At 43.2% G+C, this 143,485-nt stretch overlaps 7 protein-coding genes and 2 non-coding genes across 25 annotated transcripts in view; 5 read left to right on the top strand and 4 right to left on the bottom strand.

Annotated features, from left to right (window-relative positions):
* Positions 1 to 17,548: 17,548 nt before the first annotated feature.
* LOC139552191 (uncharacterized) lies at positions 17,549 to 46,290 on the top strand. 4 transcript variants are annotated; one of them, XM_071363659.1, is made up of 9 exons: positions 17,549 to 17,906; positions 33,624 to 34,009; positions 34,094 to 34,154; positions 34,430 to 34,759; positions 36,722 to 38,705; positions 41,652 to 41,862; positions 42,351 to 42,484; positions 42,697 to 42,768; positions 43,794 to 46,290. In XM_071363659.1, exons 2-9 carry the CDS (start codon positions 33,632 to 33,634, stop codon positions 44,062 to 44,064), a joined length of 3,441 nt encoding a protein of 1,146 aa, XP_071219760.1. In that variant the 5' UTR covers positions 17,549 to 17,906; positions 33,624 to 33,631; the 3' UTR covers positions 44,065 to 46,290. The 4 variants fall into 4 exon arrangements, with proteins under 4 accessions (XP_071219760.1, XP_071219759.1, XP_071219757.1 ...); XM_071363658.1 differs by having other exon boundaries at positions 33,624 to 34,018; positions 41,655 to 41,862; XM_071363656.1 differs by having other exon boundaries at positions 33,624 to 34,018.
* A 17,747-nt stretch (positions 46,291 to 64,037) lies between these two features.
* On the top strand, positions 64,038 to 102,798 carry pisd (phosphatidylserine decarboxylase). Of its 8 annotated transcripts, none has more exons than XM_071363641.1 (8): positions 64,038 to 64,242; positions 65,928 to 65,998; positions 68,403 to 68,578; positions 91,078 to 91,314; positions 94,650 to 94,797; positions 95,086 to 95,235; positions 98,874 to 99,034; positions 100,387 to 102,798. In XM_071363641.1, the coding sequence occupies exons 1-8, from the start codon at positions 64,055 to 64,057 to the stop codon at positions 100,609 to 100,611; spliced, it is 1,356 nt and encodes a 451-aa protein (XP_071219742.1). In that variant the 5' UTR covers positions 64,038 to 64,054; the 3' UTR covers positions 100,612 to 102,798. The 8 variants fall into 8 exon arrangements, with proteins under 8 accessions (XP_071219742.1, XP_071219744.1, XP_071219745.1 ...); XM_071363643.1 differs by lacking the exon at positions 64,038 to 64,242 and adding an exon at positions 65,066 to 65,153; XM_071363644.1 differs by lacking the exon at positions 64,038 to 64,242 and adding an exon at positions 65,088 to 65,160.
* A 4,623-nt stretch (positions 102,799 to 107,421) lies between these two features.
* On the top strand, positions 107,422 to 110,155 carry LOC139552186 (uncharacterized). 2 transcript variants are annotated; one of them, XM_071363650.1, is made up of 2 exons: positions 107,422 to 107,759; positions 108,304 to 110,155. In XM_071363650.1, the coding sequence occupies exon 2, from the start codon at positions 108,323 to 108,325 to the stop codon at positions 108,641 to 108,643; it is 321 nt and encodes a 106-aa protein (XP_071219751.1). In that variant the 5' UTR covers positions 107,422 to 107,759; positions 108,304 to 108,322; the 3' UTR covers positions 108,644 to 110,155. The 2 variants fall into 2 exon arrangements, with proteins under 2 accessions (XP_071219751.1, XP_071219750.1); XM_071363649.1 differs by having other exon boundaries at positions 107,426 to 107,759; positions 108,144 to 110,155.
* A 10,787-nt stretch (positions 110,156 to 120,942) lies between these two features.
* On the top strand, positions 120,943 to 124,402 carry LOC139552184 (RING finger protein 224-like). 2 transcript variants are annotated; one of them, XM_071363639.1, is made up of 3 exons: positions 120,943 to 121,058; positions 121,733 to 122,009; positions 123,981 to 124,402. In XM_071363639.1, exons 2-3 carry the CDS (start codon positions 121,734 to 121,736, stop codon positions 124,278 to 124,280), a joined length of 576 nt encoding a protein of 191 aa, XP_071219740.1. In that variant the 5' UTR covers positions 120,943 to 121,058; position 121,733; the 3' UTR covers positions 124,281 to 124,402. The 2 variants fall into 2 exon arrangements, with proteins under 2 accessions (XP_071219740.1, XP_071219739.1); XM_071363638.1 differs by having other exon boundaries at positions 123,978 to 124,402.
* A 397-nt stretch (positions 124,403 to 124,799) lies between these two features.
* prpf4 (pre-mRNA splicing tri-snRNP complex factor PRPF4) lies at positions 124,800 to 130,636 on the bottom strand. 3 transcript variants are annotated; one of them, XM_071363637.1, is made up of 14 exons: positions 130,535 to 130,636; positions 129,926 to 130,132; positions 129,652 to 129,838; positions 129,293 to 129,380; positions 129,105 to 129,184; positions 128,900 to 128,993; positions 128,712 to 128,806; positions 128,246 to 128,304; positions 127,989 to 128,112; positions 127,636 to 127,725; positions 127,296 to 127,418; positions 126,310 to 126,417; positions 126,003 to 126,121; positions 124,800 to 125,350 (listed from the first exon to the last, which is right to left on the bottom strand). In XM_071363637.1, exons 2-14 carry the CDS (start codon positions 130,083 to 130,085, stop codon positions 125,157 to 125,159), a joined length of 1,521 nt encoding a protein of 506 aa, XP_071219738.1. In that variant the 5' UTR covers positions 130,086 to 130,132; positions 130,535 to 130,636; the 3' UTR covers positions 124,800 to 125,156. The 3 variants fall into 3 exon arrangements, with proteins under 3 accessions (XP_071219738.1, XP_071219736.1, XP_071219737.1); XM_071363635.1 differs by having other exon boundaries at positions 130,232 to 130,609; XM_071363636.1 differs by having other exon boundaries at positions 130,459 to 130,595.
* On the bottom strand, positions 125,485 to 125,618 carry LOC139552925 (small nucleolar RNA SNORA47). Its single transcript, XR_011670582.1, has one exon. It is a non-coding gene; the product is annotated as a small nucleolar RNA SNORA47 (small nucleolar RNA).
* Positions 126,574 to 126,709, bottom strand: LOC139552926 (small nucleolar RNA SNORA47). The gene has a single exon (XR_011670583.1). It is a non-coding gene; the product is annotated as a small nucleolar RNA SNORA47 (small nucleolar RNA).
* A 7,242-nt stretch (positions 130,637 to 137,878) lies between the features above and the next one.
* Positions 137,879 to 139,690, top strand: cdc26 (cell division cycle 26 homolog). The gene is made up of 3 exons (XM_071363634.1): positions 137,879 to 138,299; positions 138,774 to 138,874; positions 139,042 to 139,690. Exons 2-3 carry the CDS (start codon positions 138,794 to 138,796, stop codon positions 139,225 to 139,227), a joined length of 267 nt encoding a protein of 88 aa, XP_071219735.1. The 5' UTR covers positions 137,879 to 138,299; positions 138,774 to 138,793; the 3' UTR covers positions 139,228 to 139,690.
* slc31a1 (solute carrier family 31 member 1) overlaps positions 139,673 to 143,485 on the bottom strand; it is a 13,358-nt gene continuing 9,545 nt past the window's right edge. For all 3 annotated transcript variants that reach the window (XM_071363632.1, XM_071363631.1, XM_071363633.1), the window contains 4 exons: positions 143,097 to 143,220; positions 142,764 to 142,836; positions 142,441 to 142,609; positions 139,673 to 141,826 (listed from right to left, as the gene is read on the bottom strand). In XM_071363632.1, the coding sequence (XP_071219733.1) occupies positions 141,625 to 141,826; positions 142,441 to 142,609; positions 142,764 to 142,836; positions 143,097 to 143,207 (555 nt within the window). In that variant the 5' untranslated portion in view covers positions 143,208 to 143,220 and the 3' untranslated portion in view covers positions 139,673 to 141,624. The remainder of the gene's footprint in view (positions 141,827 to 142,440; positions 142,610 to 142,763; positions 142,837 to 143,096; positions 143,221 to 143,485) is intronic.

Raw genomic sequence — 143,485 nt, 5'->3', positions numbered from 1 at the left:
CGGCGAATGAAAGGGACGTTTCTATATTATAATGTACTAAGTCATTATTTAGAGTAGGTAAGCTTGATACCTGGCCAGAGCCAGGTATCAAACGGGGGAGGGGTACATTGTGGTCTAGGATAGGATGGGGCCTATTGGATAATAAACTTATTTAAAAATAAAAAAATTCTAGCTAAAAAATAGGCATAGAAGTTAAATATATAATCAGATAGAACAAATGAGATACTGTTTGTTAACCAAACCTGTATGTCCAAGATTTTATGCATTGCAGGTGAATTAAAGGAGAAGGTGATTCACTCGACCTGGGGGCATATCGCACTTGGAGGGGGAGACACACTGACACTGCCGAATGATCACAGAGTTAAGGAGAAGAACCGTTGCTAATAGAGTTCGGGGATCAACTCCTTAATGAAGAATTCCCTGACCCCGACCTTTCCTCACTGTGTACGTTCATAGAAGTGAAAGTGTTGTTTGACCTCTGGCTGATGATGTGTTCTTTGGGAGAGGGTGGGGTTTTACAGGACTGCTGGTAGTCCTGAGCTGTCTGATTAGGATACGATGGGGATGTTACCATCACAGTGCTGCCAGAACCGCCACCAGTTCCAACGGAACAGGGTTCAGCCGGCCTCCTCCACCACTTCAAGACCAAGTCCCACACCACCACCTAAGCTCTCCAATCTGTTACAGAAGTCCCTCCCCAGAAGGTACTGTGGGGAGTTAAGGCATATGGAGGATATTACAGCTGTATCACTGGTACAGGTAGGGGTATAGACTATGGGAGGCTCCCTACTACTACCTGCATCACTAATGCCACTATTAACTAGAGGTGTTGCTGATGTATGGTGGATGTGTGGACCTGCCAGGCGGTTGACCCCATTTTTGAAAGGAAATTGTCGTTGCACATGTGTTTTGGCCAGTCTGATACCACCATTGCCTATTATTGAGGTTATAGCTAACCAACTTCTGGGAGCTGCACATGACACAGAGACTCGGTACCAACCCAGGAGACGGCAGAACCGTGACGCTCCTTGGTCCGAGGGTACAGATAACATGCACACCAACCTGTTGGGGTCCCAATAGGGGTCCCCCACGAATACCAGACATCAAACAGGAATGATGGCCTGTGGCATCTATTGCCCAGTTTGGCCCAGCTATTGTTGATGCTAAGCAGAATGCTTGGATCAATTATATCTACTATAATCAACAATGATTTGTTAAACTACACCCACACAGTACTTACGGGGATGGCTGAACGATTGGATGCTACCTCTCAAACCAGTAGACAAAATAGACTAGAACTGGACATGATTCTGGCCAACCAGGGAGGTGTATGTAAAATGATTGGAGAACAGTGTTGCACATTTGATCCTAACAATACTAGTCCGGATGGGAGCATTTCAAAAGCTCTGAGTGGGATGGCAAGGTTATCAGTGGAGATGAAGGGTCTTGCAGGTGTGGAGGAGAGTGGACTGTTCTCTGGCTGGGAGGTTGGTTTGGTAAGTATACTACAATGATGGTTACTGGATTTCTGACTCTAGTTGTTGTTTTTCTTATGCTCATGTGCTGTGCTGCCTGTATCATACCTTGTTTGAAGAAGTCTGTTACAGATGTGGCAAGGAGGCTGATACGGAATCAAGCTTTCGCAGGAGAGTGGGCCTGACAGAGGAGGACCCTTGGTTTGCTGTAGTGGAGGTTGTCGAATGAATAAAAAGTGATGTTTGTCCTCCCTGTTGTGAAGGTTTGAAGTTCCCGGCTGGCGACGAGCCCACCTGGTACAGGTTGTATAGAGGGATGGACCTGAGGGTTTAACATTTTCTCGTTTTTTGGTTAATAATGTGGGATTTTTGGACTCAACAAGGCTTTGAGGCGGTCCATGGACAATTGGCAGCTACATCCCTGATGGCATTTCAAAATAGAATCGCGGTGGATATGTTATTGGCAGAACGGGGGGGGGTCTGTGCCATGTTTGGTGAGCAGTGTTGTACTTTCATTCCCAACAACACAGCTACGGATGGGAGTCTGACTGTAGCATTGGAGGGACTTCGTACCCTTAATGGTAAGATGAAACAGCATTCTGGAGTGGACACTTCTATGTGGGACTCATGGATGGATGCTTTTGGTAAATATAAGACGCTGGTTTCCTCTATCCTAGTATCTATTTCCGTTTTTGCGGGCGGTCTTGTACTTTGTGGATGCTGTTGCATTCCATGTACGCGCACGCTTGCTAGCCGTGTTATCACTGCCGCAATAGACCCTAATCAGGAAAGGGCCCAAATGTTCCCATTGCTTGATGATGGGGAAGCTGGACCTGTCTATCTATTTGAGGACTAAGAAACTTTTATGTCACGTCTCTTGTGAGACGTGAAGAGGGGGAATTAAAATTTGTCTTCTGACAAATTTTATCCCATAGCTTTGTCTTTTTTACTTTTATGTCACGTCTCTTGTGAGACGTGAAGAGGGGGATTTGTAAGAAATTGTATAAGATACTGGTAACTTGTTTTAACCACTTCTCAACATAAGCTATTCTTGGCACAACATGCACCCATCCCCACTACTTTGTCAGACCCACACACACATCCCCTCCCCCATGAATAGGGCCTGTGAAAACAAACGCACATGCAGGATGCCTTTGGATGTGACTAGGACAAAGAACTGTGTGAAAAGCCAATGGAATGTCGACATCAGGCCGAACAGGACTACCCACGACCCAGATCGACCAATCGGAAGGCCAGACGACAAGATCAACCTACTTTGCTTGTTGCCTATATAATCTGTATGTACTGCTTAGAGGGTCTCTCTTCCGACGATTTCATACAAGTCAGACAGAAGGAGCCGTACTGTACGATTTACTAAGATATTTTTACATATTAATAAAAGGCCTTATTATATAATAATCCACCTCGTCCTATGTCTCCACTTGATCTCCTGTCTCCAATAAACGTTTTACTAACACTACCTAATAACAGGGCTACTGTTTTGCAATTACCTCGCTAACGTTAGTTGCTGGGGAGTGTTGCATAAAACACTTCCGACGCAATTAGCTAGTTACCTTCAACTAGAGTTGCAACAAAGTTGTCCATTGTCTAACGCTAGTCTAGTCAACAACAGTCATGACTCATGATTGGTTAACGTTACCTCACACGGAACCCAAACCGGCTGCGCGCGTGCGCCATCGTGCATAAATGTATTTTGTCCCCCCACACCAAACGCGATGACGACACGCAGGTTAAAATATCAAAACAAACTCTGAACCAATTTTGATGGGTTCATCACACTATTTAGATTCTAGAGTAGTACAGATATTTGTAGTAACACACTCACTATCAATACATTTGGATATAAGCCAAAAATCTATTCTGGATTGTCTGGAACCTGTTTTGTTACTCCAAGTGAATGATCTGTCGGCCGGAAACCTCTCTCTCCATATATCAGTAAGATCAAACTTTTCCATAAAAAGTATTAAACCCAAATTCTGATTGGTTGGTCTACCTGGGGGCCATCTATCAGTTGAATTATCTATAGTAATATTAAAGTCCCCTCCTATCAATAATAACAAATTGTGAAATTTAGATAACCAATGAAGTATATGTTTCTCTATAGATTCAAGCAACTCATCATTCTCATGTTTGGTGTTGTACCCGTAGAAGTTTACAGTAATGAGCGTAATGTCATTGAAACTGATCACAAGACAAATAAAGTGACCAAAGGGGTCACATTCCGAGTGTAGAATATTACCACCAAAGGTATTTTTCATTGTAGTGACACCATATATATATATATATATAGAATCTAAACAGTGTGATGAACCCATCAAAGTTGAAGAGATTATAGAGTCTATCAAACATCTAAAGGACAATAAATCACCAGGTGTTGATGGAATTACATCAGAATTTGACAAATTATTTTCTGAACAAGTAGCTCCCTTCCTATTTGAAGTCTTTTTAGAGAGTATTAAAAACAATGTTCTCCCTCCTACAATGAGTCAGGGGTTAATAACACTGATACCTAAGCCTAAAAAAGAAGTGCTGCTCATTGATAACTGGCGTCCAATTTGTCTTCTTAATAATGACTATAAGATATTAGCCTTACTACTTTCAAAAATAATTAAAGAAGTCCTGGATGCAATCATTGATGAAACACAGTCTGGCTTCATGAGGAACAGACATATTTCTAACAATGTCAGACTAGTATTAGACATACTTGACTACTCAGACCTAATAACTGAGGATAGCTTCATATTATTTTTAGATTTTTATAAAGCATTTGACACAGTAGAGCATCAGTTTCTCTTCCACTCCCTTGAGAGACTTGGCTTTGGGGATTTTTTCTGTAAGGCTATTAAGACACTCTATGCAAATGGTAACAGCTCTATCAAATTGAAATATGGCACCTCACCTAGATTTGAGTTAAAGAGAGGAATTAGGCAAGGTTGTCCTATCTCCCCGTACTTGTTTTTATTAATCACCCAACTTCTTGCAAATTCTTTAAATAATAGTCCTGTACAAGGTATTTCCATAGCTGGTAAAGAAATTATTATAAGCCAGCTGGCTGATGATACTACACTTTTTCTGAAAGACGCTAACCAAATTCCCATATCGATCAATGTGATACAATCCTTTTCCAAAGCGTCTGGTCTATATCTTAACATTAATAAATGTGAACTCTTAGCTGTCAAAGATTGTGTGACACCTTCATATTATGGTATTCCAGTAAAAGAAGAACTTACATATTTAGGCATAACCATTACAAAGGATCAGAAGTCTAGAGGCTTACTAAATTTTAACCCTCTTATTAAAAATACCCAGAAGAAGCTAAATCAATGGCTACAGAGGGACTTATCTTTAAAAGGTAGAGTCCTAATAACCAAGGCCGAACGTATCTCTAGACTAACATATGGCGCTCTATCTTTATATCTTGACAGTAAAATAAGCAAGGAGATAGACCAGATGCTTTTCAACTTTCTTTGGAGAAACCGTACCCATTACATTAGGAAAACTGTTGTAATGAACACTTATGAGAATGGTGGACTGAATTTTCTGGACTTTACTACTTTAAATAATACTTTTAAGATCAATTGGATAAAACAATTCCCCAGAAGACCCACTTATATCTGGAATTTTATTCCTCATCATGTCTTCTCTACTTTTGGTGGCCTTAACTTCATGTTGGTTTGCAATTATAATATTGACAAAATTCCAGTGAAACTTTCTGCTTTTCATCAGCAGGTTTTCTTCTCATGGTCCTTAATTTATAAAAATAATACTTTTAAGATCAATTGGATAAAACAATTCCCCAGAAGACCCACTTATATCTGGAATTTTATTCCTCATCATGTCTTCTCTACTTTTGGTGGCCTTAACTTCATGTTGGTTTGCAATTATAATATTGACAAAATTCCAGTGAAACTTTCTGCTTTTCATCAGCAGGTTTTCTTCTCATGGTCCTTAATTTATAAACACCATTTTTCTCCACACAGATATTATACATGGAATATCCGGGATATATTGTATAAAAATACTTCTTTGTTTTTAGAATATTGGTTCCGAATTAATATCCTATTGGTGAGCCAACTGGTAAATGCAGAGGGTCTTTTACTCAGTTATAAGGAATTCTTATCACTTTCAAAGGTCCCTGTAACACCTAAAGATTTTGCAATTGTTTTAGATGCCATTCCCTCAGGTGTTGCTCTGTTATTCAGGAACGTGTCAAGACCTGACCCTCAGAGCCTACCTTCTATTGACCCTGTTGACTCATCAGTAGGAAAGATTTGTTTCTCTTTTGGTCCATTCAAAAACAGAGCGATACGAACCTTGTTTCAGCAGGATGTTGTATCTATACCTTATGTCATGCCTTATTGGAATGGATTTATTGATAATATCTGTTGGAAAAAAGTTTGTATGTTGCCACACACATACCTACTTGTTAACAAAATTAAGGAAGTTTCCTTTAAAATTATTCATAAATACTATCCTGCCAACCACTATATGAAGAAGTTTAAGGAAAACATCAACTCAAATTGCTCCTTTTGTAATGACCACCCAGAAACAGTGTTGCATCTTTTTTGGCATTGTATTCATGTAAGAAAACTGTGGCAAGACATCAGTATATTTATAATTGAACACATTTATGAAGATTTTACACTATTGTGGAGAGATGTACTGCTTGGATTCTTTACATACGATAGAAATAAGCTGAAACATTTTTATGTATTTAATTTCATTATTCTTTTGGCCAAATTTCATATACACAAATGTAAATTTACAAACAAAAAAACACATTTTCTTACCCTACAAAAATAAATTGAACTGTATTTTAAGACAGTTAAATACTCAACTAACAAAAAATCTGTTAGAATTATAAGTGTATGTATGTCCCTTAAGGTCCTTGTGTAATTGTAATGTGATATTGTACCCCCTAGCTCGATTGTCCATTGTATATAATCTATATATACTTGTGTTCCCTCATGTACTTTCTGTATTGATTGTTGTTAATAATAAATAAAATTAAAATTAAAATAAATTTAAATTAAAATATTTAAATATTTAAAAAACTCTGAACCAATTATATTAATTTGGGGGCAGGTCGAAAAGCATTAAACCTTTATGGCAATTTAGCTAGCTAGCTTGCACTTGCTAGCTAATTTGTCCTATTTAGCTAGCTTGCTGTTGCTAGCTAATTTGTCCTGGGATATAAACATTGAGTTGTTATTTTACCTGAAATGCACAAGGTCCTCTACTCCGCCAATTAATCCACACATAAAACGGTCAACCGAATCGTTTCTATTCATCTCTCCTCCTAGGCCTTTTCTTCTCTTGACTTTATATTGTGATTGGCAACTTTCATAAATTAGGTGCATTACCGCCACCGACCTCATTCGTCTTTCAGTCACCCACGTGGGTATAACCAATGAGGAGATGGCACGTGAGTACCTGCTTCTATAAACCAATGAGGAGATGGGAGAGGCAGGACTTGCAGCGTGATCTGCATCAGAAATTGAACTGACTTCTATTTTAGCCCTTGGCGCGCGCGAGCAGTGTGGGTGCAATAATTGAATAATATAGATTTCTAAATTTATTTTGCAACGCTCGCATTTAGTCAGCCTGTCAGGCTCCATTACCCGGGTCGCCTCCTCCGTTCAATTCGGCTTTGGCTTGACTCCGAAGTCAGCGATGTTGATGATGGTCGGTCAGTAACCCTTATACCCTAACCCTTGACATTGAAAATTGAGGGGCAAGCAGAGGGCGTCAAGGTAGTGTTGCCGCATCGAAAGTGCCCTTCATCGCAAAGTCTTCCTCCGCAAAGTGCTGGCTGCAGATCCTGCTAGCTCCAGCTGGCACATCCTTCCTCTTCAGGACATGGAACCACTTCTTCAAAAGTTGTGGGTCATTGGGCTGCCGATGGTAGCTTTTACCAAGGGATTTTTTTTTTGACAATTCGTACAGTCTGGCACTATACAGTTCATTTGAATTACTACTTGTTGTTATCCGCACCTAACCCCACTCTCTTCGATTCCCTCTCCGCGCGAAAACTCAATACCACAGAATTTGCTGATTCCTGCCAGGCGTCAGTGGTTACTATGGCAATTTAAAATGGCGCTGACCATAGCTCAAATACACCTTGTCGACGATCAAAATACAAAATATAGAGATGTTGTGTTAAATGCACATGTTTGGTATTAGTGAATTGAATATATCTCTTTTCTAAGATTTACTTCCTAAAGTGTTTCTATTCTCCTTTAAAGCATAAACTTTTGTTAGTATCTTTCTCACACTGGCTTTAGCCATGGAGGGATCAGGCCTGCCAAGACAGTTGCCTAGCAACAACTGCCACTATTCACTGGCTTCATATTTCACCTATTCACTTCTCATTGCACTTCTTTCAGTTTTCACAAGCAGCAACTGTAGTTTAGACAATAACCACAACCCCACAACTACAGACCACAACCACACAACTACTGACCACAAAAACTGACCAAAACACCACAACTACATACCACAACTACTAACCACAACTACCGAACACAACTCCTGACCACAAGTATTATTTGCTGTTGTCACTATGACAATGAACACACCCTGAAGCACTGAATGGTCTGTGTTACCACCTTATTAATAGGCTTACAGCGTGCAGTAGGATGCTTTGATCAGTTGACTGACAGGTGAAGGCTACTGTAGAACTTTCCTTTAGTGTGGATGCTTTCCAACGTGTTACAGTTATGTATAATGTATTGTTATAGTTATCGTCCTTGGTGTGGACAGCCCTCAACGCTTAAATTGGTAAATGTCACCCTCTAACATGAATGTGGTATGAATAAAGCAGTGGTTCTCAACCACTGTTTGATTTGACAGAAATAATGACTGCAACATTGACACCCTACTAAAAAGGGATTTAATATTACCTACTATTTAGTTAAAATTATAATTTTGTAGGGGGGTGGTTGCATGTTTTTTTTGTTGTCACTCGGCTTGGCGCAGTGAACGTCTGTGCCTCGAATACTCCCTATACAGTACCACTATTTTGGGAGTTTTTCTCACGAGTTCCCGAATGCCCAGGGATGCTGTGTTGCCCTTTTTGACAGCAGTTACAGGCCTTATGAAACATTTAGTAGTTTTGTGTGTTATAGCCATCAGGCCTTACGACATTGAGTAATGTAACGGTTATCATAGGCGTTCAGGCCGTTTAGTGTGTACTATTCGTCTTACCAAAATAACTGTGTTTTGCTGTGAATTTATGGTTGCAGTAGTAGGATGGTTATTCAGTCCTTCCTCTCTGGCGACAACTTAATTTTGGCATAGTCGGCAGGATCCCCGATACACACAACCAACATGGATGATCCACAGCCTCAGGCTGAGGTCAATGAAGATGGGCATAATGATAATGTAGTGGCACAGCATCCTCATGCTAGGGCAAATTCTGTGAATTCAGCAATGATGCCTTGGTTCATGGGGGCCCATGGGTCCCTATGTTTGATAGTAAGGAAGGAGAAGTACATTTTTTACATTTGTTTATTTAACCTTTATTTTACTAGGCATAATGATGATGAATGCTTTAGATGGAGAAGCCAATAGAGAGTAAATGCTGCTCCCAACGTGAACGAGACGTGTCTGAATACCCATACTAGCGTACTACATACTATACTTATACGACTACTAATCGTCGCATACTATTTAGCATGTAATGTTTAGTAAAAAGTATGCTGTATACTACGGCTGCAATGCAGTCACAGCTCCTGATTGTCTGTGTAGGTGGGGCGGGGCCGAGTGTGGGTGAATTTGTCCAAATTCAACAGACATGCATCTCATTAACCAGCCTGATAATAGCTAATTTCTAATTGTATTAATTTCTCTAAACTCTGAATAGAATAGGAGTGGAGCTATAGGCCTACCTATACCATAGTAGACCAATACCGTAGTAGACCATATAGACAATCTACCCTATTTAAAAACAGACTGAAGACAGAAACAGATCATTTGGTTCCATTTCAACATATGTATTAGTTAAACCAAAAGTGCTGTAACATATCAATTCAATCAAATAGCTTAGTACACACACTAAAAGTTTTCAAATGTTCAAATCAAAAGGCTATTGCACAGAAAAACTTGGGCAGTTGGGTGCATCGCAAATTCAGAACAGCTGGACAGCAACATAAAAAACGAAAGCACTGATCATTGGGAACGAGATCAGAATGACTGCTAAGGCTTGATCCATAAATTAAATAATTCAATAGGTAACCTAGCCTACAAAACTAAAACAAAAAGGCCTGATTCACATGACATCAATACCACAGCAACATCCCCAGTCCCAGGTGTCGACACATTCAGAAATCAAAAGATCATTTAGTTTAAAAGCTCTGACGAAGACCAAGAGAACAAGTAACACTTTGAGAGAAAACAAAAATCCACTTTGGGTAAAAATAAAATTAAAAATACTTCTGTCTTCAAAGATGCAGCCTACAATGCAATACTCATGATAATTTTAAGCAGAACAAAAACTACTTAGCCTACCTTTGAACACCAACGCAGAAGCTTTGGGCATCTTCCCAATTAAGTAGCCTAGTTTTGTTGATGGCTAGTTGAAGACTCGCAGTCCATCTCTTCCAATGCATTGTGGAAAAGTGTGCATCGAAATCTACTAGACGAAGAGACAAAATTAGTATAACGTCCTGGTATATAAACGATACTTGATTTTCGAAATGTTGCATATTATTAAACATACTATTTTCGCATACTGAGAATGTGTCATGCGTGATTGCATTTTTTCCCGCTATTCATTGATTTCAGTTGTGCTTCTTCCCCAGGCAATTAGGAGTCACAGCCGCCTCTCCCCCTCCATGGATGAGACAGCCAGCTGACAAGGCTGCTGTGGTTCCCGCCAATGGCGGAGGTTGGACTATGGCTGGCAAAAAAGCGTCCAGATTCAGTCTTACGGGGTTCCGTGGGCAAAGGTGGAAGGCTGATCTTGTCGGGGCACCATGCCGGAGCAGCTGCAGACTTTACTGGCACTAACCAGGATGTCATCGGACCCAGAGACGTTTTTTTCTTTTAAAGAACGGTCAATTCCGAGTCCCTCTGCTCCCGTTGTTCCCATCCTAGCCCGACCGGGTGGCAAGACCCTCTGGAGCCAACGCTGATGGTTGGACTACTAGATCTTCCATACCATGATCCAGCCACCACCATGCTTGAAAATAAGGAGGCAGTTACTCAGTGTTGTGTTGTATTGAATTTGCCCCAAACATAAGGCTTTGCATTTAAGCCAAAAAGTGTATTCCTTTGCTGTGTTTTTTGCAGTATTACTTTAGTGCCTTGTTACATACACTATGTTTGTACAGCAATCTTTTTTTTCTGAATATTTGAGTTCTTTTCACTCTGTCATTTAGCTCATTATTGTTGCGTTACTACAATGTTGTTGATCCATCCTCAGTTTTCTCCTATCACAGCCATTGAACTCTGTAGCCATTTTAAAATCACCAATGGCTTCATGGTAACATCCCTGAGCAATTTCATTCCTGTCCTGCAGCTCAGTTCAGAAGGACGACTGCATCTTTGTGTCTGGGTGGTTTAATACATATTCCACAGCATAATTATAAACTTGACCATGCTTAAAGAGAGATGCAATGTTGGATTTGTTGTTACCAATCTACCCATCTGTTTTACTCACGAGTTCACCATTTTTAATTGCATGTAGAGTGCCCAGTGGGTGGATGCTGTGTTGCCCTTTTTGACAGCCGTTACAGGCCTTAACATTGAGTAACTTTGTGTGTTATAGCCATCAGGCCTTACTATACATTGAATAATCTAATGGTGTGTTATCATAGTTGTTCTAGCCGTTTTGTGTGTACTATTTATCTTACCAATTTCTTTTTTTTCTTATTGTACCTCCTTTTTCTCAACAATTTTGTGATATCCAATTGCAATCCAACTATGATCTTGTGTCATCGCTGCAACTCCCCAACGGGCACAGGAGAGGCAAATGTCAAGTCATGCGTCCTCCGAAACATGACCCACCAAACCGCGCTTCTTAACACCCGCCTGCTTAACCCGGAAGCAAGCTGCACCAACGTGTCAGAGGAAACATCGTTCAACTGACGACCGAAGTTAGCCTGCAGGCGCCTGGCCCACCACAAGGAGTCGCCAGAGCGCAATGAGCCAAGTAAACCCCCCCGGCCAAACCCTCCCCTAACCTGGACGATGCTGGGCCAATTGTGCGCCGTCCTATGGGACTCCCGGTCATGGCCGGTTGTGACACAGCCTGGGATAGAACCCGGGTCTGTAGTGACGCCTCAAGCACTGTGATGCAGTGCATTAGACCGTTGCACCACTCGGAAGGCCCCCAAAATAACTGTGTTTTGCTGTGAATTATGGTTGCATGCTAGCCAGTAATGAGGAGGGATGTGATAGCAGGCTCTGTGTACCACAGTCTTTCATATGTGAAGTAGTTTGTTGCATCATATTGCTTAGTTTATCATTCGTGTCAACTTTTAATTCAATCTAAGCCACAGATTGTTAACTCCTTAATTTTGTACTTGGCCTTTATAGACACAGACCCGAAGACATTCAAGCAGCACTTTGAGAGTAAGCATCCCAGTACTGGGATGTACTGGGATCCCAGTACCGGTTGATGTGCTGGCCTAAGTGGACCAACTGGACCTACTGCTGGGGTAAGAGTCTTTCATCATTCACACACAGTAGACAGTGTAAACCACCATGCTGTCAACAAAATGCTGTCCTCAATGCTTAAGTTGTATTGTGTTTGGCTCAATCGGTGGAAATGCTGTGATAAATCATCGTCTTAAATGTTGTGATTTTAAGACAGACGATGACGACAATTTGAATGCTGCAACTGAGATGGAATAACAGTGAGGGACACACACTGACACCGAGTATGACTGGACATGGGCCGGATATTTGTGACAACGACCATGTGATCTACTTGTTGTGTGTATGTTTATTTTATTTATTTATTTAGCCTTTATTTAACTAGGCAAGTCAGTTAAAGGCTGCAATCCCCTTAACGGGATCGATATGACAGCCAGTGAAAGTGCAGGGCACCAAATTCAAACAACAGAAATCTCATAATTTAAATTCCTCAAGCATACAGGTATTTCACACCATTTTAAAGATACACTTCTTGTTAATTCCACCACAGTGTCCGATTTCAAAAAGGCTTTACAGCGAAAGCACCACAAACGATTATGTTAGGTCACCATAAAATCACAGAAAAACAGTCATTTTTCCAGCCAAAGACAGGAGTCACAAAAAGCAGAAAGAGATAAAATGAATCACTAACCTTTGATGATCTTCATCAGATGACACTCATAGGACTTCATGTTACACAATACATATATGTTTTGTTCGATAAAGTTCATATTTATATCCAAAAACCTCAGTTAACATTGGTGCCATGTTCAGAAATGCCTCCAGAATATCCAGAGAAATTGCAGAGAGCCACATCAAATAACAGAAATACTCATCATAAACTTTGATGAAAGATACATGTTTTACATAGAATTAAAGATAAACTTGTTCTTAATGCAACCGCTGTGTCAGATTTCAAAAAAGCTTTACGGCAAAAGCACAACATTCAATGTTCTGAGAACAGCGTTCAGCCACAAAAGCAAGCCATACAGTTACCCGCTAAATTGTGGAGTCAACAAAAAGTCATAAATAGCATTATAAATCTTCACTTACCTTTGCTGATCTTTGTCGGAATGCACTCCCAGGACTCCCACAAGAAATGTTTGTTTTGTTCGGTAATGTCCATCATTTATGTCCAAATAGCTACTTTTGTTAGCGCGTTTGGTAAACAAATCCAGTCACGAAGTGCGTTCACTAAAAGCAGACGAAATGTCAAAAAGTTCCGTAACAGTCAGTAGAAACATGTCAAACGATGTATTGAATCAATCTTTAGGATGTTTTTAACATAAATCTTCAATAATGTTCCAACCGGAGAATTCCTTTGTCTTCAGAAATGCGATAGAACAGAGCTCGCTCTCACATGAACGCGCATGGTCAGCACATGGCAGACCTTACTCATTCCCCTCCCCTTCGGCCCCACCTACAGTAGAAGCATCAGACAAGGTTCTAAAGACTGTTGACATCTAGTGGAAGCCGTAGGAAGTGCAAACTGACCCATATCCCACTGTGTATTCAATAGGCGATGAGTTGAAAACCTACAAACCTCAGATTTCCCACTTCCTGGTTGGATTTTTTTCTCAGGTTTTTGCCTGCCATATGAGTTCTGTTATACTCACAGACATCATTCAAACAGTTTTAGAAACTTCAGAGTGTTTTCTATCCAATACTAATAATAATATGTATATATTAGCAACTGGGACTGAGGAGCAGGCAGTTTACTCTGGGTACCTCTGGGATCCTTTTCATCAAAGCTACTCAATACTGCCCCTGCAGCCATAAGAAGTTAATAACAAATTCTTATTTACAATAAGAAGACAGTGGCCTCCATCATTCTTAAATGGAAGAAGTTTGGAACCACCAAGACTCCTAGAGCTGGCCGCCTGGCCAAACTGAGCAATCAGGGGAGAAGGGCCTTGGTCAGGGAGGTGACCAAGAACCTGATGGTCTCTCTGACAGAGAGACCATTGTCCTTCTGGAAGGTTCTCCCATCTCTGCTGTACTCCACCAATCAGGCCTTTGTGGTAGTGGCCAGACAGAAGCCACTCCTCAGTAAAACAGCATGACAGCCCGCTTGGAGTTTGCCAAAAGGCGCCTAAGGGAGACTCAGACCATAAGAAACCAGATTCTGTGGTCTGATGAAACCAACATTGAACTCTTTGGCCGGAATCCCAAGCGTCACTCACGTCTGGAGTAAACCTGGCACCATCCCCACGGTGAAGCATGGTGGTGGCAGCATCATGCTGTGGGGATGTTTTTCAGCGGCATGGACTGGGAGACTAGTCAGGATCGAGGGAAAGAAGAACGGAGCAAAGTATAGAGAGATACTTGATAATAACCTGCTCCAGATTGCCAAGGACCTCAGACTGGGGCGACGGGTCACCTTCCAACAGGACAACAATCCTAAGCACACAGCCAAGACAACGCAGAGGTGGCTTTGTATCTGAATGTCCTTGAGTGGCCTAGCCAGAGCTCGGACTTGAACCCGATCGAACATCTCTAGAGAGACCTGAAAATAGCTGTGCAGCGACGCTCCCCATCCAACCTGGCAGAGCTTGAGGATCTGCAGAAAAGAAGGTGTGTCAAGCTTGTATTGTTATACCCAAGAAGCCTCAAGGCTGTAATCGCTACCAAAAGTGCTTCAACAAAGTACTGAGGAAAGGGTCTGAATACTTATGTAAATGTGATACTTCATTTATGATTTTTTTTGCTTTGTCATTATGGGGTATTGTGTGTAGATTGATGAGGGGAAAAAACAAACAATTGAATCCATTTTAAAATGAGGCTGTAACAAAATGTGGAAAAGTAAAGGGGGCTGAATACTTTCCGAATTTACTGTATGTGTAACTGATGCACGCACACATGCACATGTTAATGTATGTAAATTGTAGTCTTTTTTGTCTGGCTTTTTCGTTATGTGTCAGACCCCAATAAGACTAGCTGTCGCCATTGGCGTTGTGTAACGGGGATCCTAATAAATAAAAATTGAATCCAAAACATATCAAAAACACAAACTGAAATCATGTGTACATTATACAATCAACTAGTGAGAGCCTCAAATATCACATGTATTTGTATATACAGTATTTACTGTACACATGGTTGACAGTTGAGCCTCCCACAATGCAGGTGATGGCTGCAGGATTAAGTTGGTGAAGAGCAACTGCAAAACCTTGCAGTCGACTACAGTCAAAACTTCATGACCTTTGAACACATGATTTTTGTACAGGTAATGCAGTCGACATGTAAATCTGACCATTTTTGCCCCAGAATGCAACCCACTTTGAAAGGTGGTGACCAATGACGGTCAACAACTTGACAAAAGAGAACGCGGCCTTTGGCTACCGAAATGTTGACTTATTTCTAATAAAAGTTTCCCAATGGTTAGGTTGTTATGAATGCACTGATATAAGTGTGTAACCTGTACAAGTGTGTTGTGAAAATGGAAATGTGTTTTTTGCAAATCCCTCTCCGCCTGAGACACCCTCAGAGAGTGGGGTCACGGCCAGGGATCAGCCATTATTGATGGTGATCCTGGCGCAATTAGGTTTAAGAGCCATGCTCAAGGGCAGTTTGACACATTTTCCATCTAGTATGCTCGTGAATTGAAACTAGTGTAACTAGTTTAACTTTACGTCCGTCCCCTCGCCCGAACCAGGGACCCTTTAAACACATCAACAACAGTCACCCACGAAGCATTGTTACCCATCGCTCCACAAAGGCTGCGGCCCTTGCAGAGCAAGGGGAACCACTACTTCAGGTCTCAAAGCGAGTGACGTAACCGATTGAAATGCTATTAGCGCGCACCACCGCTAACTAGCTAGCCATTTCACATCCGTTACACTCACCCCCCTTTCGACCTCCTCCTTTTCCGCAGCAACCAGTGATCCGAGTCAACAGCATCAATTTAACAGTTTAACTTTATTCCGTCCCCTCGCCCCGGACGAGAACCAGGGACCCTCTGCACATATCAACAAGTCACCCATGAAGCATCGTTACCCATCGCTCCACAAAAGCCACGGCCCTTGCAGAGCAAGGGGAACCACTACTTCAAGGTCTCAAAGCGAGTGACGTCACCGTTTGAAAGGCTATTAGTGCCCACCACCGCCAACTAGCTAGCCATTTCACATCGGTTACACTAGCAACCTGTTGTTTATTGGGCCAAAGATCTAGCCGCTAGCCTAACTGCCGCCCTATAAGGATAACAGACGCTATCATGGCACAGATACAAAGACGAGTCCTCTATCTATCTGTTGTTCTCATGCTTTTCTGCCCTCTCATTGGCTAGATCTCTCCTCCTCCGCCTGCATTCCATCTTTGTGGACATGCATTTCCATTGTGAGCGCGGTCACTTGACTATCTTGTCAATATAATAGACAATCAAGAAAAAAGTTGCATTCCCTGCTCTGACCTTGCATGCATCAACCAATGTTTGCGTGCACGTCATCGTCCTCAACTGACAGATTGCTATAACGTAATGTGATTAGCTGATACATAAAATACATATCCAGGCATTGTAAGATCTGGCAGGCGTCAGCAACACATGGTCAACGCATGGGCAAAGAAACGCGCCCAATATGCTGTGTGCAGTGAACAACCAAACAATAAAAAATCTGCCGAACACCAAAACAAACAAAAACGTCACACAATTCCGGCACAATATTTGCGTGAACTGTTTCGACTGGGAAGCATGCGATAGCCTTAATACTTAAGCTATTGGAGTGTTCCCATTTTGAACCATCTCATGCGTCTGAAGGTACAAATTCCGCCTTCCCGGAGAGCAAATCAAGAGCACCTATAGGCCTACCACTGGCCAATTAGATAGCTCAGATAATCGTGTCTGCGATTTAAGTTTCCCCATCAGCTGGAAGACGGTGTCCCTTTTCATTCAATCAGCGAAGGGAGGAAGAGCTGAGAGAGAAACTAACCATCAGTTCAGTAAAATAAAAACGCTAATTATTTCAATTTATGCCTCACAGGTAATACAACAAATTATATATTACCAGTGCAATCATATACCTCACGTTTTGAAATATTATGTAATAATGGTCTGAGAACAACATTGGCAGGGCAATTCAATAATAGCCCATATGCAGTGATAATTTATTGAGCTTATAGCCTACTGAACAAACCTAGATCATTTCTACATAACTGTTTTTAATAGGTTAACGTTGCAATAGGCTCATGCTTTTTAAGACGTATTTTAAAAAATCTCAGCTGTAGATCTTGGCCTGCATTTTGACTCACGGCTCAGAAATGGTTAGTGACCACTGGGCCACATTATATAGGCAAACTGCCTATGCCTACTGTATATTTACGTTAATATATTGGTAACCCATAATGCAATGTCTCATCGATGCACCAATAGGAGAAGAGTACTCGAGCCCGTTGTTCTCCGCCAATGGCTGAGTCTTTCGTAAGGAAGTTAGAATCCAATCCTGTCAATTGTCTCGCCCTGATCCGAGACTAATTTAGTTATTTTTTTCGTAAACAAATATGTATTTTTTGCCAACAAACATTGCCAAATACCTGTATAAGGTAATCTAGATATATTAAACAGACGTCTTGAACTGGCTTATAAGGGGGTCGGTTTTGAAATGTAATAACCTGCCTTTCTCCTGTCCGACAAGAGCCGCTTTCCACCGTATGCGCAGCGGTTAGCGAACTAATGAAGTCTTTACGGGACGGAACAGCAAACTGGACTTTTATCAAGGAATTTGTAGGGAACGCTTGATACAGCCAAATATTCACAGCGGGCGTAGAGCTCCGGCCGAGGTAGGGTTTAATTACAATTTTCTAAACCTGCCGGCTAAAATGCTTGAACAGAGAGAGAGAGGCGTGTAGCACGTGCCCTTCGACATCGTTTTGATCGCATTGTGAACCAGAATCTGTGTTTACAGGAGACATTGAATATGGCGATTCTCCATTTTTCGGTTGCATGTAACTTTTTATCTATACACCTTTTTTAGAAGCACATACTGGCCGTGTCGGCAATAATAACAATAGTTGCGCAGAGTAACTCCATTCTTTGGTAAGTACAAAATGTAATGTGTCATTATTCAGCTTAAAAGCTGGTGAATGCCAAGTTGAATGGCTGCTTCCTGGGTTTAAAGGATAATCGCCATATTCAACGTCTCATGTAAACCCAGATTCTGGTTCAACTAATTTGTAGCTATAATATACAGTGTAGTCAGTCGTACTATTGTAGAGTGTATTCAGTGTTTCCACAATTGTATATTTTCAATAGACTAGCTATTATGTGCGTAACCCACATTTAGACACCTTTTTATTCATTATTAAATGTATAAATAAACCGGGTCTATCGGTACCTCTTCACTGAACACGATAGAGGGGGGCGAGGGTACATGAACAGGGTGGGATCATAGAGAATGATAGAGCCCAAAAGGCTGTTTTAGCAAGGGCAGTGCCATTGAGGGCTTCCACCATTTTAATGTAGTCAACTGGGTGGGACTTTAAACTTTATGGGTTGATCCCTCCTGATCACCCTGTTGGAGTCATGTGCAACCGTGTCATCAGGATGGGTCAGCCAATCGTGAAGATAATTGACTACTTAAAAATTAATCTGCCAGTGTGCTCAGAGATGGCATAAAAGGAACTAGGGATCCTTCGCTATCATTCTCTATGGGTGGGACCAAAGTTGGGTAAAGCTGAACTTTATGCAAATACTCCATGACATGACATCCGAGCACTATTGACCAATCAAAGTTATAGCTTCCAGGCCTTACTGAATTTACTGTTGATACCTAGCACTACCTATTATGCTTGCTAACTTGTTAGAACCCACATGAGGACAATGCTAGCATGGTTATCCCAATTTTTTCTAATAGTTAACATGAAATGTACCAGCCAAGATCCGTAGAGCACGTTTGGGGCGATGAAACAACATAGTCCCATTTATTTATTTCAATCAGCGAAGTGGGCAGGGGGACCGTTGGGCGACGCAAGCATAGCCCCTCACGGAGTGGCGGTCACGTGGGCCGTACTGGGATACGGATTCAAAAGACCCTCAATCGGCCATTGGTGCCCATACAAATTAGCCCCAAGGTTGCCTTGTTCATTCTCTTAAATGAAATACCATGACTGCTTTCTCATTAGCTGGGAATGTTTGAAATGTCTGATAAAACATACTTTGGTGATGTCATTATCAAACTAGGGAAAGGGGATACCTAGTCAGTTGTACAACCGGAATGCATTCAACTGAAATGTGTCATCTGCATTTAACCCAACCCATCTGAATCAGAGAGGTGCGGGGGGCTGCCTTAATCGACATCCACGTCTTTGGCGCCCGGGGAACAGTGGGGTTACGGTCTTACTCAGATGCAGAACGACAGATTTTTACCTTGTCAGCTCAGGGATTCCATCCAGCAAACTACTACATTCCCCTTGAGAAAAATACCTTTTTGTCTGCAAGGTTTGCTATTAGCGTGCTAACACTCATTAAGACCGACAGGTAGAATAGCTAGTATTCACTGGTTGAAGTAACTTTTGAGTGTAATGGAGTTGACTGGCAGGCAATCTTTATGCGAATATACCACATTCATTGCGGCACGCTTGACCAATTGAAGCTCACTACAGCCCCTACTGGATTGGCAGTTGATACCTAGCACTAAATAGTTTGCTTGCTAGAGGGCAGCTACGGGCTGCGCCCCTGTTTCTGCGGTTATGGATCCAGGAACTGGCACGGCCACTCATTTTTAGCATACAAATTTCAACAACATTCTGGTTATGGTGGTTCCAAACATTGAATAGCTACAAAAACCTCAGGTATTGAACCATTCATTCAAAAGATGAAAAATCGCTTTACAAAAACTGCTATATATAGGGGAAAAAGTAAAGGATACAACACTGTACATACCAGAGTTACTGGGGGCAAACAAATTACTCATCCTATACAGCATTGCAGTCTGTAACGTTAACTCACAGAGCAGATACAAGTCAAGTGATCCAGTGGAGGCTCCTCAGAGGAGGAAGGGAGGGACTGCTTGGGCGGTATGTATATACCGGGGTATTTGGAAATGTCCACGGGATGTTTTTTTCAATAGTCAATATTATTGAAACTATTTCTTAAGTTTTTCAATACGTTTTAATATTTGTTGAAATTCAAGTAAATAACTGCAGTCAACTTGTGCTTAGGATATAAAGAAGATTGTGTTCTTATTTCACCTGTCACATTTTACATTATCAATCTTACTTAGTTCCCCAGCACAGTTGAGCCAGTCATGTGTTTGTATAAAATAGCACAAGAGAAAGCGGGAGCAGTCCAGCTGTGTATTTACAGGGGTTGCGTTTTATATTGAAAGTCAAGTGTTTTGATTCAATAGAGTGATCAGGGAAGTACAACTATAGTTTTCCTTCACAGAAAATACTTTAGTGCAACACATTCGGCAGAAAATAGCTTCATTTTCATCAGATGGCAGAAGTGCAATACTATTTTGCTGGCAGCCGCACAAGTAAATTAACTTAAAATGAAAAAGCAAGGTATTTTTTGCAAAAACGATTCATGGCCATCATTATTTCTAATGTTTAGGCCTGTCATAGAAAGAATGTAGCCAGCTACGTTTCCTAATGTTTTGCTTAAAGTTAATCTAGCAATTTAGCGGAGAAAAATAGGCTGACTACACAAGAAAAGTACTGCAGAAAATAAACCACACCGGTCGGAGAACTGTGTGCTGATAGAATGGCCATTAGTGCATTTTCATCTGAGTGGAAAAGTACAACTGAAGCACAAAATTGGTCTGACGCCCAGCAGAAATGATAAAAATAACCATTTTAGATCTGCGTTTACAAAATGCAGCAAGATATTTCTTGTGTGTCATCTTTTTTTCCTGTGTGAAAAAACACTGAATTATGTGTTAACACGACCCCTAGTTTAACTTGTTATCTAAGTAAGTGGCTGCATTAATAAGGTGATGGGGCATCATATTGTGTTAGCTTTCTGCCATGTTTGAGAACTCAAAGCCCTTTGGATTAGTTATTTGTACAGCTGCCACTGTTATCTTTATTTCCTTGTGTTTTCTCTTTACATTTTTTATTTTATTTAACTAGGCAAGACCTCTCCTCCCCTCAGTTCTCAGCCCATCTGCTACTCCCCCCTCTTCTCCTAGCAGGATGGTCCATTGCCCTAGTGTCTCCAGACTCCACACAGACACAGCATGTAGACATGCTGCTGAAGAGACAGTACTGTTCTTCCTTCAGACTCAAAACTTTGCTCATTTGTGTCAAAACTTTGCTCATTTGCACAATGTCTCTCATTCACATTAGCTTGTAAATGTCCAAACTCACCAAAAACAACATTCGGTAACACCTACCTAAATGTATAACTTCATGAGCTGGATTGCCTGTCTTTGCAATTAGTTTATTTTCCTTTGCACTCGCATATTTAGCTAGCAGCCTCAGGAAAATAGCTATTGTACTAATTTTGTTAGCATTCAGGTAATGGGCTTTTTTGCATTTTTTGGCGCATGTGTACTAAAGTAATACCGTAAATCCCAGGTTGAGAGAAGGACGGTATGACTATGAAAATCTGGATACTGCCCAACCCTAAGAAAGACCATCCTACTCAGTTTTTTTATATATATATTTTTGTAGTGAAACATTAAATTGAACCTTTTGAGATAAAACTATACTAAATATATTCACGTCACCAAATAACTGATTAAAAAACCCTGTTTTGCAATGACGGTCTACAGTAGCCTCAACAGCACTCTCTGGGGTAGCACCACCATTGTCTGTCCTCCTTTGGGAACATTGACTTCAATACAAGACCTAGGAGGCTAATGGTTCTCACCCCCTTCCATAGACCTACACTGTAATTATGACGACTTCCGGAGGACGTCCATCAACCTGTCAGCGCTCTTTCAGTAGTAACTGACATGTTGTCCACCTAATCAAAGGATCAGATAATTTATCTAGTACTGAAAGTATAAGCTACAGCTAGCTCACCCGTCTCCTGGGTGGCGCAGTGGTCTAGGGCACTGCATCGCAGTGCTAGCTGCGCCACCAGAGTCTCTGGGTTCGCGCCCAGGCTGGGCTGGGTTCGCGCCCAGGCTCTGTCGCAGCCGGCCGCAACCGGGAGATCCGTGGGGCGACGCACAATTGGCATAGCGTCGTCCGGGTTAGGGAGGGTTTGGCCGGTAGGGAGGGTTTGGCCGGTAGGGATATCCTTGTCTAAGTATGTAAAAAAAAAAAAAAAAAAAAAATGTAATAAAATGTATGCACTCTACTGTAAGTCGCTCTGGATAAGAGCGTCTGCTCTTGGCCGGTAGGGATATCCTTGTCTCAGTATGTAAAAAATGTAATAAAATGTATGCACTCTACTGTAAGTCGCTCTGGATAAGAGCGTCTGCTAAATGACTAAAATGTAAATGTAAAATGTAGTTTAACACCGCAGTGCAAAAAATGTGGTGAGTAGTTCACTCAGGGAGAGAGACGATAGTTGGAGCAGTTTTGAACAAATTAATTTCTTTAAAATTAAGGGGAAGCAGCAGAGGAAGAGAGCTATATTTAATTGTATTTTTTTCCCCACTTAGCCATCCAATGCAGCTAGCTTATTTAGCCTACTCAAACACCTGGCTCAAACAGAGAGGAATGCTATTTATGTTAGCTAGCTGGCTTAGGCTGTCCAACACTGGAACTCTTCCATGTCTTGGTAAGCTTTCAGTTTTATTAATTTATTGCCATCGGGGCACGGTGGTGTAACAGCTTGCTGTACGTTGTACTCTGTGGTTGCAGCGGGTTGGGTTTATTAACGTGTTAGTTCTAGCAGCCAAGTTTACTATGACGTTAGCTAATATGGTGACAACGGTGTAGGCTGTGTGTAGCGGTTAAGGCTGTCCCCGACTTAAAAATATATATAATAATCTTGGCCAACCGAGAGTTGTCTGTTCTTTCGACTGGGGTTGCACATTTTGGGGAATATTCAGAGGTGGAAACTTTCCATGGGAATTAACGCAAATATATGCAAATTAATATTAATACCATTTAAATGTACAGTTGAAGTCAGAAGTTTACATACACTTAGGTTGGAGTCATTAAAACTCGTTTTTCAACCACTCCGCAAATTTCTTGTTAACTATAGATTTGGCAATTCGGTTAGGACATCTACTGTGTGCATGACAAAAGTAATTTTTCCAACAATTGTTTACAGACAGATTATTTCACTGTATCACAATTCCAGTGGGTCAGAAGTTTACATACACTAAGTTGACTGTGCATTTAAACAGCTTGGAAAATTCCAGAAAATGTCATGGCTTTAGAATTTTCTGATAGGCTAATTGACCTCATTTGAGTCAATTGGGGGTGTACCTGTGGATGTTTTTCAAGGCCTACCTTCAAACTCAGTGCCTCTTTGCTTGACATCATGGGAAAATCAAAAGAAATCAGCCAAGATCTCAGGAAAAAAAATTGTAGATCTCCACAAGTCTGGTTCATCCTTGGGAGCATTCATCTCTAGGAGATCTGTCTCCTAGAGATGAATGTACTTTGGTGCAAAAAGTGCAAATCAATCCCAGAACAACAGCAAAGGACCGTGTGAAGATGCTGGAGGAAACAGGTACAAAGTATCTATATCCACAGTAAAACGAGTCCTATATCGACATAACCTGAAAGGCCGCTCAGCAAAGGAAGAAGCCACTGCTCCAAAACCGCCATCAAAAAGCCAGACTACAGTTTGCAACTGCACATGGGGACAAAGATCGTACTTTTTGGAGAAATGTCCTCTGGTCTGATGAAACAAAAATAGAACTGTTTGGCCATAATGACCATCGTTACATTTGGAGGAAAAAGGGGGAGGCTTGGAAACCGAAGAACACCATCCCAACCGTGAAGCACGTGGGTGGCAGCATCATGTTGTGGGGGTGCTTTGCTGCAGGATGGACTGGTGGCACTTCACAAAAATAAATGGTGTCATGAGGCAGGAAAATTATGTGGATATTTTGAAGCAACATCTCAAACATCAGTCAGGAAGTTAAAGCTTGGTCGCAAATGGGTCTTCCAAATGGACAATGACCCCAAGCATACTTTCAAAGTTATGGCAAAATGGCTTAAGGACAACAAAGTCAAGGTATTGGAGTGGCCATCACAAAGCCCTGAGCTCAATCCTGAAGAAAATTTGTGGGCAGAAATGAAAAGGCGTGTGCGAGCGAGGAGGCCTACAAACCTGACTCCGTTACATCAGCTGTCAGGAGGAATGGGCCACAATTCACCCAACTTTTTGTGGGAAGCTTGTGGAAGGCTACACACGTTTGACCTAAGTTGAACAATTTAAAGGCAATGCTACCAAATTCTAATTGAGTGTATGTAAACTTCTGACCCACTGGGAATGTGATGAAAGAAATTAAAGCTGAAATAAATCATTCTCTCTACTACTATTCTGACATTTCACATTCTTAAAATAAAGTGGTGATCCTAACTGACATAAAACGGGGAATATTTACGAGGATTAAATGCCAGGAATTTTGAAACTGAGTTTAAATGCATTTGGCTAAGGTGTATGTAAACTTCTGACTTCAACTGTATGTCCACTCCAGAACATTATTGTTGAACTACACGGTAATGTACGTTTTTATTTTTTTGTAATCCACTGAGTAATATAGTACACTTTTATCATAATTAGATTGTAATCCAGAGAGGTTAGAAAAAATATCTACATCCTCTGAGGCTGTGGAGGGATCCAAATTGTGGATTTAAAAGAACCTGAATCATCAGCGTACAGTGACACCGTACAATGACACCTGTTTTTCAGCCCTGGATTTCTTGCCCCTTGATTTTGTTGGATCTGATTTTTTTTAAATAGCCAACATTTCGATTGCCATTCAAATATACACTGCTCAAAAAAATAAAGGGAACACTTAAACAACACAATGTAACTCCAAGTCAATCACACTTCTGTGAAATCAAACTGTCCACTTAGGAAGCAACACTGATTGACAATAAATTTCACATGCTGTTGTGCAAATGGAATAGACAAAAGGTGGAAATTATAGGCAATTAGCAAGACACCCCCAATAAAGGAGTGATTCTGCAGGTGGTGACCACAGACCACTTCTCAGTTCCTATGCTTCCTGGCTGATGTTTTGGTCACTTTTGAATGCTGGTGGTGCTCTCACTCTAGTGGTAGCATGAGACGGAGTCTACAACCCACACAAGTGGCTCAGGTAGTGCAGCTCATCCAGGATGGCACATCAATGCGAGCTGTGGCAAGAAGGTTTGCTGTGTCTGTCAGCGTAGTGTCCAGAGCATGGAGGCGCTACCAGGAGACAGGCCAGTACATCAGGAGACGTGGAGGCCGTAGGAGGGCAACAACCCAGCAGCAGGACCGCTACCTCCGCCTTTGAGCAGGAGGAGCACTGCCAGAGCCCTGCAAAATGACCTCCAGCAGGCCACAAATGTGCATGTGTCTGCTCAAACGGTCAGAAACAGACTCCATGAGGGTGGTATGAGGGCCCGACGTCCACAGGTGGGGGTTGTGCTTACAGCCCAACACCGTGCAGGACGTTTGGCATTTGCCAGAGAACACCAAGATTGGCAAATTCGCCACTGGCGCCCTGTGCTCTTCACAGATGAAAGCAGGTTCACACTGAGCACATGAGCACATGTGACAGACCTGACAGAGTCTGGAGACGCCGTGGAGAACGTTCTGCTGCCTGCAACATCCTCCAGCATGACCGGTTTGGCGGTGGGTCAGTCATGGTGTGGGGTGGCATTTCTTTGTGGGGCCGCACAGCCCTCCATGTGCTCGCCAGAGGTAGCCTGACTGCCATTAGGTACCGAGATGAGATCCTCAGAGCCCTTGTGAGACCATATGCTGACACATGCACATTTGTGGCCTGCTGGAGGTCATTTTGCAGGGCTCTGGCATTGCTCCTCCTGCTCAAAGGCGGAAGTAGCGGTCCTGCTGCTGGGCGTTTCTGCACAGCTATTTTCAGGTGTCTCCAGACAGGTGTCCAGACACAGCGCAAACTGGCACTAACCAGAATGGAAAGAGTGGGAGAAAGACGACTCACAAGTCCTCAATTGGCAGAGTTGCAAAGAAAAAGCCATATCTCAGACTGGCCAATAAAAATAAAAGATTAAGATGGGCAAAAGAACACCGACACTGGACAGAGGAACTCTGCCTAGAAGGCCAGCATCCCTGAGTCGCCTCTTCACTGTTGACGTTGAGACTGGTGTTTTGCGGGTACTAATGAAGCTGCCAGTTGAGGACTTGTGAGGCGTCTGTTTCTCAAGCTAGACACTTAATGTACTTGTCCTCTTGCTCAGTTGTGCACCGGGGCCTCCTACTCTTTCTATTCTGGTTACAGCCTGTTTGCGCTGTTCTGTGAAGGGATTAGTACACAGCATTGTACGAGTTCTTCAGTGTCTTGGCAATTTTTCGCATGGAATAGTCTTAATTTCTGAGAACAAGAATAGACTGACGAGTTTCAGAAGAAAGTTCGGGCCATTTTAAGCCTGTAATCGAACCCACACGCTGATACTCCAGATACTCAACTAGTCTAAAGAAGGCCAGTTTTATTGCTTCTTTAATTAGCACAACAGTTTTCAGCTGTGCTAACATAATTGCAAAAGGGTTTTCTAATGATCAATTATCCTTTTAAAATGATAAACTTGGATTAGCTAACACAACGTGCCTTTGGAACACAGAAGTGATGGTTGCTGATAATGGGCCTCTGTACGCCTATGTGGATATTCCAAAAAATCTGCCGTTTCCAGCTTCAATAGTCATTTACAACATTAACAATATCTACACTGTATTTTGATGGACAAAAGATGTAATTTTCTTTCAAAAACAAGGACATTTCTAAGTGACCCCAAACTTTTGAACGGCAGTGTAGGTAGAGTTAAAGTGACTATGCATAGATAATAAACTGAGCATAGCAGTGGTGTAAAAGAGAGGGGGGGGCAGATAATCAAATAGCTACGCAGACTAGGTGTTGAGGAGTCTTATGGCTTGGGGGTAGAAGCTGTTTAGAAGCCTCTTGGACCTAGACTTGGCACTCCGGTACCGCTTGCCGTGCGGTAGCAGAGAGAACAGTCTATGACTAGGGTGGCTGGAGTCTTTGACAATTTTTAGGGGCTTTCCTCTGACACCGCCTGGTATATAGGTCCTGGATGGCAGGAAGCTTGGCATCAGTGATGTACTGGGCCATACTCACTGCCCTCTGTAGTGCCTTGCGGTCAGAGGCCGAGCAATTGCCGTAACAGGCAGTGATGCACCCAGTCTGAATGCTCTCGCTGGTGCAGCTGTAGGTCTTTTGAGAATCTGGGGGCCCATGCCAAATCTTTTCAGTCTCCTGAGGGGGAATAGGCTTTGTCGTGCCCTCTTCACGACTGTCTTGGTGTGTTTGGACCATGATAGTTTGCTGTTGATGTGGACACCAAGGAACTTGAAGCGCTCAACCTTTTCCACTACAGCCCGATGAGAATGGGGGTGTGCTCGGCCCTCCTTTTCCTGTAGTCCATAATCATCTCCTTTTGTCTTGATGACGTTGAGGGAGAGGTTGTTGCCCTTGCACCATACGGTCAGGTCTCTGACCTCCCCTATAGGCTGTCACATCGTTGTCAGTGATCAGGCCTACCACTGTATGAGTGAACAGGGAGTACAGGAGTGGACTGAGCACGCACCCCTGAGGGGCCCCCGTGTTGCGGATCAGTGTGGCGGCTGTTGTTACCTACCCTTACCACTTGGGGGCGGCCCGCCAGGATCCAGTTGCAGAGGAAGGTGTTTAGTCCCAGGGTCCTTAGCTTAGTGATGAGCTTTGAGGGCACTATGGTGTCTTTGTACTTTTCTCCATTCATGATGTCATGTCTGGAGGAAACTTGACAATTGACATTCAGGCCAAATAGTTCAGCCTTGGTTTCATCAGACCAGAGAATCTTGTTTCTCATGGTCTGAGAATCCTTTAGGTGCCTTTTGGCAAACTCCAAGAGGGCTGTCATGAGCCTTTTACTGAGGAGTGGCTTCCGTCTGGCCACTCTACCATAAAGGCCTGATTGGTGGAGTGCTACAAAGATGGTTGTCCTTCTGGAAGGTTCTCTCAGCTCCACAGAGGTATTCTGGAGCTCTGTCAGATTGACCATTGGATTCTTGGTCACCTCCCTGAGGCACTTCTCCCCCGATTGCTCAGTTTGGCTGGGCGGCCAGCTCTAGGAAGAGTCTTGGTGGTTCCAAACATCTTCCATTTAAGAATGATGGAGGCCACTGTGTTCTTGGGAACCTTCAATGCTGCAGACATTTTTTGGTACCCTTCCCCAGATCTGTGCCTGAACACAATCCTGTCTCGGAGCTCAACGGATAATTCCTTCGACCTCATGGCTTGGTTTTTGCTCTGACATGCACTGTCAACTGTGGGACCTTGTAGCGGTATTTATTTGAGAGGGGTAAATTAAGATTTTGTTCGGGCGCCAGGCAGGTATCAACCATGCCGAAAGGAAAAGAGTAGAACAGAGAGTACCACTACCAGACCCACACACATCAGCAGAAGAGACTGCCTAGAGTGTAGCCTGTTTACCAGATAGCCAGCGGAGAGAAAAGAGAATACACACCCTATAAAACCCACATCACAGCACAGTCCTTCCACAATTCTTGGTAACCCCACCAAGCATACCTCATACAATAATAATAATAATAATAATGGCAGAGCAATTAAACAGCAACTTCATACAAGAAAGAACCCAGTCATCAACAGAGGATTTGCAATAATTTGTATTCTCTTCCAGTGGAGGAGTGCAGAGGGTATGAATGTGGGGGTGTTCATATACACAAAGGCCTTAAAAATGTCCACAATCTTCTCGGCCACATGTCCTTAGTACACCCCACCTCAACACAGTTCAAATAATAATACACACTTTAAAGCAATCTCCCTTTTAACTAAAATGTCCACCCAAATACTTCTGGCAGGGCAATAATAGTCCAGCTCCAATGAACTTCACTGGGAAGTACATTAGGAAAATAGAGAGTCTGTTTCAGGGTAAAGCACTGGAATGATGGAGGGAAGAGAAAGAGAGAAAGGGAACAAGAGAGATCTTAGCTGTGGTCTTCAGGCATGCAGGTATACTTTATGACTGTCCGATGGTTTGTAGGTTAAAGCTTCGCAACAATGTTACTACTAATCCATGCGATCCATAACCGGCACGGTCCCAAACGAAAACAACCAAGCAGTAGAGCGATCACACCGATGATTGAGTTAAATACGTTATAAACTACATACGCAGAAAAAGAAAAGAAAAACTTCTGCAGCATAGCACACACAATCAAACTGTCGCGCCACCCAAGAGCTCCTCCCCAAAGAGCTGAACGAGCTCTCTTTTATTTCCTCCTTCCTTACTGCTCATGTGCTCTTAAAGTGGCAGCGCACGGTGAAGGCTCCGTGCAGGATTTCGCCACACTCCTCCCCCCCATGAAAAAACAAAGTCTGTAGAAACAGAGAGGATGCAGGCTTTGACAAGTTAATGTTCCTGCTATACAAAACCAGGGAAGTCCTCATCATCAGAGTCCTCCACGAAGAGGTCCTGCAGGTGTTGCTTTTGCCTGAGATTCAACTCTTCTGCCGTAGGGTAGCAGGGCTTTAGGTCAACAACATGCACCGTCCTGACATCTTCCCCAGTGTCCTCCAAACAGACCAAGTAGTTCACTGGTCCCAACTGCTGCACTACACGGTATGGGCCTTTCCATCTCGAAGCTAGCTTGGCAGTGAACTTCTTCTTAGACGCCTTTGACAGATGATGTGAACGTACCCAGACGTCTATGTTTGTCATAGTTTCTCAGCTGTCGTTGTTTGGTTTTGCTGGCCTCCACTCTGGCTAGCAAGGTGTGGCGGTGTTGTACGGCATCAAACGCTGGGAGGTCAGGTGAAACATTGGAACTTTGCAAGACTCTGTCCATCCAACCTTTTAGTGGTCTTCCCAGGTGGAGTTCGGCGGGAGTGACTCCAGAAGTCTCCTGCACGGCAGAGTTCAGTGCAAAGCGAAATTCTGGAAGATGCTGATCCCACCTTGTGTGCTGATCCCCCACGAATGAAGCAATCATCCCTTTCAGGGTTCGGTTTACCCTCTCGGTCAGGTTGGTCTGAGGATGGTAGGCTGTGGTCAGCTTGGCAATTACACCCCAGTAGGTACAGAGCTCTTTGTATATTCCTGATATGAACTGCGGACCTCGGTCAGAGAGGATTTGGTCTGGAATTCCAAATCTGGTAAAGACCTCCCGTCGCAGAATAAGAGCAATGGCTGATGCAGTGGCTTTGCGGAGTGGAAACAACTCCACCCAGTGTGTGTAGTAGTCCACTACCACCAATAAAAATTAATTCCGGGTTCCCCGGGTAGGAGGAAAAGGTCCCATGAGGTCAATTCCCAACATTTCATTTGGATGGTTTACCACGGTCTGCTGCATTTTCCCAGCAGGTCTGCCAATGTCTGGTTTGTATTTCTGGCAGACTTCACACTGCTGTACAAACTTCCGGGTATCCACCCACATGCCTGGCCAGTAAACCACCTCTTGTAGTCTTCGATACGTCTTAACTCCAAGATGGCCACTCATGGGATTAGCATGATAAACTTGGATTATCTGGTCACTCAATGTAGAGGGAATGAAGACGCGATAATGGGTGCTGTGTATTCCATCTCCTCTTGGAGTTTTTCGATACACTTTATCCTGAATTATGCTATACTTATCATTGAAACGACTCTTCGAGTCTTCTTCAGACAGACTCTTGTGGATCGGCATGATGGCAGCATCCTTCTGCTGTGCTCTCCATACACTCATCATCCAGAGGAAAGGAATCATCCAGACACTTAGCGGTAGTGTAAGTGCTGCACAAGGAAGGACAAACATTGGCCGTCTCTGTAATCCGAGAAAGGGCATCTGGTACAACGTTCAGTTTTCCTTTGCGTTACTCAATGATGAAGTCAAACTTCTGCAGTCTGATAGACCAGCGAATAAGATGGCTGTTGGTCTTGCCTGATGCCAGAACCCACTGCAGAGCAGCGTGGTCTGTGACAACGGTGAAGATCTTCGCCTCCAAGTAGTAGCTCCATTTCTCCAAAGCCCAGACCACAGCGAGGCACTCCCTTTCAGTCGTTGAATAATTCCTCTCGGCTGAATTAAGGGTGCGACTTGCATAGGCAAGAACTTCTGTTCCAAGTCCTGTTTGTTGAGCCAAGACTGCTCCAAGTCCTGTTTGACTTGCATCCGTGTACACAATGAAATGAGCATTCAGGTTAGGATGTCCAAGCACTGGAGGAGTAATTAGACTGTTTTTGAGTGCTTCAAATGCACTTTGGCATTCAGAGGTCCATTGGAATTTCACACCCTTCTTCTTAAGGTGGTTGAGGGGTTCGGCGACCTTTGAAAAGTCAGGCACAAACCTGTGGTACCATCCAGCCATACCCAGAAAACGCTGAACAGCTTGTAGGAATTGGGAATTCCTGCACGGCTGCAACTTTGGCTGGATCTGCATGGATACCTTCAGCATTAACCACATGACCAAGGAACTTGAGTTCTGGCAAACAGAAACTACACTTCTTCAAGGTCAAACCTGCAGCCTTTAGTCTGTTCGAAGACGGACTGTATGTCTTTCAGATGATCCGCGACAGAGGAGGAGTAGATTATGATGTCATCCAGATACACAAGACAATTTCTACCCCTCAGATCTCCCAGGATAGTCTCCATCAACCTTTGGAAGGTTGCTGGAGCATTCTTCAAACCAAAAGGCATGACTTTGATGGAGTACAAACCAACAGGGGTGACAAAGGCAGTCTTGTCCTGACTAGCGGGATCCATTGCCACCTGCCAATAGCCACTGTTCAGATCCAGATGACTAAAGATAGATGCTCCTGCCAGAGATTCCAGTATGTCATTTATGTTTGGTAGAGGGTAGGCATCGCTTTCTGTAGTCCACACAGAATCGATATCCACCATCTTTCTTAGGAATCAGGACAACCGGAGAAGCCCATCCGGAAAAAGAAGGTTCCACAATTCCATTCTCCAACATGCTTTTGAGCAGTTTATTGAGAATTGCCAGTTTGGCGGGGGACAACCTGTAGGGACGCTGCTTAATAGGGACATCATGCCGGGTATAGATTTTGTGTTTGAAGATGGTTGTACGGCCGAGTGTAAGAGTGCAGACCTCACTGTTCATCTCCAACATCTGGGAGAGCTGCCACCTCTCATCATCCGACAGACATGCCTGTTCCACTGCTTGTTTGATGTAGAAATCAGCATCAGGTTTGCTGTTGCTCTCGGATAGAAGGGAAGGTACGGCGGTAATCAGGGTGATAGTTGGGTTCTCCGACTTCACTGGTGGAACATGTTTTTGTCTTTGTCTCTTTATATTTTCTCGGTCTCTGACTTGACCTTGTCCGGACTGAATAATGTAGCAGGCTCCAGCCTGAAATCAGTGCATTACCAGGTTGAAATGGATGAGGCTGGGAATAGTCAGAGTGCAGCCGATAGGATGGTTCAGACATCGAGATGGTCAGTCCACTGAAGAACAGGAAGTGTAGCCCAATGACTACAACCTTATATAGACACGTGTGTGTGTCTTTCCAAATCATGTCCAATCAATTTAATTTACCACAGTTGGACTCCAATCAAGTTGTAGAAACATCTCAAGGATGATCAATGGAAACAGGATGCACCTGAGCTCAATTTCGAGTCTCATAGCAAAGGCTCTGAACACTTACGAAAATTAGGTATTTTGGTTTTGAAATGTTATTACATTTGCAAAAATTTCTAAACCTGTTTTTCACTTTGTCGTAATGGAGTATTGTGTGTAGATTGAGAGGGGGAAGAAACTATTTTAATACATTTTAGAATAAGGCTGTAACATAAAATGTTGAAAATGTCAAGTGATCGGAATACTTTCCGGGTGCACTGTATAGTTGATTTTATTCAAACAGTGTGTCTATATATGGAAAAATACATGTTTAAAAATTTTGACCAATCGATTGGTCAAAAGAACCAACAACTCTCGGTCGACCAAGATTCGGGGACAGCCCTAACTTGTTATGTCTATACGTGACGGCGAGCTTCGTAGGGCTATTTATGTTTGGTGTTTGTTTTGGTCATGCTTGTATATTCGATCTGTCAAACCACAAAACATAGCTTGTGCGTGCAGTGAGTCAGTTTACTTGTTGCAGCAATCAAGGATCATTTGTGGGTAAGGTAACGATGGCTATATGAAGAGAATGTATCACACTGCTTTGGGCAATAATACTGAATTTATTTGGTATTGGCCACTAGGTTCCCTGCAAGAATAAGATTTAAATCTGATCTTATTTTAGACATTTTAAAATGTAGATTTATGACATTTTGGATTACATGAAGTTGACTATCCAGCTATCATAATGTCTTAGATTCAATCACTGGGCATATCTTGGTTAATCAGCCATGCTGTGTTGGCCATACAATTGTCTGAACTGGAATTTGACCCAGGTACCACTCTTGTTCCCTTTCTGCTCCCTGTACTGGTCCCTCAGCCCATGTGATGATGTTGTCATCTGTTCCGGCTGTTCCAAGAGGTGGTCAGCAGATACCCGGCACCATGTCGGTGGGTCTGGTGGATCCATGCCCCCAGCTTTCCCAGTTGTACCATGAACAACTGTCCACAGGGTGCAGAGAGACTAGCAAGAACCAGAAGACTGCTGCGGCAGGTGTAGGACCTCTGATGACCATGTCTCTCAGACCAGCAAAGAGCAAAGCTAGAAATGGTCATCTTGGGATGGACTCTGGTGGGAGAGAGCAACAGATCCCGGTGGAGCACAGGCAGAACGCTTTGGGCTCAGTCTCCAGTCTAAGAGGTCATGTCTATGGGACTGCTGGCTCTGCCGACTTCAGAAGAGCAGAGAGACCAGTGTCAGACCAGGTTTGGAATGTGTGTCTTGTTCTTAGTGTATGCTTATGTTTCTGCATGTGTGTCTTGTATAAACTTGTGTGTTGTCATTTTCAGGTCCAAGGCTTTCAAAGACCCGGCAACAATGGCAATGTCTTGGTTAATCCAAAACAACTAGGTAATGTACCATTGTTGATCTCAGTCTGTTGCATAGAAACAGCAGTGATGACACTACATAGTACAGACATCAGATGAGTCAAGGAGGCGAATCAGTGAATCTAAGAATTTCATATGAGCACTGCCAAGGTTTTAAAAATGCAGTTCCCATTTGGTCATTAGCCACCATGCGAAATCTCAAACAGTGCAGCCAAATCCTTCAGCTACCCAAACCAAACAGCCTACCAGTCCCCACGCAGCCTCTCACCTATCTGTGACTGTGCGATCTGTACACAGAGCCTACCTCCAGAGCCTCAGCCGGGGCCTCGCCTCCGCTTCAAGCCTGCCCGCCTGGCCCTGCTCCCCCGGCCGGCCCCACAGGTGAGCAGCTGGGCATCCTGGAGCGCTGCCTGGCACCCCACCAGGCAGAGATGAAGCGGCTGCTGACGGGTGCCCTGGGCACCCTGTGCCAACGGCTACAGGTGATGGAGAGGAGGATGGAGGAGCTCTACGAGCAGGGAACCAAACACGGCAACAGCCTGGCCCTGCTCAACACCCAGGTGGGCCAGCTGGCGAGAAGGATGACCGCCACCACCAAACAGGACTTGTCACCTCTCCATGGTCTGGGTGAGTTAAGGCTGACGCGCTAAAGATTAGAAGGCACCACACTAAAAAGTGTGTGCATGCTCCCTTGTTACATTTTATAAAGTCATTTTTAAGTGTTTTTAAGATGAGTGTTACCGATTTATTGGAGGACCAAAAAAAAAACAATACCAATTTAATCTGCCGATTTAAAAATAATAATAATAATGACAATTAAAACAATACTGAATTAACACTTATTTTAACTTAATATAATACATAAATAAAATCAATTTAGCCTCAAATAAATAATGAAACATGTTCAATTTGGTTTAAATAATGCAAAAACAAAGTGTTGGAGAAGAAAGTAAAAGTGCAATATGTACCATGTAAAAAGCTAACGTTTAAGTTCCTTGCTCAGAACATGAGAACATATGAAAGCTGGTGGTTCCTTTTAACATGAGTCTTCAATATTCCCAGGTAAGAAGTTTTAGGTTGTAGTTATTATAGGAATTATAGGACTATTTCTCTCTCTACGATTTGTATTTCATATACCTTTGACTATTGGATGTTCTTATAGGCACTTTAGTATTGCCAGTGTAACAGTATAGCTTCCGTCCCTCTCCTCGCTCCTACCTGGGCACGAACCAGGAACACATCGACAACAGCCACCCTCGAAGCATGCAGAGCAAGGGGAACAACTACTCCAAGTCTCAGAGCGAGTGACGTTTGAAACGCTATTAGCTAACTAGCTAGCCATTTCACATCGGTTACACCAGCCTAATCTCGGGAGTTGATAGGCTTGAAGTCATAAACAGCGCAATAGCTGCTGGCAAACGCACAAGTGCTGTTTGAATGAATGCTTATGAGCCTGCTGCTGCCTACCACCGCTCAGTCAGACTGCTCTATCAAATCATAGACTTAATTATAACATAACACACAGAAATACGAGCCTTTGGTCATTAAAATGGTCAAAACCGGAAACTTTCATTTCGAAAACAAAACGTTTATTCTTTCAGTGAAATACGGAACCGTTCCGTATTTTATCTAACGGATGGCATCCCTAAGTCTAAATATTGCTGTTACATTGTACAACCTTCAATGTTATGTCATAATTATGTACAATTCTGGCAAATGAATTACGGCCTTTGTTAGGAATAAATGGTCTTCACACAGTTCGCAATGAGCCAGGCGGCCCAAACTGCTGCATATACCCTGACTGCTTGCACGGAACGCAAGAGAAGTGACACAATTTCCCTAATTATAAGAAATTCATGTTAGCAGGCAATATTAACTAAATATGCAGGTTTAAAAAATCTATACTTGTGTATTGATTTTAAAGAAAGGCATTGATGTTTATGGTTAGGTACATTGGTGCAACGACAGTGCTTTTTTCACAAATGCGCTTGTTAAATCATCACCGTTTGTCGAAGTAGGCGCATCGATTATATGCAACGCAGGACACGCTAGATAAACTAGTAATATCATCAACCATGTGTATTTAACTAGTGATTATGTTAAGATAGATTTTTTTTTATAAGATAAGTTTAATGCTAGCTAGCAACTTACCTTGGCTTCTTGCTGCATTCGCGTAACAGGCAGGCTCCTCGTGGAGTGCAATGAGAGGCAGGTGGTTAGAGCGTTGGACTAGTTAACTGTAAGGTTGCAAGATTGAATCCCGGAGCTGACAAGGTAAAAATCTGTCGTTCTGCCCCTGAACAAGGCAGTTAACATACCGTTCCTAGGACGTCATTGAAAATAAGAATGTGTTCTTAACTGACTTGCCTAGTTAAATAAAGGTGTCCAAAAATACCGATTACCGATTTGTTATGAAAACTTGAAATCGGCCCTCATTAATCGGCCATTCCGATTAATCGGTCGACCTCTAATACTGACACACATAGGGTATGAAAGGCTAGGTTGTGTGCTAGATGCTGCTGTGTTTAAGTACTTGATTGAATATTATTTTGTTGGTGAGTAATGTTTTGGTTTCTTGTGTTGGTACAGGAAAGGAACCAAGAGCGCTAAAAGAAGAAAAGTTGGACTTCACCAAGCCGTTACCACATGGTCCAAACCCTTCATGCAATATGGGCTGCTCTGGAACAGACAAGGGGAGCCTCACTGGATGTAAATGGAGGATGGCGACAACATTTTCACCTAGCCACAGTCCGGCCCGGCGCTGTGAACACAATGAGGGAATAGGTGGGGAAAGGAAAGGGACAGAGTTAGGGCACTTCTTATCCTCTGTCGGAAAAGAGGCGGTCACAGAGGGGTGCGTACAGGGAAACTACTCCCCCATGTCGGACTTTGAGGATCTGGACAAGGAGCTGGCTGACGAGAAGGGGCAGGACGCTCCCACCTGGTTGGTCAATTCTGCCCTGGTGGACACAGAGTCTAGTGATAGTCAGGAAGTGACCCTTTTATCCCCTTCTTGGAAGGCACAATCTGGGGACACTCAAGTGAACAGGAGAGGGAGTATGGAGACACATCCACGCCCTCCTCATATACACGTCCCCACTCAATCACAAGGCCAATCCAAAAGCACTGAGGTCCCAACGTGTCCATTTCCAAGTAAGGGTCAGACTATGGCTGCATTTTCTGAGGTGGTCCAGTTGAGCCCTATAGGAGCTTGCTCTCTGTTGGCACATTCCGTTAAATTCGTAGGCTCATCTAGGTCCGAGCACACAGGTAGAATAACTCCTACTCCAACTTATTTCCAGCGAAGGATCACCAGCCCACCTCGCACTGACCACACGGCCTACACTCAGTCCTCCAAAGAGGCAGAGAAAGACCGGAAGCCTGAGAGGAAGAGGCGGAACAAGAGGGAATCGAAGGGACACCCGGTTGGTGAGTTCGACTCCACTGCCGCCATGTCCATCAAGGGTAGCTTCTCCGCCCAGGTACAGGACCAACCGCAGGCTGGTGTGGGCAGGGAGACAGCCGATGAGAGGCAGTGGAGTCAACAACACGAGAGGTTTGTGGAGAGTGTAAGGGTGTCATACGGCAGACAAGAAAATCAGACTCTTAGATTAACCGTACCTACTAATCAGCAACACTCTCCATTGTGCAATGCCCAATTTAAATCTCCAGACCGACTATCATCATCACCATCAGGTTCAGTCTTTGTGCCGTATTCCCGGTCTCCACCATTGACTGGCTACATGGACCCTCAGAAGGACAAACAAGCCCTCCTGCCCTTCCATTCTACCAGCCCCTCTCTGGACACCTCCGTGGCCTCCAAGTTCCCCTCTCCCCGAAATGGCTCTTGTAAATCTCTCATCGTTGGTGTTCAATCCACCCACCACGAGTGCCAGGCCCTCCTGCTCCAGCTGTCGGACACAGCTAACCACCTCATAGCTGCCAGCCCCTCTCCGGAGCTCCCTTCACCTCCGGATGGTGGTCAAAGCAGACGGGGGAACCTCCCACACTTCTTCAACTCCAAGCTCAAGCGCCACTGGGATAAGGACCGGCCCTCCTGTAAGAAGCGGCAGCTAAAAGGCATTAGAAGCACTGGTGGCGCTCTAGCCATGACTCTCCTGGAGCTGCAGGAGGAGACGTTGCAGCACCACTGGCAGCCACTGGTGATTCTGGGCAGCCCAGTCTTGCTTCTTTCCCCCCTGCAGCTGGCGTCCCTAGCCCAGACCTTCTCCCACTGCTGCAGCAAACTCCTGAACGGAGACACCTCTACCCTGCAGCGTGGTCTCTCTCGCCTACTCCGCACCACTGGCCAGTTCCCCATGTCCCTCTTCAGCCAGATGGGCTTCTCTAAGATCTCCAAGGGGGGTCTGAGCACTGTGCTGGCCGCCTCCTCCCCAACCTCCTTCCGCCACTGGTTCAGACACAAGTGCCCCGCTCCCCTCATGAGACTGTCAGCCACGGAGGTGAAGGCTGTGGTGTGTCAGATCATGGAGTCGCGGAAGAAGTACATGCATCTTCCCCTGCTGCCCCTCAAGGACTACACTGGCCCTCCTGGCCTGGACAATGACCACAGGTCAGTCTATAATGTGATATTGACTTGTGAAAATGGCTTGATGCTCTGAGATGAGGGATTTAGAGGTAGCGTTTTGAAGAAACTCATCTGATTTCTTGTTTGCATTTGTAGTTATGCTCGGCCTTGTTGTCAGGATACTTCCTCTAGCAGGAATTATAAACTGGGTGGTTCGAGCCCTGAATGCTAATTGGCTGATAGCCGTGGTATATCAGACTGAATACCACGGGTATGACAAAACCTTTATTTTTACTGCTCTAATAACGTTGGTAACCAGTTTTATAATCGCAATAAGGCACCTTAGCTGTCAGTGGAGGCTGGTGACTTGAATAATTGAAGAGGATGGGAGACCCACGGTATAGGCGCCGAATGCACGGAGGCGGCAAAATGTGTCAAAATCGGCAGACTAATTATTTTAACCTAAAGCATTTAATAAAGACGTTTATAGTACAATATTATGGGGAATGAGAGCAGTGCTTGAATGAGGCATGAGTTGAGGTGTTCAGAGGCTTGACCAGTGCAGGACAGGATTTGACTGAGAAGACAAAAAAACAATAACACAAGAGACTACACAGTTAGACAAAAGAGCTAAGAATGAGTTAGTCTAAGCAAGGTAACATCATTGATGTGTAATGTGTTTTGTCTATGTGATTGACTCAACATACAGTAATGAGAGAAAATTGATATGGGTACTCTTGGAGGGGAAACATTCAATGTGCCAGTGGATGAGCGGCCACATGAGACGTGGCTTCAGTTAATGTCAGGAAAAGTTGACAATGGTAGTGGAGTGGAGTGGTCATCACCTCTTAATCAGGGAACAGGAGGGGACTTAGCTGTAAATACAAATAGCAGATACATTATTTTACAGCTGCACCATCGTAGGTTTGGACAACGAGTTGTTCTATGAAGTTAAACTCAGACGTCTCAAAATTCATAGTCTCAAACAGATTACGCATCTCGCCCACTTGACAAATCAAAGTATCCCAAGAAACGTTCCTGAATAAAGCCCTGATCGTCCACATACGATGACTGACAACTGCAAGCAGACTGGTGGCACCATAGGTCCCAGAGTGGTTGGGCAATTTTTACCCCCTGGTACCTGGAGTTTTTCCTTATATATTAACCTAAGTAGGAAATCTCTGGACCCTGATAAGGTATGGCAGTGATTAATCAGTTGTAAAAAGGTTTTATATGGGCTATGATGCGACCAGTTTTTCCTCGTGGCCCTTGGGAGGATGAAAACCCTGTCAAACTGCAGCTACCTTACATGTGTTCATATACATTACATTTAGACTAGATTAGGATGGGTCTTTCCTCTACCCTGACACATAGACAACAACTGATAGTCAATAGAACTCACAGGGCTGAGCTTTATGCGTGTTTGCATCATGCAGGCCTATTCAACTATAGACCTTGTAAAAAATGGACTTACATCTGTCATCACTATGTTGATTGATTAATTCCAGTTAATCATTTTGGATTCAAAACGTATAGGCAGCCTAGCCAGCCCAATTTTGAATATAAACTAAATTTGATCACATTCACATTTTCTCCCGACACACAAATGGACTATAAATACAAAACGTTACCAATTAGTTTACCCTGACCAGATGGACACCATGGTGCTAGCCCAGACAGTGATGTTGAAGTTACTGTAGACCCTCTGGGCTCCCGAGTGGCGCAGCGGTCTAAGGCACTGCATCTCAATGCAAGAGGCGACACTACAGTCCCTGGTTTGAATCCAGGCTGTATCACATCTGGCCGTGATTGGGAGTCCCATAGGGTGGCACACAATTGGCCCAGCGTCTCCAGGTTTTTAAGCCTTGAGACAATTGTGACATGGATTGTGTATGTGTGCCGTTGAGGGTGAATGGGCAAGACGAAAGATTTGTGTCTTTGAACGGAGTATGGTAGTAGATGCCAGGCGCACCGGTTTGTGTCAAGAACTGCAACGCTGCTGGGTTTTTCATGCTCAACAGTTTCCCGCGTGTATCAAGAATGGTACACCACCCAAAGGACATCCAGCCAACTTGACACAACTGCATTGGAGTCAACATGGGCCAGCATCTCTATTGAACGCTTTCGACACCTTGTCGGGTGGCGCAGTGGTCTAGGGCACTGCATCGCAGTGCTAGCTGCGCCACCAGAGTCTCTGGGTTCGCGCCAAGGCTGGGCTGGGTTCGCGCCCAGGCTCTGTCGCAGCCGGCCGCAACCGGGAGATCCGTGGGGCGACGCACAATTGGCATAGCGTCGTCCGGGTTAGGGAGGGTTTGGCCGGTAGGGAGGGTTTGGCCGGTAGGGATATCCTTGTCTCAGTATGTAAAAAATAAAAAAATTAAGTAATAAAATGTATGCACTCTACTGTAAGTCGCTCTGGATAAGAGCGTCTGCTCTTGGCCGGTAGGGATATCCTTGTCTCAGTATGTAAAAATGTAATAAAAATGTATGCACTCTACTGTAAGTCGCTCTGGATAAGAGCGTCTGCTAAATGACTAAAATGTAAAAAAAAAAAAAATGTAAAATGTTGTTGAGTCCATGCCCCAACGAATTGAGGCTGTTGAAAAGGGAAAAGGGGGGGTCAATATTAAGGTGTTTTTAATGTTTTGTACACTCTGTACATTGCATCCTTTACTGCTTTTGTCAGTGGCATCTCAAATATAAACACAATGTTGTAATCATAGCAGCGGGAAGATTTGTGGGGGTGCGGTGACTCTTTCGCCAACGGGGGGGCAGAATATTTTTTTTTCACCCACACTACAGGCTATATCATTATTTAATTTTGGGATTTATCTAGTAATGAAGATTGTTAGTTAATTCTGATTTTTGAGCAGGTGCTTCAGCACACCTACCTCCCGTGACTATGATTGTAACGGTGCACAACCTATGAATTTGATCAAAAATACTTTTTCTAACAGTTGAACTGTTTTTCTCCTTCCTGTCCTGCCCCAGCAGCACATCTCTCACCTCTCCACCCACACAGCGATGTAGGGTCAGACTCACCCCAGAGCGGGCCCTTTCCCAACCCAGAACCAGCCACGGGGACAACCCCAAGACCATGCGTCTGGATAACCAACCTGAGCCTGTACCCAGTCTTGCCATCGCTACTGCCAACGTCAAATACCCAGGTCTGCATGGGCATGGCTGCAGCCCATCCAGAGAGGTGAGCCTGCCATATACAGTAACTGTACACGTCGAACACTATACTCTTAGACTGGGCTTTGTTTGGTTGTACTACACGAAGGCTTCTACTCAATATAGGTGTGGCTCTGATGCTGTGTATTATCCTTACCATTTATTGGGACCATGCTCAACAAACATTCCAGCAGATTTTAGCGAAATCTCAGTTGCAGTGTCTGCAGTCTCGCCCTGGTCCTAAGGGGCCTGATGAATGTTGTGTGACAATGGGAACACCATTTCGGTGTTGACTAATGAGGATGCTCATCTTCTCCACGGAGAGAGATGCGTATCTTTTATTCCCTTTGAGCATCATTCTTTTTCAAAGAAGTACCTCTTCCCTTGTTTTCGTACAAACTATTGCAATCCAGCTAGTTGTACCTCTCCCATGTGACTTCTTTGCCATATTAAAATACAAATATTTTCCGGTTCTGTGACCCTGTTCACTTTTTCTTTCTTTCTGTGGCTCTGCAGGGAGGTCTGTATGAGGCGAATGTGGGGGCCCAGCCAGGCCAGCGCTCCAAGAGGGTATCCCAGATCCGCATTCGGAAGACTGTTCCCAAACCAGACAACAACCTCACGCCCATGGGCCTGCCCAAACCAAAGAGGTGAGGGGAAAAACCAGTAACTAACAAAACAATGGGAATATTGATTTTATAGGGGCTCGTGTGATCACACAGATTGCCAATAGTAAATACTTAAGTCAAGCTGGAAGACACGTCTGAACAGGGCCGTTATGTCGAACTAGTAGTTTGATCAACTATCCTCCTGTGTCTCAACTGTGTTTGACATGTTTTTATTTGTGTGTACATTGCATCAGACTGAAGAAGAAGGAGTTCAGCTTGGAGGAGATTTATACCAACAAGAATTATAAATCACCCACTCCCAACAGGTCAGCCATCATCATCAGTATTATTCAAACTGTACCTTAAGTTGAACATGACAACGCACAGTTTATTGAAACACTTTGTCAGTCAGTAGGCTGTTTTTAAATGGGCATATCTACTGTAGTCTATACCTCTCATCGCTGCCCAGAGATCTCCTCTTGCAGCCAGCTTGGCTCATGATATTAGACCTGATGCTTGCCTTACTTTATACATACTTTATATGTACACGGTGGCCACATACACGTAGTGTTCGAAACATTAGGAACACCTTTTTCAATTAGTCAAGGGCTTTGGTGATTAGTTGGCTAATTGAATCAGGTGTGCCATTTTAGGGCTACAACACGTACACTGAGTGTACAAAACATTAGGCGCAGCTTCCTAATATTGAGTTTCACCCCCTTTTGCCTTCAGAACAGCCTCAATTTGTCAGGGCATGGACTCTACAAGGTGTCAAGCTTTCCTCATGGATGCTGGCCCCATGTTGACTCCAATGCTTCCCACAGTTGTCAAGTTGGCTAGATGTCCTTTTGGTGGTGGACCATTCTTGATACACATGGGAAACTGTTGAGCATGAAAACCCAACAGCATTGCAGTTCTTGACACACTCGAACTGTTGCACCTGGCACCTACTACCATACCCCGTTCAAAGGCACTTAAATCTTTAGTCTTGCCCATTCACCCTCTGAATGGCACACATACACCATCCTCGTCTCAAGGCTTTAAAAAACGTATTTAACCTGTCTCCTCTCCATCTGCACTGATTTGAAGTGGATTTAACAAGTGACATCAATAAGGGATCATAGCTTTTACCTGGTCAGTCGGTCATGGAAATAGCAGGTGTTCCTAATGTTTTGTATTGCCCCTTATGTGTCCTCTGCCAGTGCACTCACCCTTCTCTAAGGCACTGAAGAATCTCTCTTTGTCTTTCTCTCATTATGCTCAAAATGCAAATTTTATCCTTGATATTCTTTTATCATATGGTTCATATTTTCTTTAGTATATGGTTTATCATATTTTTTTACCATACCAGGAGCCTAGAGACCATCTTCGAAGAGCCCAAGGAGAAGAACGGATTGCTGGTCTGCATCGGCCACCAGAAGAGGAAGCGCGTGCTGGAGTTCCCAGACTTCACACTGCCGCGCAAACGAAAAGCCAGAGCCAACCTGCTGCCCCTGCGCGCGAAGGGCCCCAGGGGCCGGGGCCGGAGGGGGAGGCCTGACGATTCCGACCTAGACATTATGCTCATCGAGAGGCTGAGCGAGCTGGAGGACTTCTTCACCTGCCAAGGCCTGGAGGACTGAGCAGTCCCTCAATACCCCCTCCTTCACATCCAAATGCGCAGGCTGTGTCCCAAATGGCACCCTGTTCAGCATATAGTGCTCTACTTTTGACTCGAGCCCACCGGGTCAAAAGTAGTCTCATTTGTGACATGCTACACATGCATTGCACGCAGTTCCTCATTCTCAGTTTAAGTTTTGTTAGTCGCACTTGAAATACCCAGCCATTCACATTATTGTTTTATAACTGCTAGCATTTGAAGAGCTAGAAAAGAGCAAAGGCAAACCGCGCCACTGGCCAGCCCAGGCGCATTTGTAATTGTTTTTGTTTTGAGGAAATGAGCATTCGGCATCGTTAAAAATAAATATAGTTGAACACACCATGGTGTTCTATTGCGCATGCAGTGATGTCCGGGGGGGGGGCAGCAGTGTTCGTTGTTTGAAGTAAAGTCTTTGTTGTTGTAATATCGCAAACGGACGTTGCACCTTCAGCGCTATGGATTCCAGCTTTAATGCCTTAGTGGAAGTTTAAACTCAATCCAGCAAATCAATTATTTTGTTGATAGACAATGAATAGTGGTTGAACAATAACTGTCTTCTTAGGAACTAATAATTGAAACTGAGAATTTGGAACACTGATACCTAAATGTGTGCGTTCGTTCACACACATGCACACACATGAAACTTTTGCATATGAACACTGTAGACTACACAAGCACATGGACGACAAGTTCACCAAACCATACCTGAGCACTTTCCTTCTTACCTTTATTCAGACCATGTGACCTGTACTGGGAAAACTCTGGGTTATAGTTAAGGCCCAGAATCTTTGTTAGTCAGGTGGTCACATGGTCAGGAAAAACTCTTGTCCTTAACCATTTTCCATTTGATGGGGGTGTTTGAGGAGTTCAAGTCATGTGCACTGAGTGGTCCGTGCTTCTAGTACAGTGTGGGCTGTGTTGTGTGCCTGTAGTTATTTTCCTAATTCCTATTGCTGCTATACCTCCTACCTAGTATATTGCTAAATTATATTATAAATGTTATCTTAAAGTTCAGAACATACGTTTTATTTTTTAAACCACGTGATCCATAGTCATATTCAGTGCATTGGGAAAGTATTCAGACCCCTTCCCTTTTTCAATATTTTGTTACGTTACAGCCTTATTTTAAAATGTATTAAATGTTTTTCATCACACATCTACACACATTACCCCATAATGACACAGAAAAAAACAGGTGTTTAGACATTTTTGGCAAAATTATAATATAAACTGCCTTAGATTGGAAGGCCTAACCTGGTTGCCAGATCTGTTTATACTTCTAGCGTTGTCATACCAAACAGTCTGGCCTTAGTGCAATCTCATTTTCACATTGCATAATGACTGTCAAGATATGTTTATGCTTTAGCAATATCCTTATCTGGGAACCAGGCTGTAACTATTTGTTGTAGTGTTTGCTTACCACTTGTGCATTTTGTTATGACAGCATTTGTTATGAAACACTAATTTCAGGTGAATAATTAGAGTTTTTGAACTGTGGTCAGTCCTCATTACATATCAGGCAGGTCTTGGTGCGGATTGAAGTGGAAACGTTCAGCTCCGCAGCCACACACACATTGACATAATCCTCTCTTGAATTGTTCAGCACAAAATGAATGTGTCATTATCTGACAGTGATCTAATGGGGTTAGTATTTAACGCCCAAATAATGCTGTTCATACTTTTCTTAAGGTTTTTTATTTTTTCAATTCATTTTCTTTTGTATGGTTACTTTCTAAGAGAGCCCTCATGTGGATTGCGATCATTGTTTGTATACTTCTCTGCTACCCTGGACCTTTTTGCCAGTAGCTTTTCTTGTGTGGCAGAAGTCTTCACTTATTGACCCCCCCGACCCCCCCCCCCCCCCCAAAGAGCCAGACCCTGTGAAGTGTTCTATTGCACATTCTCTCCCGTCCTCTGACCTCTGCTCTTTAGGCCAAAGACTGAATTGTAGAAACAAATTATTTGAATTTAGCTGTAGCAGAGGATTATTTGTGTTTACACTGGTGTGCAGTGTAAGACGTGACACACTTTGGGATCCCATATGTCTGTGAAAAGATGAATTTTATATTGTTTTTCATTAAATTCCTCCTATTCCTTATTTCATCCTCTGTTAAAAGTGATGGGTGCTTACTGCGGAAATGTATCTCAGACTGAAGGTTAGTATTGTCAATTATTGTAATATATTTTTATGAATAAAATGGTATTGAAATGTGTCGTTTCTTAATTGTTTTAATGTGCTTAGAACTGATTTATTTGTTTGTCTGAAACCATTGCTCTGTTTGAGGAATCTAGAAGTGAGACCATTTCATCATGTATTGTAAGCAGTCTATGGACAAGGTATGACAGCAATCCATGCTTTACCTGGCTGCTGTTGTGGTACAAATCCAATGTAAATCAGTGCTACCTATATTAGCATTTTCACACGTCATGTCCAAAACATTCTAAAGTATGTTAAATTGATTGTGTAACTCAATGAAGTTACAAATCATAGATTTGGACATGAAGTGTGAAAATGCTAATATGTAGTGCCTTCAGAAAGTATTCAGACCCCTTGACCTTGTCCACATTGTTAGGTTCTAAAAGGTATTAAATAGTTTATTTTCCTAATCAATTTACACACCATACCCCATAATGACAAAGCAATAACTTTTCTTTTCTTTTTTGCTAATTTATAAATAAATAAAAATCACATTTACATAAGTATTCAGACCCATTACCCAGTACTTTGTTGAAGCACCTTTGACAGCAATTATGGCCTCAGGTCTTCTTGGGTATGACGCTACAAGCTTGGCACCTGTATTTGGGGAGTTTCTCCCATTCTCTGTAGATCCGCTCAAGCTCTGTCAGGTTGGATGGGGAGTGTTGCTGCAAAGCTATTTTCATCTCTCCAGAGATGTTCGATCGGGTTCAAGTCCGGGCTCTGGCTCAGCCACTCAAGGACATTCAGAGACTTGTCCCAAAGCCACTCCTGCGTTGTCTTGGCTGTGTGCTTAGGGTCGTTGACCTGTTGGAAGGTGAACCTTCGCCCCAGTCTGGAGTCCTGAGCGCTCTGGAGCAGGTTTTTATCAAGGATCTCTGTACTTTGCTCCGTTCATCTTTGCCTCGATCCTGACTAGTCTCCCAGTCCCTGCCGCTGAAAAACACCCCCACAGCATGATGCTGCCACCACCATGCTTCACTGCAAGAATGGTGCCAGGTTTACTCCAGACGTGACGCTTGGCATTGAGTTGAACCTTGGTTTCATCAGACCAGAGAATCTAACCTTTTGGCAAACTCCCTGACCAAGACCCTTCTCCCCCGATTGCACAGTTTGGCCGGGTGGCCAGCTCTAGGAAGAGGCTTGGTGGTCCCCGGATCTGTGCCTTGACACAATTCTGTCTCGGAGCTCTACGGACAATTCCTTTGACCTTGTTGGGGTTTGTTCCTTGTCAATCATTGGTGAAATTAGCATTATGACAAAATCTTTAATTAAATCATTCAAAAACCTTTATTAATGTAATTGCAGACAGCATGTTTCTGAGTAAGTTCTGCAAAATAGAAAAGGTCCCAAGTTGCTTTTATCAAGCCTGAAGTCCAGCCTTAGTGATGTCACTGCCTATGTCATTACCTTTTACACATGAGACCAAAACCCTACACATCTATATAAACAAGGCTTTTAGTGTTGTCTAAAAGCTTAGCAGTAAATGTCCAAGTTGATTTATAGTGGAATGTCTGACTAGTCTCCTATCTCTTACACTCCCCTGCAGAGTTCTGTCTTCACAGTCACACATTTCTCAGACAGTTTCTTCATAAGAGGCAGAGAGCCTAGAAAAGTACTGTGTAACAATATTAAACCGCAATGTATATATATTGTTAATCTGTAGTCTAGGACCCTATAAATGTAAGGAGGGAGGGGTCTTATAACCCCTCCCCTTCTGTTAATACAACATAAGCATAATCAATTATTCTAATACATCAAACATTTGGTACAGCCCCAATTGTGAACCTCTAAAATGTCCCCCTTTGAGACTAATTAGTCTCACAGCTTCAATCATAATATTTTCCTCTGAAATCAAATAGATTAGGCAAATCCCCTGGATCCATTTGATCCCAGGGATGGCCTGCTAAAGGGAGAAACGACTCCTGAGGTTCCTGGAATGCTGGTGGGGGTGGGGTGAGTCTGTCTATACTCCCATTCCTCCTGAGTCCTGGGAAGAACCACACGAGTTGAATAAACAATGGGATTAAGAGAAACCAGAAATGCACCAGTATCATTTTCAGCATGATTTGTATCACCTTCCACCAACACCATCATTCCAGCATGTTCATGAGCAGTTACAGTCATTTTCTTACAAATATAAACAGTAACCAAAATCACCAAACCTCCCACAAGTATAGGAATAAACAATGAAAACAGTCAACATAACTTTTCCCATCACATTTCCAAATGTAGCATTAAACCAGTCACCAATTTTGTCAAACCAGATTTTTCAGATTTTGAGAGTTTTACTAAGATCAGCAATCTTATCAATTATTGCAGTCATATTCTCAGAGGAGTCAGGGAGGAGCATAACACAATTTTCAGGATCAATAATACCTAGTGCGTTACAGTGTCCTCCTTCCTTCGCCAAAAGATCATCTAAAACCAACTCATGGCGCCAGACTACTGCGTTCAGATTTTGGACATCTAATGAGAGCTGGCTAAATCCTCAGATTGTTAAATTCATATGGGCCTGTAAAGAATAGGTTAAATTGTTTACCCACTTTCCTAGTACAGCCACACCCCAGGAGGGTATGACTGACATACCAAAAATCTCACCTGGGTGTAGGACATGACCATAGGCTTCCTGATTGTCTGGGATGAGTCGTTTGGCAAGCTGCAGTACCACAGAGTTTGTTTTACCTGTCTCATTGAAAAGATCGGTGACCTGAATTCTTAACATGTACATTTCTGTTCTCCACAAATAACAACATCCCGCCCATCCAGGAGGTAAAGTGAGGTACCCCTTGTCACTGCTACCCACATCCATCCAAAAGGTGCTCCCATGCCTTCCTCTATCCTGGAAATGTTTACACCTGTCACCTGTTACTGTAAGTCTCATGCCTTCCTCTATCCTGGAAATGTTTACACCTGTCACCTGTTACTGTAAGTCTCATGCCTTCCTCTATCCTGGAAATGTTTACACCTGTCACCTGTTACTGTAAGTCTAACACACTAAAATCCCCTTTAGCACAGTTTCTCCGATCACTATACTCTTCTCCCAGTTGACCCATATATTCATGACAAGCTCTAGTATCTCCCATATCTTCCTTCTACCACATTAGGTAAGTTTGCTCCCTTCTTGTGATCACCCCAACATACCTGTGTCACATAATCCCCAAATGTTCAACAGTCTTTCTAGCCAAGCACTTTATTATACCTAAAGCAACAACAAAACACAAAAGTGGAAGTGGAACAATCATGGCAGACATGAACATCATTACCTTACCCATCACGTTTCCAAATACACCCTTAAACCAGTGTCCAATTTGGTCAAAGATGGTGTTGTCAGCTTTTCACAGAGTACCTCCTAATTTAGCCAGGTCATTTATAATAGCTGTCATGTTGTCAGAGGAGTCAGGAAGCAACATGACACAGTAATCCTCATTGTTTATTCCAAGGGACCTGTAGGCCCCTCTGTCTTTAGCCAATATGTGCCATTTCGTCTCTGGTTACTACTGCCTTCAAATTCTGCACATTTAGTGACAACTGAGTAAAACCCTGTACTATCAAATTAGTAAGGGCCTGCATGGAGTATGTCAAATTGTTAATCCCCTTACCCTTTACTACAACTCCTGCACCTGGAAAGATTACTAGGGCTGCCATCTCTACCTGAGACATCTCTACCTGAGACAGCACATGTCCATAAGCTCCATTATTTTGAGCCACTGCTCTTTTAGCTCTGCCATTCGATTTGAAACTAATTTGCAGTGAACTGTTCAGCAGCTCAGAAGCAAGTAATGTTGCTGCTGTCAGTTCAGTTTCCCCCAGATAACAACACCCTTTCCATCCCATGGGGAGGAACATGTAGCCATTACCCCCACAGATCCAGAGATGATCCGGAGGTGTCCCCTTGCCTTTGCCTATGTTTGACATATTTACACTAGTTATCAATTGTTGCCCATCCAGTACATCAAAACTACTGGTATCCGTTTTTAGGCCTGTGTAAGAGAGGCAATTAGTGGTGTTTCCTACATCCCCAATCCCTGAGTTGCAGATACAAACAGGGGGAGTTATTGTGGGTTTTAATCCTGTCAACACAACATCTCCTTTATCATTTAGGGGCTTTACACTACCAGTCAGATATTCTCCCCATTGTACTTTTGGAGGTCCTATGCATTTAATCAGCTGGGAATTGTTACCTGGTTGTACGCTAGGAACCTTCTTCCACCTTGGCCATTTAGTCTCAATGTGCCCACCCTCCTTAAATTCTTTAGCTGCATCTGAACTATTACCTATTGTCTTATTGGATACTCCACCTTCCCATGTTACTTCCTTCCCCCTAGTGACCAACATTAGAATAGTATAATTGCTGTTTCTTTGTCGAACCCTGGTATTGTTCCTTTGCATAAAATGGAGTCAGTACCAATTGGACAGAATGATTTTGGATGTTAATATCTGGGTTTCCCACAGAAAGGCTGTGGAGGTGGGTTTATGGAAAATCATTACCCATGTGCCAGATGTGTTCCCCCTCCCCTGTAATCCTATGTATGTCACTGTTTTCACCCATTTATTATTCTCCACATCCCTGTCCAGAAAGGGAAAGGGTAGGATTTGGAGAGCAATAAATACCCTGATGTGTGTTTCCATGGTTGTGATTTTCTTGTTTCACAACCATAGTGTGTGTGTATGATGGTTTCCTCGACATCTGATGACTCTTCAGGTTCTGTGGCTGAACCCTCTGTTGGTTCTTCTGACCTTTGACCTCGGCCTTCTGCTCCTGTCCTTTGGCTCGGACCTCTTCCTCCTCAGATGTTCTCGGGGCCCTGCTCTCCCTCCCTCCAGTCGCTCATCCATGGCTTCCACTCTGGGAGGTGCTTGCAGTGGGAGAGATGATGCTAGCCGGACCTCTCCTCTAGCCGCAGGGCTGTTGGTGTTACCATGGTTACCTGGAACAGACCCATCCATCGTGGTTGGTTCCATTTTCGCTTGTGGACCCCGAGTTTCACCCATTTTCCAACGTTTATGGGTAGCTCGTCAGGGTCTTCACCTGGGATTGGTTCTGCTGCTTTCCTAGTGTGAGAGTGGAGAACTTACAACAGAAGTCAGTTCCTTCATGTACTCAAGATGGTCACACTATATCGCAGTTATGTCTGTCTGTCGGTCAGTCATAGGTCTCACCCCTGGGGTGTTCATTGGTCGTCTTGTTAACATTTCATAAGGTGTACACCCAATACCTTTGTTAAGGCTGCTGCGCATTTTCATGAGGACAAGAGGTAATCCCTCTACCCATGTCATTCCTGTGGAGTGGCATAGTTTGACAAGGGAGCCTCTCAGGGTCCAGATTGGACCTCAGTAAGTTACTAGTTACTCCACGGTTGATAGATGGACACAAACTTCTGGTCAACACCCATCATTTTGGCCATTTGGGTAACCACACCTCCTATGAGATGGTCCCATTTTCTGCAGACAAACCTCAGGCACTCCGAACCTGAGCATAAATTCCTTAACTAGCAATTTTGCAACTGTTCGCGCATCACGGATGGTTCCACCCACCTGGTAAACCTGTCAATTATCACCAGGCAGTATATTTTTCTTTCTTTTCGCTCTACCATGTCTATGAAATCCATAGCTAGGTGGACAAAAGATCCTTTTGGAGGGGGGAACTTCCCTGGTTGCAGTTGAGTTCCCTTGTCTATGTTATATAACAAACATGTCGTGCAACGATAATTGAACTGTTTTACGTGCCGATTCAAATTTTGGGTCAAATTTTCAAACATTCTCCTCCATTCTCCTCTCATATCCCCCTTTGACGAATGGCTCACTTCATGAGCCAATCGGCAATTATTAAAGATCATGGTTGATGGTAAACAGGGCATGCCATACAAAAGATATAGCAACAAGCCAGACCTAGGACAGAGAGCACACCCTCTCTCCCTCCACACTTGGTGATTGAGAATATCAGCCTGCTGCTGTTTCTCAAGATCAGTAGTTTCAGATGACACAAACGACAAAAAATAAAATGCATGTGTGTGACAACGGGAAACAGCCAATTTGGCCGCCTCATCAGCTATGCTGTTACCAATTCTAGTATTATCATACCAAACCGTGTATGCCTCAACCTTAACACTAGCCAATGTGTTAGGTTTTCACATAGCTTCAATCAACTGTTCAACATAAGGTCTGTTGTGGGCCTCCCGGGTGGCGCAGTGGTCTAAGGCACCAGAGACTCTGGGTTCGAGCCCAGGCTCTGTCGCAGCCGGTCACGACCATGGGGCGGCGCCCCATTGGCCTAGCGTCATCCGGGTTAGGGAGGATTTGGCCGGCAGGGAAATCAGTAGTTTCATCTCACACTAGCGACTCCTGTGGTGGGCTGGGCACAGTGCACGCTGACCAGGTCGCTAGGTGTACGGTGTTTCCTCTGACACATTGGTGTGGCTGGCTTCCGGGTTGGATGTAAGCTGTGTTAAGAAGCAGTGCGGCTTGGTTGTGTTTCGGAGGACACATGGCTCTTGACCTTCGCCTCTCCCGAGTCTGTGCGGGAGTTGTAGCGATGAGACAAGACAGTAACTACTAAACAATTGGATACCACGAAATTGGGGGTAAAAAAAAAACATAAGGTCTGTTTTTAATAGATTTGGAGAGCAAGAGAGTTTACTAATAGGCGTGTGCCTGGTATTAGTAAACTCTCTTGCTCTCCAAATCCCACACCATGACAAACAAATCCCAATAGCATATGCTGAGTCTGAGTAGCCTTCCCTTCCCCCAATTCACAAACTGTAATAAATCTGTCTGTTGCGCTGATAAATGGTCTGGTAGGGGCCGTATAACCTCAATATCACCTCCCACATCTACTACATCAAATCCTACATGTTTCATCCCTGTGCTTTGATCTATATAAGCAGAACCATCAACGAACAGCACCATGTCAGAGTCAAGCAGAGGTTCATCAAACAAGTCTTTGTCCAGTACACATTCCTGGGCTGTCCAGATGCCCCTGTTATTTGCTCAGGGAAGCTCCAACAACTTGTTCAGGTTTGCATGCCCCAACTTCCCACAGGTCCAGCATTGAGTGTTTGTCCAGTCACGAGGGGCTCTGGTGGGCCCATATCCTCTTCCAGTCCATGGTTGTGGTGAGCCTGTAGAAACAACTTGAGCAGATGTCTAGGGTCTTCCAGTCTGTTCCTTTTTGTAGAGTGAGTTGGGGTGGTGAGGGGAAACTCCCTCCAGGAACTGTGCCTCCGTTTTCTTCCAGCACCATCATTCCCATCACAGTTTCTGATACAAGGGCACTCTTCATCCCCTTCTTTTTGTCCATTTTTCTTGTCTGAATTATCTCCTTGACTAAATCCAACCTAGTCTTGTTGAATGATCCAGCCATTGGATATCTATTTTCTCCTGCCATCTCTGTCAAGACATGCCATTTCTCAAAAGTGAATGTAAATTCCACAGCAGGAAACATCTCTTGCATATATTCAACAGGCGTGACAGGCTTCATTGCTCCTATCTCCTCATTCTGGTTTGACTGTGCCATTGTTCTCCGGCTTTTTATTTAGATAGTCTGCGTGTAATGTGTTTTCCAATTACTATAGGGCTATTCTAAAGTGGGTGTAATATGTATGAATATGCCTATATAAATTCCTCTCTATCTCCTTTCAGTGTGTGTTAAATAAGAGTGGTTGATACTGTAATCCTAATTATATTCTCAATTAATCCAGGCTATATATAAATGGTTCTCCTAAACTCAAATATATTTCACACACGGGCCTCACAGAGAAACCCGAATGACAGACTTCAATTCCTAATGTGATATCTTAAGTGTAGAGTAACAGTAATATGTTATACACCAGTGCCCCCTGCTGGTGATAAAATCACATAATAACTTTTAATGAAAATTTCCACAGAATTTCTTCGTATTTCTTTTACTGGTATACTAAGGGTTGTACATTTCCAATACTATGGTAGGAAAGTGTCACTAACAAATACGTTCAACCTTTTAATCAAATAACTTCTGTCCTAATCCTAATTTTTTTATCCACCATCGGGCCATTACCCAATAAACCCCGCCCTAATCCACAGACAAACAAACAAACAATGAAACATATAACGCACTATTCATAAACAACTCAACTCATTCACTGGGTACCTCTACAAAATAAAAAAATAACTAGTATCCAACAAATAAAATGAGGTGATTAACGCTGAATCACCTCTGCAAAACGAATTAGTATTTAACTCATAACCGGCCACCCCTCCGTAGATAGGGCATGCCTCAGGTAGCCTCGTCAAACCACCTCTGCAAAATAAAATAACTAGAAAAAAAATTAAAATTAAAATCATCAAGCTTTCATTTCATTCATCCTATATTGACATCATGCATTTCACCAATAGCCCGTTACGTAAATTTACCAAATTAAGATCCGACTATGTCATATTCAAAGTGTATGTCTAGAATTTAAATTGAGTGAGGTGCCACACCAGTGAATGACAATTAAATACAGACTTAGATTAAACGGGTGTCTGCTTACCTTTTTAAATTTGGAGCTCTGGCACATGGTGTGGAATCTCCTCCAACCGGGGGTTGACACTCACTCCTGGCTAGCTCACCAAATGTTGTGGTTCGTTCCTTGTTCCTTGTCAGTCATTGGCTCATTGGTGAAATTAGCATTATGACAATATCTTTAATTAAATAATTCAAAAACCTTTATTAATGCAATTGCAGACAGAAGTTGACAACAGGAACATAACGCGTGTTTCTGAGTAAGTTCTGCAAAGTAGAAAGGTCCCAAGTTGCTTTTATTAAACCCGAAGTCCAGCCTTAGTGATGTCACTGCCTACGTCATTACCTTTTACACATGAGACCAAAACCCTACACAGCTATATAAACAAGGCTTTTAGTGTTATCTAAAAGCTTAGCAGTAAATGTCCAAGTTGATTTATAGTGGAATGTCTGACTAGTTTCCTATCTCTTACACTCCCCTGCAGAGTTCTGTCTTCACAGTCACACATTTCTCAGACAGTTTCTTCATAAGAGGCAGAGAGCCTAGAAAAGTACTGTGGAACAATATTAAACCTCATAATGTAAATATATTGTTAATCTGTAGTCTAGGACCCTATAAATGTAAGGAGGGACCCCTCCCCTTCTATTAATACAACGTAAGCATAATCAATTATTCTAATACATCAAACATTTGGTACAGCCCCAATCATGACCCCGAGGTGAACCTCTAACAAGCTTATGGCTTGGTTTTTGCTCTGACATGCACTGTCAACTGTGGGACCGTATATAGACAGGTGTGTGCATTTATAAATCATGTCCAATCAATTGAATCTACCACAGGTTGACTCCAATCAAGTTGTAGAAAAATCTCAAGGATGATCAATGGAAACAGGATGTACATATTTTGCGGATGTAGCGAAATGCTTATGTTCCTAGCTCCAACAGTGCAATAATACCTAACAATATACGCAAATCCCAAAAATGTGATGTCAGAGTCAGGAATATAAATGTATATGATTGTGTGTACAGACATTATGGACAGTATATTAATAGAAAAGTTGTGTACAGCATTAGTTGTATAGAATGAGCCTTGTCTAGAATACAGTATATACATATGAAGTGGGTAAAACAGTATGAAGTGGTCACTTTAATGATATTTACAATGACTATCGGCAGCAGTTTCTAAGGTGCAGGGTTGAGTACCGCTCTCTGGAGAACCCTGCCGTTGCAGACAGTGCAGTTTCTGTACCAGGCGGTGATACAGCCCTACAGGATGCTCTCAATGGTGCATCTGTTGAAGTGCGTGATGGTCTTAGGGGCCAAGCCGAATATCTTCAGCCTTCTGAGGTTGAAGAGGCGCTGGTGCGCCTTCTTCACCACACTGTCTATGTATGGACCATTTCAGGTTGTCAGTGATGTGTACGTCGAGGAACGTGAAGATTTTCACCCTCTCCATTGCGGCCAGTCAATGTGGATGGGGTCGTGCTCCATCTGCTGTCTCCTGAAGTTACCAATCAGCTCCTTCGTTTTGTTCACATTAAGGGAGAGGTTATTTCCGGCGCCGAAAAGAGATGGCCGCCTCGCTTCGCGTTCCTTGGAAAATATGCAGTATTTTGTTTTTTTATGTGTTATTTCTTACATCGGTACCCCAGGTAATCTTAGGTTTCATTACATACAGTCGGGAGGAACTACTGAATATACGATTAACGTCAACCCATCATCGTTCCTACCAGGAATATGACTTTCCCGAAACGGATCCAGTGTTTTGCCTTCCACCCAATACAATGGATCTGATCCCAGCCGGCGACCCTGTGCGACGCCGTAAAAGGGGCAAACGAGGCGGTCTCGTGGTCAGGCTTCGGAGACGGGCACATCGCGCTCCACTCCCTAGCATACTACTCGCCAATGTCCAGTCTCTTGACAATAAGGTTGATGAAATCCGAGCACGGGTAGCATTCCAGAGAGACATCAGGGATTGCAACGTGCTCTGCTTCACGGAAACATGGCTAACTCAAGAGACGCTAACGGAGTCGGTGCAGCCAGCTGGTTTCTTCATGCATCGCGCCGACAGAAACAAACATCTTTCTGGTAAGAAGAGGGGCGGGGGGGTATGCCTTATGATTAACGAGACGTGGTGTGATCATCATAACAACACACAGGAACTCAAGTCATTCTGTTCACCTGATCTAGAACTCCTCACAATCAAATGTCGACCGCATTATCTACCAAGGGAATTCTCTTCAATCATAATCACAGCCGTATATATTCCCCCCCAAGCAGACACATCGATGGCCCTGAACGAACTTTATCTGACTCTTTGTAAACTGGAAACCACACACCCTGAGGCTGCATTCATCGTAGCTGGGGATTTTAACAAGGCTAATCTAAAAACAAAACTCCCTAAATTCTATCAGCATATCGATTGTGCTACCAGGGCTGGAAAAACCCTAGATCATTGTTATACTAATTTCCGCGACGCATATAAGGCCCTCCCCCGCCCCCCTTTCGGAAAAGCTGACCACGACTCCATTTTGTTGATTCCAGCCTACAAACAGAAACTAAAACAACAAGCTCCCGCGCTCAGGTCTGTTCAACGCTGGTCCGACCAATCTGAATCCACGCTTCAAGACTGCTTCGATCACGCGGATTGGAATATGTTCCGCATTGCGTCCAACAACAATATTGACGAATATGCTGATTCGGTGAGCGAGTTCATTAGGAAGTGCATTGACGATGTCGTACCCACAGCAACGATTAAAACATTCCCAAACCAGAAACCGTGGATTGACGGCAGCATTCGCGTGAAACTGAAAGCGCGAACCACTGCTTTTAACCAGGGCAAGGTGACCGGAAGCATGACCGAATACAAACAGTGTAGCTATTCTCTCCGCAAGGCAATCAAACAGGCTAAGTCCCAGTACAGAGACAAAATCGAGTCGCAATTCAACAGCTCAGACACAAGAGGTATGTGGCAGGGTCTACAGTCAATCACGGATTACAAAAAGAAAACCAGCCCCGTCGCGGACCAGGATGTCTTGCTCCCAGACAGGCTAAACAACTTTTTTGCCCGCTTTGAGGACAATACAGTGCCACTGACACGGCCCCCTACCAAAACCTGCGGGCTCTCCTTCACTGCAGCCGAGGTGAGTAAAACATTTAAACGTGTTAACCCTCGCAAGGCTGCAGGCCCAGACGGCATTCCCAGCCGCGTCCTCAGAGCATGCGCAGACCAGCTGGCTGGTGTGTTTACGGACATATTCAATCAATCCTTATCCCAGTCTGCTGTTCCCACATGCTTCAAGAGGGCCACCATTGTTCCTGTTCCTAAGAAAGCTAAGGTAACTGAGCTAAACGACTACCGCCCCGTAGCACTCACTTCCGTCATCATGAAGTGCTTTGAGAGACTAGTCAAGGACCATATCACCTCCACCCTACCGGACACCCTAGACCCACTCCAATTTGCTTACCGACCCAATAGGTCCACAGACGACGCAATCGCAACCACACTGCACACTGCCCTAACCCATCTGGACAAGAGGAATACCCATGTGAGAATGCTGTTCATCGATTACAGCTCAGCATTTAACACCATAGTACCCTCCAAACTCGTCATCAAGCTCGAGACCCTGGGTCTCGACCCCGCCCTGTGCAACTGGGTCCTGGACTTCCTGACGGGCCGCCCCCAGGTGGTGAGGGTAGGTAACAACATCTCCACCCCGCTGATCCTCAACACTGGGGCCCCACAAGGGTGCGTTCTGAGCCCTCTCCTGTACTCCCTGTTCACCCACGACTGCGTGGCCATGCACGCCTCCAACTCAATCATCAAGTTTGCGGATGACACTACAGTGGTAGGCTTGATTACCAACAACGACGAGACGGCCTACAGGGAGGAGGTGAGGGCCCTCGGAGTGTGGTGTCAGGAAAATAACCTCACACTCAACGTCAACAAAACAAAGGAGATGATTGTGGACTTCAGGAAACAGCAGAGGGAGCACCCCCCTATCCACATCGACGGGTCAGTAGTGGAGAAGGTGGAAAGTTTTAAGTTCCTCGGTGTACACATCACGGACAAACTGAATTGGTCCACCCACACAGACAGCGTTGGGAAGAAGGCGCAGCAGCGCCTCTTCAACCTCAGGAGGCTGAAGAAATTCGGCTTGTCACCAAAAGCACTCACAAACTTCTACAGATGCACAATCGAGAGCATCCTGTCGGGCTGTATCACCGCCTGGTACGGCAACTGCTCCGCCCACAACCGTAAGGCTCTCCAGAGGGTAGTGAGGTCTGCAGAACGCATCACCGGGGGCAAACTACCTGCCCTCCAGGACACCTACACCACCCGATGTCACAGGAAGGCCATAAAGATCATCAAGGACAACAACCACCCAAGCCACTGCCTGTTCACCCCGGTATCATCCAGAAGGCGAGGTCAGTACAGGTGCATCAAAGCAGGGACCGAGAGACTGAAAAACAGCTTCTATCTCAAGGCCATCAGACTGTTAAACAGCCACCACTAACATTTAGCGGCCGCTGCCAACATACTGACTCAACTCCAGCCACTTTAAAAATGGGAATTGATGGAAATTATGTAAAAATGTACCACTAGCCACTTTAAACAATGCCACTTAATATAATGTTTACATACCCTACATTACCCATCTCATATGTATATACTGTACTCTATATCATCTACTGCATCTTGCCATCTTTATGTAATACATGTACCACTAGCCACTTTAAACTATGCCACTTTATGTTTACATACCCTACAGTACTCATCTCATATGTATATACCGTACTCTATACCATCTACTGCATCTTGCCATGCCGTTCTGTACCACCACTCATTCATATATCTTTATGTACATACTCTTTATCCCTTTACACTTGTGTGTGTGTATAAGGTAGTAGTTGTGGAATTGTTAGGTTAGATTACTTGTTGGTTATTACTGCATTGTCGGAACTAGAAGCACAAGCATTTCGCTACACTCGCATCAACATCTGCTAACCATGTGTATGTGACTAATAAAATTTGATTTGATTTGATTTGATTTGATTTGATTTATTTTCCTGGCACCACTCTGCCAAGGCCTTTACCTCCTCCCTGTAGGCCAGGGGTTCCCATTTTGAAACATTTGAGTGACCTCAACAATGTGAAAAAATTATGTAATTAACAGACAGTTTACTTTTTTATTTCTGTGAGTGGGAGGTATGGGAGGAGTCGACAGTGGGGAGTGACCATTACCCCATAGTATGCACAGTAGGCCAGAGGGAGGAGGTGTCTTGGCATAACTTGGCAAATGGGGCAGATGGGGAGAGAGAGAACGAGAGAGGAGCATCCTGGAGTGCTGGATAGGAGGGAGGATGTAAATGATGCGTTGAATGCACCATTTACCATGGCAGAGGTGAAAAAGGCAATAGGTAAGGCTGGGTTAACTTCACCTGGGAAAGATGAGGTGTGCTATGTTATGTTTGCCAGTCTTAGTGATGAGGTACTGGATGGAAGGAGACAGTAGTGGTACCAATCCGGAAGCCAGGGAAGGACCCAACGAGGCCAACAAGCTATCGGCCAATAGCTTTAACATCACATGAATGTAAGATTATGGAACGTATGATTACGGAGAGGCTAACTTACTTCTTGGAGAGCAGGGGCCTAGTATCGCCACATCAGAGTGCGTTCAGGAATGGTAGGGGAACTATGGACCCAGTGCTCTGCTTAGAAGCAGAGGTCAGGAAGGCTCAGGTGAACAATGAAACTGTTGCAGCTGTCTTTTTTGATGTGGAGAAGGCCTATGATATGATGTGGAAGGAGGGGTTGTTATTCATGCTTGATATAATGAGGGTAGGAGGAAGATCAATCATGATCAATGATGTTTACTCTCAGGTACGGATGGATATTGGGAGGTCGTTATTTACAGATGGGGCCTTATGGAAGAGGGGAAGAAATGTGCCATACATAGTCAGGAAGGTACAGGAAGCAATTGATGAGGTAGAGCGATGGGCATTAAAACCTCTTATGGCTGAGATCAGCTAAGATCCCGTTAACGGGATCGATTTTACAACAGCCAGTGAAAGTGCAGGGCGCCAAATTCAAACAACAGAAATCTCATAATTAAAATTCCTCAAACATACAAGTATTTCACACCATTTTAAAGATAAACTTGTTGTTAATCCCACCACAGTGTTCGATTTCAAAAAGGCTTTACAACGAAAGCACACCAAACGATTATGTTAGGTCAGTACCTAGTCACAGAAAAACACAGCCATTTTTCCAGCCAAAGAGAGGAGTCACAAAAAGCAGAAATAGAGATAAAATTAATCACTAACCTTTGATGATCTTCATCAGATGACACTCATAGGACTTCATGTTACACAATACATGTATGTTTTGTTCGATGAAGTTCATATTTATATCCAAAAATCTCAGTTTACATTGGCGCGTTATGTTCAGTAATGTTTTGCTTCCAAAACATCCAGTGATTTTGCAGAGAGCCACATCAATTTACAGAAATACTCATCATAAATGTTGATGAAAATACAAGTGTTATGCATGGAACTTTAGATAAACTTCTCCTTAATGCAACTGCTGTGTCAGATTTCAAAAAAGCTTTACCGAAAAAGCACACCATGCAATAATCTGAGTACTGCGCTCAGACAGAAAACCAAGCCATACAGATACCCGCCATGTTGTGGAGTCAACAGAAGTCAGAAATAGCATTATAAATATTCACTTACCTGTGATGATCTTCATCAGAATGCACTCCCAGGAATCCCAGTTGCACAATAAATGTTTGTTTTGTTCGCTAAAGTCCATCATTTATCTCCAAATACATCCTTTTTGTTCGCGTGTTGAGTTCACAAATCCAAACTCACGACGCGCGGGCAAGTCCAGGCGAAAAGTTCAAAAAGTTATATTACAGTTCGTAGAAACATGTCAAACGATGTATAGAATCAATCTTTAGGATGTTTTTAACATAAATCTTCAATAATGTTCCAACCGGAGATTTCCTTTGTCTTTAGAATTGCAATGGAACGCAGGTCACTCTCATGTGAGCGCGCGTGATCAGCTCATGCCACTCTGGCAGACCTGTTACTCAATCAGCTCTCATTCGCCCCCACTTCACAGTAGAAGCATCAAACAAGGTTCTAAAGACTGTTGACATCTAGTGGAAGCGTTAGCAAGTGCAATATGACGCCATAGACATGGTATATTCGATAGGCAATGACTTGAAAAACTAAAAACCTCAGATTTCCCACTTCCTGGTTGGATTTTTTCTTAGGTTTTTGCCTGCCATATGAGTTCTGTTATACTCACAGACATCATTCAAACCGTTTTAGAAACTTCAGAGTGTTTTCTATCCAAATCTACTAATAATATGCATATATTAGCAAATGGGCCTGAGTAGCAGGCAGTTTACTCTGGGCACCTTATTCATCCAAGCTACTCAATACTGCTCCCAGCCATAAGAAGTTTAATGTGGGGATTCAGGTTCTCTGTAGAGAAAACTCAGACAGTGTTCTTTACCAGGAGGAAGGTGGGAGATGAGGTTATATGGGAGAAACTTGGAGAGGGTGGGGGCCTTCAGGTTCCTTGGGGTGTAATTTGACACTAGACTGACCTGGGCAGAACACATTGAGAGAGTGGTGGGAAAGAGTAAGAAGGTGCTAAATGTGATGCGCTGTCTGACGGGGAAGGGGTGGGGAGCTGGGCGTTCCTCAATGAGGACCATGTATGTTGCATTGATCCGATCTGTAATAGACTATAGCAGTATAGCGTATGGTTCGGCAGCCCAGACCTCATCTGTAATAGACTATGGCAGTATAGCGTATGGTTCAGGAGCCCGGACATCATTGTAAAGGCTAAATGTCATACATGGGCAAGGACTCAGAATATGTAGTGGGGCGTTTCGTACGTCCCCAATGGCTACACTATAGGTGGAGATGGGGGATATTCCATTGCAGATTAGGAGACAGCAGCTGGAAATGTATTATTGGGTCAACCTACAGGGACATGGGGTGTGTCATCCGGCAAAAGGTATTCTACAGGCATGCTGGTTAACATGAGCGAAGACAGAACACAAGCTTTTGGTGGGTGGGTATTACCCAGGCGAAGGGGATGGGACTGTATGGAAGGGAGTTTAGTCCAACAGTAGCTATTCCTGTAAATCCACCATGGCTACTCTCACCTCCAGTAGTTGATCTAGAAGTGTTGGAGAGACTACAAAAAGATAGGGATGGTGTTGATCCATCTGATTTGTTTAAGAGATGTCTGGATAATGTGTATCAGGATTTTGTGGCCATTTACACAGATGGTTCAAAAGATCCAAGGACAGGACGTTCTGGGTCAGCATTTGTAGTGCAGGAATGTGGGGTGGCAGTCAGGAAACGTATTAAAAAAAAATTATAATAAAAAAAATTATATTTTTTAAAAAAATAGAAAAAATAAAGGAAACGTATTACAGATCATCTTGCTGTATATACGGTGGAGCTGATGGCCATACTGTTAGCCTTGCAGTGGGTGGAGGAAGTCAAGCCAGACAGAGTAGTTATTTGCTCTGATTCATGTGCAGTGTTGAGTCTCCAGTCCTTTAGCTCACATAGCAGACACAACCTGCTTTGAGGCGCAACAAATCCATGGCAGGATTAGACAGATGGGTATACAGATAAGATTTACTTGGGTCCTACCCCATGTGGAGGTGATAAGCAAGGCAGGGGCAAAAAGCCTGATATGGACAGTGATGGTGCAGAGATGGCAGGAGCAGTGGAATAGAGATACTAAGGGCAGGAATTTATTTCAAGTACAGAGGAACGTCAGGGAGGGGAGGACAGCAGGAAGCGACAGAAGAGGATATTTTTACAAGATTAAGGGTGGGACACGGCCGGTTGAATAAGACTTTAATTGTGATAGGAAAGCATCCAACGGGAAAGTGTGACTATTGCCAGGAAACAGAGACCATGGAGCATGTATTACTACAGTGTGTGGGCCATTATCAGAGGGAAAGAGAGAGGCTGATATCTAGTATCTGAGTATACTGAGTAGAACGTCATTAGATATAGTCTCAAATATGTTATCTTTGTTTAAGAGCAATGGGGCTGGCAGGTAGGATTTAGTTTCTCCCTGTCTCTGGCCCACACTCCAGTACCGTATCTCGGTAAAGCACCATACGTGGATGCCAACCGCTGATAAACCCCGAAGAAGAAGAATAAGCAGCAGCGTTCCTCAATCCCGAGTTATGATTGGTTGTTAACGCTAGCGTTTTAGGCGTCGCGTTGGATGTGGAGACCTCGTGGTTTATGAGGAGCATACCAGGAGTAGTTGAAGCACGCTGGAATTTTGAAGTGGATTTGAAGAAATTAAAAAGCCTGTCGGTATTATTGATGTTTGACGAAGAGTATCTCCATTCACATGTGAAGATGGGATGTGTTAGATATGCGGCGAGAGCTTTTGTGTCCAATCCGTTGTTTTGCCGGAATTGTAAAAGGTATGGACATGTATCAAGTGTGTGCCGGAGGAATGTTGTTATAGAATCTGAGGGTGTTCGATTATGTAATTTTGATGGAAACCACATTCCCAATTCCCCGGAGTGCCCGGTTAGGGTAAACGCGGGTAAAGTGGCCAGGGCTACACAGCAGGGCTCCTACACTGATGCACGTGAAATAGTTGAAGGAGCTGAAAATATGGCGGTGGATGCGCTGCAGACCGTAGATTCAGTGTTGTTCAACAGTTGAGGGGAGCTGATATGCTGATGGTGAAGGTGGATTTTTATGGTGTTTATTGCACATATGATTAATTGTACTGAACAAGAAGTCCAAGAAACTGGGTATTGTAACGATACAGTATCTGCGGCTGAAAAGTTTGAGTTTCCAGGACTTCACTTTTTTAAAGTAAAAAAAAAAAAGAACAAATCAATACAGGAAGTACATGTGGGAACACAAGTGCATATATAAATAATATACGAAGGACAATTGGGCTAGGGGGTACAATATCACATTACACAAAGACCAAGGACTTGAAGACCACAAAGACCACTGTTGAAACATTGCAAAGCATGTCCGAAGATGCTCTTCCTACAGGGATGGGCGCCCACAGTTGAATCTGAATAAAGGAGTACATTGAGTTTATTTTGTTTAGTTTTATTTAAATTATTTGGGCTGATATACAACCAAAACAGTAGGTGGCAGCATGCACATATAGCATTTATTTGGGGAGTAATATATATTTTTTTTATAAAAAAAGACTCCGTACAGTAGGTGGCGGCAATACACAAATAGGTGTTGTCTGCCATAACACTTTAAAGGAGAACACTAGCGTTCTACACACTCACAAGATGGCAGCGTCCTTAGGAAAGGTGTGCTCTTATCAGCTGCCACTGAATGCAGGGAGATTTGGCAGGTAATAGGTAAATTGCTATTTCAATGTGTGGTAGCTACACACTATTGGAAGAGTCGCAAAGACACAGTGGCTGTCTTGGTGGGAGAAAATGAATTCTGGTTTGCTCATTTCATAAATTCTTGCAGCTAACATTAGCTAGCCAGCTAGTGTAAGCTAACTAGCAAGCTCTTACCTTATGATGCCAATGTCTTGTTACTCGTGTCAACAAATCTACTTGTCAGCAATATAGTATATTATAGACTTTATATAAACCAGGTGGTTCGAGCCCTCAATGCTGATTGGCTAAAATGTGTCATATACCACTGGTATGACAAACATTTGTTTTAATGTTCTAATTGCGTTGGTAACCCGTTTTATAACACCAATGGGGCACCTCAGAGGTTTGTAGTATATAGCCAGTATACCACGGCTAAAAGGGCTGTATCCAGGCACACCCCCTCTTGCCTTATTGCTTAAGTATACCACACCGACCTACTTTATGATTCTGCATTGTCTCTGTCAAATTGTCAGTGACAGTTTCTGGAACATGCCTTAGTATTAATAGCCTTACAGACATGTCCAACCCGAACAGGAGGGTTGCTGTTTTTGTGAGTTCCTTTTTGACTTCATCTGACTGTCAAACAGCCACTCCTCAGTTATTGGTATAGTTTGCAATGGTTTGGGTATTGTATCATAATGCCAATACGTTTGACGCAGGCAAGTAGGAAAAACTACATTTGAGTCCATCTCATTGGGTACATTTATAATATGTGCTGCTTCTCTGTCTGTCTGCAGTGACTGGCTCCTCCTCAGAGCACAAAGAGCCCGGCAGTTTCAGCAGTGGCCATGGTGTTCATTATCCAGTGGTGAGTTTCACAATGACATCCTCAGTCCGACCCAGCTTTTTACAACCCACATATTGTTGACTGAGGCTGTTGACACACTCTTAGGCTACCTTCGCATTAGTCTCTGTGCTAATAAGATGAGCACACTCGGTGAACACACTAGCTTTACTACCCTCTACCCTGCTGTATTGCTTACAAACTTTCTTTTAACTTGTTCGGGAATCAGTACTGGCGGTACAATTTCCTGTCAAATTGGAGGGTGCGTAATTCAAAAATTGTAGTAGTTATTATAGCGGTTAAACATTTAGGTACATATAAATGTCTTATATCGGCTGAAAGCTTAAAATCTTGCTAATCTAACTGTACTGTACAATTTACAGTAGCTATTACAGCAAAAACATGCCATGCGATTGTTTGAGGACGGCTCCCCAAATCAAAATATTTTTCCCACCGGCACAGGTTTCATACATTCACATAAAGATTAAATATTCACTCACTTTTTGATAATCTCCCTCTGATTTGTCATCCAGAGTCCCAGAGATAACATTTGGTATCGTTTTGTTAGGGGAAATCCTTTTTTATATCCCAAAAAGTCCGTATAGTTGGCGCCATCGATTTTGAGTAATCCACTCGTTCAACTTGCAGAGAAAGGAATCCGAAAATCTACCCCTAAACTTTGTTTCAACAAGTCAAAATGCGTTTCTATTTACTCCTCAGACACCCTAAAATGTAATCAAACTATAATATATATTTCGGAAAGAAGTATGTTCAATAGGGAACTGATTTAAGCAGGTGCGCAACTTCATCATAGCGTGCGATGACATGGATTTTCAAGACTGTCTTCATACAAAAACTCTTATTTCTTATTCGTTTTTGAAGTTACAAGCCTGAAACTTTGAGCAGACTGCTGACACCCTGTGGAAGCCATAGGAATTGCATCCAGGGAGCTATTTTACAATATGAGCTTTCTCTTACATTTCTAAGAGGATGGTCTCTCTCAAAAAAAATTCTGCTTGGTTTTTCATTGGATTGTCTCCTACCATATGCATTATATTCTCCTACATTATTTTAACATTTCTACAAACTTCAAAGTATTTTCTTTCAAATGGTACCAATAATATGCATATCCTCCAATGGCCTCACAGGGGCGCCATCTCACCTCTGACACCAGGGTAGCAAATTCAGAGACAGTGAGACCAGGTCATCTGATGTAGCACTCATCACTCTCCTTGGTCAAATAGCCCTTAGACAGCCTGGAGGTGTGTTGCGTCATTGTCCTGTTGAAAAAAAAAAGATAGTCCCACTAAGCGCATACCAGATGGGATGGCGTATCTCTGCAGAATGCTGTGGTAGCCATGCTGGTTGTGTGCCTTGAATTCTAAATAAATCACATACCACCCCCTCCCCCCACACCATCACAACTCCTCCTCCATGCATCACAGTGGGAACCACACATGCGGAGATCATCCTTTACCTACTCTGTGTCTCACAAAGACACAGCGGTTGCAACCAAAAATCTCAGATTTAGACTCATCAGACCAAAGGACAGATTTCCACCAGTCTAATGTCCATTGCTCGTGTTTCAAGTCTCTTCTTATTATTGGTGTCCTTTAGTAGTGGTTTCTTTGCAGCAAATCGACCATGAAGGCCTGATTCACGCAGTCCCCTCTGAACAGTTGATGTTGAGATGTCCGTTACTTGACCTCTGAAGCATTTATTTAGGCTGCAATTTCTGAGACTGGTAATTCTAATGAACTTATCCTCTGCAGCAGAGGTAACTCTGGGCCTTCCTTTCCTGTGTCGGTCCTCATGAGAGCCAGTTTCATCATAGTGCTTGATTATTTTTGTGACTGCCCTTGAAGAAACTTTCAAAGTTCTTGATATTTTCAGTATTGACACCTTAATTTCTTAAAGTAATTATGGACTGTCGTTTCTCTTTGCTTATTTGAGCTGTTCGTTCCATAGTATGGACTTGCTCTTTTACCAAATACATCTTTCTTTATACCACCCCTACCTTGTCACAACACAACTGATTGGCTCAAACGCATTAAGAAGGAAAGAAATTCCACAAATTAACATTTAACAAGGCACACCTGTTAGTTGAAATGCATGCCAGGTGACTACCTCATGAAGCTGGTTGAGGGAATGCCAAGAGTGTGCAAAGCTTTCATCAAGGCAAAGGGTGGCTACTTTGAAGAATCTTTAATATACAATATATTTTGATTTGTTTAACACTTTTTTGGTTACTACATGATTCCATATGTGTTATTTCATAGTTTTGATGTCTATTATTCTACAATGTATAAAATATTGAAAAAAACCTGTAATGAGTAGGTGTACAAACTTTTGACTGGTACTGTATATGCAATACTTGTTATGGGAAATGCTTAAATTGTTCCTAATATAAACCTCTGTGTATATTCAGGGCGAGGGCGGTTCAATGCAGCCTCTCTAGGCCTTCAGGCTCGCGTCAGGCCCTTTCCCCTCCTCATCGCCACCGGCGGGGGCTACATGGGATACGACCAGTACGGTCGCTACAAGGACCGCCAGTTGACCAAGATTGGCGTGGAGGTGCCTCCACGCATCGCCAATGACGCCCAGGTAGGGTAAATTCAAGTGTCAATCTATTGTACTGTATCTTTGGACCTGGTCACGGTCCCAGGTACCAGGATGGGTGTTGTGCAGAGAAATATCACTTGTCTTATGCTTGCTGTCAACACTAATTCAGCGCACTGTTTACTGGTTGGACTTGAGTAGCTCACTCGAATTTCAACTCGCCACCAAGGAAAATCCACACCTGGTATGATTGAGCCCCGTGGTTTTTCAGTCCCTCCATGTAAGACCAACGCTCAACTTCAAGTTGACACCTCTGGATGCTGAGAAGTGTGTACAGAGCTAAGACTCAAAGGATGTGTGCATTATGTGTGATTGAGCTTCCTACGTCTTTGTCCGTCGGACCCTGTCCATTTGTGTCCTTCCTCGATGCTGCTCGCTGGCATTGTCTGTGTTCTGTTGCTCTGTTTTGCGTTGTCTGTGTTTTGTGGCTCCACAGGGAATATGTTTGTCGCCATAACGCTGTTCCTTCCCCAATAGTTGGAAAGTACCTACCCTCGTGTTCAAGAGGAGCAGCTGTTGCGAAATGAATTGCTTTCACATGAAGACATTTTCAGTTCTGTTGCACCTATGATCTAGCCTATGTAGGCAAAATATTGTTTGCTGAGATCACAACATTGCTTTGAATTATGCCAGGTATGTTGGCTTCATCAGTTTAAGTTCTCTGTGTTATGTTTTTTCTGAGTGAACTATATTTGTTCCTCACTTTGGGCCTCTAATGCCCTACACGTTTTTGACTTAATCAAGTTGGTTTGGAACAGCTGGATTAGCAAACCTGATCCAGAAGTGATACTGAGGCTCATTCTGTGAGATTTTACAGTTAGATTAGTGACGAGTGAGGAGGGTCACCGTGTTCTTAGTGTCCATAGTGTTGGTGTCTCATAGGAGTAATCAAAACAGGCCCTTTGTCTGTGTGCCATAGGAATAATCACAACAGGCTTCACAAAGGGTATTGTTTGCTTAGGCTATTTAACATGGGAGAGAGCCAAGTGGCACCATAGGTGATGTCATTGCAGATACAAAAGGGTGATTATTTATTCACCAAAACTGTGATAGATTTTTGCTTATTGTGAAATGTGCTCTTTGGGGGGCATGGCCAGCAGACTTGCTCAATAGGGCTTTGCAATGAATAGAGTGTGGGTTGAGGTTCCCAGTGGAAATGCAAGCTCATTGACTGGTATGGGGGATTGTTTTAGGGATTTTCCTTGACTGCAAATGAAGTTGTCGCTATATTGTAAATAAACATGGAACAGCAAACATGATGGACACCCCCTGTGAACTGTTCAGTACAACATGCCACGAGGGAATTCCAGCGGTCTCTATTTGGCAAGCGTACCTGCCTGAAGTTGTTGACTTGTTGTTGACTTGCTGACTTGTTGTGCTGGCAAGTTTGCTAGCAGTCTTTAGCTGTTGGCAGTTTCATACTGTATGTATTTTGAAACGCGTATTTAAATTACTTTAGTATTTTGTCATGTAGATTTTTACGGCCTGAACTACAATCCAATGTGTTTTGTAACAAGATATTTCTGTGAACTGTAATTTGTTTTCAAAATAGTTTTCTATACTTTTTTTTGTTGTTGTGCGATTCACACTTTTCTGGGCCCATTTCACCCTGCATTCGTATCTGAAGTCTCATGGCACTATGGTGTGATAAGTGTCTGCTAAATGAAGACTTGCAAAGCACGCTGGGTATTATTTGAATGAGCTCCACCCCTGAAACAAGGCCTAAAATAATAACCATTGTGCTTTGGAATTGTTTACGTTTTGGTAATTTTATCAGACACACTTAACCAGAGCGACTTAGTCAGTGCATTCGACTAAGGTAGATAAACAATCAGACATAGCAAGTGAAACGTTTTTTTGTTACTGTTAATGTTGCAAATGTATTTCGGATTGACTAAATACCTCCAATATACCTGTATTTAATCGTAATACAATACTTTGGAAAGGTGTTTTGGTTTGATATGTTGGTCTTCAGTGTCTTGTGTTTGTAACAAGATAGATACATCAAAATGTATGTTTTTCCCAGCTCTGAAATATTTAATGTGACAGATAAAACATAAAAATACCGTTTTATAGAAGGTAATGTAAAAATCCAAACTGGTCCGTGAATGAATACCGTTATAGTTTTTACAGTTTGTCGCCCAGCCCTAGTCAACACACACAACCCATTGGAACAAATACATAGTTTGGCCCACGCTTCTCAAAGAACCAAATGCACATGCCCTCCTAACAATGGCCTGAGTTTTTCTCCGGGTGAATTTGGGCTGAGACGTGACTGGAATGGTAATGAGCAGACTGGAGAGGGGCCCACACTTTTCCCTCGAACAAGCCAAAGACGCATGCACAATTCTGAGCCAGCTACTGGGATAGGAGCATTCACTGTCTCACTCTCTAGTCTCTACCCAAATTGGAACTGCTAAATCTGTCTGTAAAGAGTGCCACTGAGGTATTGGTGTAACATATTTTACATTTGTGTGGATGGATACATTTTGAACATCTAAATATTTCATAACACCTTATTTTGATAGTCCATCTGTAGATGCTCTACAGACTCAGTAAGATTTCAACTATATCTACTAACCGTAACTAGTGATGCACCGATATGACATTTTTGGCCGTTACCGATATCCGATATTTTCCTTGCCAAAAAAACCTGATACCAATATTTAACATTTTTGCGGCTTTTTAAGCATTCTAGTACTGTTAAATAGTTACACACACACACGGGCGCAGTGGTCTAAGGCACTGCATCTCTGTGCAAGAGGTGTCACTACACTCCCTAGTTTGAATCCAGGTTGTATCACATCCGGCTGTGATTGGGAGTCCATCTATGTGAATCTAGCCACAATAAGGATTAGCCACAACAGTGGACTTTGCGGTCAGCCTTCAAAATAAAAGTACCTCATTGACAGTGATGCAAATGAATACAAATAGTAGAATTATGCCATAATTGAATAGATCATGCTAAACGAGGTTGGAATATTATATAAAATCAATAAGACAATAATTTGATGACAATCTGTTGCAATCACACTGGATGTATTATACTTTAGAATTGCATTGGGGGCATACTTATTTCACTGTACATCCTTACCTATGATTCTGGATCAATGACATGGGGTATCAGTCTATTCGGTGACACCCAGAGAACATTAGCTTCGTCGCTCTTATTGCGGGACTGAAACATCTGAGTTGAGCCACATGTATTGTCAACCTTTGTGTATTGAACACTTCCAGAGGGAAAACAATACTGCATGGATGTTTTGGCGTCTGATAACTCTGAGGATGACGTTGGGAAAAAATATCTTGAGTATTGAGTAGACTGATAACAAATTGCATTGATCCCCAATCCTTAGGTAAACCTGTACAGTGCAATATGAATGTCAATACACACAATAGGCTGATTGGGGAGGTGATTTCACAGTCCCGCAATAGCTACAATGATAATATTTGCGTAAACTCTTCAGTTGTGTTCTGTGCGTGTCACCGAGTAGACAGATACCCCATTTCATTGCTTCACATTCCAACCTTGTTTAACATTATCTAGTCTAAATATGGCATGATTACACCAATTGTAACCTTCATCGCTTTCAAAGAGGTACTTTTATTTTGAAGGCCAACTGCAAATTCCACTATTGTGCCTAATCCTTATTGTGACTAGTTTCACAACACAACCCACTCCGGTCGAGCGACACCAGCCAGATGAAGCTAGCTGGCTGCTTATAACGATAGCTTTGGGCAACAGGGTTAAGTAGCTGGCTAGCTATTTATTTTCATGAACTGAAGTTCAATTTCAATAGGTGAACAACAAGTGGCTAACTAGCTAATACTTACAAGGATTCCTAATTCATAGCTAAGAATAATGAAATGGCTGCCGTTTCTACTGGTCATTGTTTTCAGGCTATTGGTGCTAGCTAGGTACCAAGCTAAAGCTAGCTACCACAGAAGTTGCGGTCTAACAAATAATGTGTTATTTCCAAGGCCGTATTGTAAACACATCGTTCGTGGCCGGTGTTTGCTTGTTTGCAGACTTTTTTTTGTAGAGCTTTGACAGTGCCACTGATAGTAGTGGTGGTGCTTGGCTTGCACGTGCAAATTCAGAACACACAACATTCTATAATATAACTGTTATTTGACATGTATCTTTTTTGACACGTAAAGACCCAAATGGCGTTTCATACTATGTCGTGAAGCTAATAGCAGTGATGCTATTACTGTGTAACTCTGGTAGGGCAACATGTGTACCGGTGCTCGACCAGTCGGCGAAAGCCAACATCACCCACGACAGAGAACGGTTGATTGTCAAGGGCAATGAATTCCGTTATCTTGCCGTTGTCTTGCTGAAATGTTGTTACTCTTTCAAATGACTGCTCGACTTGTTGACTGCTCGATACACACAGCAGACATTGTGGGCTAGGTTAGGAATGCTGTGTTGCACGTGTACCGCAACATTTTACATGGCGTCATTACGTCACGTACCTACCATTATATAGGTATGCACGTCAGCTTTGACATTGGTTTTGCACATCGGCGTTAAACTAGACATTGGGCAGATTCCGATGTTGTCATTTTAGCTAATATCTTCCGATTCCAGATATTTTCACCGTTTTATATCGTGCATCCCTAGCTCTAACCTTTACCGTAACCTTAGCAAGCAGTTGCTTATCAACAGATGGTCGTAGTTTGTTAGTAGTATCTGTAAATCATCTACCGATAGAAAGTCCAGACTACTCAAAATAAAATGACCAAATATTTAAATAGGGTAATATTGGCGCTTTCTATCTCTGCTCATGGATGCATGTTGAATACAGTTGAATACAGTTCATCACCCCAAATCGTTAAAGAATCCTTAGTTGCTACATTTTTTTTTACTTGTAAATTTAACGATATACCCATTGATTCTAGAAGAATATAACTTATAAATGCTTCATGAGCTTAGTTCAACTGTCATACCCCATAACTCAAAATATAAGCTTGTTTTAGGTCAATGTTTGGAAACAACATATGTTAACAAACATGGTTAAAATTATACATTTGATATCATGGATGGTCAGTTCCTGTACCCATAGCAGAACACTTTTTATTGTATCAATTAAGGATTCTAGCTTTTAAGTTAGCTCTGCTGTAAACTTGATGAATGATGAGATATTGTACAGCTACAGTAGATTTGTGTGTTTGGCCCATCAGGCTACTTTTTCTGATGACATCACCCAGCAATGACAGTCTTTAGAGGGTGGGTGGGCAGATTTCACATTCAAGTCTCTTAAAGGGCTTGTCTAGTCAGCATGCAGCACTTTGTTGTGAGAGTTAAGTCTTCACCTTTAACTAGCACGCAGTGAGAGACTTAACTTCGCCTTTGTCAATTTTATTCACATTTCAGACAAAACACCAAGAGAAGGTAAGGTTCTGAGTTTCTTTTTTTAAATAAGCTCAATACTGTTTGATGAACTTGGTATAATGCATTAGCTGAAATACGTAACTGTTTATGGAAATTGTTCAATGTATTCTAGTTAAACCGAAGAGTGTTTTAAAATGGAACTGTTACAGTAAAGTGGTCAAAAACCTACGTGAATTTAGGCATAAACAGTCTGTACTGAAGTTTTATTTGGACAGTTCCTGTCTTTACAGTAACTGTTTAGATGAGTCATCTCACAGGATATGTAGTCTGTAGCGTCAGTGTTTCAGATAAGGAAGTGGGTCCTGTTTCCTGCTTTTTGTGGCTTTTAGGGACCGCCTTCCTGTTTGGTCAAAACGGGTTGGTTGAGAAACTAATAGAGTAGGAACTCACCCCTGAAGTCCAACATCAGACTGCTGGATAAACAATATTGAGAAAATAGTTGCACACTTTTGGGAGTATAGTAGGCCTATAGTGTGCGACTACTAGCGTTAGCGCAATGACATGCTAGCTGTTCCCATAGACTTCCGTCATTGAGCCAATGACTATCCATTTAAAAGCGGGTCTTGGAAGAATATATACATACGTACAGTTGAAGTCAGAAGTTTACATACACCTTAGCCAAATACATTTAAACTTTTCACAATTCCTGACTTAATCCTAGTAAAAATTCCCTGTCTTGGGTCAGTTTGGATCACAACTTTATTTTTAGAATGTGAAATGTCAGAATAATAGTAGTGATTTTATTTCAGCTTTTATTTCATCACATTCCCAGTGGGTCAGAAGTTTACATGCTACCAAATACTAATTGAGTGTATTGCCTTTAAATAGTTTAACTTGGGTCAAACGGGTAGCCTTCCACAAGCTTCCCACAATAAGTTGGGTGAATTTTGGCCCATTCCTCCTGACAGAGCTGGCGTAACTGAGTCAGGTTTGTAGGCCTCCTTGCTCGCACATGCTTTTTCATTTCTGCCCACACATTTTCTATAGGATTGAGGTCAGGGCTTTGTGATGGCCACTCCAATACCTTGACTTTGTCGTCCTTAAGCCATTTTGCCACAACTTTGGAAGTATGGTTGGGGTCATTGACCATTTGGAAGACCCATTTGCGACCAAGCTTTAACTTCCTGACTGATGTCTTGAGATATTGCTTCAATATATCCACATAATTTTCCTGCCTCATGATGCCATCTATTTTGTGAAGTGCACCAGTCCCTCCTGCAGCAAAGCACCCCCACAACATGATGCTGCCACCCCCGTGCTTCACGGTTGGGATGATGTTCTTCGGCTTGCAAGCTTTCCCCTTTTTCCTCCAAACATAATGATGGTCATTATGGCCAAACAGTTCTATTTTTGTTTCATCAGACCAGAGGACATTTCTCCAAAAAGTACGATCTTTGTCCCCATGTGCAGTTGCAAACCATAGTTTGGCTTTTTTATGGTGGTTTTGGAGCAGTGGCTTCTTCCTTGCTGAGCGGCCTTTCAGGTTATGTCGATATAGGACTTGTTTTACAGTGGATTTAGATACTTTTGTACCTGTTTCCTCCAGCATCTTCACAGGGTCCTTTGATGTCCTTTGGGATTGGTTTGCACTTTTCGCACAAGTACGTTCATTTCTAGGAGATAGAACGCGTCTCCTTCCTGAGCGGTATGACGGCTGCGTGGTCCCATGGTGTTTATACTTGTGTACTATTGTTTGTACAGATGACGTGGTACCTTTTGCTCCCAAGGATGAACCAGACTTGTGGAGGTCTACAATTTCTTTTCCTGGGGTCTTGGCTGATTTTTTGTTGTTGTTGATTTTCCCATGATGTCAAGCAAAGAGGCACTGAATTTGAAGGTCGGCCTTGAAATACATCCACAGGTACACCTCTAATTGACTCAAATGTCAATTAGCCTATCAGAAGCTTCTAAAGCCATGACATCATGTTCTAGAATTTTCCAAGTTGTTTAAAACCACAGTCAATTTAGTGTATGTAAGCTTCTGACCCACTGGAATAATCTGTCTGTAAACAATTGTTGGAAAAATTACTTGTCATGCACAAAGTAGATGTCCTAACCGACTTGCCAAAACTATAGTTTGTTAACAAGAAATTTGTGGCGTGGTTGAAAAACGAGTTTTAATGTCTCCAACCTAAGTGTATGTAGACTTCCGACTTCAACTCTATATGCGCGCGCGCGCACACACACACAGTACCAGTCAAAGGTTTGGACACCTATTCAAGGGTTTTTCTACATTGTAGAATAATAGTGAAGACCTCAACTATGAAATGGGACATATGGAATTATGTAGTAACCAATAAAGTGTTAAACAAATCAAAATATATTAAAGGTTCTTCCACGTATCCGTCCTTTGCCTTGACAGCTTTGCACACTTGGCATTCTCTCAACCAGCTTCATGAGAAATGCTTTTCCAGCATTCTTGGGGTTCCCACATATGCTGAGCACTTGTTGGCTGCTTTTCCTTCACGCTAAAAGTCCAACTCATCCCAAACCATCTCAATTGGGTTGAGGTCCGGTGATTGAGGAGGCCAGGTCATCTGACGCAGCACTCCATTACTCTCATTCTTGGTCAAATAGCCCTTACACAGCCTGGAGGTATGTTGAGTCATTGTCCTGTTGAAAACAAATTATAGTCCTACTAAGCGCAAACCAAATGGCATGACGTATCGCTGCAGAATGCTGTGGTAGCCATGCTGGTTAAGTGTGCATTGAATTCTAAATAAATCACTGACAGTGTCACCAGCAACCCCCCCTCACACCATCACACCTCCTCCTCCATGCATCGCAGTGGGAACCACACATGCAGAGATCATCCGTTCACCTACTCTGCGTCTCACAAAGACACGGCGGTTGCAACCAAAAATCTCAGATTTGGACTCATCAGACCAAAGGACAGATTTCCACCAGTCTAATGTCCATTGCTCGTGTTTCTTGGCCCAAGCAAGTCTCTTCTTATTGGTGTCCTTTAGTAGTGGTTTCTTTGCTATTTCACGCAGTCTTCTGAACAGTTGTCTTTTACTTGAACTCTGAAGCATTTATTTGGGCTGCAGTTTCTGAAGCTGGAAACTCTAATGAACTTATCCTCTGCAGCAGAGGTAACTCTCGGTCTTCCTTTCCTGTGGCGGTTCTCATGAGAGCCAGCTTCACCATTCCGCTAGCGACCCACCTCGACAACATCCGGTGAAATTGCAGAGCGCCAAATTCAAAATACAGAAATAGTCATAATATACATTCATAATAAATACAAGTGTTATACATCGACTTAAAGATTAACTTCTTGTTAATCCAGCCGCTTTGTCAGATTTCAAAAAGGCTTTACGGCGAAAGCATACCATGCGATTATCTGAGGACAGCGCCCCGCTTACAAAAGCATACAAACATTTTACAACCAAGTAAAGGAATTACAAAAGTTAGAAATGGCGATATAATTGATCACTTTGAAGATCTTCGTGTGGTTACATTCACAAGAGTCCCAGCTACACAAATGTTTGTTTTGTTCGATAAAGTCCCTCTTTATATCCCAAAAACTATGTTTTGTTGGCGCGTTTTGTTCAGTAATCTACAGGCTCAAAGGCGGTCAAAACATGCAGACGAATACATCCTAATAGTACCGGTAAAGTTCGTTGAAACATGTCAATGTTTATAATGAATCCTCAGGTTGTCAATTGTCTAAATAATCGATAATATTTCAACCGGACAATAGCGTATTCAAAAGAAAGGAAAAACAACGAAGGGCGTGCAATCGGTCATGCGCGCAAACCAGCTCTGCGTTCTTCCTCAGTCCACTGAGAGAGAAATCTCATTCTTCTTAATTTTTCTGAAAACAAGCCTGAAACAATGTCTAAAGACTGTTGACATCTAGTGGAAGCCATAGGAACTGCAATATGGGTCCTAACCCATTAGAAACTCTATAGGCATTCAGTTGAAAAGTACCCACATCAAAAACATCCCACTTCCTGGATGGATTTTCCTCAGGTTTTCGCCTGCCATATCAGTTCTGTTATACTCTGACATTATTTTAACAGTGTTGGAAACTTTTGAGTTTTTTTATCCAAATCTACAAATTATATCCATATCCTAGCTTCTGGGCCTGAGTAACAGGCAGTTTACTTTGGGCAAGCTTCTCATCCAGATGTTGAAATACTGTTAATTGAAATGCATTCCAGGTGACTACCTCATGGTTTAGAGAATGGAAAGAGTGTGCAAAGCTGTCATCAAGGCAAAGGGTGGCTACTTTGAAGAATGTAAAATAAATTTTGGTTTAACACTTTTTTGGTTACTACATGATTCCATGTGTTATTTCATAGTTTTGATGTCTTCACTTTCATTCTACAATGTAGAAAATGGTAAATAAAGAAACCCTTGAATGAGTAGCTGTCAACTTTTGACTGGTACTGTATCTTTTAAATGACATGTCTTTTGCAGCAGTGGCAACAATTTAGCAGCGGTGGGCTACCGCTGCTAAAGGAATATAGGGGAAACACTGGAGCTGCATCTTGAGTAGCCTTTTAAAATCTTACTTAAAAAATTACCAGTCAGGCAACAGATGTCTAATGATGACGATTAACTTTCTGAAATGATTAACTGACAAAACAGCAGATAGTGTGTGGGGGGTTAATCTATTCACTGAGCTTTGCTGAGCTGATGGTAGGATAGGATAAGGTAGGAAGCAGTGGACTCCAGGCTCCCTAAATCAGGCCAAAATCTAAGGAGAAAAACAAGGTATGGCATGCTTATGAATGCCAAAAAGATACTGTAATACAAAACGATACAGATCAGCAGTATAGGGTAGCTGCCAGGAGTCTATAACAGGGTCCGTGAACACTTTAGCTGATGGGGTTATTTGTATTTATTATGGAGCCCAGTAGCTGCTGCAGCTACTCTTCCTGTGGTCCAGCAAAATTAAGCAGTTATGAATGTATTGTAATGTTTTTAAAATTGTGTAACAGATTTCACAACACACTGTGTGCACTCAGGCCCCTAATCTACTACCACTTATTCACAACACAAAATCCATGTGTACTAGTGTGTGTGTGTGTGTAGTACGCATGTTATTGTGTTTTTATGCATGTCTGTGCCTATGTGTTGCTTCACATTCCTCGCTGTTCCATAAGGTGGAAGTCTTTTTAAAAAATCTGATTTTACTGCTTGTGTGATTTACTTGATGTGGAACAGAGTTCCACGTAGTCATGGCTCTATGTAGTGCTGTGCGCCTTCATTAGTCTGTTCTGGACTTGGGGACTGTGAAGAGACCTCTGGTGAAATGTCTTGTTTGGGTATGCATGGGTGTCTTGTGCCAGGAGTTCAAACAGACAGCTCGGTGCATTCAACATGTCAATACCTCACACAGATACAAGTAGTGATGAAGTCAATTTCTCCTCCACTTTGAGCCAGGAGAGATTGACATGCATATTAATGTTCGCTATCTGAGTACATCCAAGGGCCAGCCGTGCTGCCCTGTTCTGAGCCATTGTCCCTCTTTGTGGCAACTGCGACAAAACTAGAGCCTGTAGGAACTTCCCTGTTCATAATGTTGTTCAGAAGTTAGAGTAACACTTTATTATGGACAGACTTCTCCCAATCCTAGCTACGGTTTTATCAATGTTTTGACCATGACAGTTTACAATCCAGGGTTACTTCAAGCAGTTTAGTCTCCTCAATTTGCTCAATTTCCACCTTCTTCATTACAAGATTTAGTTGAAGTTTAGTGAATGATTTGTCCCAAATACACATTTTTGTTTTTGAAATATTTAGGACATGTGTTTCTTCCCACCCATTCTGAAACTAACTGCAGGTCATTGGTAAAAAATTAAGGGGCCTAGATACTGGGGAATTTCTGATTCTACCTGGATTTTGTTTGAGAGGCTTCCATTAAAGAACGAACACCCTCTGTATTCTGTTAGACAGGTAACTCTTTATCCACAATATAGCAGGGGTTGTAAAGCCATAACAAGTTTTTCCAGCAGCAGACTATGATCAATAATGTCAAAAGCCACACTGAAGTCTAACTAAACAGCCCCCACAATCTTTTTATCAATTTCTCTCAGCCAGTCATCAGTAATTTGTGTAAGTGCTGTGCTTGTTGAATGTCCTTCCCTATAAGCGTGCTGAAAGTCTGTCGGTTTGTTTACTGTAAAATAGCATTGTATCTGGTCAAACAGTTGGTTGGCTATTTGAGCCAGTGAAGGGGACTTTACTATCCTTAGGTAAGGGAATGACTTTTGCTTCCTTCCAGGCCTGAGGACGCACACTTTCCAGTAGGCTTAAATTGAAGATGTGGCAAATAGGAGTGGCAATATTGTCCGCTAATATTCTCACTAATTTTCCATCCAAGTTGTCAGACCCCCGGTGGCTTGTCATTGTTGATAGACAACGTTTTTTTTAAGGTGCTCCAAATCTTTTTACTATCATTCTTAGTCATGCATCTGTCTTTCATAGTGTAGTAACTACTTTTTTTAAATTCAGTTTAGTCACATGATTTCTCAATTTGCAGTACGTTTGCCAATCGGTTGTACAGCCAGACCTATTTGCTATCTATTTTGCCTCATCCCTCTCAACCATAGTTTTTCAATTCCTTATCAATCCTTGGGGATTTAACAGTTTTTAGTCATTTTCTTAAAGGGTGCATGCTTATTAGTAACTTGGATAAGCAATGTCATGAATGTGTCAAGTGCAGCGTCTGGTTGCTCCTCATTACACACCACGGACCAGCAAATATTCTTTACATCAACAACCATAGGAATCGCAAACCAAACTTGTCGCAATTCCCTCCTATCATCAAGCTGCCCCTCCCCCAGGCAGACCAGTCCTCCTCCAGTTTCCCACCGTCACCAGTCTGCTGCAGTTCCTTTCAGGTCAGCCGTGAAACAGTCAGCCCACCCAGAAAATGCCCATTCTCTAGTACAAAATCACTTCCAGAGGCCCTTGGATCCCTCTGAGAGAGAGAGAAGAGGAGCGAACGGATTACCCTCCACCACGTCACATCCGTCCTACCAGAGAAGGGGGCTGAGCTTGAGAGTAGCAGAGCGAGATAACGAGATCCAGCAAGAGAACAGAAGTGCGCACACCGAGCGAGAGCGGCAGCCCCAGTGAGCGCGAGAGAGAAGCGTCTGTAATTCCCCCCCCCCACGCCTTCAGTGATCATGTGTCAGAACAGGAGCCTTCAGCGGGCGGCAGCGCAGAGCTCAGGGAAATGGTGAGATGCTGCAGGTCTTTGCACAGCCCTCCGTCTTGCTACAATCTCCACAGAGTTAGGGTTGATGTGCGCCGGCTCCGGACGATCAGCTCCACAGGAGCTGCCGGGGAGCAGGGGGGAGGCAACGGCGGCAACGTCTCAGGCCACGGGGCCCAAGCACTCAGCCACAGGAACCGATTCAGGTATGCTGAGAGCAGGAGAGAATGAGAGCGAGAACAAGAGATGAATGACCACAGGATGCCTTAGCATGTGTATAACATGCTTGTTAGACATGACAAAGACAAGACTGACGCCGAGAGGGAACGAATGGTTTTCACCCTATAAAGTGATTGTTTACAGTATGTGAGAGATGGATTAAAGGCGAGTGAGAGAGGGATGACCAGAGCGAGCATAGAGGGGATGATTAATGTTCTGCTGTGAGATTGAAGCTCGGGCAGTTATGGTTTGTGAGTGGGGGGTTGTGTGCACTTCGCGTGTTAAGCTGCTACATGAGGAGCAGGACAACCGAGGGGCTGAATATTGAGTGGCCACAGTCTGTCCGCTCTCCCAAAGCCCCGTCTTTCTCGCTCTTTCTCTTTCTCTCGCTCTCTTCTCTTTCTCTCTCTGTCCCAGGCAGCACAAAGCCGCTGTTTGGCCTAATTGCAGCGTAATGCCCTTAAGCCCCATCCAGGCAGGCCAGTCTAAGGAGGAACAATATATCTGGGCCAGCCCTATACAGCCAGTTAGCCAGCCTTACCCAGCCAACCTCGGAAGTGGGCCTGAAAGAAGTGAGGGATAGATGTAGTTTTAGAGATCTGTGTGGCGGCTGAGAGAGACTGTTGATGTAGATAGAGCGAAGCAGGAGAGAGAGAATGCTATGCAGCCAGTGATTGGCTAATATGTGCCTGCATTGAAGAGGGGGGGTGCTGTTGGAGCCTGCGTTTTGTGTGGTGGAGGGAGACTGGATAGCCGGGAAATAAAACAATTACAGAAGTGTATTCTTTACGTGTTGGTTTTTTGTTGCGTTTGTTTTGGTTGGCTGGGATATTTAAGCTATACTTTGCGTTTGCTGAAACCAAGGTGCATGACATGCTACGGTAAATAATATTTAAATGATACTGCACTGGTTGACTTGTATGAGAATTGAGATTCAATTACAGCAAATTCATGACTTTCAGGGTAATTTCCATGTAAAAGGACCCATGAGTACCAACGTAAAGTTCATAGGAGAATGTCAAATTTAAGCTTTTTTGAGATTATAAAAAAAAAAAAACATTTTCCATCATAAATATTAGGAATAAGTAAAGGCTTTGATTTCTGGTCAAACAGATGGAAAAGTGGTCTTTAGAAAACATCTCCTAAAAAGTCTTAAGGTATTAGAAATACATCATTTTGAAGTAAAGACCCCTGCCAATTACTATCAACACATTTAGTTTAGGAGTAATCTTTCTCCCTTCGGGAAGTTTAAGAAACATTTCCTAGTGCCTTGAAATTCCATTACCAAAAACCCACATACATTACATGACCAAAAGTATGTGGACACCTGCTCGTCAAACATCTCATTCCAAAATCATAAGCGTTAATATAGAGTCGGTCCCCCCTTTGCTGCTAGAACAGCCCCTACTCTTCTGGGAAGACTTTCCACTAGATGTTGGAATGTTGCTGCGGTGACTTGCTTCCATTCAGCCACGAGCATTAGTGATAACAGGCACTGATGTTGGGTAATTAGGCCTGGCTCGCAGTCAGCGTTCCAATTCATCCCAAAGGTGTTCAATGGGATTGAGGTAAGGGCTTTGTGCAGGCCAGTCTAGTTCTTCCACACCAATCTCAACAAACCATTTCTATTTTTGTCCTCGCTTTATTCACAGGGGCATTGTCATGCTGAAACAGGAAAGGCCTTCCCCAAACTGTTGCCACAAAGTTGGAAGCACAGAATTGTCCAGAATGTCATTGTATTCTGTAGCATTAAGATTTCCCATCACTGGAACTAAGGGGCCTAACCCAAACTGTGAAAAACAGCCCCAGACCATTATTCCTCCTCCACCTTAACTTTACTTTGGCGCTATTCATTCGGGCAGGTAGCGTTCACCTGACATCTGCCAAACCCAGATTCGTCCGTCTGACAGCCAGATGGTGAAGCGTGATTCATCACTCCAGAGAACGTGTTTCCATTTTTCGAGAGTCCAATGGCGGTGAGCTTTACACCACCCCAGTCGACGCTTGGCATTGCGCATGGGGATCTTAGGCTTTTGTTCGACTGCTCGGCCATGGAAACCCATTTCATGAAGCTCCCGACGAACAGTTCGAACAGTGCTTCCAGAGGCAGTTTGGAATTCGGTAGTGTCTTGCAACTGAGGACAGACTATTTCTACATGCTTCAGCATTCGGCGGCCCCGTTCTGTGAACTTGTGTGGCCTACCACCTCGTTGCTGAGCCGTTGTTGCTCCTAGACATTTCCACTTCACAATAACAGCAGTTACAGTTGACCGGGGCAGAACTGACTTGTTAGAAAGGTGCCATCCTATGACGGTGCCACGTTTTAATGTCAGTGAGCTCTTCAGTAAGGCCGTTCTACTGACAATGTTTGTTTATGGAGATTGCGTGGCGGTGTCCTCGATTTTTATACACCTGTCAGCAACGGGTGTGGCTGAAGTAGCTGAATCCACAAATTTTAAGGGGTGTCCACATATGTTTGTGTGTATAAAAGTGTTTTTAAGATATTTTCTAATTTCTCTTCCTCATGTGGGAGGATAATGAACGTTTACAGAAGTAACAAGTGAAGGAAGGTCTGTCAATTACTTAGTGTTTTTACTGATATCAATTTTGTTGATGAATTAAGTGAACTCTAAATTCCGTTACCAAATCTTCAAAGAATTTCAGAAAAAACAATAACGGAATTTCTGCAATTGAATTGGCTGCAATTGAAAATCATAGTCAAACCACAGTTTGGTTCACAAGTTTGGACAATACAGTAAAGAAAGAGTTCAGTAAAGAAAAGCAGCGTAGAGTTAAATACAGTATTGTAAAGTTCAGTAGAGCACACTAGAGTTGTACTGAACTATACTCTGCTGTACTTTGATGTTTAACTTGTGAAACAGGTCGGTTCAAATGTTTTCTTGTTTGGGGGGGGGGGCTCATTAAAATAAGAGCCAGGGTGTAGAATAATATCGAAATATGCAATGGATTTTGCTTATTTCTACCCTTTTTTTGTACCTATTTAGTATTAATCTCTATAAAGAGTTACATTCATATCCATAATTATACATTTCTGTGTAATACAGATCAGGGAGCCATGATGCAATTCCGTTACCGGGTGTAAATCCACTTCACTTACTGTAGTTAAATGTGTCATAGCTGACACCCCATTCTTCATTTTATCTTTTGAATGTTAATTTGGAGCAGTTATTGGGAACCGTGGACATAAAAAATATATATATATATTTATTTTTTTACCCAACTTTGCATCTGCAGAGTTATTCTCTTTTTAAAAATTTTTGTTTTTGTAAAATGTTGTTTAAATTGTTAAAAGTAGTCCTTGTGCATAGAGTTGTATGGTTTTGTGAAAACATTTAAAAAAAATCAATGGTATTTGTTTGGCATACATTTTTTAAAGTGAGAAATCTCAGCGCAATTCCGTTATCGTTGAATTGCCCTAAATCTATATTAGCGCCATTAGCTGGAATCTAATTATAGGCTGTGTACCCGGCCAGGCTCTATAGTAAACCTTGCTTTCCTGTTTTTAGAGCTTAGAGAGGATGAGTGGCCCAGTCTAACACTCTGCAGTCCAAACTAGGCCAGCCAGCCAGCGGTAACTATGAGGAGAGCAGTCGCTATCTCCAGTTAACTAGGCACCATACAGCAGTGTGCCTCAGTGGAAGTAATCCCGTACCCAGCTACCGTGGAGCCAAAGTAATCAGAGATGGGATTTTTCCCTGATGAATCAGGAATTTCATTCCAGATTTCCAGAATGGGGCGATCTTAAATCGCTGTGGATCATTCAGATGTGTTTAATGATATCCTTTTCCTTCATGACTGCCGTGCTGTGGTCCTCAAACCCTTGAGAAATTACACAGTAAAATGTGGTGGTGTGCGGCTGTCTGTGCGGACCCACTGAACCTCACAGCTCCACACGCTGCTCCGGATCTATAGGCCATCCTCAGATACATGTGTATTCAGATAGTGGAACAATATGGGCAGTGTTGTGTCTGAACGGCTGTGCTGCCAGTGGCGAGTGATCGTCTGACAGCAGTTTCACAAAGGGGGCATCAACACCAGCCTGTGAAGCACCATTCAATTGATCTGATTCAACGCAGAGGCCAAACAGGTCTATAATAACACAGGGATTAATATAGACGCCGCGGGAGATAACTTACTGTTCGCCAGTCACCACACCACTTTTTTCTCTGTCATGTCAGTGTGTGTTATATCGGTGTCTCTGGATTGTGTGCGTGCGTGAGAGATGGTCGGGGGTCAACTGTTTCCAGCCCTTCTCCCTTGTTGTCATTAGGGTTGTTGGCCTACAGGTCCTCTCTAGCTGGCAGCATCTGTGTGTATGACAGTGATTGTGGCGGTAAGGTGCTGCTGACTGACGGCTGTCCGTTAGGGTGTCAGTGGCTAAACCATGCATGGCATGGCCTCACGCTTTGCCGTTATCCTGATTAGAGTGGACAGGTCTTCTTTAAGCCTATAGATAGCCCCACAGAGGCTATACAGCTAGCCTGTGTTATGCCACTGCTTCTCTCAAATCTGGACTCTCACTCGCTCACTGTCTTTTCACAAGTCTGGATTTTTGCAGAGCTAAGGCTGCAGCACCTCCTGTCACTTGGCTGAGAACTAGCTATACCCCCCCCCCCATATCGCATCTAAAAGCCTTTGGTGTTGTACATTTGTGTGTGTTGGATGTCCCTTGTTGAGAACATTGGCCTCCCCCTTAGAGTCCAGTCCACCGCTGCATCACTGCTGCCCTAGTTGTTCCTATTGTACAGGGTCAGGACAACACAAGCACCACTGAAGCCTATTTTAATAGACCTATGCAGTGCGGCCAGGCATAGTCATGGACAGATTATGGATTTGACTGTTGGGTGGATATGCTGTTTTTCTATGCGTTTTTAGCTGTGTGTTTACCACCCACACTTCGAGAGCACAGTTTGTCATTTAAAATCCCTCTCCGCCTAAGGCTAAGCGAATAAAGTGATGCATTTTTTTTTAACATGTCATATTGAGAGATCTGGATGGATGGGAGTCGGAAATGAGGATATTTTAAGGAGAGACAGTTGATTTGACTAAAAGCAGCCTGAAGAGTAGAGTGGGTTCTGTATGAAATATGAATTTTCAGGAAACGAACCACGTGGGTGTTTTAGATGAGATACTGTGGAAGACTATCATCTAGGTGGTTGAGGCCATTCTGGGGGAGGTTCTGCAGTCAGAACGTGTGACGGCTCAGTAGCCCATTTCCCGATAGGAATGTGCTGTGTTTGAACAGTATAACGTAAGAGGGCATCATCTGTCAACTATTTCTGTTTGTGCTTTGTTGTCGTGTCATTTAGTTCCCGTTATACGTGTATTTACCCACGTCTTTGCGTGGACGTTCTGTCATTTTTCACGTGCTTTGTGGGTGTGCGCGTGGGTGAGAGACTCTGTGCTTGTCTGTGAATGTGAGTCTGTCCTGCCTGTGTTTGTGAGTCGGAGACTCTGTTTGTGTGTACACTGCCATACCTGTGCCAACCCAGGGCTTTGTATGGTTGCGCAGGTTGCAGTTCCCTCAGTTGGCCTTGCGGCGTCGTCTTGGCCAGTTGAGCTGCATGTCCCGGCCCGTCTTGCGGCTGCGCTCATGGCCGCTCAGCTTCCTCTACTACTTCCTGACCTTCGGCGCACTCAAGCCCCTGGCCAAGGTTGGCTGGAGACCAACAAGCAGGGTGAGTACTTCCCTACTAACGAGCTACTACAGCGTTATTCTCGTGTGTGTGTGTGTGTGTGTGTGTATGACATTCATTCAATTCTCTCTCACACAATCTCAGTATCCAGAGGTACCAAGTCCTATAATACTAGTTGAGTTAGGATACCAGTTCCTCCAGTACAAAGTAAATCGCAGCTGGAACACTTGAAAAAGCACTTTAAATCCACTTGAATAACCCCTATGTTCATTACAGTTCCTACCAAACATAGTTTGTTTCCCCCCCTAGGTTTTCTTGGCTAGAAGTGCTCTGTTAGAGCCACTGATGTGAGGTGCGCCACCCCCCCCCCCCCCACCCCCCCCGTCACAGATGGACAGACCCATATGGACCTGCAGAGCTCTGATCTCGGCCCAGGCTCTATCGTAAAGCCTATCAAAGGCCCTTTGTGTGATACACACAATAACGGGAGGAATGCTTTGTTTTCTTCTCCTGCTGTGCTTGCTCACACTGTCGCGGCAAAGGGGCGAGTGAGTGGCCTAAGTTTCAATGGATGCTGTTTCCCCCTTACCAATAAGCATTTAATGTTATTAATGAAATGTTGATCTATTCCGCCTCCCCTTGGCCCATTAATCAAAGTGGATACTTAATCATGGAGATAGAACTTGTCTGCCACCCATATCCTCAGCTGATCTATTTCCTGCAGTTTGGACAAGATCTGTGATCATCTCTGGAGCTACAGGACCTTACTGCCTATGAGTTATGTGGGCGGGTCCAGACTCAGCATGCAGCACCGGTTTGGCTTAAATTCAGGAGGGTGCGCAAAGTTCCAGAGAATTTGCATTGAAATGTTGTAGAACAGACATGCTTCTCTCTATTGTGCACATTGAATCGGTTTGTCAGTTTGATCTATACATTAAATCGGCAATGTAAAGCTCCAAAATAAGCTCCAGTATTTCTCCACTGTTTTTCTGTTTTACAGTCTGAACTCTGATCAGCTTTAAGGTTTTTAATCCTGGGGTCAAAAGGCTTTTTGAGACCCTCCTTACCTACCTGTTAAACTCCTATTCTATTGCAGGTGTATTTTAAATCTGATTTCTACATGTATTACCCTGACCTCGCATCTGAGGCCATGTAAAGAAATGGCTATTCCAATGCATTTTTTTATTGTGCCGGTGGTCCGTTCGTAGCCGCGTTGGATTTGAGATGGAATATCATTAAGGGCTTCAGCTGTTCGGCGGGGATAAGGGGTGGGGAAGATCCCCAGGCAGCCGATCCCTAAAGTGCACAGTTAACAAATTAGAATTCAATAATAATTTATTTATAAAGCCCTTTTTACATCAGCCGATGTCACAAAGCGCTGTACAGAAACCCTGCCTAAAACCCCAAACAGCAAGCAATGCAGATGTAGAAGCACGGTGGTTAGGAAAAACTCCCTAGAAAGGCCAGAACCTAGGAAGAAACCTAGAGGAACCAGGCTCTGTGGGGTGGCCAGTCCTCTTCTGCCTGTGCCGGGGGTGGAGATTATAACAGAACATGGCCAAGATGTTCAAACCTTCATAGATGACCAGCAGGATCAGATAATAATAGTAATCAGTGGTTGTAGTGTGCAACAGGTCAGCACCTCAGGTGTCAGTTGGCTTTTCATAGCCGATCATTCAGATTTAGACAGCAGGTGCGGTAGAGAGAGAGTCCAAAACCGCAGGTACAGGACAAGGTAGCACATCCAGTGAGCAGGTCAGGGTTCCATAGCCGCAGGCAGAACAGTTGAAACTGGAGCAGCAGTATGACCAGGTGGACTGGGGACAGCAAGGAGTCATCAGGCCAGGTAGTCCTAAGGCGTGGTCCTAGGGCTCAGGTCCTCTGAAAGGGAGTGAAAGTGAGGAGAGAGTGAGGAGAGAGTGAGAGGGCGCATACTTAAATTCACAGGATAAGTCATGAGAAATACTCCAGATATAACAGACTGACCCTAGCCCCCCGACACACAAACTATTGCAGTATAAATAGGCTGAGACAGGAGGGGTCGGGAGACACTGTGTCCTTGTCCGACGATACCCCTGGACAGGGCCAAACAGGCAGGATATAACCCCACCCACTTTGCCAAGGCACAGCCCCCACACCACCAGAGGGATATCTTCAACCACCAACCTAATACCCTGAGACGAGGCTGAGTATAGCCAGCGAAGACCTCCCCCGCGGCACGAACCCGAGGGGGGCGCCAACCCGGACAGGAAGATCACGTCAGTGACTCAACCCACTCAAGTGACGCACCCCTCCTAGGGACGGCATGGAAGGGCACCAGTAAGCCAGTGACTCAGCCCCTGTAATAGGGTTAGAGGCAGAGAATCACAGTGGAGAGAGGGGAACCGGTCAGGCAGAGACAGCAAGGGCGGTTCGTTGCTCCAGTGCCTTTCGGTTCACCTTCAAACCCCTGGGCCAGACTACACTCAATCATAGGCCCTACTGAAGAGATGAGTCTTCAATAAAGACTTAAAGGTTGAGACCGAGTCTGCGTCTCTCACATGGGTAGGCAGACCATTCCATAAAAATGGAGCTCTATAGGAGAAAGCCCTGCCTCCAACTGTTTGCTTAGAAATTCTAGGGACAGTAAGGAGGCCTGCGTCTTATGACTGTAGCGTACATGAAGGTATGTACGGCAGGACCAAATCGGAAAGATGGGTAGGAGCAAGCCCATGTAATGCTTTGTAGGTTAGCAGTAAAACCTTAATCAACCCTAGCCTTAACAGGAAGCCAGTGTGGAGAAACTAGCACTGCAGTAATATGATCACATTTTTGGGGTTCTTGTCAAGATTCTAGCAGCTGTGTTTAGCACTAACTGAAGTTTATTTAGTGCTTTAACCGGGTAGCCGGAAAGTAGAGCATTGCAGTAGTCTAATCTAGAAGTGACAAAAGCATAGATGCAGAAAATGTATCATTTTTGGACCGAACGTTTCAGATTTTTGCTATGAAAATGGAAAAAAGCTGTCCTTAAAGTATTCTTGATATGTTCTTCAAAAGATAGATAAGGGTCCAGAGTAACGTCGAGGTCCTTCAGTTTTATTTGAGATGACTGTACAACCATCAAGATTAATTGTCAGATCCAACAAAAGATCTCTTTGTTTCTTGGGACCTAGAACTAGCATCTGTTTTTGTCAGAGTTTAAAAGTAAAAAATCTGCTAGGTCCTGGCAGTGTTGTGCAGATTCAGGACAACTGAGCTTTGGAGAAATACGCAGATTTAAATAGTTATAATTATCACTGCTGAAGTGAAAGCCATCCTCTCTTGGGGAATGCTACTTTTTAGTTAGCTTTGCGACAGTATCAAAAATACATTTTGGATTGTTCTTATTCTCCTCAATTAAGTTGGAAAAATAGGATGATCGAGCAGCAGTGAGGGCTCTTCGATACTGCACATTACGGTCTTTCCAAGCTAGTCAGAAGACTTCCAGTTTGGTCTAGCTCCATTTCCGTTTCAATTTTCTGGAAGGGGTCTGTAAGGCCGTGACAAGATGGCTTCCATGCGACTTAAACTTTGTTTAATTTGCAAATGTACATGATCTGTGCGAGTTCTGATGGTTCACATTTGGCTTCTACAATGCACCTGTAAATGAAGACCGTACTTCAGGAGTGCAAAAGTTCAATCTATTCAGGTGCGTTAAAACACTGTCAACTCTCGCTTGCTGCCTATCCTGCACATGGCCTTGATGCAGTTGACTTTTAATGCTCTTTTCAGAGTTGCGATTGCGCCTTGCCTTAAGCTTAGTGATCTAGTCAACTTTATAGCCTCGTCTGCCATGGTTCTAGCTTCTCCTGTTACAGTTCACCCAGTAGAGAGGTAGTAGCCCTGTCTCAGCTGTGTGTGTAGTCTTGCCAACTCCTATGGTTGTTTGGTGTAACAATGAGCATAGGAGTTGGCCAGACAGCACAAACCGATCTGGGATAAGCCAGGATGCAGCCAATGTGAGAACATGCAGTTTAACTATGTGTAGACTAACCCAATCATCTCTCCCTCCCTGGCGCAGGTTGCTCTGTACAAGACCATCCCAACACGGCTGCTGTCTCGGGCCTGGGGTCGCCTGAACCAGGTGGAACTACCGACCTGGCTGAGAAAGCCAGTCTACAGTCTGTATATCTGGACGTTTGGCGTCAACATGCAGGAGGCGGCTGTGGAAGACCTAATTCAATACAGGAACCTGGGAGAGTTCTTTAGACGGAAACTCAAACCGGCTGTCCGGCCCGTGTGCAACTCGCACTGCGTGGTGAGTGTGTGTGTATGCGTGCACGTGTGTATTGTGCCTACAAAGTATTCATACCTCTTGACTTATTACACATTTTGTGTTACAGCCTGAATTCAAAATGGATAAAATATTATTTTTTCTCTCACATCTACACACAATACCCCATAATGACAATGTGAAAACATGTTAGCAAATATATTGAACATTTAATGCAGAGATGTCTATTTTACATAAGTATTCAACCCCTGAGTCAATACTTTCTAGAAGCACTTTTGGCAGCGACTACAGCTGCAAGTCTTTCTGGGTAAGTCTCTAAGAGCTTTACCACACCTAGGTTGTGCAACATTTGCACGTGTATTAATTTCAGAATTCTTCAATCTATGTCGCTGTTGTTGATCATTGCTAGACAACCATTTTCAGGTCTTGCCATTTGACTTAAATCTACTTGGAAATCAAAACTGTAACTCAGCCACTCAGGAACGTTCACGGTCTTCTTGGTAAGCAACTCCAGTGTAGGTTTCGGACCCACCTATGTGAAGCTGGCCACAATAAGGAGTAGACACAATAGTGGAATTTGCGGTTCACCTTCAAAATATGTCTCTAATTGAAAGTGATACAAATAGTGGAATCGTGCCATAATGTAATAGATCATGCTAAACGATGTTCGAATGTTATATAAATTCAACAAGAGACTTTGTTAATTTGACAAATCATGTGTTAGACTTGAGAATTGCATTGGGGGCGTACTTATTTCACGGTACAGCCTATGGATTGTGGATCAATGGCACGGGGTATCAGTGTGTTCCGTGACATCCACAGAACATTAGCCTCGTAGCTCTTATTGTGTGACTCTGAAACCACTGTGAAATAAGCAACATTTATTATACCAGTCAACCTACTATTTGGATTGAACACTATTCCAGAGGAAAAACAAGTCTGATAACTCTGTGGGGGGGAGCACTTGGGTACTGAGCAGACTGATACCCCATTTCATTTCCCACAGTCAAACTCCTGCAATAGGCTAAGATGCTAATATTTGTGTAAACTCTTCAGTTGTGTTCTGTGGGTGTCACCAAGTAGACTGACACCCCATATCATTGCTCCACATTCCAACACTCCAACGTTTAACATTATCTAGTCTAAATATGGCATGATTTCACTAATTGTAACCATTTGCATCACTTTCAAAGAAGGACTCTTTTGCGGTTTGTTTGAAGGCGAAATGTGAATTCCACTATTGTGGCTAATCATTATTGTGGCTAGCTTCACAACACATGACCCGGAACGCAGGCCAGATGAAGCTAGCTAGCTGCTTATAACGTTAGCCTGGGGTTCGTTATCTAGCTTTATTTCCTTGAACTGAAGTTTGATTTCAATTAGAGAACAAGTGGCTACCTAGCTAATACTTACATGGATTTCAAAGTCATTGCTAAGAATATTGACAATGAATGCAGTTTCTACTCGTCATTGTTTTCAGGCTGGTTGCATTGGTGCTAGCTAGGTACCAAGCTAAAGCTAGCTACCCCAGAAGTTGCTAGTAACATATTTTTTTTAAATAATGTTTTTCCTTCTTGTTTGAGCTTGATCTTATTTCAAATGCTCCCATTCGGTTGAACAAATAATGCCTTATTAGCAACGGAGTATGGTAAACACATCGTGTCAGGCCTTTTTTGGAAAATGGACACATCAGCAGAAGTCTGAATCACAAAGTCTTAAGGTTAAATATTAATAGCCACTTTGATAGTAAGGCATGGCTACACACACAAACAACAACGATGAAAATATAAAATTGTCATACTTTAGAGGAAAGGTGCCGTATTCACACCCCTTGACATTCTCCCCAAAAATGGTATTATAGCCTGAATTTAAAATGATTTTGATTTTGTGTTACTGGCCTACACACAATACCCCATAATGTGAAAGTGGAATTATGTTTTTAGAAATGTTAACAAATTAATAAAAAATGAAAAGCTGAAAAGTCTTGAGTCAGTAAGTATTCAACTCATTTGTTAAGGAAAAGCCTAAGTTCAGGAGTAAAAAAATTGCTTAAGTCACAAGTTGCATGGACTCTATGTGCAATAAGTGTATAATTTATGATAACCGATATGTGGGGTACAGAGATGAGAGAATCTGTAAGGTCCCTCAGTTGAGCAGTACATTTCAAACACAGTGTTTTACAGGGAGGTTTTCCAATGACTCGCAAAGGAGGACACATTTGTAGATGGGTAAAAAAACAAAAGAGACATTGAATATCCCTTTGAGCATGGTGAAGTTATTCATTACACTTTGGATGGTGTATCAATACAACCAGTCACTATAAAGATACAGGCGTCCTTCCTAACTCAGTTGCCGGAGAGGAAGGAAACTGTTTAGGGATTTCACCATGAGGCCAATGGCGACTTTAAAAGAGTTAGAGTTTAATGGCTGTGATAGAAAACTGATGGCTCAACAAGATTGTGGTTACTCCACAATACTAACCTAAATGACCGAGTGTAAACATGCATCCTTTTTGCAATAAGGTAAAACTTCAAACAATGTGGCAAAGAAATTAACTTCATGTCCTGAATACAAAGCTTTATGTTTAGGGCAAATCCAACACATCACTTAGTACCACTTCATATTTTCAAGTATGGTGGTGGCTGCATCATGTTATAGGTATGCTTGTCATCGGCAACGACTAGGTAGTTTTTTATTTTATAAAAAGAAACTGAAAAGAGCTAAGCTCAGCCACAATCCTAGAGGGAAACCTGGTTGTCTGTTTTCCAACAGACATTGGTAGACCCATTCACCTTTCAGCAGGATTATAACCTAAAACACAAGGCCAAATATACAGCTGACTAGCTTATCAAGATGACGTTGAATGTTCCTGAGTGGCCTAGTTACAGTTTTGACTTAAATCGGCTTGAGAATCTATGCCAAGACTTAAATGGCTGTCTAGCAATGATCAACAACCAACTTGACAGAGCTTGAAGAATTTAAAATGTGCAAATATTGTACAATCCATTTGTGCAATGTTTTTAGAGACTTACCCAGAAAGACGCACAGCTTCAATTAATCGCTGCCAAAGGTGATTCTAACATGTATTGACTCCAGGGTGTGAATACTTATGTAAATGAGATCTCTGTATTTCATTTTCAATACATTTCTCAAAACATGTTTTCACTTTGTCATTATGGGGTGTGTGTGTAGATGAGTGAGAAACGATATTTAATCCATTTTTAATTCAGGCGGTTACTCAACAAAATGTGAAATAAGTCAAGGGGTATGAATACTTTCTGAAGGTACTGTATATTCTAGACATAGAGGAGTAGATCCCTGGCTTAAGCCGTAAATGTCGGAGTCTTTTTTTTCTTCAGATCAGCCCAGCAGACGGGAAGATCCTGCACTTTGGGCGGGTGCGGAACTGTGAGGTGGAGCAAGTCAAAGGAGTCACCTACTCTCTGGAGACCTTCCTGGGACCCCACACCTGGGCCGAGGCCATCAACTGTACCATCAAGCCATCAAGTGAGTACCTCTTCCCTCCCCCCAGTCTAATGGGATCTAATACCTAATCCTAATTCAAGCCTTAATCCCCTTGAGACTTGTTGATCTCAAAGGGTTGGGCGGGTAAATACAGTATAACTGATGTTGTAGACCTAATAAGCCCACCTTGCCCCCAATCATTTTTATACATCTTATCAGAATTAGATGCATCTAATCCTGTTTTGTTTAGAGGCTAGGGATTTAGGATTGGTTTGTATGACGCACCTTACCACCCTGCCTGCTGACCATAATTATGTGCGTGTTTCCCAGATGAAGAGGACCCCAGCTCATTCCAGGACCTGCTGGTGACTAAAGAGGGGAATGAGCTGTTCCACTGTGTGGTGTACCTGGCTCCAGGAGACTACCACTGCTTCCACTCCCCCACAGACTGGAGGGTGGCCCACAGAAGACACTTCCCTGGTCAGTGTGCTATTAGGACTGTCCTGCTCATACATTCAACATTGAAATTCCCGTATATTAACACCAGAATTACTCCGCTATGCTAGGACAATCCCAGGACATTCAGGACACACACATCATAATCAGTGGCGTCATGCACCCCAAAACATATGGAGGCACAAAGTATGTGAGGATGGCTGGGGCTGGTAAATTGGAGAATTATTTTTCCAAAACCTGAAACGGCTTCCTGCAATCTAGAGCAGTAATCATTATGCTTCATTCTATGTAAAAAAAAAAATATGTATGTATATATGTATGTACAGTGGGGAGAACAAGTATTTGATACACTGCCGATTTTGCAGGTTTTCCTACTTACAAAGCATGTAGAGGTCTGTCATTTTTATCATAGGTACACTTCAACTGTGAGAGACGGAATCTAAAACAAAAATCCAGAAAATCACATTGTATGATTTTTAAGTAATTAATTTGCATTTTATTGCATGACATAAGTATTTGATCACCTACCAACCAGTAAGAATTCCGGCTCTCACAGACCTGTTAGTTTTTCTTTAAGAAGCCCTCCTGTTCTCCACTCATTACCTGTATTAACTGCACCTGTTTGAACTCGTTACCTGTATAAAAGACACCTGTCCACACACTCAATCAAACAGACTCCAACCTCTCCACAATGGCCAAGACCAGAGAGCTGTGTAAGGACATCAGGGATAAATTGTAGACCTGTACAAGGCTGGGATGGGCTACAGGACAATAGCCAAGCAGCTTGGTGAGAAGGCAACAACTGTTGGCACAATTATTAGAAAATGGAAGAAGTTCAAGATGACGGTCAATCACCCTCGGTCTGGGGCTCCATGCAAGATCTCACCTCGTGGGGCATCAATGATCATGAGGAATGTGAGGGATCAGCCCAGAACTACACGGCAGGACCTGGTCAATGACCTGAAGAGAGCTGGGACCACAGTCTCAAAGAAAACCATTAGTAACACACTACGCCGTCATGGATTAAAATCCTGCAGCGCACGCAAGGTCCCCCTGCTCAAGCCAGCGCATGTCCAGGCCCGTCTGAAGTTTGCCAATGACCATCTGGATGATCCAGAGGAGGAATGGGAGAAGGTCATGTGGTCTGATGAGACAAAAATAGAGCTTTTTGCTCTAAACTCCACTCGCCGTGTTTGGAGGAATAGAAGGATGAGTACAACCCCAAGAACACCATCCCAACCGTGAAGCATGGAGGTGGAAACATCATTCTTTGGGGATGCTTTTCTGCAAAGGGGACAGGACGACTGCACCGTATTGAAGGGAGGATGGATGGGGCCATGTATCGCGAGATCTTGACCAACAACCTCCTTCCCTCAGTAAGAGCATTGAAGATGGGTCGTGGCTGGGTCTTCCAGCATGACAACGACCCGAAACACACAGCCAGGGCAACTAAGGAGTGGCTCCGTAAGAAGCATCTCAAGGTCCTGGAGTGGCCTAGCCAGTCTCCAGACCTGAACCCAATAGAAAATCATTGGAGGGGGCCGAAAGTCCGTATTGCCCAGCGACAGCCCCGAAACCTGAAGGATCTGGAGAAGGTCTGTATGGAGGAGTGGGCCAAAATCCCTGCTGCAGTGTGTGCAAACCTGGTCAAGAACTACAGGAAACGTATGATCTCTGTAATTGCAAACTAAGGTTTCTGTACCAAATATTCAGTTCTGCTTTTCTGATGTATCAAATACTTATGTCATGCAATAAAATGCAAATTAATTAATTAAAAATCATACAATGTGATTTTCTGGATTTTTGTTTTAGATTCCTTCTCTCACAGTTGAAGTGTACCTATGATAAAAATTACAGACCTCTACATGCTTTGTAAGTAGGAAAACCTGCAAAATTGTCAGTGTATCAAATACTTGTTCTCCCCACTGTATGTAGGTTTTTCTGCATATCTAAGCATACCTCTTGAGCTGTCTGTATCCTCCTGACTGGTGGTTATTTTTTTTAACCCTTCTACAATTTCCGTGGCCACGCAGAAATTGAATTAACATAATAATAAAAAAACATCAATATCCGTCTGTTTAAAACCTCTTAAGGATCCGCCCCTTTTTAAATGTTTGCCTAAAATAACATACCCAAATCTAACTGCCTGTGGCTCAGGACCTGAAGCAAGGATATGCATATTCTGATACCATTTGAAAAGAAACACTGAAGTTTGTGGAAATGTGAAATGAATGTTGGAGAATATAACACATTAGATCTAGATTTTAGTATTTTTTTGTACCATCTTTGAAATGCAGGAGAGGCCATATTGTATTATTCCAGCCAAGGCGCAATTAGACTTTGGCCACTAAATGACAGCTTTGTATGTGCAAAGTTGTAGACTGATCCAATGAACCATTGCATATCAGTTAAAAATGTTGTATCAAGACTGCCCAAATGTGCCTAATTGGTTTATTCATACATTTTCAAGTTCATAATTGTGCACTCTCCTCAAACAATAGCATGGTATTCTTTCACTGTAATAGTTAGATTAACAAGAATTTAAGCGTTCTGCCCATATCAGATATGTCTATGTCCTGGTGTAATTTTTTGTATCTTACAACCTCATGCATTAACCTACATTAGCTCAACCGTACCGCGGGGGGTACACTGATCCTGTAGAGGTTTTAAGATGTTTTTTTGCATGTGCTGCGTCTCAATCCACCACATCCGCCAATATCGCCCTTCTGCAGATGCGAGCTAGAGTGGTGTTTGTCAGATCATGAGACGTCCTGAAAATCGGTCTTCTCGAAAAACTTCTGTAGCATGCAAATGGTTTTCCCTCTGTGGAAAGATGCGACTCTCATGAACGCAATGGTGTTCTCCATTTTGCTCTACGACCCTCACAAGCATCACGGGACTCGTCTGAATTCGGTACAGCCTCTTCTGCCAACTTCTGTCTGTACCGTCAGAGTTTGGACTACACGTTAATATGACCCCTCTTACAAACACGTCAGACTTTTTGTTCTAGGATGCCTCGCAAGACCAGGCAATGTTTTTCCACTCAGTTGTCCAGTGTTTGTGATTTGCGTGCCCACTGGAGCCGCTTCTTCTTGTTTTTAGCTGATAGGAGTGGAACCCAGTGTGGTCGTCTGCTGCAATAACCCATCCGTGACCAGGACAGACAAGTCGTGCGTTCCAAGATGCCATTCTGCAAACCACTGTTGTACTGCGCTGTTATTTGCCCCTTTGTGGCCCATTTGTTAGCTGGCACGATTCTTGGCCTTCTCCTTCGACCTCTCAACGAGCCGTTGTCACCCGCTGACAGGATGTTTTGTTTGTCCCACCATTCTCTGTAAACCCTAAACACTGTTGTGCGTGAAAAGCCCAGGAGGCTGGCTGATTCCGAGATACTGGAACCGGTGCTCCTGACACCAACAACCATACCGCTCTGAGTCGCTTAGGTCACTATTTTGCCCGTTTTTTTTTATAGCGTTCAATCGAACAGTAACTGAATGCCTCTGCCTGACTGCCTGCTTTATATAGCAAGCCACAACCACGTAACTCTGGTCTGTAGGCGTGAACCATTTTCGTACCTAATAAACTGGTGTATAGTGCTGCTTGCCGTGTTTGTATTATGTGTTGTATCTGTATTTACTTTCTGCTCCCTCTGTCTCTCCCAGGCTCTCTGATGTCAGTGAACCCTGGCGTAGCTCGCTGGATCAAAGAACTGTTCTGCCATAACGAGAGGGTGGTGCTGAGTGGAGAGTGGACGCACGGCTTCTTCTCCCTCACCGCTGTAGGGGCCACCAACGTGGGCTCCATACGCATCTACTTTGACAAGGTTGGAGCTAAAAACACACTTAGGTTGGATGTTTCACTAGTCTGAACCTGTTCCGGTTCTGTCATAGTATATAACCACTCACTCGTCCATTTTGCGCCGGCTGGTGCGTAGTGCAGCATCAATGTCTCGCCACGGCATAGTATTTAGGGACCTTGGCGTTGTCCATACATGGAGGAAGTTCTGAAAGGGAGCATCAAAGTTAGTGGTCCCACTATTGTTTATTAAACATGTATTTACACTGCAATTCTATACTGTTGACAAGCTGTGCAGTTATAGTGTATGTACACATTTTCAAACTGGCGTTCGATGTGTTACTGATGGCGATCTCTTTCTCTGATATTGTGAGGACAGACAAGGGTCACCTGCTTAACCTATTAGGACATAACAGTACATGCAGTACAAAGTCAGTGTGACATAAAGCTGAGAGTGGGCCAGCCTGACTCAGTGTTTCTGACCCCTTGTCTCTCTGAGCCATGTTACACTTCTTATCACTCCATTAAGCTCCCTCTGCTTCCTGTCTCACTTACCTGTACGTCAGGCCATTTCCCTAAGCTGCCGACACGCACACACACACACACACTGGTAGGCCTATTTAATCTCCACACTCACTGTGTTCAAACTGACTGATGTCCCGTAGACTCCCATTGATTAGAGCAGAGGCTTAGGATGACGTGGACGTTTTAAAAGCCCACCCTCTCTCACTTTCCTGCTGTAGGTCAATAGGATCTCGGCTTCGGGGGCAGACATGCTAATGCGTTTGGTCCTCTGGATCAACACTCGCCACTGGGCTGCCTCCCTGGGTCAGTCACCAGAGAGCAGACCAATAAGGGGACGTTCTGCTCGCTGGCGCAGCCTGCTGTCCCGTTTCATCTGAAGTAGATGGATACAGGAGTTTCTCCTTACCATGTGACATTGTGACCTGACCAGGAAATACTCTGTTTTTGTGTCCTAGTCATAGGATTCCGGATTCAGTTGTCATGAGATTAGGCCCTACAGTTTTCCTTGTCAATTCGTCAGGTGGGAAGGGAGGATAAAGTAGAGGAGGTGAGTGGGAGGAGAGGCGAGAAAGATGATGGTGAGATGAGTTGAGGGGGCCAGCGATACAAGCTGTTTCCACCTGGGAATAGTCAACACAACAGGAGGATATGACCTCATTCAGCTGCGCTGCTTGTTGTCTAATGGGAATTAGTCCAATTCAACTATTCTCCAATTCCCCATTTTCTTTTTCTTTTTTTTTAACACATCACATGGATGGACACTGAATTTATGGAGGGGGGGGGTATAAAGCTATGCTCTATAACCAATATATGATTAATATATATTTACTAAACTGGCCCCACTTTCCCCCCCAGGAGCTTCGGACCAACAGCCCGCGCTACAGCAAAGGCTCGTACAACGACTTCAGCTACTTGTCTAACAACAACCAGGAGGGTGTGAGCATGAGGAAAGGGGAGCACCTGGGAGAGTTCAACCTGGGCTCCACCATCGTCCTGCTCTTCGAGGCTCCGCACGACTTCACCTTCAACCTGAAGGCCGGCCAGAAAATCCGCTACGGAGAACCCCTGGGGACTATGTGAGCCAAGATGGCTGACCAGAGAGACGCTTTCTGGGGGAAACAGACTAAACTATAAGAAACTGATGGACACGCTAACGTGCGTGTACAGATCCAAGGGGACTTGCGTGCGCACACACAAACACACACACACACACACACACTCATTCATACACTGACATTCAGTAAATGTACTGTACATTGAAATTGAGCGATGTACACCTACCATACGATGCACTGACTGACTCACAGCAAAAACTCACAAGCCACCACTGTTGCTTTATTAACAAGGGGGTCTCCCTGTTCCATTGACTAGTTTCAATTAACTATTTACTTATTTTGACAATTGATTACGACCAGCAAAAGCAAGATAGTTTACATCTATTAGTTACTTTTTTGTTCCATAAGAATAACATAGCTTAAATTTTATTAGCATCTTTTATTTTATTTTGATACATTTTACCCATATTGCCTTTTGTCAGGGGTCTCCTCGTCAATGGGGAGTTCCTCTGAGGTTTCAGACACAAGCAGCACGAGCCTGATTTAAAGATCTGCTTAGTGCCGTGTAGCCCAACTCCTTTGTCCGTAGGCCATACATCACAAACAGATCTGGGACTAGGCTAGCGAGCTGCGAGCTGCGAGACGCATCCACACACACAGGTAACCCCCCCCTGTCACACTAAGCCACTATCATGTGGACAGGCTTCCCTATATAGTATACACACCTACAGCAAACACACCGCGAAGAAGGAATGTACTAGAGACTATATACAGAGTTACCCTCTTCCTTTTCTTTCCCTCCCTCCTTCTCTTTCCCTCCCTCCTTCACTCTGATACTGAACGCCTTCCTCTTCTCCTTCTGTCTCATACACTCTCCGTCCGCACTGCTGGCTCTCCCTCTTCTGCCATCCCCAGAGAAGGTGCTTGTGTTGGGGTGATTATGTGGACTCTTCCCCCTTCCTGTCATGGAGGTGAAGACTGGCACGATTCCACCCAGTCAAATGTGTCTGGGTCGTATTCATTAGGCACCTGCAGGAAGAAAACTGTCTGAAACCAGCCAGGAGTAGCTGGACTTGGTCCAATAGGAACCTCTTATTTTCAGTGTGTGATGAAAAAAATAAAATGTTTTGCTATGGGTGTGCCCTAATGAAAACTTCCCTGTTGTATTAAGCCCATAGTGTACGATCTCTGCCATGCATTATTCATCATCATTAGAGGTAGCTAGCAGCGCTGCCTGCTGCCAATTCTCCTGTAACCCTAACCGTAAATGACTGCTAAAAGGGGTATGTCACATTTTAGAGTAGACATTAACATGTGATGATGACTTCAGCGATTTCTGTGAAGATGATTTACGATGACGTGTGTTAATCTAACCCAATTCATCAATGGACTAAATCCTGATGTATTCCTCTGAATGGAGCCATTAATTGTATGCTGATATACAGCCATCTGACCATCATTACAAAAACAAACCCGTGCCGAAGTGCAGCACTTGTGGTAGGATCATGGGAGAGAATGTGCAAGCTGGTACTGGTAACTATTACGTTTTGTTTTCTGCTGTTCAGTTGAATTGGAATAAGTTGTTAAACTGGAAGTTATCTGCCAGTGATAATATTCAAATAAGTTGGGCTAAACCTTTTTAAGACTGTAAAACTTATGCTGATATCGATACTAACGATTGTGACAACCTTCAGATACCCAGGGCTGAGCTATTTAAAGCTATTTTTTTCTGTGTTTCTGTTTTAGATTTTCTAGTAGTGCCAAAAATACTAAGTGTTTTTTTGGGGGGGTTTTCGATGTATTCACACACAAAAATGCTTTGAACAAATGTAGACTTCCTGGCGCTTTTTGGGTTTCTGCTGCTGAACTATTGCTCTGTTTTGAGGGGGTAGCGACCTCTTCTGACTCTGACCCTTCGGTAAAGGAATTCTGATCGCCAGCATACGACGAGCGGTGGTCACAGACGTGATGGACCGGGGAGATGCCGGTGACACCAAACCCCTTGGCTACGTCGTCGTCCCACAAATAGTGTCGCAAACAGAAACCAAACGCCATGGCCTGGCCACTGCCTGCTGCACACTAGTTTTTATATGTACATTGTAATATACTTGAATCATGTGACTCATTCAACACTGCATAGACTTTAATCTCCCCCTTTTTTTTAGAAGCAGGAAAACATGTCTAATAAATTTTGGCGTATTCTTTAAAAATATATTTTTGTGTATGTGTGTGACAAGAAAATATGTACTTAACACATTATAGGATTGGGGTTGATCTCTGGAGCTAACCCCTGCTCAATTTTTATGTTAGAGGAGTGATTTGATTGGAGCACAAGGAAAAATGTCCCAACGGTCATATTGGTTATTGGTAGCAATGGTCTGCTATGTAAGTTAGCTTGAGGTAGAAGTTACCCTGAACCACAGATTTAGGATCAAATTCTCCTATCCTAATTTTGATTTTTGTGAGATTCTTCCAACATTCACTCAATGCACTCTGGGTTTTTACAAAGTGCAAGATAAGCCATTCCATCAGATTGCGTTATTGGACAGCTTGATATACCTACTTACAGTTTGGAAGCTAATTGATTGCATTTACCTAATATTAGACACATAAATTGTAATAAGATACTGTTAACATGTAAATATTATTGGTAACAGAATAAATAGCAGAATAACTGCAGATTAAGTGATGTAATTGAAAGTTGTACACCCAATGTAGGCTACTTCCCCGTTAAGGGTACAAAATCAATTCTAGCTCTATGATGTGATTCTTACCCAATGTTTTCTTCTCACACTATTCAAACCCCACAATTTAATAAACCGCCTAGGAAGCTCTTAGCCTATAGATCACATATTGCAAACAAATAATCAGAATTAAAAACCCTTTGTAATTTCTGTGCATCAATCGCTAATCAATATCCCAAAACGGCTCACGTTTTTTCTGCGACCCTGCATATCTTCTCTCTTGTGGCACCAATGTGAGGGTTTATGTCAGGGGAAACGGTGTTGCAGTAGTCTAGTGTGTGGTGCTGGAATAATGACGAGAACATGGGGAGCTTTGTTCACATTGCGCTAAAAAGAACCCAGACTTCAGAATTCAAGCAAGCTGAACTCCGATCACCTCAAGATGGTCTCAGTTCGATTCCTTTCGGGTGCTCTTTTGAGGGGTCGGAGTTCCTTTTGGAGTGGTCACACTGCACAAAAAAACTGCACTGAGTTCACAAACGTGTTAAAAGTAACCAAGTGTAAAAACACCTGGTTCAAGTGTGGATCCCCCTTCCTTCAAATTAGTGGATTCTGCTATTTTCAGCCACACATAATCGAGCACACAGCCATGCAATTTCCATAGACAAACATTGGCAGTAGAATGGCCTTAATACCTCAGTGACTTTCAACATTGCACCGTCATAGGTTGCCACCATTCCAACAAGTCTGTTCGTCAAATTTCTGCCCTGCTAGAGCTACCCCGGTCAACTGCAAGTGCCATTATTGTGAAGTGGAAACATCTAGAAGCAGCAACTGCTCAGCTGTGAAATGGTAGTCTACACGAGCTCACAGAACGGGAACGCAAAGTGCTGTAGCACGTAAAGAAACTGTCGGGATCTTCATGAAATGGGTTTCCATTGCTGAGGATAAGCCTAAGATCACCAAGCGTCGGCTGGAGTGGTGTATAGCTCGCCACCTCTGGAGCAGTGGAAACGCGTTCTCTGGAGTGATCAATCACGCTTCTCCATCTGGCAGTCCGACAGGCGAATCTGGGTTTGGCGGATTCCAGGAGAACGCTACCTGCCCAAATTCATAGTGCCCACTGTAAAGTTTGGTGGAGGAGGAATAATGGTCTGGGGCAGGTTTTTCATGGTTCGGGTTAGGCCCCTTACTTCCAGTGAAGGGAAATCTTAATGCTACTGCATACAATTACATTCTAGACGATTCTGTGCTTCCAACTTTGTGGAAACAGTTTGGGGAAGGCCATTTCCTGTTTCAGCATGACAATGCCCCTGTGCACAAAGAGAGGTCCATACAGAAATGGTTTGTCAAGATTGGTGTGGAAGAACTTGACTGGCCTGCACAGATCCCTGACCTCAACTCCATTGAACACCTTTTGGATGAATTGGAACATCATCAGTGTCCAACCTCAGTAATGCTCTTGTGGCTGAATGGAAGCAAGTCCCTGCAGCAATGTTCCAACATCTACTGGAAAGCTGTCACAGAAGATTGGAGGCTGTTATAGCAGCAAAGGGGGGGGACCAACTCCATATTAATGCCCATGATTTTGGAATGAGATGTTCAACGAGCAGGTGTCCACATACTTGTAGTGTAACTCCCAGAATTTGAGGATAATTCTGAGTGAAAAACTGAAATATACAATTGAAGTCGGAAGTTTACATACACCTTAACCAAACACATTTAAACTCAGTTCTTCACAATTCCTGACATTTAATCCTAGTAAGAATTCCCTGTCTTAGGTCAGTTAGGATCACTACTTTTTATTTTAAGAATGTGAAATGTCAGAATAATAGAGTGATTTTATTTCAGCTTTTATTTCTTTCATCACATTCCCAGTGGGTCAGAAGTTTACATGCTACCAAATACTAATTGAGTGTATTGCCTTTAAATTGTTTAACTTGGGTCAAACGGGTAGCCTTCCACAAGCTTCCCACAATAAGTTGGGTGAATTTTGGCCCATTCCTCCTGACAGAGCTGGTGTAACTGAGTCAGGTTTGTAGGCCTCCTTGCTCGCACACACTTTTTCTGTTCGCCCACAAAATTTCTATAGGATTGAGGTCAGGGCTTTGTGATGGCCACTATAATACCTTGACTTTGTTGTCCTTAAGCCGTTTTGCCACAACTTTGGAAGTATGCTTGGGGTCATTGTCCATTTAGAAGACCCATTTGCGACCAAGCTTTTAACTTCCTGTCTGATGTTTTGAGATATTGCTTCAATATATCCACGTAATTTTCCTACCTCATAATGCCATCTATTTGTGAAGTGCACCAGTCCCTCCTGCAGCAAAGCACCCCCACATGATGCCGCCACCCCCGTGCTTCACGGTTGGGATGATGTTCTTCGGCTTGCAAGCCTCCCCCTTTTTCCACCAAACATAACGATGGTAATTCGGGCCAAACAGTTCCATTTTTGTTTCATCAGACCAGAGGACATTTCTCCAAAAAGTACGATCTTTGTCCCATGTGCAGTTGCAAACCGTAGTCTGGCTTTTTTATGGTGGTTTTGGAGCAGTGGCTTCTTACTTGCTGAGCGGCCTTTCAGGTTATGTCGATATAGGACTCGTTTTACTGTGGATATAGATACTTTTGTACCTGTTTCCTCCAGCATCTTCACAAGGTCCTTTTGATGTTGTTCTGGGATTGATTTACACTTTTCGCACCAAAGTACGTTCATCTCTAGAGGACAGAACACGTCTCCTTCCTGAGCGGTATGACGGCTGCGTGTTCCCATGGTGTTTATACTTGCATACTATTGTTTGTACAGATGAACGTGGTACCTTCAGGTGTTTGGAAATTGCTCCCAAGGATGAACCAGACTTGTGGAGGTCTATAATTGTTTTTCTGAAAACTTGGCTGATTTCTTTAGATTTCCCATAATGTCAAGCAAAGAGGCACCGAGTTTGAAGGTAGGCCTTGAAATACATCCACACGGTACACCTCTAATTGACTCAAATGATGTCTATTAGCATATCAGAAGCTTCTAAAGCCATGACATGTTCTAGAATTTTCCAAGTTGTTTAAAACCACAGTCAATTTAGGGTATGTAAGCTTCTGACCCACTGGAATAATCTGTAAACAATTGTTGGAAAAATTACTTGTCATGCACATAGTAGATGTCCTAACCGACTTGCCAAAACTATAGTTTGTTAACAAGAAATTTGTGGAGTGGTTGAAAAACGAGTTTTAATGACTCCAACCTAAGTGTATGTAAACTTCCGACTTCAACTGTATGTAGACTAATATACTCAATAGCATAAATGTACAAAACAAAAGTACCAAACCTTAGTTGCTGTAAAGTGAAACGCATTGACCAGTAAAACCACTTGAGGGAAACAAAGGGCCATAGAATTGTTATCTTACAAAATCATGACGTGTGTGTGTGCATGCTTGTACGTATGTGTGTGAGAGAGTGACTGCGGTTGTGTTTAACTGAACTAGTAAATTAAAAAGAAATTGACCAACTGGGTGCATTTTGTCAGTCCCCACAAGGTCAAATACTATTTCTAGGGGATTTAGGGTTAAGGTTAAATGAGGGTCAGGAGCTAGGGTTAGGGAAAGATTTTGAATGGGACTGAAATGTGTGTCCTCACAAGGTTAGTTATACAAGACTGTGTGTTTGCATTTGTGTGTCCATTTGTCTGCATGAGCGTGTTCACTTTGACTCATTTCACAAACATGCTGAGCATACAAATGTAAAGGTTCTGGGTGAAAGCAGAATAAATAGCCACTTGAATGTGTTTCGTATGGAACCAGGTAAATGTAACACTGGAATGAACCTAAATTCAACAAAACCCATACAGGTACAAGTTATGTCAGCAATCCTGTAGTATCATGGTTTAAATTTGAATGGTCTCTATAGACCACTCTCTGCAACTCAAAAAGTATCAAATACAACAAACAAGACTGGTCATGTCAATATGACACACTGTACCTGTGTGATTATAGCTTTGAGTGGTCACACTCATTTACCAGTTACATTATATTTCAATGGGCGGTGTAGCTGAGCAGCAGGCTACAGATACTGTGAGAGACAAAGGGAGAGGAGTGACCTGGTCACCATGACAAATGCACCTGTGTTGAGCAGCGAGAGGAATGACATTCCAGGACTGAGGCTGCCAGTCGTCACCACACCCTCTCAGGGTTTCGGGCGTCTGCTCTGTTCTCATAGGGGTGGGGTCAGGTGGCTCCCAGGTATGCTAACAGCTCTCTACCTCACCGGAGCATGTGTGTGGGCCATCTCAATCTTTAGTCTGACACACACCGCTACAGGTGTGGCTCCCTTTAGCTGTAAAGAGACACAGAGGAAGTACACCTAGAAGGATCTTCAAGAGACAACCATTAAACCTTTAAGTGCTCACTGGATTGTATGACCCATCTAAAGACCAGGGGAATTGACATTGGATGTCATACAACACTTGACTGCTGAGGAACTCCACAAGTTGAAGAGGTAAGCGGGAACAATCAGTGCTTGTTACTGGTGAAGTATTTTGTGTTTTTAAAAGATCCGTATAAAAGACGTTTCAGTGTCAACATGACATATGATCATGAAAATGATTTGGAAAGAGAATGGGACAGAACAATTCTAGCAGTAAGATGAGTTAATGGATAAAACCGAAAGTGACAAAGATCCTACAGTGAGCTTTGGATCAGGAATATGCAGGAACATTATGAAGCAGAGGGACTGAAAATTATTTTATATTATTATTTTACTCTAATGTGATACTCCTCTTCCCAAATTTCTCGAATGTCAAGCAGAACAAAACCAGAGCTTTTGTAGTTTCAGAATTCTCTTTATAACTATACAGTTGTTTTTTCAATCTGTCTTTTACAGGAGTATTCTTGGAAGGCCAGTTCAAGTCACCAGAGGAAACCAGAACAAATGTTGACAGCAAAGCTTAATGTTCAGATCAGAGTCTCAGAGCCTCAATACCGTGTCTGAGATCTAAGACATTGACAGTCACAGACCCTATCTACCTGTGTTTCGTCCTCAGCCTTCTATAACCAGCCATCATGAATCTGTCTCTGGACAGCTCTTATGGAGACGTAACCATCCCTCGGGCCAAGCTATGTTCTGCAGAGGACAGCACGATCATCATCAACCCCACGGCCCTGGAAAGTACCTACAGCAACCGCAACTCTTCCCTCAACCCGTACGGGGGCTTCAAACCCAATGGGGAGTCGCAAGCCCCCTCAGAAGTTACCAAGGATGGGGATGGTGACGCCTCAAACCCCCCGCGCTACAACAGCAAGTCCTCCTACACAGTGAAGGAAGACAAGGAAGAGGAGGTGGGTCGCTCTCGGGCCTGCTGCCTGCGCTGCCGACGGAAATGAACTGGCAACTTCCACCCAGATCAGGAAACCATCAAACAATGCCCAGCTACAAAGGTTCAGGGTATATGAACTAAGACAATCAAGGGACACTGTCGGAAGACACTGTCCAACCTGGTGTTACCAGCTGGATTAAAAGCCAAAGCCATTACTGGTGAAACGTATAGTTTTTGAAGGATTCATCAGTGGTATCATTTAAATTTTATGCAATTTTATGCAATCCCAAAGGGATTCTTTTTGAGATTGGATGCAAGATGCACTCACAGCCACTATGGCAGAATCTGCCTTTGAAACAGAAGTGTTTTACATAAGCCTTTCACTTCCGACTTTGTATGCTTGCTTTTTTCTTCTTCTAGTCGACAACACTGTGCTATATTTAGCTATGGGGTTTTTTTGTTAAATATTTATACCCTAATGTCTTTATGCCTTATTAGTTTTTTATCTGTCAGTGTTTGAATGACGTCAAAAAGGCCACTTGGGTGGATGATGCAACTAGCCAGTGTTCAGGGAGTGGTAGAGAGCAAGACAAATGCTACAGTACACATGTCAAGGAATTAATATGCAACAACCTTTTACTTTCTCTGTCAAACCAACCCGTCACAAAAGATGACATACTAGGCTTTTTTTGATTTGTCATGGACAGACCTGACCAAACCAGTGAGGTGGAACTAGAGGAGGGGCAGCTAGCTCAGAGGCTGGGTTCATTTCTATGGGCCTTACTGAGTCCAGTCTTCCCAACCCATAACACACCACTCCGTCCTGATGATCCATCTGCTGGGCTGGTTTACAATGCTGCCTTTGTGCAACTGGGTCCCAGGAAACCAGGCCACAGGCCCCCGCAGCCCCAGCTCCAACCCCAGTAATTCTGCTCTGTGTATGTGGTAAACAGTACCTCACTGTCCCTCCTGACCATAAAGAGTTGAAAGCGAGGCCTGACTGGATGAGAATTGAAATGCGATATGGCCATGCTCATGCTGTCTTGTTTGTATGAGTTACACAACCACTGTACCTCCCATAGTTTAGCCTTGTGAAACTATTACTGAAACTCTACTCTGCATTGTTCGTTTTTAGAAATTTGATAGAATTTTTGGGGGCGAACTTGTACAGCATATTAGGGTCACCTCATGAACTGGTCCCATGTATAAAAGCCCCTCTTAGTTCAAGCCCCTAATCCCCCAACAAGATTACATGACATGTGTAGGAGTTAGAACTTCAATGCGTGAACTGGTATTTTTTTTTCCAGTCAGCAGTGGACTACAACTACTCAGCAAAGCTCCGTAGGTTACTAGGACCCAGAGTTAAGGGAATGTATAGCAAAGGTCGACACTATGTATGATTGATTTTGTATAATAATAAAGTGGAATAAAATGTTTTAAATAAAGCATATACGAATGATAATTGGGACTGTGGTATTACCTACACTGAACAAAAATATAAACACAACATGTAAAGTGTTGGTCCTATGTTTCATGAGCTGAAATAAAAGATAACAGAAATGTTCCATATGTACAAAAAGCTTCTCAATGGTCTAAAATGTGCACAAATTTGTTACATCCCTGTTAGTGAGCATTTCTCCTTGCCAAGATAATCCATCCACCTGACAGGTGTGGCATTTCAAGAAGCTTATTTAAACAGCATGATCGTTACACAGGTGCACCTTGTGCTGGGAACAGTAAAAGGTCACTCTAAAATGTGTCGTTTTGTCACACAACATAGATGCCACAGATATCTCACATTTTGATAGAGCATGCAATTGGCATGCTGACTGCAGGAATATCCACCAGAGCTGTTGCCATGTTAATTTCTCTACCATAAGTCGTTTTAGAGAGTTTGGCAGTACATCCACCCGGCCTCGCAACCGCAGACCACGTGTAACCACGCCAGCTCAGGACCTCCACATTCGGCTTATTCACCTGCGGGATGGTCTGAGACCAGCCAACCGGACAGCTAATGAAACTATTGGTTTGCACAACTGTAGAATGTCTGCACAAACTGTCAGAAACCGTCTCAGGGAAGCTCCTCTGCATGCTCGTCATCCTCACCAGGGTCTTGACGTGACTGCAGTTAGGCGTCATAACCGACTTCAGTGGGCAAATGCTCATTTTTGATGGCCATTGGCACGCTGGAAAGGTGTGCTCTTTACGGATGAATCCCAGTTTCAACTGTACCGGGCAGATGGCAGGGTGTATGGCGTTGTGTGGGTCAGCGGTTTGCTGATGCCAACGTTGTGAATAGGGTGCCCCCGTGTTGGTGGTTGGGTTATGGTATGGGCAGGCATAAGCTACGGACAACGAACACAATTAGCATTTTATTGATGGCAATTTGAATGCACAGAGATACCGTGACGATATCCGGAGGCCCATTGTCGTGCCATTCATCCACCGCCATCACCTCATGTTTCAGCATGATAATGCACGGCCCCATGTCGCAAGGACCTGTACACAATTCCAGGAAGCTGAAAATGTCCCAGTTCTTCCATGGCCTGTCACCCATTTGAAAATGTTTGGGATGCTCTGAATCGGCGTGTACGACAGCGTGTTCCAGGTTTCGCCAATATCCAGCAGCTTCGCACAGCCATTGAAGAGGAGTGGGACAACATTCCACAGGCCACAGTCAACAGTCTGATCAACTCTATGCGAAGGAGATGTGTTCTGCAGCATGAGGCAAATCATGGTTACAGCAGATAATGACTGGGTTTCTGATCCTTGCCCCTATCTTATTTTAAGGTATCTGCGACCAACAGATGTATATCTGAATTAATTCATTTATTTCAATTGACTGATTTCCTCATATGAACTGTAACTCAGGAACATCTTTGAAATTGTTGCATGTTGTGTTTCTATTTTTGTTCAGTGTCCACAATAACTGCATTAGTATTGTTGTTAATAGGAGTTTTTAGAGCTTTTCCTGGTCAGGTGACCCAATAGAAATATTGTTTGACCCAAATATTGGCCTTTTTCATGATGGTGTGTGATGCAGTCAAACACTGACAGATTAAAGGTTACCCCTGTCTTCTTTCCACCCGTGACGAGGTTGAGGTGTAACACTCACAGGATGGTGACGGCAGCGACAGAACCAGTTTAGGTTGAACTTGCTGTGCTTCTCAGAGCAGGAAGTTGAGGCTTAAAGTTTTCAAAATAATAGGTAGACATTGTGCAGGTAGACACTTGTAAATAAAGGCAGTGGGTAAACATTGAATTCCAGCCTTTTAAGCTTCTCAGAAAATATGAGCTACAGATGAATCTAGCACTTCTACTGCCATTCATTCACATTATTGGTGATTTTAATTATGATCATTATGTCATACTGCACTTATGAGGATACTGAAATACACGACTTGTTGAATTTATGAAGTTACTACCCCATTTTCGTTCACCCTTACAGTAACTATGTCACTTGTTAGCCACAGACCATTCTACTACTGCGTCTGTGGGAGTACAAGAATGCATTCCTGTCCTTAATGGTCCTCAACTCATTTCAGTGAGCTGCCAGAGTACCAATAACAGGTTTGAGTGCATTGCTCGGAAGCTTGTGTCATAGAACAATTAATGCACCTGATCCGGCTCACACATTCCATCAGAGGTTGTGATTCCTGAGTAATACGTAAGTGTTCTGGAGTAGAGGGTACTGTATGTGGCTGTATCTACATCCCGGTCCCGGATAGTGGAACCGGATAGGCCACTGGTGTGTCTGTTTTCTATGACATGCATGCCTTACAAGTCTTTCCACCAAGATACTTACTGGAATAACTGGCCCTACCTGCTCTTTGCCCGTAGGCCCCTGCCCTCAGTCTGGTCAACATTGAATGTTCTGTCCTCTATCAGTGGCGCAGCACAGTTTCGCAAGGCGGAACCTATTTTACACATTTTGCCATTCATCTGAGAGAAAATTTTGCTGTTTTTAGAGCTCATTTCCTGCTAATCCAGCTACACATTTTGCCATGAGGCCGAGAGAAGATGTTGCAGCTGCATCGAGCTAGCTACGCCAGTGTTGTGAGAGAAATTACAAGATGATGTTATAATGCTGTTATTGCATCAAATGGTTGTTTTACGCAACAGAATAAGGGGTTGTTAGAACACTCATCTGTGTGTTCTACTGAGGATGGGCCTCTGGAAGATTTACGATGTCTTTGGGTGATACCGCATTCCAGAGCATGAGTTAATGTTTCTGTTCTATAAGGAACCAGGGAGAGATGACCCCAGGGCCAGACCCTGGTCTCTACACAATGAGATACGTATAATTCACAGCAGACAGTATCTTTCATACTAATCTTAACCTTGTGACCCATTCCATATATCTGTTGTTTGTCATGTAGCCTGAAGGGGGTGTATCTTGGCTATAAAAGACCTTTGTACTTTTGTCTCGGTCCTCTCAATTCGTCGACCAGGCATCATTAACATAAAGCGCTCAATCGATTCACTTTATATGTGTGTGTTGTATTGACCTGCTTCCTTATTAACAAGTGAATAAAGATTTTGTTTAAGTATAACTGATTTGTGTGATAAGTTTGTCTCTCCTCATTTGATAATAAAGAAATTAACCACCACATTTGGCGACGTGGATGGGGATATCGGTACCGGTGCCCCCTGTATATAGCCTCGTTATTCTTATTGTGTTACTTTTTATTATAACTTTTTATTTTAGCCTACTTGGTAAATATTTTCTTCTTCTTGAACTGCACTGTTGGTTAAGGGCTTGTAAGTAAGCATTTCACGGTAAAGTCTACACTTGTTGTATTCGGTGCATGTGGCAAATAAAGTTTGATTTGATTTTATGTGAATCTTCACTTGGTGACCGCTCCTGACGACCTGGGTAAATCGTAGACGAGGGATCCTTCAAACTTGGGATCTCAGGGAGACCACACTTCGGGAACGGAGCAGATGGACCCACCCATGTTCTGAGAGGCAGAGAGGCGAGTGGAAACCACATCTCGAACTTAGTTTTTCTTTTTAAAAGAAAGAGTTGAGTGAAACACGCGAAGTGGAGTTTTTAAGAAAAGCCTCTGTTACGTAGGCTCTGAGTGTGTATTCCTGTGTGAGGGGGCACCTTGGAGGCGTAAACAGGGCCGAGTCAGTGGAGGATGATCTGAGAGTTAGTCGACTCAAAGACACCAATCATTGGTCGGTTGCGGGCGACCTAGAGCTGCCCTGACAGTGTGTAAATAAGATGTCATTTCTCTCACAGTGTCCTCTATGTTTATGTGTACATGCTGTTAGATCAGGCACTGTAGCTATCAGTGGCACCAAGATTAATAGGTTCTTTCAGTGCTAGTGAAAACCATTTGTATCCATGGCAACACACAGAGAGAGAGAGAGAGAGAGAGAGAGAGAGAGAGAGAGAGAGAGAGAGAGAGAGAGAGAGAGAGAGAGAGAGAGAGAGAGAGAGAGAGAGAGAGAGAGAGAGAGAGAGAGAGAGAGAGAGAGAGAGAGAGAGAGAGAGAGAGAGAGAGAGAGAGAGAGAGAGAGAGCTAAAGAAAAAGGGTTAGGCAAGTGTATTTGTTCTACTTCCCACAGATGGTTGACAGTATAAACAGAGTTAGGTCATAGCTAGAAAATAATAACACACCAGAAAACATCCACCAAATGCAATGTACTTCTCATGACTTGAACAACCTCATACATTATAGATCTCTACATTTCACGGTAATCATACAACAAGACAATAATATACAACGTTATTGTCCCTGTAAGGGAAGTCGGTTCTGCTTGTACACATACAACAACCCAGAAAGAATACATTTACCAACATTTAATGTAAAAGTACAGAGGATATGTCCATCAATGTAACTGAGTCGTTCCACGAAATGAGTGCCTTTTGCGTCCGTTTGATATTATTAGTAGAAATTGTGCACAAATATTGAATTTTTGAAATCTGTTATATTAAACGTAGTGCCCTTTAATATAGGTCACGTGGAGAATTCAATAAATCTGATTTTCAATATGAATAAAGACTTGCTAAAGTGCCAAAAATCAGCATTTAGACATGTCTCTCCGTGCACCATCTGTGACTTCTAGAAAATGTTTAGCCCACTTTACCCCCAAATGTTTTACATTTTCAACATCATTGTAAAGCTCTAGTTATTTTGTTGGACAAAGTCATTTCTGAAGAGTATTATTTGTGACTAGTGATTCATTTATGTCTGTCCCTCATTTTAAAGTCAACCCAGTTACGCAAACTGAACTCTCATTTTAATATGGTGAAACTATTCATTTTTAAATATTCTTTTCAAAACGAACATTGAAAATCTAATAGTCAGCTAGTGTAAAAGCAGGTGAGCTGATTCTACTCTTTTTTTGGCCATCTTCTGTTGTTTTGTGGTAGAAAACTGACCTGGTCAAGCATAACAAGTCAACCCTCTTACTCATAGATAGACAGGCTAGAAATGCTTTGAAGGTCCGTTGGTATCTTCACGAGGTCAATATCAAATCATTTCTGGGTAACCATTAAATACTTTTCTGTGTGCGTTTTCAATTAAAATGTTTGTTTTTTTAAGAAACAAAAATAGCTTCTTAGCAAAGGACAATTTCTCAAGCAATACTTTTGCTAGGACTGTCAGGGAGTGGTCTAGGTAAGGAAAGAAAAAAATCCAAATGTTCTGTTATTGGCAGAGAGGTTTAGACATAATTGTATAGGGTCTCTATGGGTTTGGAACTCTATTTCTTATTGGTCTATTAACTATTTTACCGCATTGTGATGTCACCATGGAAGGCTTAAACTGAAAAGGGCATTATCAGCATTTTACAATTTCACAATATTATTCCAACCTCATATTGTGGAAATAAAGTTTTGACTGCACTGGACCTTTAACAATAAAATACAAAAAATTGAAGCTTGCATTCAATTGCCCCTCCTTGTTGCACACAAGACGCTTCCATTTCCTCTGTCACAAGAGGATTCATGGCTAATTTAAGATGAAATCGCAACCCTGTTATGGTCAACCTGTTACTTTATTTGGCACTTAATTGGCACTTATTCAAGTCATTTTTTTTTTATTTAACCTCTTGAAATGGGAAAACTCGTTTTTTATGAAGTTGGCCACGTGCTCTTTATGACAGATGGTTTAAATTAGGTGTCTTTCTTTCAAACTTTTTTTTTTTAACCAAGTTACACTTCTCAAAAGGCACCAAATTGGTGGAGCAACCCATGTTGAATCTCTGTGATGTCGAAGCCAATCGGCAGTGGCTTGATTGTACAGTCAAATTCTGTGGCAGGAGTAAGACTCAAGATGACGTCACGATTCACATTTGCATGCAATACAACATAGGTCACCCTGATCAGTTAAGATTTGTGATGCTTTTAATCTGCATTTTATTTCAACTGGTTTCCATTTGAAAGAAATGGTGGTCATACTGGTCTTGGCCAGTCAGTTGACTGTTCTTCCCACATACGGCCTCCAGTCACCTCACGTGACTGGGGAAATGGTAGTCAGGGTTTTTATTTTTGGCAATTCACAGAAAATGAAGCTCTTGCTACCTTATTAGCTATTGAGGCCAAGAAGTCATTAGGGGCCGACAATTTGGACCCGTCTTTGCTTAAATTTGTGTGACTGTCCTTGTCTATCAGTGTTTTTTTACTTGTCATGTTTTTAGTTTTTTTGTGGAACCCAGGAAGAGTAGCTGCTGCTTCTGCAAAAGTTAACAGGGATCCAAATAAGCAAATAAAGAAATTGGGTGGTCTGAATGGGTAAATTAACAAATGAGATAGTTGAACATTTCCTCTTTGCTGACCCAATGTTGGTATATATCTCTCAGTATAGGGACTATTTGTCACACAACACAAGAACCGGTCTGTTTCATACATGAACGTGTTTTACATTAGGGAATCAGCACTAGCTCACATTTTGTCCTTTTGTGTGCTCATGTAAAGCCTGTTTAAATGTTGGTATCTACACGAGTTTCAATATACAATTCACCAGCTACTGAAACACTGCTCCTCATAACACTAGCACACATTCTACACTGGAAGTACCCGTGGTCGGTTCTTTCCTAATAAAGTTTGTGAGGAGTGTTTGCAGTTCATTCGCTCAGCTGTGCAGTACAGGAGATCGTGACGGTAAGGTTTGACGTCACGCCTTCTGGACGCCTTCTGGATGATAGCAGGGTGAACAGGCAGTGGCTCGGGTGGTTGTTGTCCTTGATTATCTTTTTGGCCTTCCTGTGACATCGGGTGGTGTAGGTGTCCTGGAGGGCAGGTAGTTTGCCCCTGGTGATGCGTTGTGCAGACCTCACTACCCTCTGGAAAGCCTTACGGTTGTGGGCGGAGCAGTTGCCGTACCAGGCGGTGATACAGCCCGACAGGATGCTCTCGATTGTGCATCTGTAGAGGTTTGTGAGTGCTTTTGGTGACAAGCCGAATTTCTTCAGCCTCCTGAGGTTGAAGAGGCGCTGCTGCGCCTTCTTCACAACGCTGTCTGTGTGGGTGGACCAATTCAGTTTGTCCGTGATGTGTACACCGAGGAACTTAAAACTTACTACCCTCTCCACTACTGTCCCGTCGATGTGGATAGGGGGGTGCTCCCTCTGCTGTTTCCTGATTGTGGACTTCAGGAAACAGCAGAGGGAGCACCCCCCTATCCACTGCCCTCCAGGACACCTACACCACCCGATGTCACAGGAAGGCCATAAAGATCATCAAGGACAACAACCACCCGAGCCACTGCCTGTTCACCCCGCTATCATCCAGAAGGCGAGGTCAGTACAGGTGCATCAAAGCAGGGACCGAGAGACTGAAAAACAGCTTCTATCTCAAGGCCATCAGACTGTTAAACAGCCACCACTAACATTTAGTGGCCGCTGCCAACATACTGACTCAACTCCAGCCACTTTAATAATGGGAATTGATGGAAATTTATGTAAAAATGTATCACTAGCCACTTTAAACAATGCCACTTAATATAATGTTTACATACCCTACATTACTCATCTCATATGTATATGTATATACTGTACTCTATATCATCTACTGCATCTTGCCATCTTTATGTAATACATGTATCACTAGCCACTTTGAACTATGCCACTTTATGTTTACATACCCTACATTACTCATCTCATATGTATATACTGTACTCTATACCATCTACTGCATCTTGCCTATGCCGTTCTGTACCATCACTCATTCATATATCTTTATGTACATATTCTTTATTGCTTTACACTTGTGTGTATAAGGTAGTAGTTGTGGAATTGTTAGGTTAGATTACTCGTTGGTTATTACTGCATTGTCGGAACTAGAAGCACAAGCATTTCGCTACACTCGTATTAACATCTGCTAACCATGTGTATGTGACAAATAAAATTTGATTTGATTTTGATTTGAACCTTGGGGCAGCCCTTTATCTAACTCAATGACCTCAGATTTGACCCCAGCTACCTTGATGGCCTGATTTCTGTCATTGACATAATTATGAAACCATTGGCAAGCAACAGTACCCAACCCTATCGAGGACAGCTTATTCAGCAGAATAACATGGTGTACAGTATCAGAAGCTTTTGACAAGTCTACAAACATGGCAGCACAATTATTTCAATCGTCTAAGGCACGTGTCAAACACATTCCATGGAGGGCCTAGTGTCTGCTGGTTTTAGTTTTTCCTTTCAATGAAGACCTAGACAACCAGGTGAGGGTAGTTCCTTACTAATTAGTGACCTTAATTAGTCAATTAAGTGAAAACCCGCCCACTCGACCCTCCGTGGAATGAGTTTGACGCGTGATTTACAACAAGCACCGTAGTATTTTCGCAAGACAAGGGAGCCTGGAAATGGGTCAATAATGATCAAGATCACTACTATCCCCACCATCATGGAATGGTAGCGCGAAAGCTGCTTTGCACACATTTTGAATATTTCCTGATACTAAAAGAGGCTGAAACTCGGCCCAAGTGGATCTTTCAACAAGACCCCAAACACACATCAAAATCCACAAAGAAATTGTTAATTGACCACAAAATCAACATTTTGCAACGCTGTCTCACAAACAACAGTAACGCGATGAAAACCAGTGGTTTGAATTGAAGAGGGCAGTCCATGAACGCAGACTGAAGGATATTAAGGATCTGGGAAGATTCTGTACGAACGACTTGACTAAGATCCCTCTCGAATCTCAAAAAAACAGTTTAGAAAAAGGTTCATTGCCCTTATCCTCGATAGTGGAGGGTGCCGGAGTATTGAAAACAGGGGTGCCAATACTTTTTACACCTATCTTTTAGATTTAAAAACAATGACTTGTTAAACAAAATCTTTTTGTCTGAGCAATTGTATTAGTATAAAATAAAATTCTGCATAAAATATAGCTCAGTATTTGTATTATTTATTTATAGTCTTTTTTGCTCATCTTTATCAAGGGTGACAATCATTTTGGAGGTGACCGTCTATCAAACATTAACAGTGCTATTAGGGTATTACTTTGTAGGATTGAACAGAGGCTTCATTGAAAAATATCTATTGAAAATCAAGTACAATGTATTTCCATCACATAGGAGACAGTATATGGTGGAAATTAATCATATTTCTGTTATATGAAGGACTGTTCCGCTATAAAAAAAATATCCCAATTGAATCTACTACAATAACCTACAGTAAGCTAATAAACTACCTACAATATACTCTCTGGGATAACTTGGTGAAAACCGATACTTTACAGAAGTTCAGAGGGACAGGGAAATCTTCTGAAGGTTAAGATAAGAATCAGCAAATTTCATCCTTTACTCATCCTTCATAGACCTGTTTTACGGTCACAAGCAAGGAACGCACTCGACAACAAACAACAGTAACTTCCCTCAATCATATGTTGCCGTGGTCAGTCTTTGTGTAGACAGTCCATTCGTGGCGGTCATATTCCACTCAACTTGGCCGCCACAACCCTGAACATGCTGTGGAGTTGGCTTGAAATTTATATCTCTGGCTGTCTGTCTAATCTTTGCTACCATCTAGTGTCTGAACACCAACATATCAAGCAACGTTTTTTTTTCATGACAGTCTATTTAAAACATTCCTCAAGCCAGCAATTAAACAATGCTTTGTACTAGTATACATGTCTATATTGTACATTGTTTATGAACAAACCTAGAGTTTACAACATAGGCAAGAAGGGAGTTTACAGCATAGACAAGAGAGTAACCTAAGGAAGGGTAACCTTGTTCCTGACACTGGTGTTTTCAGATCACTAGGAACTGGATAGGTGTAAGTTCTATGAAGTCCATCGTCATATAATTGCTTTCACTTATCCAGTCTCTTCAGAACTGAATGTGGTTTGCTGGGAGAAGAGGCTAATGGGGGCTAGGGTAATTTTCAGCCTGGACAAGGCAATGTCACATTGTAAAGGTTACTTTAGGATACCTACAGTATTTTGCTTTATGACCCTGGGTGACTGGTTTTTATGGACTCAGCTGGCCAACCCACTGTGCTGGCAACTGGCTCCTGTGAGTGCTGGTGGATCGAGAGTGTAGGGTTTCTGCTTGTCTATTGTTGCCAGTGTAAGCTGATCTGCTGCCTGCTCCCTCCATACAGGAACGTGAGCCTGGCTCGCCTTTCAGCTAGTCAGACTGTTGGGATACTCACAGCAAGAAGTAGGAGGTGGAAAAGGGGGGGAATGGACTTGTGACACAACCAGCTCTGTGTGTGTGTGTGTGTGTGTGTGTGTGTGTGTGTGTGTGTGTGTGTGTGTGTGTGTGTGTGTGTGTGTGTGTGTGTGTGTGTGTGTGTGTGTGTGTGTGTGTGTGTGTGTGTGTGTGTGTGTGTGTGTGTGTGTGTGTGTGTGTGTGTGTGTGTGTGTGTGTGTGTGTGTGTGTGTGTGTGTGTGTGTGTGTGTGTGTGTGTGTGTGTGTGTGTGTGTGTGTGTGTGTGTGTGTGTGTGTGTGTGTTGTTAGTACGCACGTGCCAATGTGCGCTTGATTGTATACATGCTAGGGCAGAGAAGCAGAGGGCCCATCCCATTGGATCCCATAGATGAGGATAATAAGCTCCCTCTCCCTGGAGAACCCCATTGTTCTCTGTGGCCTCTTTAATATGTAACACACTCCATTGACAGGCCTATGAGTGGGAGTTCACACGGAAGGGCGTCCTGAAATATTAAAGGGCCTGATGACCTGCTGCAGGCTCACATTGTTTGCCCTTCATTAGAGAGGAGAGCTGTTGCTGTGGAAGAGTAGAGCAGAGCATCGGGGGAGATAAAGGGAGGACGTACCCTCCAGTGGGCAGTGCTAGGGATCCACAGGGACAAGGTAATAAGGTTCTCTCTCTACTATCTGATCCTATAATGTACATCAGTAGTGTAGCATTAGTTTGTCATAATGAGAAAGAGTAAAGGAATACTACACTGGACTAGTCCTGGGAAGGAGGTTGCTTTGAAAACAGAAGCCATGGCAGGACTCCAGAGAACTACCAAGGACCTTCAGGGGGTTTGGAGGACAAACTAGAAGGTATGTAATGTTTTGTTATGGGGTTTTCAGTTCTGTTACCCATGCTTTTGGTTGAGGCCAGTTTTCTATCAACAGGTAGTGAAGAAGATCTGAGTGAGACTGACACATTCGATTTTCTAACACATTTTTCTCACCGAGTTGATGTCCAAACGTATTGAATACTGTTAGCTATGAGTTTAAAAATACTTAAAATAGTATTAACGTTTCAATGAAGTATTCGATACAGACACGGCAGAAAGGGAGAAGCACCTAGCCTAGCACATCAGGATAACCATCTCCCCTTTTCAGTGACATAGTTTCAGCCAGTAAATAGATATCTGTGTCTCTGCTTACAACCAACCTGTTGTGTTGTATCATCCCACAACTGACTGAACGGACAGAGAATGTTGTAACAGAAGATCACAGCTAACATCAAACATCTGGGTCTCCATCCTTTTCTTGAGTCTAAATGTATTATCAATTCAATTCCTCTGTTTTTGTATTAATCAACTGTAACCTTTAACTTCAATAATTTGGTTGCATGTGTATTTGATTATTTGAAATGCTAACTATAAAGTAGTAGTAGTAGTAATGTCACTAAAGGGCCCTGAGTTTTTCTTGAGAATCCAACCTAACCAGGAAAAACTCTGGGCCATAGCAATAAGCACCCATTCTTAATCTGTTCTCCTGTACAGGATGGACGAGGAGGAAGCCCCAGTTCCTGATGCACCAGACTTTCCTGCCCCAGAGGACCCAGCAGAGGCCTCTGACCTAGAGGCCCCAGAAGATCCCCCAGTAGAGGGTGGTGTGGAGGCCGGAGGAGTTCAGCCATCCAGAGACAGCCGTAAACTGGACTGTATCATCTGCTACTGTGCCTTCAACCTGACTGAGAGGCTGCCACGTAAGCTCTACTGCAGCCACACCTTCTGCCAGGCCTGCCTGAGACGCCTCGACACCATCCTCAATGAACAGGTGGGTTTGACTGACTGTCACGACACCGGTCCCACCATAGATCCTGCCTCTGTGTGAGTCTATCTCAATGGACTAGGATACGCTAGTTAAACTGTAAAGGATGTTTAATAGATATTCAATGTTTTTGGACCAGTTCCAGACTAGTTCAAACAGACTGGGCCTTTTCCCAAAAACGAGCAGTAATTTGGCAAACTATAACTCACTTGTTCTCTTGGTGAAAAGGAACACTAATTTGTTGAAGATCAGCCAATACGCATCATCTCAAACTAATTTGAAGATGACCAAAGCTGCAGAGCAATGGGTTGCATCAAGATACAGTTGAAGTCGGAAGTTTACACTAATGTTGGAGTCATTAAAACTTATTTTTCAACCACTCCACAAAGTACTCGTTAACAAACTATAGTTTTGGCAAGTCAGTTAGGACATCTACTTTGTGCATGACACAAGTAATTTTTCCAACACGATCTGTTGACAGATTATTTCACTTATCACAATTCCAGTGGGTCAGAAGTTTACATACACTAAGTTGATTGTGCCTTTAAACAGCTTGGAAAATTCCAGAAAATTATGTCATGGCTTTAGAAGCTTCTGATAGGCTAATTGACATAATTTGAGTCAATTGGAGGTGTACCTGTGGATGCATTTCAAGGCCTACCTCAGTGCCTCTGGGAAAATCTAAAGAAATCAGCCAAGACCTCAGAAAAAAAGGTACCACCTGAAGGTACCACGTTCATCTGTACAAACAATAGTACGCGAGTATAAACACCATGGTACCACACAGCTGTCATACATCTCAGGAAGGAGATGTGTTCTGTCTCCTAGAGATGAACGTATTTTGGTGCGAAAAGTGCAAATCAATCCCAGAACAACAGCAAAGGAGCTTTTGAAGATGCTGGAGGAAACAGGTACAAAAGTATCTATATCCACAGTAAAACAAGTCCTATATCGACATAACCTGAAACGCTGCTCAGCAAGGAAGAAACCACTGCTCCAAAACTGGCATAAAAAAGCCAGACTACGGTTTGCAACTGCACATGGGGACAAAGGTCGTACTTTTTGGAGAAATGTCCTCTGGTCTGATGAAACAAAAATATAACTGCTTGGCCATAATGACCATCATTATGTTTGGAGAAAAAAGAGGGAGGCTTGCAAGCCGAAGAACCCCATCGCAACCGTGAAGCACAGGGGTGGCAGTATCATGTTGTGGGGGTGCTTTGCTGCAGGAGGATACTGGTGCACTTCACAAATTAGATGGCATCATAAGGAGGGAAAATGATGTGGATATATTGAAGCAACATCTCAAGACAGTCAGGAAGTTAAAGCTTGGTCGCAAATGGGTCTTCCAAATGGACAATGACCCCAAGCATACTTCCAAAGTTGTGGCAAAATGGCTTAAGGACAACAAAGTCAAGGTATTGGAGTGGCCATCACAAAGCCCGGACCTCAATCCTAAAGAAAAAGCGTGTGCGAGCAAGGAGGCCTACAAACCTGACTCTGTTACACCAGCTCTGTCAGGAGGAATGGGCCAAAATTCACCCAACTTATTGTGGGAAGCTTGTGGAAGGCTACCTGAAAAATTTGACCCAAGTTAAACAATTTAAAGGCAATGCAACCAAATACTAATTGAGTGTATGTAAACTTCTGACCCCCTTAGAATGTGATGAAAGAAATAAAAGATGAAATCACTCTATACTATTATTCTGACGTTTCACATTCTTATAATAGTGGTGATCCTAACTGACCTAAGACAGGGAATTTTTACTCTGATTAAAAGTCAGGAATTGTGAAAAACTGAGTTTAAATGTATTTGGCTAAGATGTATGTAAACTTCCGACTTCAACAGTACTTTTCCAAGGAGGGACTCTGTATTGAGCACAACAGTCAGACCACTTAGAAAACCTAAGAGTTATGTTCAGTTTGACACTGACGTATCCCAAGTAACAACCCTGCCCTCTCTTCTACTCCCAGCAGATGTGGATCCCCTGTCCACAGTGTCGGCAGAACACCCCCCTCCCACGCGGGGGCGCTACAGCCCTGGACCTGGACCTAGTAGCCTTCTTGGCGGTCAAGGCCGAGATGGAAAACCAGAGGTCTTGCTCACGGCAGGGAGGAAGAGCGCTAGGCACCCAGCTGGAGCACAAGCCCTCTTTTGGGAAGCAGTCCATCATAGAGCAGCCTCAGGCCACCTGGAACCATGGAGGATTGGCTGAGCCTCGCTTCCACAGGAGCCCCTGCTGCAGGCGCTTCTTCTGCTGCTGGTGGTGCTGCTAGGCTGCTCAGGCATGAATGACAGGAGTTGGTTAAAGCATCTGGCCAAGAGTTCCCATTACAGTACCTCCTGCAGCTGATTATAGGGACGCCTGGGCTTCCAAGGCTACAAAGTGGAAAATGCCTGTCTGCCTGACCTGGACAGACACCAGGCCTTAGTTGTGTGTGTGATTACACTAATGAGAAGAACAGTGGTCAGGAGACAAAGTTGTGTGGGGGTAACATTGAGTCTATCGTTTTACAAAGATACTTTGATTTGAAGACTCATAGAAAAATGTTTCAGCGCTCAAAAAGGGATGCTTGATAAGGACCTCAGTTTTGAGCTTTCCTACAACCCAAAGAATCCTCTGCTGCTGCCTTTCAAATAGGCAACTGGACATATGGGCTATTGGTACCTTGTGGAACAGTCAACTGTTGAATCATTATATGCACACCTTGTTGAGTTATAGTACCATTTGTAAGTGTGTTTAATGAATATATGTAACCATTTTGTCATGTGCAAGTGTAAAATAATGAACGATATTATGGAGTTTGTTTTTATTTAAAAAAAAAGAAGCAATTGGATCAACTTGACACCAAATGACTCGTGCTTAAAAATCACCTAAAACAATGTTATTAACAAACGAAAGTATACCCACAACTTCAAAGTTGTAGACATTAATAGCCCCAAATGTTGTTCAATAATAAATCGAACAATCTACTAAATGTCAATAAGACAAATTCCGAATATTTAGGATGTTCAGATTAATCCATCAATCGAGAAGTTAACATTTTGCAGATCTTGGTTCAACATTCTTCTACTTGAATGGAATGACAGTCAGGTATTGCCATAGAAATAGAATTGACCATAGAATGTCATTCTATTTCTACGGGTTCTCCTCACTCTGACATCCAGAGCTTGAAGGTGCGGTCGTAGGAGCAGGTGGCGATGAGCTGTCCGTCAGGGGACATGTCCACGCCCATCACCTTTCCCTCGTGGCCCGCCAGGGTCTTCAGGGGGGACCAGCCCGGGTGGGTCCACACCTTGGCTGTGTTGTCATAGGCCCCAGTCAGGAGGAAGTGACCGTTATTGGCTAAGAGGGAGATTGATGGAGGGAAATGTGAGCACAGAAATATTGCAACAAACTTTTTTTATTTTTTATAAATCCAGTTAGACTTTCAGTCCAGACTTATTAAAAATGTTAAAAACAGTGGTATTATTAGTCAAATGATGTTCACAAACACAACATCAGTTCTTAAGTGTCTCAGAGCCGGTTGTTGCATCTGCCTTATTTTCCATTTAGGAGGTTATAACCAGTTATAACAGCACAGAACAAGCTGCTAAACTTTCTCAGTCCTCCAAAAGTGTGTGAGATAGTTTGAGCTGATTACAGGGGTTAACACAACAACAACAACAAAAAACATGACAAACTAAAGTCCATCTCAAAAGTTGGACTTTATCCCAACTTTTGGGATTTCACAAATCAACATAGGGCAGCACAGATGTTTTTATGTCCGATTTATCGGTCAAAATTGGATTTGCGGGCCAGAAAAACGGCAGCTATTTGAAAATATATAGGTCCATTCTCATTTCCTCATACTTTCTAACCAGTTGTAGTTTTAAACCTGACAGGTCATCCACATGGCATAAATCCATCACAGTGACTAACAACTTGGAACCCTGTGATTACTCAATTGCTTGATTAAATATAAAAAATGAGGTCTCTGGGACCTGGAGAAACTCACGCTGGAATTTGACAGAGGACACCAGGTTCTGATGGGAGGGGATGGTGTAGATGCACTTCCTGCGACGCAGGTCCCACACCTTACAGGTGTTATCCCCACTTCCTGTTGCTGCGTGGTAGCTAAACGGAGAAGATGGTTTCATTAGTGGACCTATAAACACACTCCGCCTTATCATCACCAATAAGTAGGGCCAGGAGTTTTTCCTGACCATTGAATAACTTCGGGCTGTGGTTCTAGATCATATGTTGAGGAATATCTGGCCCTATACATAAGATATGAATAACACAGTATCTTCCATGTCATTTACCCGTTGGGAGAGAAGTCGATGCTGTAGATCTCTTTGAGGTGGCCCTCCAGGAACATCACACAGCGCCCGGTCCGAAGGTCCCAAATACGGCCAAATGAATCCAGACCCCTGAGAAAGAGATGAATATTGTGTACTGAGGCAAACTAGGATTTAACCAACAGTACTGGTGATGAGGGGTAAATAGGGATCTGTGATTCTTTCTACTGTAAATGATTCTGTGCTGAATTGCACCAGTCAAGATGCTTTACAACAAACGATAAGATGGATCTGTACACAAACACAACGCCAGCTCTAATGTGTCATAAGTAGCCGGTTTGTCGCATCTGACTTATTTTCATTTAGGAGGTTATAACCAGTTATAACAGCACAGAACAAGCTGCTAAACCTTCTCAGTCCTCCAAATTGTTCAGCAAAAATATGCACTGAAAGAGTAGTGTGTGTGTGGGTGTAAGGAGGCATGTTATCATTAGGGGACATGAAGGGAACATCCCTGTATGTTTCAGACCAAGCCAGCCGCAGAGGCTCTCGTTCTGCCAAACCTCTAATTGAGATAACTGGGTGGACATCTACTGGCCTTCATTAAAACAGACTACTGAATACAACCATTGTTTTACTATAGCAACCATTCCCTTTAATAGGCTAATTTGATCTGCTCTTTGATCTGACAGCACTTAAATTACAGGGTTGATTAAAGCCTTTTCTAGATAGTATTTTCATTTCGGGTAGGACACTGAGATCCCGGTTATCTGAAGCCAAGATTTGTTGTAGAAATAACGGGGTAATACTCTCCAAAAGTGCTAGATTTACTGGCAACATACATTGCAACAGAATGTGCAGAGACAAGCAAAAGAGAACACAGAAATTAATGAGATTTTTTTTTTTTTACGTTTCAGAGATATCTTCAACGGTCTCTCCAATAATGACGTATTGTGCACAAATATTGACAACCGATATTGACTTTCATAGCATATCCAGTGAGATCTTACCCAGTAGCTGCCATTGATCCATCAGGGTGGAATTGCATGTCATGGACTCCTTTACTGTGTCCCTCTTGGTGCAGGATCTCCTCCTGGGCCTCCAGGTCCCACAGCCTCCATGAATTATCATAGCTGCCAGGGAGAGGGGAGAGAGGATTAAGCCTCACTTCAGATTCAATTTGAACAATGCCAGTCTGGCCAGAGTACAATGTATCTATGGTCTATGGTGGAGGCAAGTGATCATGTTTGTTTTTATTGTATTGCCTGGATGGGCCGTTCTAAAAACGATAGAACAAGTTCTCAACTGGCGTTGCCGGGTTAAATAATGCTTGGGATTAAATTCACCCACCAGGTGGTGCCCAGGAACCTTCCAGAGGGGTGCCAGGCTACTCTTGCCACCCTCATGGAGTGGCCCTCGATGTCAGCGACAGGCACATCACTGTAAAGAGAGGGGTTACCACGGTTACAACACATCAACATGCATTTTTACAATTTATTTTAATGGCCACCATTCATTTCAGCAGCTCACTCCACAACCTCAGCTACTGTTTATGATGATACCCGAGGAACATTTGGTAAAAAGCTACACTGCTCTTGGTCGACCCCTCACCCTTTTTTGCCTGACTAATATTTGGTAGCCTCCCTTATTTGACAGACGGCAATAAAGACAGAAACACAGTAACGATAGCAATCGGAGCAGACCTGTCCAGACTCCAGAGTTTGACGGAGCCGTCGGCAGCACAGGAGGCCATGTTAACATCAGAGTCCTCCAGAGTCAGAGTGGCCTGAGGATGAAAACAGATGGCCCCCACGTGGGTGTTGTGGCCTGTGGGAAGGGGAAGAGAATGATAAGGATGTATTAGGGTTGGAAATACCTACAATTATTACGGACTACAGTAGCCCAAGCAAAGAGTAATTGCAAAGGGATAAGAAAGGGGAAAATAAGAGATTCTGCTTACCTCGAAGGGTACGGACAAGGGTACAGTCAGGAACATTCCACAGTTTACACAGGCCACTCCTAGAGAAAAGAACAAGTCAGGAAGAGATGAGGAAGTGTCACAAATACCTTTATTGACGGCAACATTTTAAATACAAAAAACACCCAAAGTCAAACAGTATGTTTACATGCACACTAATAATTTGATATTAAACGGTTTTCTGAATAATCGTTAGAATTATTAGGACATGTAAACAGCTTTAATAAAATCAGCGTTCCAACGGAGTATCTGATCTGTGCATGTGCCTGCACCGGTAGCGCAAGCCTCCCTCTTGTGCGCGAGTGAAGTGAGTTTGGAGAAGTACGTAAACATTTTAAACTATTATATTAACCTGACTATCCACAATAATGGTATTATTGTGTGCATGCAATCATGCTCACTGCTGCCTGTGCGGTGCACTGAGAGAGGAGTGAGAGAAGGGACTCACCAAGATGCAGTCACCAGCATTTTGGAGTTGGGGCTGAACTGGCAAAAGGATATAGGCCTGTCGTCACCGATCTGACTGCAGAAGTTATTCAGGTTCTGGATAGACAGAGAAAATCATGTCATTCTACAACTGTTTTTCACAAACAAGACAAGTCCGTTAATGCTTTTGGAGACTGATGGAGGACGTACCCTGAGCGTCTTGTGAAGTTCTTGCGTCCTGACTGTCCGTGTAGATTCTGGGATCTCCCTGTGAGCTCTGGCATCTTCTAACCTTTTCACGGCCCTGTTGAGACATCACGCACATTTATTATTAATATGATTGTGCTGAAAAACAACCTTTGAAACATCATTGTCATCATGGTAACTATGGTCCAACATTAGAATCAAGCTGTACCTGGGCAGAGAGTATCTGGCCAACCAAAGCCTTGCCTCCTTAAGAGTGGTCGGCCCTTCATGGTACCATGTCTGCTGACACTGAAAGAGGGGAACAGGAGAAGACATCAAACGCGTGTCTCCATATTGAATGAATACGGACTGTAGTAGTGAGAGAAAGATATAGGAGAGTCAAGCCACATATCACACCTCCTCTTGGGAGCGTTTGGATTTCTCATCGTCCTTCTTCGATTTCTTCAATGCATCTGGACCCACTACAGAGAGGATATTCCTTAGCCTGGAAAAGAGAGCAAGTACAAATTGAGCTGGAGAGGGGAAGAGAGATTGTGAGCAAAGATTAAAAATGTGGACATAATGCAAGTGAAATATAACCATCAATAAAGTGTGTTAAAGCATTAAGGCAATTCCTCAAAACGGCTGTTTTAATTGGTGAGTTAACATGTTGTAAAAGCATCAAAGGGTCACAGACGTGTGGATTGTTGTCTAATTGTTGATTCACACATTCAAATATTAGAAGGGGTTGACAGAGCCATGCTTGTGTCCCTCACCTCTCTCGTCTCTCAGCAGGCCCCTCCCCAAACAGTGTGATTGGTTCCCTGAGGGCCCGTAAGCAGGCTTTGACCTCTGCATCGTCGGTGGATACTGTGATTTGTCTCGCTCTCTTTCTGCGCTCAAAGTCAGCCAATACCTCCGACTGGCGCTCAGTCACACGTTCCTCAAGCTCAAGGGACTCGCCTTGAGGGGAGAGAAGTTAGATGATACCTCAAAAAACTCTTTCTTCATAACTCTTTTTAAATACAGATTTGTGTTTGGTATACTAACCACTGGAGATGTTGATGTTGCCAGCCTCGATTCCTGCTTTGACAGAATCTTTGCCTGACCCAGAGGCCTCTCGTCCCAGCCTCTCCCTCTCCTTCTCCTCCAAACTACCATAGAAGATCCTGGTCTTCTTCACCAGCGGAGCTTCTTCATCGTCAGACATCTCTGGTCCTTATGTATAGTCCCACTGTTTACCACAAAGATACTGACCTGGAATAGACAAGACATACGCAGATTAATGAATGAGAACTTGATAGCCAACCATCTCAATCGCTATAGTTAATGAGGCAAAGTGTAAAACTATTATACCTAGTAATTTGCTGACCAACAATAGCCAAGTCCCTAATCAGAAAATCAAATGGATAAGATGCATTGACAAAATATTGGGAGTTCACGCTGCCTTCCTACACAAGAGCACGTTGACATAGCCTAGCTAGCTAACCTGGCTAGCTAACGTTAGCAAACAGTACTCAAGAGTTTGCCAACAGCAAAAGCATCCCCCAACCAAACAAAATGCTCAACATTACGGGGATTACTTTAGCTGTATTTCAGTCTTGGGTTTGAAATAACAAAGCAACTACAAAAGAAAAGTAACTAGCAAAATCTAATTACAAAAGTGGTAACCGCGTTGTATCTCGGTCTGGGAACAGGAAGTTGTTTATCGAAAAAGTTGGTTAGAAAATTCACAGCGACATCTAGTGTAAAGGAGTCAAATCAAATGTCTTCATCTGGGTCAAATCAACGGGCGTGTTCGAGAGCATCTAAACCGTGAAGTAAAATTCTGTAAATTCGGACTGACTGATCTAGAAACAATATTGGGCGCGTTCGAGCAGATCACGTTTGTCAAGACTTTCAAAGTGTGTTGCATTATGGGTATAGGTCAGATTTGCGATGACATGTCGACTGCATGACCTTTACAACAACCATGTGATCAAAGGTAATAAACTTTCGACTGCAGTCAACTGGAAATTTCTGCATTTGCCCCTCACCAACTGCAACATGAAGTCGGAACTAAAGCATTGTGGGAGACAGGCTTCTGTTTTTTGGAAGCAAAGGGCACTACATGCTCATAAATGGTTGATGTCGCAAACTATCATTGGTTATTATCAGTGCATGTTTACTGTTTTGATTGGATGACTATTTAGAGATTAAATACATCTGTATCCTTACAATCAAACTTTTAAAATTTGATTTTTCACCTTTATTTTACCAGGTAGGCCAGTTGAGAACAAGGTCTCATTTACAACTGCGAACTGGCCAAGATAAAGCTAAGCAGTGCGACAAAAACAACAACACAGAGTTACACATGGGAAAAACAAACGTACAGCCAAAAACACAATAGAAAAATATATGTACAGTGTGTGCAAATGTAAGGTTAGGGAGGTAAGGCAATAAATAGGCCATAGTGGCAAAATAATTACAATTTAGCATTAACACTGGAGTGATGGATGTGCAAGTAGAGATACTGGGGAGCAAAAGAGCAACAACAAAAAATAATATGGGGATGAGGTAGTTGGGTATGCTATTTACAGATGGGCTGTGTACAGGTACAGTGATCGGTAAGCTGCTCTGACAGCTGATGCTTAAAGTTAATGAGGGAGATATAAGTCTCCAGCTTCAGTAATTTTTGCAATTCGTTCCAGTTATTGGCAGCAGAGAACTGGAAGGAAAGGCGGCCAAAGGAGATGTTGGTTTTGGGGATGACCAGTGAAATATACCTGCTGGAATGCGTGCTACGGGTGGGTGTTGCTATGGAGACCAGTGAGCTGAGATAAGGCGGGGATTTACCTAGCAAAGACTTATAGATGACCAGGAGGCAGAGGGGCTTTGGTGACAAAACGGATGGAACTGTGATAGACTACATCCAATTTGCTGAGTAGAGTGTTGGAGGCTATTTTGTAAATGACATCGCCGAAGTCAAAGATCGGTAGGATAGTCAGTTTTACGAGGGCATGTTTGGCAGCATAAGTGAAGGATGCTTTTTTTGCGAAATAGGAAGCCAATTCTAGATTTAATTTTGGATTGGAGATGCTTAATGTGAGCCTGGAAGGAGAGTTTATAGTCTAACCAGACACCTAGGTATTTGTAGTTGTCCACATATTCTAAGTCAGAACCGTCCAGAGTAGTGATGCTAGGCGGGCGGGCAGGTGCGGGCAGCAATCGGTTGAAGAGCATGCATTTAGTTTTACTAGCATTTAAGAGCAGTTGGAGGCCACAGAAGGAGTGTTGTATGGCATTGAAGCTCGTTTGGAGGTTTGTTAACACAGTGTCCAAGGAAGGGCCAGATGTATACAGAATGGTGTCGTCTGCGTAGAGGTGGATCAGAGAATCACCAGCAGCAAGAGCGACATCATTGACATGTTCAGAGAAAAGAGTAGGCCTGAGAATTGAACCCTGTGGCACCCCCATAGAGACTGCCAGAGGTCCGGACAACAGGCCCTCCGATTTGACACACTGAACTCTATCTGAGAAGTAGTTGGTGAACCAGGCGAGGCAGTCATTTGAGAAACCAAGGCTATTGAGTCTGCCGAAAAGAATGCGGTGATTGACAGAGTCGAAAGCCTTGGCCAGGTTCATGAAAACGGCTGCACAGTACTGTCTTTTATCTATGGCGGTTATGATATCGTTTAGGACCTTGAGTGTAGCTGAGGTGCACCAATGACCAGCTCGGAAACCAGATTGCATAGTGGAGAAGGTACGGTGGGATTCGAAATGGTCGGTGATCTGTTTGTTAACTTGGCTTTCGAAGACCTTAGAAAGGCAGGGTAGGATAGATATAGGTCTGTAACAGTTTGGGTCTAGAATGTCCCCCCCTTTTAAGAGGGGGATGACCGCGGAAGCTTTCCAATCTTTGGGGATCTCAGATGATACGAAAGAGAGGTTGAACAGGCTAGTAATAGGGGTTGCAACAATTTCGGTGGGTAATTTTAGAAAGAGAGGGTCCAGATTGTCTAGCCCAGCTGATTTGTAGGAATCCAGATTTTACAGCTCTTTCAGAACATCAGCTATCTGGATTTGGGTGAAGGAGAAGTGGGGGGGACTTTGGCAAGTTGCTGCGGGGGGTGCAGAGCTGTTGGCCTGGGTAAGGGTAGCCAGGTGGAAAGCATGGCCAGCCGTAGAAAAATGCTTATTGAAATTCTCGATTATCGTAGATTCATCAGTGGTGACAGTATTTCCTAGCCTCAGTGCAGTGGGCAGCTGGGAGGAGGTGCTCTTATTCTCCATGGACTTTACGGTGTCCCAAAACTTTTTGGAATTAGTGCTACAGGATGCAAATTTCTGTTTGAACTGACTGTGTATATTTGTGCCTGACTTCCCTGAAAAGTTGCATATCGTGGGGGCTATTCGATGCTAATGCAGTACGCCACAGGATGTTTTTGTGCTGGTCAAGGGCAGTCAAGTCTGGAGTGAACCAAGGGCTACATCTGTTCTTAGTTCTACATTTTTTTAATTGGGCATGATGGTGAGGAAAGCACTTTTAAAGAACAACCAGGCATCCTCTACTGACGGGATGAGGTCAATATCCTTCCATGATACCCGGGCCAGGTCGATTAGAAAGGCGTGCTCGCTGAAGTGTTTTAAGGAGCATTTGACAGTGATGAGGTGTGGTCATTTGACCGCGGGCCCCTTACGGAAGCAGGCAATGAGGCAGTGATCGCTGAGGTCCTGGTTGAAGACAGCGGTGAAGCAGCGGTGTATTTAGAGGGCAAATTGGTCAGGATGATATCTATGAGGGTACCCATGTTTACTGATTTAGGGTTGTACCTGATAGGTTCCTTGATAATTTGTGTGAGATTGAGGGCATCTAGCTTAGATTGTAGGACGCCCGGGGTGCTAAACATATCCCAGTTTAGGTCACCTAACAGTACAAACTCTGAAGATAGATGGGGGCAATCAATTCACATATGGTGTCCAGGGCACAGCTGGGGGCTGAGGGGGGTCTATAACAGCGGCAACAGTGAGATACTTATTTCTGTAAAGGTGGATTTTTAAAAGTAGAAGCTCGAACTGTTTGGGCACAGACCTGGATAGTATGACAGAACTCGGCAGGCTATCTCTGCAGTAGATTGTAACTCCGTCCCCTTTGGCAGTTCTATCTTGACGGAAAATGTTGTAGTTGGGGATGAAAATGTCAGAATTTTTGGTGGCCTTCCTAAGCCAGGATTCAGACACGGCTAGAACGTCAGGGTTGGCGAAGTGTGCTAAAGCAGTGAATAAAACACATTTAGGGAGGAGGCTTCTGATGTTAACACTCATGAAACCAAGGCTTTTACGGTTACAGAAGTCAACAAATGAGAGGGCCTGGGGAATAGGTGTGATGCTGGGGGCTACAGTGCCAGGGTTAACCTCTACATCACCAGAGGAACAGAGAAGGAGTAGGATAAGGGTACGGCTAAAGGCTATAAGAACTGGTCGTTTAGTGCGTTGGGAACAGAGGATAAAAGGGGCAGATTTCTGGGGGTGGTAGAATAGATTCAGGGCATAATGTACAGACAAGGGTATGGTAGGATGTGAGTACAGTGGGGGTAAACCTAGGCATTGAGTGACGATGAGAGAGCTTGCATCTCTGGAGACACCAGCTAAGTCAGGTGAGGTCTCCCCATGTGTGGGGTGTGTGACAAAAGAGCAATCTAAGGCATGTTGAGCTGGACTAGGGTCTCTACAGTGAAATAAAACAATAACTAACCGAAACAGCAGAAGACAAGGCATATTGACATTAGAGAGAGGCATGTGTAGCCGAGTGATCATAGGGTTCAATGAGCAGCAATAGATGAGTCCGGGAGCTGTTCGGTAGTCGCTACTATGCTAGGCGAGCGGGAGGCACGACGCTCAGAAAGCTAGCGGGCCGGGGCTAGCAGAAGGGTCTTCGGTGACAAAGCAACGGAAAAGCCCGTTGAAACCACATCGGATGATTACGTCGGCAGACCAGTCGTGATGGATCGGCGGGGCTCCGTGTCGGCAATAAAGGGGTCCAGGCCAATTGGAAAAAGAGGTATTCTAGCCCATGAATTAGCGGGTATACCTCTTCGGCTAGCCAGGAGATGGGCATAGCTCGAGGCTAGCTCAAGGCTAACTGGTGCTTGCTTCGGGACAGAGGCGTTAGCCAGCGGTAGCCACTCGTTTGCAGCTAGCTAGCTGTGATGATCCGGTGTAATGGCTCAGAGCTTGCGGCAGGAATCCGATGACGTGGTGGAGAAAAGCAGTCCGATATCGCGTTGTGCAGACTTGTAGGTATTGACCGAGCTAAAGCTGGCTGGTGACCGAGCTAAAGATGAAGTCCGCTAGCAGGGCTAACAGTGACTATTAGCTAGTAGCTAGTTAGCTGGCAAGCTTCTGATGGAGGTTCCAGTTATAACGTATAAAAATAACAGATCCGTACCACATTGGATGGGGCGGGTTGCAGGAAAGTATATTTAGATCTTAGGTGGAAAGTGAGATTAAAATAGAAAAAATATATATAAGAAGAAAAAAAACAATGAGACCGACTATTTACATGGGACAAGACAAACACGCATGTCTGACTGCTACGCCATCTTGGATTCGCTAATTGCATAGGCCTACATGTGACCCACATTTCTAACATAAATAAATTAAATATCCTACTTGTGACAATTTAGCTAATGTATTTATCTAGATGTTACTGTAATGTTGTGTCCAATGTTATAGCCTACAATTGTATTGTCTGTAATATTGTTGTCACCAAACAAATTCTAATTGGTTGATTGTCTATTAAGTGTGAATAAAATTGAATACATATTGTAGGCTACACATGGGTTATTGTTGGGCATTTCTACACTGGCAATTTTAGAGGCTTAATCTGTGTCTGGGAAACCAGCCCTTAATGCGCAAGTGTAACGGATGTGAAATGGCTAGCTAGTTAGCGTACGCGCTAGTAGCGTTTCAATCAGTTACGTCACTTGCTCTGAAACCTAGAAGTAGTGTTGCCCCTTGCTCTGCAAGGGCCGTGGCCTTTGTGGAGCGATGGGTAACGATGCTTCGTGGGCGACCGTTGTTGATGTGTGCAGAGGGTCCCTGGTTCGCGCCCGTGTTTGGGCGAGGGGACGGTTTAAAGTTATACTGTTACATTGATGCTGTTGACCCGGATCACTGGTTGCTGCGGAAAAGGAGGAGGTTGAAAGGGGGGTGAGTGTAACGGATGTGAAATGGCTAGCTAGTTAGCGGGTACGCGCTAGTAGCGTTTCAATCAGTTACGTCACTTGCTCTGAAACCTAGAAGTAGTGTTGCCCCTTGCTCTGCAAGGGCCGTGGAGCGATGGGTAACGATGCTTCGTGGGCGACCGTTGTTGATGTGTGCAGAGGGTCCCTGGTTCGCGCCCGTGTCGGGGCGAGGAGACGGTTTAAAAGTAATACTGTTACATTGATGCTGTTGACCCGGATCACTGGTTGCTGCGGAAAAGGAGGAGGTTGAAAGGGGGGTGAGTGTAACGGATGTGAAATGGCTAGCTAGTTAGCGGGTACGCGCTAGTAGCGTTTCAATCAGTTACGTCACTTGCTCTGAAACCTAGAAGTAGTGTTGCCCCTTGCTCTGCAAGGGCCGCGGCCTTTGTGGAGCGATGGGTAACGATGCTTCGTGGGCGACCGTTGTTGATGTGTGCAGAGGGTCCCTGGTTCGCGCCCGTGTTGGGGCGAGGGGACGGTTTAAAGTTATACTGTTACACAAGTACTCCAGACACCGGTTGTAGGGTCAATACCAAGTGCATTTGACTGCTTGGCATATTGTTTACTCAGTAACTTATATGAACTGATCGTATTCGTATTGTTTACCCAGTATGTGAACTGGTGTACATTTATAGTCTAATACTTTTCTCTACAGTGAGTGTTTTGTCTTTCATGTGATTGAATCAAATTCTGTTCTTTACACGCTTACTGACAAAAACAACATAAAGGTTGAGTATTAAATAAATACACTGCATGCTGTAGTGATGCTGACATGCAACAATTACCATACAGTAAGAATCTTGGTGTTGAATCTTGATGTTGCACAATCACAAATAATAATGAGGAAGGTAAAAGGGCATGAATGGCAAACAACAGAGCATATCCTATTTGCTGCAAAAACACCTCTCATTCTAGTAGCCTATGCACTCACTACCTGGTCTTGTAAATGTTAGAAAGAGCTTGGGCTGGTATCTAATTTCTTTATCATCAGGATATTCATTCCTTGGACCATGTTGATTATGTTAAGCTTTGTGTAGGAGAAGTGGAATTTTGATTGCATCCACTTCATCGGCAATAACAAAGGCGAATGCCATGTCTGCCATTGTCACGTTTCCTAGAAACAGTTGAAGTTGTCCGACTTGCAGTTGGTTCATTCATAGACTTCTGTCTAGTCGTCTACTTTCGCGTGCCCATTGAGTAGTTTATAAGCAGTGGTGGAAAAAGTACCCAATTGTCATACTTGAGGAAAAGTAAAGATACCTTAATAGAAAATGACTCAAGTAAAAGTCATCCACTTAAATACTACTTGAGTAAAAGTCTAAACGTTTTTGGTTTTAAATATACTTAAGTATCAAAAATGAATGTAATTGCTAAAATATACTTAAAGATTGAAAGTAAAAGTATAAATAATTTCAAATTCCTTATATTAAGCAAACCAGACGGCACAATGTTCTTTTTTTTTTTTTAAATTTACGGATAGCCAGAAACATACTCCAACACAAAGCATTTGTGTTTAGTGAGTCCATCAGATCAGAAGCAGTAGAGGTGCCAGAGGTGTTCTCTTGAGAAGGGCTGAATTGGACCATCTTCCTGTTCTGCTAAGCATTCAACATGTAACTAGTACTTTGGGGTGTCAGGGAAATTGTATGGAGTAAAAAGTACATTATTTTCTTTAGGAATGTAGTGAAGTAAAAGTCAAAGTTGTCAAAAATATGAATAGTAAAGTACTACTTATGTACTTTACACCACTGGTTATAAGGTGATTTGTAAATCAGTCAGTCTTGACTGACCTTTAAAGTCGGCTGCAATAGAGCTCGCCAGTTTGTAATCCGAAAATCCGAAAATTAGTTACATCTGGTTCGTTCAGCCATTCAAATGACAAAAATGTATGTGGAAAGAATTCATAAAGGTCATGTTAACCTCAGACATTATTTTCGGCATTTATCCCTAAACCCTATTCTTTCCTATTCATTTTCGCCATATGAATGGCTGAACGAACCAGAGGTAACTAATTTCTGGGTTTTAGGACTACAAGATGGCGATCTCTATGTCGAACAAGCCAATTGACTGTAATCAAGGGTCAAACACGCTGAAGCAAGGCACTGCTGAAAAACTACTTTACCCAGAAGCTCTTCGTCAATTTATGGCGGATTCTACAGTGCGTGGCTAGCTACTATCCAAATAAACAACAACAAAATGTAAGTAAATATGAACGATTTGCCTGTTTCATTGGGTCTCAGAGACAAAGTATTGACGTGGGAAGCTCGCTATTTTGGTCTCCTTTGCCAAGTTTGGTCCGTCACTGTAGTCTTAGCTCTAGTTAGCCAGCTTGCTATTTAGCTAGCTAGGAGTAGGACGTTGCAGAGATATGAGTGCAATTAATTTATTTGGCAGCCTAAATGAAATCAAATGTTATTTGTCACAGGCATCGTAAACAACAGGTCTAGACTAACAGTGACATTCATACTTACGTGTCCTTTTTCAACAATGTAGAGTTAACAATTAATCATTTTGTGTAATTTCATACACAGTACTATACGTGATTTAACGTTACTTATTGCACTCAGCACTTGACTTATCACTTTTATCTTTAGCCAGCTATAATAGTACAACAGTTTCCTATGGCACTTGTGTGAATAAGTATTCATTGATACGGCACATCTGCTTCCCAGCTAACGTTAGTGGGTAGAAGATGCTGCGCAGAAAGCCCACCCGTCTGGAGCTGAAGTTGGATGACACGGAGGAGTTTGAGAGTGTCAAGAAAGAGCTTGAGGTGAGTAGCCACGCCATCATGAATACTCTCTATAGTATTTGCAGGTATAAAATACTATCTAATTAGTGTATGAACAATGCAGTCCCTATTATCTTTGCAAGAAAAGTTTGATGATTAGCAGAACTTCCATGTGTCTAACTACCACCCACACTTATTTCCTCTTTTAGAGTCGGAAGAAACAGCGAGATGAGGTGGATGTTGTTGGCGTGGCGATGTCGAGTGACATGGTGGGGGCCGGTAGTGGAACAGGGGATGGGAAGACACGGGAACAGATGATCAATGAGAGAATAGGCTACAAGCCCCACCCTAAACCCAACACCTTGCCATCGCTCTTTGGAAACCTGCAATTTTAGGTTCCTAACGGACACATTAGAGACCGCTAAAATGGTTGGCCTCTCCAGCATTGGTGTGTGGTTGGCACCGTGACTGTGCTCTTGACATGGTCAGGGGTATTTGTTTACCTGAGAAGTATCTCTACAAAGACATGTGTACTTTGAGGATCATATTGCATTCATAAGTCTAAAGTAATGTTGCTGCATTTACCTGAAAAGTTAGGACCTGCGATGCAAAGGGTGGCCTTTTGTACAATGTAATGTTTGATGGGAGGGGTCATGTACAGTGGTTTCCCTCCTTTATTACAAACATCCAGACTTGGTAGCATCCGTGGAGAGATGGATTAACTGAATGGACTTTAACTAAATCAGTCATTACTTACAATGGTATGCTTGTACTTTTATTTGCCTTCACGGCCGCATTATGTCAAGGACAGGAGACTGCAACAGAATTGAACAAATACAGTTCAAGAATGATACCATTTATTACTTGTTTTCTCTGAAAAGATTACAGCACTATAAATATGTAAAACTATACAGACATGTTCACACTGATGCTGCGCTGGAGTGGTGGTCAGATTCCCACTTGTTTTTGGCCAATTTACTTCAACACTCCATTTGTACAGTAGACTATAATATATCCTCTTTATACATGATCCCACATGGTAAAGCATAAACGGTTATATGTTCAAGTATATACTAATGTCCCTGGCTTTATAGTAATGTAATGAGAACACGTGGCTGTTAAATCCAGTTATAGCAACTGGGAATTTGATCCCCAAACCAGGCACAACACAATGTCACTCAGGCAACTGATAAACATTTACTACAGTCATTTATCTCAAATGGGGAAAAAAGTACACCATTAAGAAACTAAAAAGAAATACCTAAAAGTGAAATATTTTCTCTTTTAGGTCTACTTCATCAACCTTCTGTCAAAGTATGTACTGTCTGTAGTGTGTGGCCTAAGCACCGATGGGTCACAGAGTAGTGCAGAAATCATGTGTTACTAGGCCAGTCTGAGAAAGCACTGGATCCAGCCTCCTACTTTCCCAGAGCTATCTGCTTGTCCTTGGGACCTGAGCACTTGCTCCAATAAGGACACTAGTATCCATGTTGTGTTGACATGCGTTACTTTAAGCCTATTGAATGAACACACCAAAATTTACTCCCAAATTATAGCGGGGAATCCCACTTCATGAAGTGATAAAGTTAACCCTTTTTAGGTTGAGGTTTTTAGGGACCTCCTTATGTGCTCAGATTAGACCCAGTAATCTGTTCAACATGAATTTGTTTCTTGAAACAAGCAAATGAAAGATTTGGCCAGCAACAATTTATGGTAGTGAAGATTTAGAAAGGCAGACACTTGAATTTAGATGTAAAATGTGAAATGATCTTCGTTGGAGGTGATACTAGCAGTAGGTTTGTTTGACATGTACATATATTTCTATTTACATTGGCTTCTTAATGTGCAAGAGACAATTTTTATTGTACATTTATGGGTCAGATCAAGCCTACTCTTAATACTCTTAAGTGAAGCGTTATTTGTAAATACAGAGTTTTTTTATTAATAATCTATCCAAAATTGAACATTGCATAGCAGTGTGTATCATGAGGGTTTTAAGGGTCGTCATATAATCACGTGACAAGTACAAGGACAAACTTCTTTAAAATGGTGCTGGCACTTATCAGTAGACTATGGGGGTCCTGTCTACAGTTGGCCTAGGCTGTCACATGTTTTCCTCCTTTAAGGCAAAGGGTTTACTAAGGCTCAGTTATACAGCCAATCTCAAGTATGACCTTTGACTCCTGTTGTGAGACACTGATTATGTAAGGCCCCCATCAGACTGTCAGATGAAATGCAGAGGACTTTGCTTCAGAATGCTTCAACTAGGGCCCAGCATTGTTCCCTGGTCAGGAGATACTCTAGGCCCTATTCATATAACTACTCACTACTTGTACCAGCACACTGTTCTTCAAAGAGAAAGTGGTTGTAAATGTCGCAAATGCCCTGTGTGAGCAGAAAACCCTAGGTCCGACGCTGTAAGGATGAACGTGCACCGGTTGTTGCGCAAATAATAAAAATACTGATTGAGAATGGCACGTCTGGGGGAAGAGTGAACGTTCAGCTCTTTTGACAGAGACGTGGAGATTGAAACAGGAGGCGTAAGAATTTGGAATACCAACATCGTGACACGGGTAGTCTTCTAGAGCTACCAATAGGACAGACGGTCACAAATGTAAAAGCTCATGGTCATAATTCAGATTTACCATCAAGCTTTAGTGTGACAAAGTGAACTGTCCAAATGTGATACATGCAACAAAAACTGGATGCATGATGATGGGGATTGAAAGGAGAATGCCTGTATGTATGTACGTTTTACGTGTGTGGTAGGATGAATAGACCAGTTGGGGGTGTCAGTGACAGTGTTCGGTGATGTCAACAACCACAGCCTTTTTCCAGCTGAATAAGAAGTATCCCACCCCGGCCCCCGCTGCCACGGCGATGCACAGGTAAGCGTTGTAGGTCATGAAGACCAACATAAGGAAGTAGCTGACCATCACCTGGATGATGTGTAACACCGTCTGCAGCAAGTGGGACAGACTCAGCATCCGCTGGCTGCAGGGGAGAGAGAAGGAAACAGGAATATTAAGAGAGTCATGTTTTCAATCAATTCATTCACAGCACTCTGCAAGTAGGGTGTTAGTGGCTACTTAGACATTTTTTAAATTCCTGTTATGGCTACAACATTCCCCACAAACAGTAAGGCAGGGCAGCAGGTAGCCTAGTGGTTAGAGCATTGGGCCAGTCTACAAGTGTGTCTCAGGGAGAGTTGGGATATGCAAAAAACACATTTACAATTCACACATGTGTATTAATACACCAGGGCTACTGGCTCCACATTAACTTGTAGTAGGACATTTTGAAGCCTTATAATAATTTGGTGGATGCTTTTGGTGGATGCTTATTTGTCCCATTTCACACATGTACACGTGTGTCTCAGGGAGAGGTGGGATATGCATATTTTTGCATGTGTGAAATGGGACAAATAAGCACCCACCAAATTATTATAAGGCTTCAAAATGTCCTACTACAAGTTTATGTGGAGCCAGTAGCCCTTTTTTGCTGCCATGTATAGAAGTCTCACATTTGGGGTATAAATCGGAACACTTCACTGCAGTACTGTGTGTCCGTTTAGTGAGGAGGCCTGTTGCATATTTGTTCTCACTCACCCTACAGTCTTGTGGGTCTCCATGAGCATGGTACCGTCTGCCCCCGGGACAGGCATGGAGTTATAGCGCACATTGACCTGGTTCCTCCTCAACAGGAACTCCCTGCCGATCTTCAGCCCCTCGTAGAGCACAGCCAGCAGGAAACAACCAATGAAGGCCCCTGCCATCTCTGAGAAGAGACATGATTGAGATGTTAATGTTGGTTAGATATTCACCATCTTTTGGGGGATAATAATGAACCGTTAATGGCCATGGTCATGAAATACTTTTTGCACTACATTTCAAGTTTACAAATGCATCCTGGAAAACACACACACTCTTACCTCCAGGTGTGTTGATGACAAGACCGGCAAACAGCAGCTCCACGTTTGTGTAGCCAAAGTAGAAGGTCATTTGCTTCAGAAGAGGAATAGAAAACAAATTGTGTCACACACCTACAGAGCCAAGCGGTTTACAGTGATTCAGCTCACACACAGTAGAGAAATGTCAAGCAGGCCGTTTGAATTAAGAGAGTTTAAAAACATTCATCTTAAATCAGATTTGCAACTTTGGTGGTAGAAAGTGCAGTGACAGGGTGCCAAGCCTAAGTAAATCCCACACTGTAACAGAGAGAAATTAGTGTGTGATATATTTTTTGGAGTGCCAGGCCCACTCACCATCATCATTCCTCCTGCATGATGTACTGCTCCATCCCCATGGGAGTCTGTCCCCGTGGGAGGAGCCATGGTGCCGTGGTCGTGGTGATCATGGTGCATGTCCATGTTCATCTGTACTGTAGGACTGCAAGAACCAGGAAATACAGAGACAAAATACACATCAGTCACACACACTTCAGACAGACTCATTTGTCCACGACAGGTGGCTTTTGTGGTAGGTATTTGGCAGTGCCAGAGGTGTTCAGAAAATTATTGTGAAGCCAAGACGGAAACTGACATCAAGCCAAAAATAAACAAACCCCACCCCAAAATGTTCACTAAAAATAAATTAGGCACTGAGCATATTTAAGGTCTGCTGAGCCCAAACTTGAACATTGTGAAGATTCTGT

The sequence above is a fragment of the Salvelinus alpinus genome, chromosome 24, assembly GCF_045679555.1.
Source record: "Salvelinus alpinus chromosome 24, SLU_Salpinus.1, whole genome shotgun sequence".
In the NCBI taxonomy this organism is placed as follows: Eukaryota; Metazoa; Chordata; class Actinopteri; order Salmoniformes; family Salmonidae; genus Salvelinus; species Salvelinus alpinus.
This window is presented reverse-complemented; position numbering and strand designations above follow the sequence as displayed.

Bases quoted from the DNA above. Each gene is read 5' to 3' on its own strand.
- LOC139552191 (XM_071363656.1), top strand. From the start codon at position 33,632: ATGATGTTGTCATCTGTTCCGGCTGTTCCAAGAGGTGGTCAGCAGATA. The intron at 41,863-42,350 runs GTGAGCCTGCCA...GTGGCTCTGCAG, and splicing joins GCTGCAGCCCATCCAGAGAG to GGAGGTCTGTATGAGGCGAA. The intron at 42,769-43,793 runs GTCAGCCATCAT...TTACCATACCAG, and splicing joins AAATCACCCACTCCCAACAG to GAGCCTAGAGACCATCTTCG.
- pisd (XM_071363641.1), top strand. From the start codon at position 64,055: ATGAGGAGCATACCAGGAGTAGTTGAAGCACGCTGGAATTTTGAAGTG. The intron at 94,798-95,085 runs GTGAGTACCTCT...CGTGTTTCCCAG, and splicing joins CTGTACCATCAAGCCATCAA to ATGAAGAGGACCCCAGCTCA. The intron at 99,035-100,386 runs GTTGGAGCTAAA...TTTCCCCCCCAG, and splicing joins TACGCATCTACTTTGACAAG to GAGCTTCGGACCAACAGCCC.
- LOC139552186 (XM_071363650.1), top strand. From the start codon at position 108,323: ATGAATCTGTCTCTGGACAGCTCTTATGGAGACGTAACCATCCCTCGG.
- LOC139552184 (XM_071363638.1), top strand. From the start codon at position 121,734: ATGGACGAGGAGGAAGCCCCAGTTCCTGATGCACCAGACTTTCCTGCC. The intron at 122,010-123,977 runs GTGGGTTTGACT...TTCTACTCCCAG, and splicing joins ACACCATCCTCAATGAACAG to CAGATGTGGATCCCCTGTCC.
- prpf4 (XM_071363637.1), bottom strand. From the start codon at position 130,085: ATGTCTGACGATGAAGAAGCTCCGCTGGTGAAGAAGACCAGGATCTTC. The intron at 127,726-127,988 runs GTCTGCTCCGAT...CTCTCTTTACAG, and splicing joins AAACTCTGGAGTCTGGACAG to TGATGTGCCTGTCGCTGACA. The intron at 127,419-127,635 runs GTGGGTGAATTT...TCTCCCTGGCAG, and splicing joins AGGTTCCTGGGCACCACCTG to CTATGATAATTCATGGAGGC.
- cdc26 (XM_071363634.1), top strand. From the start codon at position 138,794: ATGCTGCGCAGAAAGCCCACCCGTCTGGAGCTGAAGTTGGATGACACG. The intron at 138,875-139,041 runs GTGAGTAGCCAC...TTCCTCTTTTAG, and splicing joins GTGTCAAGAAAGAGCTTGAG to AGTCGGAAGAAACAGCGAGA.